Consider the following 107,295-nt stretch of genomic DNA (forward strand, 5'->3'; position numbering starts at 1 on the left):
CCGAAAGTTCGTTGCTATTAACATGATTCAATTTGTCTGGTAAATCAGGGCGCGATTCCATATTCCTCGGGATCTTAACTTGTTAAATTGGCTTCAGAACTAAGAGGGTCTTTGGCTGGTCCTAAGTCTCTGCCTCATCAGACTGGGCTTCATTAGAACCAGAATGCATTTAATAGACTGGTCTTAATTTTTAGATTGGTTATAGAACCAAAATGAGCTTAGACGGGTCCGAGAACCAAAATTTTAGACTGATCTTAAGTAATGTTAGATCAGCCGTAGAACTAAGACGGTCTAAGACTGGTCTTAGATCTAAGCGATGACAGTGCAGATGGTCTCTGGTGATGCCGCATTCACTCCTAAGGAACTGGCCCCAGGATCTGAATTGATGGCTATGAAGCTAAGGTATATTTTTGATAGAGCATCTCATTGTTTTTTGCCTGGAAAGCTATCATCAGAAAAAGTTTGAAAACTAAGTCGGTGAGATAGCGGGAAGTGGCGGGCAAAAGGGCACCCAGTGGCAGTCACAAATCAAGACTGGTTTGCATAGAATAGTTGGTCTGAAACCTTGAACCGGCCCTGCATGGGCGGGGTACTAATTGGGCAGAGGGGTGCCCAGATATAATGGAGTTTTCCCAGAATTTTTTTATATTCAATGACTGAAATGCATGATAATTTGTGCTGCAGGACTCGGGCATTCATAATTTTCTGCTGCAGCAGGACGACGACGTATATGAGGCTCATTCGCCACTGAACTTGGGAGATTTGAGCGTGGTTTAAGTTCATCATTGAATATGCTTGCCTCAACAGACAACGGAGGGTCGAGACCCCGTAATCCTCCTTTATTACTTATTTGACGCCAGTATAGAAACAGTCGCCCGGACATTCACCGCATTCACCCAAATCACCTAGGAAAATAATGCACCGGGAGTCCCATATTCGATAGCGATCCCGCCGACAATCGAAAGTCCGCATCCGGCTAGTTTACTTAGTCCTACATCCGACGATTAGCACTTTGTAAAATGGAAGCCAGTAGCGGAGGAGATGCTGCCGGGGAAATTTGCAACGCGATTAACAGTTCCACGAGTTCTACCGATGGGTTGTCAGACTTCGGCAACATCGACAAATCATCCACCGATACGTACCCTAGCGAGCCGAGTAGCCATGATAGTTTCGAAGTGGTCCCCGAAGCTCCGAACGGCGCCGAAGTCGCATTCCCCGAACCCGGAAGTAAAAAACATCCTCTGGATGATGACATTGACAGCGCTGATACGGCGGCGAGCGCGGCCACATTGACCGGTGACAGCACTGGTAAAAACCCACCGAAATTACCACCAGATTCCGAACATCGATTGTGCGGATATCTGTCGAAATTAACGGAGAAAAGTTTGATAAAATCGTTTAAAACTCGTTGGTTCGTTTACGGGGATAATAATTGTAAACTGTATTATTACCGAGCTGCGACAGATCCCCTACCGATCGGTGAGATCGATATTTCATCGGCTACTTTTACTTTTGATGCTTCTAACAAAGATAAACCCGGACTCTTTCAAATATGGTGAGTCTCTCTAAGTCTAAGGGAGTGTGTCAGTCGACCCAATAATGCCTATGTTGTAGCCCCACCGAGTTCCACATGTCAGTTTAAGTTTTGATCTCTAAGAGATGACATGAAGAACCGCCTGAATACCAGCTGATTTTGCAGGTTATCTCTAGAACTATGGGTTTAGAACTGTTTTGTTTAGTGAGTAATTGTCGGAGTGTTTTGCATTGAGCCCTGACTATTGAAGAGTACTTCGATATTTGTAGTTTAATGTCTCCATTTTAAGTCCTTATTGAATCGTTCAGAGTTTTAGAGTCTTTATCTTAAGTTTAGATTAGATTGAAAGCGATTGATTAATTAACACTGAATCCAATTTTGTGTGATTCGGTAAAACTAAAACTTGTTGAATTCAATCATCGAATTACCTTCGATTTGTTTTTGCAAAAATTGAAATTAAATTGGAATTAGTAAACTCTTCGTCAAATTTAACGCAATTCTGTGAAACTAAAACTCAACGCTTGATCGTAGAAAATAATTATTATTATTGTTATAATCATTGAAATACTGTTAACTTTTTTGTAGCAACAAAAGTCGAATGAATTATTTAGACGCTCAAGATCGACAGACAATGATGTACTGGTTACAGGAATTACAGAAACGAAGACGTTATTATAGCCATCGCCTGACAGCGAAATCTGAACGAAATACTAAAGATAAAGCTTTCAAAGTAAGTGAACGATCAACGGACTTCTTGTCTGCAAGAATGGAGAGGAAAAATCGCAATAATCTGCCTTAAAACATCTGTAGTATTCATGGAGACTATATGAGGATATTTAAACACTGAATATTAACTCGACTCATGGAAACATTTATAACTCTCTTATATCTTGTAAGGCGCAGTGGCCGAGTGGTTTAAGTGGCTGGTCACTGGTCTCGTCAACCCACGGTTTATGGGTTCAAACCTTGGTGGCGACAGAGTTTCTTGGTGGAAGGTTCTTCTCTGGCCTCTCCCCATTGGGAAAAACATCGAACCTGCTTATAATGCCCTGCGTGGCGCTTAGCGAGTTGAGGTTTTAAAAAAAAACTCATCTCTTAATGTGGTATTTCATATAGGTGTTGATTAGTGGCTTCATTCAAAACAATTCTGGAGCCTTTTTTGACCCTTTCCTCGTATACAGACTGCCTGTAATATATAAAAGATATTCTATGATTTCTGCTGCGTTTTTAGATCCCGGTCAGCGGGCTGATCGGCGATGAGAAGAAAGAATCGTTATTTTCGTCGGAGCCCGAAGAGGACGAATTACCGAATATAATCATACCGGTGACGGAGGAGACCGTAGCGACGAAATCACACCAGCGTCAGTCGTCGGCGTTCACGTGGAACAATTGGAAATCTGATTTAAGAAGTACATTCGCGATGATGAGAGGAGAAAGGAAATCTGTGTTACAAACAGCTGTAGGAACAGGTGAAATTCCGAACATACCTTACTGCCCGACTACTGAAAGGTTCTAACTGAAGTTTGTTTATGAGCCATCAGGGTTCGTACAGATCAGGGAAAAGTCTGGGAATTTGAATTGTTCGCATCTTCAACCCCACCACTGAGGATATCTTATGATTTAAATGGGGGAATTTTTGGTCAGTAAAAAATTTAGGTTCTATCCGGGCATTTTGGATTTGCAAGTTGATTGCACCCTGATCACTGATCCCATCTATTCAGAGGCATGTTTTAAGGGTGTATGGTGCCTTCTTTTTCTCGAAGCTGGTGTTTTTTCTGAAAAGGCAGGAAATAATTCATGTAGTATCATCAACTTCACCAGTTGCCGATGTCGTCGTTTCATCACAACAAAAAATCTGCCCCAGATATGCAGATATAGGAGAACAAATTTTGATACAAATTTTGTGATATTTTCAGATATAACGGAAGGTTGTGAGATCGCATCATCGGCAACAATGTCGAATCAGAAACCTATGAATAGACAACAACAACAGCAGCAGCTGAGACAAAGACAATCTGCATTCTACGCAGTTTTACCTGAAGAGAATGAAACTACAGCTACATCAACAGTGAAAGGAGGGGATGCTGCTGGTTCTCGTTCTCGTTCTGGTTCTGGTTCAGCTGGTGCTTCTAATCGGGATTCGAGATTTGGTTTAGCCTCACTCAGACGTAAGTTTGTCAGCAGAACAAAGTCAACCGATGAAGAGGTCGTGATGCCAGCAAATTTGAACGATGTCATGTGTGCTAAATGTAAACAGGTCAGTGACAACGAAATCCCTGACAAACATGACTGAACTGAACAGTCCATGGTCCCCAAAGTACCGAGAGGAATCTTATGGCATAATATTTTCCAGTTGGGATATATTTGGAAATTCGATCAATTTTCCTCTAAATATTGGGGAAATTCATTTTGCACTACATGTAGTATTTGCTGAGGGCAACTTTCTTGAGACATTTTTCGAAAATCACCTCAATCTATCAGTCACCACTAAAATGTTGACATCCTTGTAGTATGATTGTATCGGTTCACTTTCATGAAGGCCCCATTTTTGGAAAATTGAAAAATCACCTATATTATACTCGGATTTCAGCTTCAGGTTTACGTGAATTCGTTAAAAGATGATTTACAGTCGGTCGAAGATGATTTGGTCGCTCATAAAGACCTCGTAATCGTACAGCAAAAACAGATTGATCTCTTAAATCGGGAAAAGTTAACTCAGTAAGAATTTACTCCTCAACTCACTGTGCTTCAACATCTTCCATACTCGAATCAGCTTTCATATCAAATTTGCTCATTTGAACTGCAAAGCATTGTTAAACTGATGCTCAATTAGTGTCCCTTACAAACCCACGACACCTGCCAGGAGCGAAACAGGGGATTTGATTTTGAAATCGGAAATTTTGAAATCATAAGTTGGATATGTGCACGATCAGACCCCAGTTTTACGGCTCACGGTTAAATTTGACTACAGTTGAAATTACATTCTTCTCCATTACTTTATCTCCATCTCCATCCAATCTAGTCTAATTTTAACTGATAACTGTGGAACTTGATCCTGATAGGTACCGCAATAAATCTGCAGTTTTAATCATCAGTCTTTCATCTTTCCCCTGTTTAATTTAATGCAACTTTTGAAATTAGCAAGCGGTGTGGCCAAGTGGTTAGAACTTTCGACTCTGGGAAGCCAGGTCGAAGGTTCGATCCTGGTACATTATTATCATTATTGTTATTATTACTGTGACACTTATCTTCATTGCCTCTCTTCGCCCAGGAGTAAATGGGTACCTGGCCTGATAGATGACTCCTGAGTGCTCAGTAGTTGCTCAGATGTTACTTCTCCCCAGGGAAAGATGACTGATAAATGGTTAGTTAATAGGCTGGGGGTAATAATACTGGAAAGTTAAGTGCTCTGAGCGGCTTCACTGGATTTTGCGCTATATGAGACACATCATTTTCATTATTATTATTAGAATCATTCTAAAATGAATTGATTTAATTGACGGAATAAGTGCGTAACATCGAAATCTTTCTTTTATTCCGCTAGGAAAACGTTTATTGATAAAATGCAGCAAAGCGAACAAGATACAGTAGAATTACTGAAAACCAGAGATTGCAATATCGTGAATTTAGAACATTTACTCGCGAGTTCACAGGAAGAAATTGAACTTCTTCGATATCAAATACGGTAAGAAAGCTGATACAATTCTGAACGCGTTTCTACAGTTCGATTAGTTCAAACATCTGAAACGTACTGATTTAACCCCTCAGAATCAAACTGCGGAACTGAGTCCTGGATACGCGTCGCTTCAATTATATACTTAATATGTGTCTAAAACTATTGAAAATCTTTTACGTTGACATTTCGGATAGAGTGCTGCTACTTTTATTCAGAGATTTATTTGAAATGAATTACAGTAATCATTACAAATGAATCCATGAAGAAGAGTTCTACCCAAAACATCAGTGTAACAGATTTTCATTGTTAAATCCTAAAATATTGTGGTCGGTTCTTCAGTATCCACTACCCGGTACATAGACTGTGACTTTTCTGAATTGATTTCGACGTCATGTGATAATTAGGATGGAGCTCCCTCTATCATTAAAGTTGTTTCATATACGTGTACTATCAAACTCACTTAAGTCATCATTATGTTGACGACTTACACTTGATAGAAAATTGGAAATACGCTGAACGAAATTTCAGATGACTTCCGTAATTTGACGACTTCACTTAAGTTTCTTCAGTATTGTGTTGACAAACGAGTTTGATTGTATTTATGGGTATTTTTTAATCACATTATATGGTTGTAGATATATAAAATATAGGCTGGGACTGGCTTGTTATCACGCAGTCTGTCGATGGCATCGTAACCAATGCTTTCGAGTTGAGACCGAGTTTTTGATTTGATACAGATCAGGATTTCAATCTGATGACCTGTGAATCTGACTGGTTATCAATCTATACTTTAAATCGAAAATATTCGTAGAGTAGCCGTGTTAACCAGGTTTAAAAATAAGTAATGAGGCGAGTAGTACTGTATACCGATATGTTAACTATTTATTTGACGCACGAGCTTTCGCTTCTAATGAATAGAAGCTTCATCAGGTGAATGAGGTGACTGACTCATTCACCTGATGAAGCTTCTATTCATTAGAAGCGAAAGCTCGTGCGTCAAATAAATAGTTAACCTATACAGTACTACTCGCCTCATTACTTATTTTAAATTGAAACTAATTCAAATTTATTCTGTAAATCATCATCTGTAAATCCTGACTGAATTTTGTTGTGTGTTTCAGTCGAACGGAACAAGAATGTCGTAATCTAAACGAACAAATATCGATGTATCAGGAATCGTTGATAGCCAAAGACGAAGTGGTCATGTCCTTAACGAATCAACTGTTCGCTTTGGAAAACGAACACCAAAATAACGACGATCAAAACGCGACGAACAAACAAGTTTCAATGAAGAAAAACAACGCGGAAATATTAGAAACAGAGCTCGAAAAACTGCAGGTTCGTTTTCATGTTAACCCGTCACCTGACCTATCTTCCTTCAGTGGGACCTCGTTACAGCGAACTTCAAGGGACCAGAAAATATGTTCATTATAACCGATAGTTCGTTATATCTAGTATGAAATTAATCAAATTTTCTCACTTGGGACGAAACTCAATATTTTTTATAGGGTATGAATTGTTGAATCCAATTTCCTTGTATCGAGGTTCAACTGTTTTTCTCTAAATGGTTTCACCAACGAATTGTTTCACTGCTTTTATTAGACAAAACATGACAACCTAAATTCAAATACTTATTTCGTGAAAACCGTAACAGATAGAAACTTGATCCTATGTTGGTTTTGATTTTAAAGAGGTTTATAATGGAAGAGCGGCAGATCGCGATCTATTTTCATAGTTCAAGTTGGGATTCAAGAGTTAAAAAGCATTGGAAAGGAACTAATTTAACAGAGAGTTTGGGACCTTGGTTCTGAATGTTCAACTGAAAAATACTTGAGAATTGAAAAAAGGCGAATAATATCTTATTTTGAAAAAGACTTATCTCATAATTTTCAATATAGTAGCGCTTATAACATTATATTACCTATATTGGTTGTCTAACAACCAATACAGACCCCTAAATATCTAAATGGCCAGAAGGTCTATATCGAGAAGTAGATTATGGTAAAATATCCGAATCTTAGGCAGTGAAATAATTGATTAATAGTTTATTACTGAACGTATCATTACGATATGTCAAATAGTTGGGTCTAAGTGAAGTGTATGTTTAATGATATTGTGTATTGTCAGGACGAGGTGCAGGCTTATGAGATTCAGAACAAGTTCTTGAATATTGAGATTATGGAATTGAACCAATTGAGAAGCGACAGTGAAACTAGAGAGTCGTATTTCGAGGGGTAAGAATCGAGTTTGCAACGAGCTGTGAATATACTTCGTACATTCGCCGTAAAAATTTCCGACAATTCTGTGATTTCAGGAAGTATGCGGAAATGGAGGCACGTTATTACCGGACTCATTCTCGGCACCTTCTGCTTCTAAACCAATTGCACACTCCGCAAAGAGGTAAGAAATTACAAGTCTATTCTTACAGGGTTTTGCAAGTTTGAGCTTCCCAGGTTTGAGTTTAATATTTTCTAAGAGAAGACAAGTCTTAATAAATAAAGGCCTTAAGCATTAGCTGTGGACGGTTAAATCAGAATAATCTCTTAATTTCATTTCAAATTCGGCAATAAAGGCTTTTAAAAATTTAATTTCTATCACTCTCTTGTATACAATAGAATTTCACCGTTGACAATAATCGTGAGTTGGGGCTTGTTTCAGATATGATACAACATGTCTCACAGGGTTTTTATAGTTATACAATGCCCCCAGTTAGTAGAATATTTTGGTTCGTTATTCAAATTGATCTTCAAAAAAATTGGCAGTTTATAGTAGATAGAACCCACAATAAAAAGAAAAAAACTATCTTGTAGCTTAACGTTTCAACTCAATTCTATGAGCCATTTTAAAAAACAGTTAATGTTAATGTTGGCAGTTAATGTTTAGACTCCATTCTCAGAGAATTTTCAATAACGAAGACAGTTGATGTTCTGACTCAATTCTTTGAGCTATTTCAAAAACTTAGAGAGTAGTGACGTTTAGAGACTCAACTCTATGAGCCATATTCAAAACTAAGAGCAAAAGTAATTCCCTCATATAAGCACTTATGAGAATTTCAAGACCCTCAGAGAACGCAACTGGGAGAGTAAATTACTCTTGTTTATTTTTTTTCTCATTTCGATTTGAACAAATTGATTGGAATATTTCCTGTATTATTAAATGTATGGATTTTTTCCAATGTAAACACACTGCCTGAGTGATATTTTGACCAGCTGTTTGTGGTGTGAGTGCTGTGAGATTAGCTGTAGTTTATCGTTCGCTGTTGTTGCGATCAGCTGTTCTCACATTGTCGTCTGCGGTGTACATATGAATGATATACACTCGATTACAGTATGAGTGACTGGTTCTCCTCACTCTATCTGTGTTACTCGCTGTAACTGCAACAGAATTGTGTAATAATCACTGAAATCAGAGAATTATTACGTACATGTCTATTGCAGTGAAGACAAACTAACTGGGTGGTATATAACTGTTCATCAATGTTTAAGGATTACTGCTTTAATTGTCTATGGATTTCTGTTGTAACAACACTGGGACAGACTTTAATTGTTAATTGGTTATTAGGGAATGAAAGACCTTGCACACAGGACACCAGTACCGTGTGCATTTCAGCACACGTTTCATGACAATTGTCGTTAGTGTTTTTCGCACGAAGGTCAGATTTCAGTAAACATTCATTCACAGCGGACTGGCAACACGAGACTAAGTTTAATTTCGAAATATGATATGTCGCGTTATCGGAAACGTTTATTTGCCGATAGAACGAAAAACGGAAAAACGCAAATCGAAAAACGCGATCGATTTTAAGCCGGAAGAATGGGCGATAATTGAAGCGGACGAAGAAACGAAATCACAACCCGAAATCGAAATTATTACAACAAAATGTTTACGAAATCTTAAATACAAAATGGAGGCGTCGAACAATAGTGGTAAAAAGTTCACGGTCGATCAGCAGGTGAATAACGATATTTTAGACGGATATTTGAAATTCGAGGAAGATTTCGAAAGTAACAAACACGAACATTGCGGAGACGTAGTTAGTCGTTATATCCATAACCGCGGCCGGATTCGACCGGTTTATACCGTTAGATTACAGCGAAATCTGCCCCTGAAAGAATCGGCCACGACTGCCCTGATCTGGTCTCGAGATACCGACGACGAATCCCGTCGTAGAATACGAAATGACGATGTGAGTGAAAGTACGTGTGAACTTTCGATAAACCGTCGAAAACCTGAAATACTACACGAAAGCGAGGGCAAAATATTGATGCCGGTCGCGAGATTCGTGCGGAAGTTTTTCTCCCTGAAAGTCGACGAAATATCGAGCAGTTTCAGCGATATGCGACGAGATATCGACGTCAGAGTCGACGAGATACGAGAAACGGCGAGAGGTTTATTGGATTTAAACGAGAAACAGAAGGCAGGATTAGACGAGGGACGATCCGTGAGGAGGATGTTTATCGATATGGTTACTACAGGTAACAGTGTCTCACTTTCTTAACGAAGACGGATGACTAAATACCTTTGGTAGAATTATGATCAGTTACTAATTACGACCGTCTCATTCTCAGTGATTTCAACTATTCAGTGAAATTAGTTACTAATGATGATGACTTTCTCATTCTCGATAACTTTGACAATTCAGTAAAATTATGATTCGTTTCTGATGAAGATCTTCTCATCCTCAATGACTTCAACAATTCAGTGAAATTATGATCAGTTACTAATTACGACCGTCTCATTCTCAGTGATTTCAACTATTCTGTAAAATTAGTTACTAATGATGATGACTTTCTCATTCTCGATAACTTTGACAATTCAGTAAAATTATGATTAGTTTCTGATGACGATCTTCTCATCCTCAATGACTTCAACAATTCAGTGAAATTATGATCAGTTACTAATTAACGACCGTCTCATTCTCAGTGATTTCAACTATTCTGTAAAATTAGTTACTAATGATGATGACTTTCTCATTCTCGATAACTTTGACAATTCAGTAAAATTATGATTAGTTTCTGATGACGATCTTCTCATCCTCAATGACTTCAACAATTCAGTGAAATTATGATCACTTACTAATTAACGACCGTCTCATTCTCAGTGATTTCAACTATTCAGTAGAATTAGTTACTAATGATGATGACTTTCTCATTCTCGATAACTTTGACTATTCAGTAAAATTATGATTCGTTTCTGATGAAGGTCTTCTCATCCTCAATGACTTCAACAATTCAGTGAAATTATGATCAGTTGCTAATTACGACCGTCTCATTCTCAGTGATTTCAACTATTCAGTGAAATTAGTTACTAATGATGATGACTTTCTCATTCTCAATAACTTTGACAATTCAGTAAAATTTTGATTAGTTTCTGATGAAGATCTTCTCATCCTCAATGACTTCAACAATTCAGTGAAATTATGTTGAGTTACTAATGACGACATTCTCGTTGTCAATAACTTTTGACAATTGGGTAAAGCTATGATGACCATCTCATTCTCGATGACTTCAACAATGCAGTAATATTACGTTTAGTTCCTAATGACAAACTTCTCATTCTCAATAACTATAAAGATTCAGTAAAATTATTATTGTTGGTAAATAGGATGAACTGATTCTCGATGGAGTCTAGAAGGAATCATTCGTCGATTCATCGTAGACATATTTCGTGGTATAGAAATCATAATAGAATTATTGTAAAGCAGATTCCAGTAATGACGTATTTGAGGTTGAGCGAATGTGACACTCCTCTCTGACACCTGCTGCATAACACTTCATTTATCATCCAACTGAAATATACATGTGTTACAGCTTCAAGCATGGACAAATATTTTGTGTGATTATTGTGAAACATTCGATGTCGGGATTCGTGATATCTCGCCCTGGATACCCTACACCCGAACCCCGGGCCACTCCACCCCTAAAATTGTCTTTTTTATTTTAATGTATCCTGATAAGAAAATAACGAAAGCCGAAGTGCTTGAAATACGGACATCGACTTACCTCGGAAGACAGGCCGTGTCTGTTACAAGATTCTGTACTGATTAGCCAAATAAGGGGTCGGCCGACCGTGGTGTATGAGAGTTATACGTACACGAATAATCAATATATTGGATTTGTGAACATGCTGAAGTTATGTTAAATGTCTTTATAATTTAAGGTGGAGATGAATGTAAAACGCAAGAAATGGTTAGTCAATTGTTAGAAGATGCGATGGAAAGCGAAGTTCACAGTAAAATTGATCATATTGACTACAGGTAATACCTCAATAATTCCGAGCAAATTAAAAAAGAGTCTTGAGGCCTAGTGGCGCATTTGTTACTTAATCTGACAAGTCTTGATGTTAAGTTAGTTATAGAACAAAGAAGGGCTTTGACTTATCATAAGAGGCTCAGGGTATTTTCTTTTAAAATCTGACTGATCTTTGAATATTAAATTGGCAGCTATAGAAACAAATATGGTGACTGGTATAGACTGTGTTTAGCTGATTCCTGGAGACTGTACTTATGATCGTATTTTCTTTGTATTTCGCAGCTCTAAAGAATGCGATCGCTACGGTTTCTATAAACCCATGTTCGACCTGGAAGACGATGCAGTTTTAGCTCGCGCGAAGCAGTTAGAACGGAACGCCGATGAAATCACAAAAACAATCACGGTAAGCTTATCGCTTATCTCTGATTCTTCGGGTCTACCAAAAAATTTTGAAATCAGTTGATTATCAGTTTTTCGGTGCCTTCAACGCTTCACCCAATAATTGCTTTAAATTCTTGAAGAAGTTAATTTTTCATTTTATTCACCTAGTAAAATTGCAAAACTGATGATATACAGTAATTAACACCAGAAATTTGTGGGGCACTCAAATAACCACCTTGTAGTGTAATGGAGTGCCGAGTTATAGATATTGTCCCATGAATAAAAACCCAGAGTAGATTTGTAGAAAAAGTTTATTTCCTAACGGTTTCGAGGTTAAAACTAAACCTCATCTTCAGGGGAACAAAAAAAAATTATACAAATCTACTGTGGGTTTTTATTCGTTAACTATACTGAGATTTAGATCAGTTCACTACAGTCATTGTCATCTCTTTGTCAACATTGACACTTAATCATTTCATTCTCTGCTCATGAGAATTCAGTTTTCATTGCAGCAATTGCTCAGATTGGTTTAATTAGAATAATTGGACGTATTTAAAAACCTGATTCATATCACTTCAACTAATTGTATCTACCGGGTATATCTATGAAATTGAATTGTTAGGTATGATTTGAAAAGCTGCAATTTTCCATTGAATGCCTGGATAAATCAACTGAAATCGACTTCAAAATTTTGGTATTGATCAAACCTATTCATTCAAATTTGAACATCTGATGAATTTAACTGTATATGTGGCATATAATAACTAGAATTCATTTGTGTGTTGAATTGACACTCATGTGCAGAGCCTGAATGATAGCGTCAATACGCTTGACACATACAGTGAAAATTTGTCATTTTATCAAGTAAAAACCCACAATTGATATTAAAACGTTTATTGCCTGATAGTTTCGGAGTTTAACTCACCTCCATCATGAGAGAAACCCTAAATGATATAATAATGAATTACAGTAATTTAAAAGTACAGTTGTTTGATCTTAAAATAGGGATTGTCCCCGTTATTTATTTATCTGGTTGGTAAAGTTCGTTTGATTTTTCGATTGAGTGTCCCTTACAGACCCACCACACCTGCCGGGAGCGAAACAGGGGGTTTGATTTTGAAATTGGAAATTGAAATACAGGCATAGTTGTGTGATCGGCGGTCGAGTTAACAGAATTTTTTTTTTAAACGGAGTACATAATTGGAAATTCGGTTCCGGTTCATCCAAACAGTCTTCCATTCAGTCTGAACCGGCAAGTGACTGATTGGGAAGTACAGCTGTACCGAGTAAGGATATTACTGCAATTCATTATTCTATCATTTTGGTTTCTTTGATGGTGGAGTTTAGATAAACTCTGTAACTGTCAGACAATAAACAGTATAATATCAACGGTGGGTTTTCACAATGGAACCTAGATACAGTGAACTTCATAGGGCCAGAAAATCTGTTGGTTATAACTGAAAGTTCGTTTTATCCAGAATAACAATTATCGAAATCTTCCTATTTTGGATAATAATCGTGTTATTGGATGTCTTGTAAACGAGGTTCCACTATACTTGTAAATTCTAAATACAAAAACTGAGATTGATAACAGTCTTCCAGTCTTGTCAAATTGTATCGACGATTTATCCAAATGACAACTTTAGATCTTGTGTGGATTGATTCGGAAATAATGTTTAGGGCCAAAAAATAAGAGATGTCTTCAGTAATGTGATGAGCACTTAGTCAAGTGTGACTTTACCTGACTACGACCACTATTAAGAGTAGTTTCTACTCTTTTTAAGACCTCAACTACTGCCAAAAATATCAAAATATTCTCAAAATCGGAATAATTTCTTGTTCTAGTTTGATATAAAATTACTCTCATTTGTGTTAGAAAATTACTACAATCAAGAGATATCAGACAGTCTGATCTGCTGTGTGAATATTAAAACCTGTATTTTAAAATCTGTATTTCTGGACGGTTTTGTCATATTTTCAGGATCAAGAATCTGAGACGTCCGTGAGGGTGAAGTGGGAGAATTACTTTGTTAGTTTAGGAATTAAAGAGATGACTCCGAGTCTAGAACTGAAGACTTTAATTCGCTCAGGAGTTCCATATGAATATAAAGAGAAAGTCTGGAAAGGGTAAGAGTCTGACTTCAATAATCGGAAATATGCGAGTTTATGTTGGCGCCATAGGCCTCAGGGCTGGTTGCTTAGTCGCAGCTTAGACTTACGACCAGTCCAAAACTAACTTAGTTCTATAGCCAATCTAACAACTTACTTAGACTCTTAAGATATAGGACCACTTTCAGACTTAAGTCATGATTGTGCAACTGGCCGCGGGACCCGTTCTTCAGTGAAGTTTGACTCAAAATAATTGGCTCTGGAGTCGAATTCTAACTGAGAACTGTGGAACCAGCTCAATTCAACACATATGAATTCAAACTACAACTTTTAACTTTCTCTTTTTTAACTTTTGAACAAAATTTTTAAATCTCTAACTCTGTCAGAATGTAACGTACAATACTGTATGTCAGGAGGGCAAGGATTGAGTTCCTGAAGAATTGTCTAATAGTCTGTGTATTATCGTTTTAGGTGTATAAACATGAGAATTGGTAAATATAAAGAGATGTACGGACCGTGTTATTATTCAAATATTCTATCATCAAAACTCAGACAGAGTAAACACAATCCAGCCGCGAAACAGGTACCGGTTTTATTATTATATTCACAGCTTACTGTCCAGTTACACAGTTTCCTTATAGATTTGATTTCAGGTTGAAACCGCTTCTCAACAACTCTTCTCTTTTATGATAGTAAAAGAATGATAATAATCTTATCTACCGTTCTGGATTATGATTTTACAATGGTGATACATATGCATAATTTCAAATCGGAGGGACGCGTAAAGAAACGTATAAATGATTACAAGAGCTTCATGCAACCTTCATAGACCCAATCAAACTCTCTTTCACACCACACACAGAAGTATCTATGAGTCAGATGGCAGAAACTAGCAAAATATTAATTAATCAATAATTGTAATAGACTGGTTTTGAATCGAAGCCTTAACTGTACAGCTGGGCCTTGTTGGTTATTCACGGCAAGTAATTCATTCTTTTTAATTTTTACTTCAGATCGAGCTGGATCTATTGAGAACGTTACCCAATAATAAACACTATGAGACTCTTAGTTCTGAAGGTATCCCTCGACTAAGGAGGATACTTCTAGCTTACAGTTGGCATAATCCACTAATTGGTTACTGTCAGGTATGTACAGTGTTTTCATAACTCGGTCCTCCATATATAGATATATAGATATCGCTTCAAACCTCTGTAAATCTTTAGAAATTAAAGAACTACAATTTTTAGAGTCAATGTTAATTGAGTCCTGAACCTGGATTCTCGGCTCTACTCAAGTTAAAGATCTACGTAGCTCAGATTCATACATCATTAGTAGATCTGAAAACTCTGGACCAGGGTGTTTTTATGAAACAGATCCCAGTTCCACAGTTCTCGATCAAATTTTGACCCTAAGGTTAAATTCATTGGAAACAAACTGATTTCATCTCCTGTGTCCTGTGACATTGTTGTTCTGATTCTTTGGTATTCTTGATATGAAATATTTGGTTTGTGTTTTTGATGTAGGGTTTGAATCGATTGGTAGCTATAGCTCTGCTATTCCTCAATGAAGAAGATGCGTTCTGGTGTCTGGTTACAATAGCAGATTACATTATGCCTCAAGATTATTACAGTAAAACATTAGTCGCGTCTCAAGCTGACCAGGTAAAAATCTCGATGAAATAGTTCATTTGTGCAAGGACAGATAGACTCAGGGTCTTAGGGTGTTATTCTGTGGATTGAGCTGAAAATACTTATGGAAGTTTTCCAAGAACCACGAATCAAGCCCATACTGTACACAAATTAGTCTATAAGTCTAGAAAAAGGATATTTTAGCTAGTTCCAAAACCACTCATGTTGAGCATACAAAAATAAACTTTTACACAATGAATGATATCATGAAACATGAAAAATGACATCCAAAGCATCTTTAGATACACTGCAGTTCAAAAAGACACTTAAGAAGTCAATTGTTTCAGGCACATTATAAATAATGATATTCCATCCTGTGGAGCGCATGAGAAGTGTTTCTATAGGATTTTTGCGCTATCGAAATGCTATTTATTATTTCTATTGGCATTATGAATAACAATATGAACTAACAATAGCTACCTATATTATAAACCGTTGTGGGCACGAATCCCTAAATATCGATAGAGTTTATGATAGCTGTGTATCTTTACAAGGGACTAACTACAGTGGAACCTCGTTGCAGCGAACTTCATGGGACCAGTAAATATGTTCGTTATATCCAGTATGAAATTAGTTAAACCTTTTTACTTTGGACGAAATTCTATATTTGTTATATCTGATGAATCGTTGTATCTGAGTTTGTTATTATGAGGTTCCACTGTATTACTGCCCAGTACTCTCTGAATCGCCTGTGTAAGTTACTCCTGTAGAAAGAAATACCTTTAATCAGCTAGAGTTAATATTGTGTATTCTGTATTATTTGCAGCGAGTTTTGAAAGATTTGTTAGCGGAGAAGTTGCCTAGAATCGACGGTCACCTCGAACAGTTAGAGGTTGATGTTACGCTGTTCACATTCAACTGGTTCCTCACAATCTACGTAGATAACATTCCAGCGGAAACATTCCTCAGAATATGGGATGCTTTTCTCTATGAAGGTCGCAAGGTAGATTTTGTCTTCTGGAGCCAGTTCGGCAAATCACTGATGAAACACTCTTGAGTCTGTGTAGTAATAATAAGATAGAACATCCCCACTCAGAAAGAAAAAGGTCCAAATTGGTTTCCTTTAGTGACTGGTAGCGCTAAGTTACCTTAAGATATAGTTGAAACATCAAAGACAAATCATTAGCCAGGGGCGTTGGAAGCAATTTTTGATTGCCGCAGCCAAATGCTGATTTTGGACAGGTTTTAAATATTGCATCGGCGAATTTACTTAATTTCTTCAAAAATGTGGTATTCAAAGAAAAAAAAATGTCATTAGTAAATTATTGCCGCGGCTTTTGCCGCTGCAGTCGCTGCACTTCCAACGCCACTGTTAGCACTAAAGAAAACCCTCTCAGATTCGTTCCTCTCTGAATGTTGGATCTTTTCTGTATATTTTCTGGGTAAAATTTCACTCTACAGTTATAGGATTGTAAATTAACTAATCTTAACTCTTCATAGTCTCTGATAATGAACTCTGACATTATCGCGTTGATATTTGTTTCAGGTTTTATTTCGTTTCGCAATCGCGTTTTTCAAATATTGTGAAGATGAAATTCTCGCTCAGCGCGATCAGTTGATGGCTCATAATTTCTTGCGGAATATGGGAGAAAGAATGACGGACACGCGACGTTTGACACAGGTACGAACAAATAATTAGTGGGGATTCAATTAAATCTCAAATATGAAATTTTTATTTATGCCCTTTCGTCAGAAAGCTGTTTGTAAATTTTCGTCAAACTTCGTCGTCTTTAAACCCAGTAAAAATACTGTCCTTGGTTCTTTCAATAACGTAAACAATGTAATTATAGACTGGTTATAAGACAGCGAGTACATTGACCGACCATGAAACCTAAACCTTCAAATCAGCCCCCCATGCGTGCATGCATTATACAGTTTCGTGCTTCATAGCTCTTATGGCGTAGACCCAAAAACTATGATAATTCGCGTCAGTGGTTGAATGGTTTTTGGCATTCGTTTTTATTGCAGATTGCGTTCCATGACTTAAATCCTTTCCCGATGAGAAACATAAACAATAAACGTAACGTTCATTTGATACAAGTTCGGGTGAGTGACACTTTTCAATTTTACAGTTTTTGATTAACATTTTAGAATCTATGGTTGAGAGGTTTGACATAATTGGATATATTTTCCGTAATATATTTAATAACCCTAGTGTGTAATGAACATTTCAACAGTTGATGATATGAAAAATTTATTTTTCTGAGAGTTTTGAGATTTAAATCCCATCTATTCCTCAACAAAACAGTAATGAATGTTAATTATTGTTTCTCTGAAGATGAGATTAAGATAGATTCTGAAAATTTTAGAAAACAGGTACACTACAGTATTGAGATCATAGATTGGTGGATGTTCATTTCTTTTCTCTATCGAGAATACATCAGTTCATATCCACCAGAATATCAGGATTTACAGGGTACATCTCTCTTTGTAGAAATGGATGTTAATTTAGTGAATGTTATTTATAATATTTCAGGGTGAATTAGAGGAACTCGATGCGTTGAGGGAGGATTTCCGTACGACGCATAAAGATTCACATTATAATGATGACAACTGGTTGGATGATGACGACGATTAAAGAATGGGAGATGGGAAAGGTGTGAAAGTGTGATTACAATGAAGATGTGTGTGGATGCGTGAAATATGTATTATTTCTATGTAGATTTGAATAATTAGAAGAAGAATTTTGTAAAATAATGTAAAATATATTCATGTTGCTGGTGATCGATTAAGATAGAGTCAGGTAAAAATCAGAAACATTTAACTTAAGATTTTTGTACTTATTTCAATCTTATCCGAGAACGTTTTACTTACATGTATGTATCAGTTGAGCTTTTTAAGATTTAGGATTAGGGTAAGACTTGACTGTTTTAAAAATAGATTCGAACTCCGAAGAATTATCTTAAGATGCGATCGCACAAACGTTTTTGAAGAGTTCCAGATGAGGCCAGGGTCACACTGGTGCCAAGTTTGGCTCGAGCCTGATCGCGGCTTCATTATTTGACTCAGGCAAAATTTGACTCGTTTCTGGGCTGGGCTGAATCAACTGTGTGTGATCACCATCCTAATTGTCTCGTGTGGAACTATGTCGGGTTGAATGGTATCTGTGTTAATCTAGTTGGACATGAATCAAGTGTAAATACAACAGACAAATCATCAATCTAATTGTTATCTATGGAACTATTGTAGCTCTAGTCTGGTCTTCAAAATTGTACAATCATTTCATGCAATCTGATTTACAGTCAAGAGATACTGAAAGCATTTGTTTATTTATGTTGCTATGTTAAACTTAAAATTTTATATGATGTTTCGATTCAAATCTGTTTGAATTCATGAAAGTATTTTCGTTGTAAGATTCCTTGTTATGACTTTGCGTTTAGGTTTGATTTAATGGATCTTCATTAAAAAAATGGAATTAGGATGATGTAGGCCTATATTAATTGAGAATTTGCCAGAAATCCGGTAAAACTTTGGTATTCTGCGCTGTAAGGAGGTTATGTACGGATTGTTTCCGTGTTGTCAGGGTCCATTCTAAGCACTTGTCCGATTGCCCGAGACAAGTATATTATCATTAGGGCAAGTAGGTTATCGTTATCACTTCTCCCCAGGCTAGTGTGTTTTTATATCTCGAAGCCATTTCCCAATCGATACATCAGTTGGACCGCCTGTGTAGGGCAAGTGGATATTTGAGGGGGCAAGTAAAATTTCAGATATACTTGCCCCCCGGGCAAGTGGTTTTTATTCCTTAGATCGGCCCCTGGTTGTCCGTTGAATGGCCGCCATTCTTACTTCAGTTAGCCGCTGTCAATTTTGGCACTGTGACATCATGTATATAACCTCTAGGTGGCACTTTGCCCATTATGTGTAATGATTATGGCTATGTGCCCAATATATTATGGCTAGGTGCCTGATGGCTGTATGTATTCTATCAACATCACTGTGTGCAATGTTTATATACTCTGTATTATATTAATGTTTAAAATTATGACCAGTTACGAATGGTTATTTCCAAAAATGGTCTCAAGTCTGGACTCTGTGACAACGTCAAAGCCCAGTCTCATAAATAATTCTAACTCACTCCAGATGAAAGTAAATTGAATTAATCAAATATCAGGTTGATTTCTAAAACTGCAGAAACTGAAGATATGGTTTATCTCCTTCCCAATTAAAACTCTTCACCTAATTTGCTACTTGAAAAAACTCGAGTTTTCAAATTAAAGTTTTTTTTAACCCTCATTTGAAGTAGTTTTGAAATTGTATAAAAACTTGAACATGTATTACTGATAAATGGTGCTTCATGTGAATTATTATTCATTCTAGTCTTTCAATAAAAACATGAATTCATTGAAATTTTGCTGTAAAATGGTAAAATCGTTTTACAATCAAAAACAAAGCGAAAACAGATTGAAATAAAAACAAATATTAATGAATTTTTGAACGTATTTACAATTTTATTGTTGAAAGAATAACGTGAAATTAACACTGAGTAAAACTGACAATCATCAGCAGAACTGACAATCACCAAAAGGATTGGCAATCAACAGAACTGACAATCATTAGCAGGATTTTCTGGTTGTTTCTACATGTTCATGTCTCTGGAACGAGCACGAAGGCAGAGCCTTTTCAGCAGTTTAAGTTTAAAGTTGACTTCAAAGTTATCTTCTAATCAAAAATGAACTAACTGAATTCAGCTAAGAACCATGGAACCAGTCTGCTGGTGTGTTGAGTCTGATATATCATTAATGTGGTAAGCACAGACACATGTTAGCTAGCGGTGGTTGCCAGATGACGCCTTCATGTTTTAATGTAAACTGTTTAAACGTCATGTTGTCCATTTTTTCACCGGTAGCTGATTTACATTCTATATACATTCCTAATTCATTCCTCGGTGCTCGACTTATACTACGAGACCAATCGGGATCCTCTATGTTCAACATCTCGCGGATACTTTTTGCGATCAACTGAAAATAAAGCAGCCATTGAGTTAGAACTACTAAATCTCTCCACAGTTCTACTAGAGTACCAGTACTCTAGTACTGGTACTCTAGAAGACCCAGTTCCACAGATCTGGACCAAGTTCACGGTTATCATTTCCCAACTCTGCAATCAAATCTAGGAACTTGATCCAGGTCCATAAGTCTCTTAATTAATTCATTATCATGCGCCTTATGGCATTAAACCAACTCAAACAAATACATAGGGAAGTGATTATTTAGCCGACTTCTGAACGCTATTTTGCCGGATCCATATATTATGTATCAATAAAATCATTTTATTGGGTTTAGGGTTAGGGTCTTGATGGGGTTAGTGTCGAGAGGGTGAGAAGAGTGTCCAGAGGGTTCCGTTTCACAACTAGGGATAGGGTTGGGTAAGGTGAGGCTATATGTAGTTAAAACATTCGGGTGGTTTTCAGCGAGCTCTGTGGTCTGAATGGGGAGACGCTGCGCTAGTAGTTTACTGGCCCGGGTTCGAGCCTCGCTCTATCCGCTCTATTTTCTCAACTTCTGTTCTCCACCCTTCCTTCGAATTTTCCGAAGTCGCACACATACGCATGCGCGGAGTAAACCAGCCAATTAGAGACGATATCCGGCAAAATAGCGTTCAGAAGGTAAAATAACTACTGCCAATAATAAAGCATAAGCGGATCTTGAACCCTTATTTTGTTTGTTTGTTTGTTTTTGCTTTATGTCATTTCGATCATGCTTGGTTTCCAAAGACTGAGCCCTATTCACTTTGAAGTATTGCCCGTACGCTCTCATATTGAGACAGCTGGCTGAAATAATGTGGAGGGAACAAGCAGTTTTAACACCAGTTAATCTTCTTAGGGCGAACCTTTGACTGGAACAGCAGCTAAGCTATGTGGTAGAACAAGAAGACATGGAGAAACTGAACTCATGAATTTTACCTTTATGTGGTCAAAGTCTGTTATTCCTAATCTGGGTAGAGCCGAGGCATCAACTTTAATCAATTTTCTCCCATTTACCATATTTGTTAAGAAACAATTCTGAAATACAGAAGTGATAAAGAAATTAGCCTAAATAATTACTATTATCAAGAAGAGCATTACACCAAAAGAAAACAGATGGATACTGGATGATCTGAGCTACAGTTCATCCCAAATATGAACTACCCCCCCCCCCCCCAAAAAAAAAAACTGCCTGCGCTGCACACCGGCACATCGGCGTCACTGACACTGGCGTATACTCACTCTATAACACGGGAACCCTAATTGTTCTATCCAATCAGCAACATCATTTTCAGACCAATATAAACAACTGGGAACTCTGTCATCTTTCAGATCATCGATTGTCGAACTACGGGACATATTCGCGATTCAAAAACTGTCGTGAAAGTTTTTGACTTAAACCCGGAAGCAGAAATTTGTTTACATCCGTAGCCAAGCAGGTGCGAGAGACCGTTCGGACACCGATACGGCTTGTGGCGGCAGCACTCTACAGTCCCCTAGCGGAATCTCTATGAACTAATGTAACTTGCGGGCTGGTGCGAAATCACACTCCTATCAGTTGTAGATTAATGTAAAAACGATAATCTGTAAATCCAGTGTCTATGATGTTATTTTGAGGCTGGGAGTTTCTGTCTTATCCAATCCACTACGCACGATCATAGCCCAATTGTAAACCTCGAGGATAGGATAAACAGACACTGGCATTCTCGAATGAGATAAATTATAGATACTGGATTAACAGATTATCCTTTTACACTACCTACTACAAGCCCCGTGATCGAAATGGCTGTATTTGACTAATTTCCAAAAAGAGGATTTTAAAACCACACACTAAAAGATGGAAAACTTTCAGATATTTTTACATCAATTTATTATGTACTATTCCTTACTAATGTATATAGTCGATACAAATTTAAGCCCTTGAATTGACACTGATAAAGTAAAAAGATGCAATCATACAACTATTATTCAATCAATTAAATAAACAATTTACCCTCATGTTTTCGCTGTTGCGGATGTAGCCATTTAATTTATACATAACTATCATTCCATTAGAATATTGACACACACCTGATCGAATGCCTTCCTGCATAACAATTGTTTTCCTTGGTTATTATATATCTATTAGCACATATTGTTTATAATTTGATACGGCGCGCCACAAGGCACGTTTATAGCCTATGTAGGTATCAGATACATGGGAACTGTGATCGACCTTGTACATGAAATCTTTTGAGATTGCCCTCATTTTATCGTCAGCAAAATTAAAAAATGCATTTCAGCTGCGGCATGCATCTAATATCGTATTTGTGAACATCGATGTGCCCTCTTTGGGATGCCTTTACAACATCCTTCGAAAAGCCCTTGTGTAATAGGGATGATAAATTTTGAACAGGCATTTTTCCTTAATTGAAATAAAGGTTAGTGTTATCAGTTTAGCAGTCGGATAAGCGGCTCGATCGAAACATGTTAGCTGGTCGTATGAATTTTTTCTGTTTACCGATCAGGGTAAGACGGACTTTTTTCCAAAACGTGGAAATGCCTCTATCGTTTCGCGGGTATTTCATGTGGACAACATTTGAAATGATCGTCCGCAAGGATTCGGGCATGCGCGACACGGGTATATGATCGATATTCAGCACGAGTATGATGTTATTGCTCTCTTCGACGCACCGGTTTGCCGCCATGCTTATCACAAATTCCGCCCATTCTTCGTCGATGAATGACTCAGTCAGCAAGAACACGACCCACCGAGACCCGTAAATTGCATCTATGTTGTTTTTTTGTATGTAGCCACCGATTGTAAAGTCTCGAAACTCGATGCAAAACTTCGAAGCGAAATCTTTGGAATTTTCGATCTCGGGTATGAAATTCAAATAGACAAATTGAAGATCTTCCATACTATGACTCAGAAATCCGTCAAACGTAGAACTACAAAGATCTTCTGTCTTTCTTTGCAATAGTTTTGGTAGTAGCTTATTTATATTCACCATCCACCAATAGAAAATTTCCCATCGCTTTTTGGCGACAATTCGTCCAATAACCATAATAATAGCAGCGACGCATAAAGTCGAAAGAGAAATGATTATGTCTTTGTGGTTGTCACATTCCATCCAAGATAACTGAAAGTTCACGATAGGAACTCCGGATAGTTTTCTTGGTGAATTACATACAAGTTTGAGCGTGGACCGATTTTGATTAAATTCTGATACTAAGTCGTAATAGAAATGTTTCTTATTTCTATGATTTTCTAAGTCTATAAGCCAATTTCGCATCGGCCTCAGTTGACAGTCGCATGAGAAATCATTATCGTGAAGTCTTGCGTATCTTAATCTTTTTAAGTGCATGATTTGAGAAGGATCGAAGGTCTTTAAATGATTTGATACTAAATTCAAAGTGTGGAGGTTCATCAATGGCTTAAACAGACCTGGTTGAATCGATGACAACCTGTTATTCTTCAACACCAAAACCTTCAAATTAGGGATGATCTTAAATAGGTTTGCATCCAATTGTCTTATTCCATTTCTAGATAAATCGAGCAATTCTAGTGAAGGAACTCTACTAAGAATGCTATAAATAACACGACAAGGACAGTTGCCAATAATCGTCCCAGTAAGGTACAACGACTTCAGTTTATAAAATTTCCTTCCCCAAACGAGGCTTTCGCACGCGAATAAAAGCATTCGTTTCATAAGGTAGTCATTATATGGTCCTGTAAGACTGTTGATTGCGATATGAACTATAGAATTGGCCGGTAACAGATCGAATGTCTTCAGGCATAAGAAAACGTAAGGACTTGTTATAGTAATCATTAGTAAACGCAACTCCCGTAAATTCCTTATGTCCTTTTTCAGATAAAAGTCTCGGTCACCGAAGCTACGACTATTAGCAAATGTATTTTTGCTAATAACCAGGCATGGGGATTCATTATTAGGATCTCGCCCAATTTTCGCTTCAATAACACATGATATTCTCAATCCAATTAGTGTGTTGTTTTGGGGGAATGAAGTGCTCCTATCGAAGCATGTTAAACCAGGCGAATTCCCTGCCAAAAATAACCGTAGTTTTGGCTTGGTTATCATTGAATCAGTAAGATTCAAATTCCTGATGTTGTTTTGCTGCAAATCTATATGACGCAGATTGCTGAGCGCGATGAATTGATGTTTTTTGAATTTCGTTCTGCAATAATTCATCTCAAGCGTTTTCAACTTTTTGAAACCATCGAAAAAGCCTATTTCTACTTCGGGTATTCGATTAAATCTGAGACTTAAATATATTAAATTCTGCGCGGGTAGATATTTCGACATCGATGCGGTCAACGCGATAGTTGATTGCGGCGGCCACGCAGCCCGTAACGATAACACGCGAAGATAAACGCAATTTTGCATCGAATAAAACAGATTGTAGATATCTTTGACAGTGTGCCTTGCAAAACACTGCATTCTTACGACAAACGTGCGATAAAAGTACAGAATAAAATCGTAAATTAGCCTATCCAGATACTTATTTTTCAGGAAAGCCTGTTTGTCAATAGACCGTACTGGATTACATGAAACATCGAGGAATATCAAATTCGGTAGATAATGAAGAGATTTCGGTCCAACCAGTGAATCCAACGCATTTTCCTTTATGTTTAACATCTTCAGTCTCGGCAATCGACGTAAAGGTTTTAAACTCTTTATCCTATTCTTCGATAAGTCAAGAATATTTATATAATTCTTCATTAACGGGAACTTCGTGAGTCCTTTATTCGCGCAGTTGGCGACGCCAAAATTCTGCCTGAAAATATATATATATGCTAGGATGCTAATTTTTGCGCGACAAACATTATTTTCATCGATGCTCATATTTCCCAATATTACACGAATATAGGAGTTTGAACTAAGAACTTAAAAGAATTTCGTTAGCGAAAGACAACAGAATGAACTCAAAACTTACGGCCCAGTTTGAATGTAACAACGACACACTGACGGACAACCGTAGAAAAAACGTCTGACGCCGCGTCGGTTAGGACGTCGCTTGTCGCCGACCATTTCTACTTCAGACCGCTGCAGCATCGCGCTACCGCCCAGTGAAAGGTATCTCTCATGATCAAACGAGTTAATTTCTGAATTTGGAACTCTTTCGATTGTAGTAATTTTCGATGTCATGCCACAGTGGCCGGCGCACAAGATTGTAATAGCCAAAAGTATAAATTCCATCATTTTCGGCAGTCCCTCACTGATCCACGTACTCATCGAACAGACGATCAAGTATTTGTGTAATGATGCATAAATCAATAATGAAACTCGAAAAAACTTCCGGATTATTTTTTGTCATCACGTCTTCTGCCAAAGGAAGCTGCGGCAAGTGATGTCAGAATGTGCGCGGTCGTGTTGTAAATGAACGACTGTCCGTAAGATGGCGCATTGACAGCCAATGTGTTTATCCCTCCAATAGTATATATATATATATATATGTATCGTAAATAGTTAATGTATATATTTTGTTACGTTTTCATTCTCTAAATTTTTTCATTTCAGTGCTGTTTTGTAAATATTTGTATATACATGTGTAATAGTTTTCCTCCATATGCCATGGAAATGGTTGGACGAGTGTACTTAAAATTGGAATTGATTACGGTACGCACTACTTCTCTCCGGACAAGATACATGTGCTACTTCTGATGAAACCGGCGTCACGGTATACATGCATAATCATTGCCAACGATCAGGTTCGAGTCCGAAGGAAAATTCCTCATGAATAAATAAAGCAGATAAATCGATATACAAAAATATTTATTTACAAATGACACTCTTAAATAAACGAATGATTATTTGTGTACAAAATCTTCACGAAAGTACAGAAGAAAATGTATGCATTAATTTACAATTGAATTTGGGAAAATTAATTGAGTTATTGAAGATCCATCCAACCCCACCCCCGGCAGGGATATGAGCCTCAGGGCACCGAGACTCACCATAGTACAAAACCCTACCACACTACACAGGGTGCACAGCTTGGGTGATGTCATTATTATCCAATCAGAAATCCTGTTTTGTTATAGGCCATTTTTTTTTCTTCATTTCTTCATATCTAGTTTATCTATGAATTACAGAGACTTGCGAGCAATCTGATTTTTCTTCTGCAGCAAACCTATGCGCACCCGGTCTAGTGTGGCAGGGGTTCATGCCGTGGCCGAGCCTAGCGTAGTTAATTACCTAATCGTTGGTGGTAAGCTTTTATAATCTGACGAGTATGAAAATATCCAATTGTGAAGCTAAACCACAGACAGCTTACTGATTAAGTCTAGCGATGCCATCAGGTTCGAATCCTTGCCGGAGAAGGGGGATGGACAAAAGCATGTATTACCGAGACATCAGAATGAGAGAGAGAGAGGGAAAAAAGTAAAGTGTTTTTACGAATAGATCATGAACATTCCATCATCATATTACTGTCCTCTTGATGCGGTTTCGAGAAACCTAACTCAGTTTTACCGACAGGCGGAGGAGGCATTGTACGTTGCTGTTGATCTGAACACATTTGATTTGAATCGGAGGCTGTAGATGTCGCCGGTGGTATGTTTTCCGTTTGTACGCTGTCGTCCCAATCGATTTTAAATCTCGTAACTCGCGGACAGGTCGCTAAAATATTGCGTTGCAGCTGAAAATATCAACAAATGCATCAATAAAACTAGTTCGGCCTTTTTATTTTCAAATGTAGCAACGCAACAATAATACACTAGCAAAGCATCAATCACATGACATTTCATGCTGTGTTGCATATAAATAGTTCGACATTATATTTTGAAATATAAAAATACAAAAACAAGATCATAATGTCAATATTATTATAGATAATTGTTTTTCATTATATATTGATGTAAATTATCCATGAAATAAAATGATATGATACAATGGAGAATAAGGTACGGGTTAACGTTGTTGTTTTCTATGCTCATGTTTCAAGGGACAGGGTATATCTATTACATATTATTCGAATTTTTCCGAATGAAATTGTAAAAAACTATCAATAAACCATTGATCCCTTTTCATACAAGCAAAATGATTGTCTTAATGTATGTCGTAGACAGTTAAGTCATCTTTTGGATAAGTCGTCACATTAATGAAGTTGTCTCAATTTTTTAGTCTCAATTCGTATTTCCAATTTAATTTATTAAGTGTAAACAGTCACAGTTGCCCTTAAATCATCCAGTGTTGCTACTTTATCATGTAGCACTGGAGCTATCAGTCAGTCAGCCTTTAATGGCCAAAGGGCATTGAGAATGAAGCCGAGTTTAGGCTGGCTTATGTCGACAAGCAACGCGACGCCTACCGACGCAACTGGGTTTATCCCCCATTAGCGGCAACTAGCATCGGTTCGACATAAGCCGGCTTGCGACGGCAACGCGACGCCTACCGACTCGTCGCAAGCCGTATCCGGCTGGTTGCCCATGTCCTACTCCGGCCTACGGTAGGTGGGCAGTTGCTTTCGATCGCAGCCGACATAAGCTCATCTGCGACGCGACGGAACTGAGCGCAGGGGTTCCAGCCAATGAGAGACCACATATACATAGTACAAATTATCACCGCTAGTTAGCGTCATTCGTAATTAGTCATAAACTTTCAAATTCAAGTAGTTCAAAACGTAAATCAAACCTTCAGCACGGCAGAGGACTGGACCGAAGATCTAGAAACGAAATTGGTAGATTTATGGTGTGAGCGACCATCTTTATAGATGTCGCTAGCACGTTGTATTCAAAACAGAATCAGAAAGATCAAAGTCTTAAAGAAATAGCTTTTCTAATAGAAATATATTTCCAAATAATTCAAATTTATTCTCAAAGTGCTTATCACGTGACCATTTGAGCTGTGGCAGTTGCTAGTAATCGCAACCGACATAAGCAGGGAAGCAACTGGGAGGATCTCATATACCGCTAGTCGGCCTCAGTTGCTGCGAATCGGAGCCCAGTCGACATAAGCTGGGCTGCAGTCGACATAAGCCAGCCTTTTGAACCACATTGCCTGCAGCTAATCAAGAACCGAGTCATTCCTGAATGCAGAGTGCAAATATCAGTGAAAATAACGGTAAAATAGGAAGAATCATGGCTACAATATAACTTGCACATAGACAGCAGTTACTGGGTTAAAAAGTCTGATTTTAAATCTGATCTATGGAACAGGGGTCAGTTGCAGTCAAGGCTTAAATTTAAGACCAGTCTCAAGACCATATATCGGTTCTTTCCAATGCAAATACTTAAGACCAGTCTTTAAATTCTAGATCACTTCATTTTTGGGCTTAAGATTCCTCCATGCAACTGGGGCCAGAATTTTTCAACAAAAAGATGAAGATGATTTTTATAACAAACCTTTTGAAAGTCTGGTTTATCGGGAGGATTCTCTTTCATTTCGGGATCAGCGTATTCGTTATTGACGTAATAACCGACTCTGATAAACTCTTTACCCCTGAACGAACACGTCAGTAGAATTACAGTGACACCTATAGCATCAGCTAGCGGTATTTTACTACTGTCAGGAGGCTGAGCCTGAAATATACAACATTATGATACAATTCAATTTCTAGATACTACATTCAGACAACTGACACCAGAATTACTTCCTAATTAATCGAACGCACCTGAAATACAAACATGTGCTTTCCACCTGGCACCGGACCAACTAAAACTGAATCTAAAACTTGATCAAAATCCTCACTTTCAGCACTGCCGACATAAATGATCTTCCATTCCAAATCTGCAATACACAAAAATGATTAATTCATGGAGTGAAAACCCTAAAGAAACCAACCACAGAATGAAATTAATTAGTTGTGATTTTAATTAGTGGCCGTAATTAGTTTATTTTTGGAAGACATAAGGAATAATCTTAATTAGTTCAATTAAAAATATATAATATAATCTGTAAATCCATTCCATTATCATCTGAATATGTTCAGTCGCTGATTGACAATCAAAATTAAAATTGGCAAACTGTCTGTGGTTTAGCTTCAAGATCGGATATTTTTCAGGCGCATTGGAAGCAATTTTTGATTGCTACGGCCAAATACTGATTTTGGACAGGTTCTAAATTATATCAGTTCTGTTCTGCTGAATATTGCCGCAGCGAATTTACTTAGTTTCTTCAAAACCGTGGTATTCAAAGAAAAAAAAATGTCATTCAGTAAATCATTACCGCGGCTTTTGCCGCAGCACTTCCCTCCAACGCCACTGTTTTTACCAATACTTTAGTGAAAAGATCATCCAATTATCACCAATGACGATTAGTAGGTAACTGAATCAATAAAAAAAATTGAATTGAACTTCTATTTACAGATCACGTCTATTTATAGTGAGATTCATTGAGATAAAATGCCGACGAACCCTCCGGTAAATCTTCTAAACATTCGAATGTAATTTCGAACTGAAACGGATTTTTGAACGGCGATGGATTATCGAGTACGACAACATTAGTGATGTTAACTTTGGCCATCCTCCATTCACCAGCCCTGTCACTTCGCGTAATGGCGCGAAGTATAATAGAAGTATTCTTTCATTCCCATTGGTCAGTTTCTCATCCTCGCATCCCAGTGGTGGTGTTCAGCTCGTTTGTGATTGGTCAACTTATTTTACTCGCTTCCCTAAACATTCTGATTCTGCGAGCAATTATGATGTCGATTTGTCAAGATCCCTGTGTTGAATACAACGTTACTATTTCGAACTATCTACTGGGGCCTAAATATATAATTTTGAATAATAATGATGTCCGAGGGGTGTCGATCTGACCGTTTTGATAATTGTATTGTTCTGCGGGTGGCTCCGTCCTTTCGGCTAATAGAAAGAAATGGCTCCGTCTTTCTCCACATACTTCCGGGTTGACGTCAAAAAGATAAAATATCTTACAAATTCAACTTTTCTACTGTTATTTGTGAGTATAAAAGCGAAAAATTATCCAGAATTAAATAGATTATATCACCTGAATCGATTAAGTGCTTTAAGTCTTGCTGTTATTGAATGCGAAAAAGCAAAAAACGGTCTAAAATCCTTCACAAACGCAAATACAAATGAAATTTATTGATCCGCTTCATCTATAAAATGTCATTCCCATCCGCTAAACTAACTAGGTGGTTGATATGTGATCAAAAAGACCAATTCAGGTGTCAGTCATGTGGGCAACCTGGGCTGTTTTTTATCAGGTATTTACTTCACCAACCAATGTGGTCCACCACAGGGACTTGACACAAAAGGATTTTGACCCCAGTATCCTAGGACTAGGTACTATAAAAAGACTTTTTATATATAGTACCTGGGATACTGGGGTCAAAATCTGTTTGTGTCAAGTCCCTGTGGTGTGGTCCATTGATGTCTTATTTGCTCATGCTCCCGCTTAATTCATTATTGTCCAGTACTTAATTCATTATAACGAATTAAGTAAAAAATATTTAAAATATTTTATTAATTGATAAAATATTTGTTTAATCATTAATTATTTCAGATGAATGACGAGTGAAAATATTTCGTTGAAAAAATGTTTTCTGGTTATTGGGATTCGAATAAGACGAATATCGAAGAGGCAAATAAACACTTACAGGCGTTAATGAGTCGCATAAACGAGTTAGAAAAAACGAACAAAGAACAAACGAGCGCTTTATATCGGAAAGATGAGGAAACTCGGATGCAACTTCTTTCATTAGAGGAAGAAAAAAACAAAGACATCTTGCGTTTGCGCAACGAGTTGAGACACGTAGAAAGTGAAAACTCGAAACTGAAAGATATGTGCTGCGAAAAAGATCTCCAAATTACGAAATTACATAAAAGTTACGTCGTATTGAACGATATCGTAAAATTTAAGCCGATTCTCGACAAACTGTCGTTTCATTTGGGACAAGCGGAAAACGTCGACGACCCGAACGTGAAACATTCCCCGATTAATCTGACCGAATTCCTCGAAATTAACGGCGATGACGACAACAATGCTGCAGCGAACAATGTTGCCATGCCAACGGTGAATAATACGAGTCCGAAGAACGTGCCGATTCAACACGTAAAACATTCGAAACCGGTGAAACAATTAAAACAGAACCTCGCGAAGAATCTCTTATTGAATACGAGTTATGCTTTATCAGACGAGGAAGAGGGGAAAGTGGCGGATGAAAGTGTTCTTTATAATAGCTCAGGAGGCAAAGAACTCTACCTCTAACGGCCCAGGAGGTAAAGAGCTCTACCTCTAACAGCTCAGGTGTCAAAGAGTTATATCTGTAACAGCTCATGAGGAAAAGGGCTATACCTCTAATGGATCGGGAGGTAGGTCTATAGAGCTATATCTGAAACAGCTCAGGAGGTAAAGAACTATACCTCTAACGGCCCAGGAGGTGAAGAGCTCTACCTCTAACAGCTCAGGTGTCAAAGAGTTATATCTGTAACAGCTCATGAGGAAAAGGGCTATACCTCTAATGGATCGGGAGGTAGGTCTATAGAGCTATATCTGAAACAGCTCAGGAGGTAAAGAACTATACCTCTAACGGCCCAGGAGGTAAAGAGCTCTACCTCTAACAGCTCAGGTGTCAAAGAGTTATATCTGTAACAGCTCATGAGGAAAAGGGCTATACCTCTAATGGATCGGGAGGTAGGTCTATAGAGCTATATCTGAAACAGCTCAGGAGCTAAAGAACTATACCTCTAACGGCCCAGGAGGTAAAGAGCTCTACCTCTAACAGCTCAGGTGTCAAAGAGTTATATCTGTAACAGCTCATGAGGAAAAGGGCTATACCTCTAATGGATCGGGAGGTAGGTCTATAGAGCTATATCTGAAACAGCTCAGGAGCTAAAGAACTATACCTCTAACGGCCCAGGAGGTAAAGAGCTCTACCTCTAACAGCTCAGGTGTCAAAGAGTTATATCTGTAACAGCTCATGAGGAAAAGGGCTATACCTCTAATGGATCGGGAGGTAGGTCTATAGAGCTATATCTGAAACAGCTCAGGAGCTAAAGAACTATATCTCTAACTGCAGGAGCTAAAGAACTATATCTCTAACAGCAGGAGCTAAAGAACTATATCTCTAACAGCAGGAGCTAAAGAACTATATCTCTAACAGCAGGAGCTAAAGAACTATATCTCTAACAGCTCAGGTAGCAGGTGAAAAATACATGATAACATTTATCAAATTGTATTGAGCTGATGAACAAAATCAGTGAGAAAAAAAGTCATTAACTTGTTTCGGTTATGGATCCTTAAATGGTCTTTGGCATTTCTAGTACTTAAATCTTGGTTTCAACACAGTAAGAATAAATACTGCAAAAATATGATGCAAATTTTGATTGTGGGCTTTCTCTGGTCACTTAAATACTACACCCATCGCCATGGACAAATTGTGTTCATTCGGTATGAAGATCTGTACAGCTATTTTTGTCTCGAACCATCTCTCCCACTCTCTTGAAGATAATGCGCACAATTATGAACAAAAACATTAAGTTTTGGAGAATTACGCGACACTAAGAGAGAAGTGAATTGTCCACTCAGTTTTATGAGCCATTTTCCAAACAGTTTTGAAAACGATTCATGGGATTGAGTCTACTGTAAATTATTAAGTAAATCTAAAGAGAGTAGTGATGACTCAGTTCTGTAGACCATTTCACTAGTCCCTTCATTCTTGTTCATAATTGTTGGTTTTTCTTCAATTGAATAACAGACAGTCGCTTGTCTTTATGGAAACCATATCGCTCTATCTCTTTAATTCATATTTACTGGTATATGTATTACTACTGCTGATGTGTTTCCATAATATATTTTGTCTAGTAATGGTTGTAGTTTTACAATAGAGATTTAAATTTTCGTATAAATGTCATGTTTATATCGACCCTCGGAACTCGTGTGTTTAATTTATTGCAGTCACAATTTTACAACGGTTTGAAATTATATAGGAATATTTTATTGTATAGATATTTAATAAGGTTATGGTATTCGTCATATCTATGTACGTATCATTATACAATATATGTTTTTATAGAATCTTAAACATTATATGGCAAATCTGTTGCGTGTACCCTGCAGCCCTCCTTCATACATTCAGCACTTAATCTCGGACATTTCTTTTTTTTTTGATGATTTGAAATGAACCTCCACAAACAAGTTCCTGGTGCAATTGGATACAAACATTAGAACATTAGACATTAAATGATATTTTCAAAGATTGTTCATCAAGACTTCACACTTCACTGGTGAATGTCTAGGAAGGTTAGCTCGGTTCAGGTATGCAGATTGAGTTTTGATAATACTTGTCCTGTTGAATTTCTCATTTACAAAACTGTTACAGTTGTATTTATAATTTTAATGGACAATTTTTCAAAGAAAGAAAAAGTCTTATATCATAGTTAATTTATTTTTCATCATTGTAACAGCTTATTGTATATAACGGTAAATAAAGCATTTCTTCAACTTTATAAAGTTCTTAGATTAAATTTGTTTTTAAAAGTAGTCATTTGAATTAGTTTCAATTTTAAATTAGGTCTTACGCCAATAACGCACTTGGACTCAATCCAACCGCACTTTGACCCGAATTTCGGCAGTATTAGTCCCGTAAAGTACTAGATAATTATCAGGTATACTCATTTTCAATTGTATCGCATATAATTTCGGCCAAAGTCTTTCTCAAAATATATTTTCCCAATCGCGGCCACAGGCAATGTGATTTTCACGTGAAGCGGGGTATTTTCTGGCGACGAACCAGGTTATCTGGACCCCACATACATATTCGTATCTTGTATAGATTATTGGATCAATGGATCACTCTTGTCGGTATTGTGATTCAATCGATTCAGTGGAGATAATTACACACGCCGTGAACTGGGCCCCGCGCAATTATTACAGTTAATCGGGATTCGAACCCGGTCGGATATCCACAGTTCCGTATCGATTTTTCAGCTCCGCGAAGCCGAAAAGCCGGTCACGTGACTAGCGACGGCCAATTGAAAATAACGGTCGCTAGTGACGTCACAGGTGAACTCGATCACTTCGTTTCACGACTCAAACTAGAAACATGTCGAAACCTTTCGATCCGGTACATTTCGCTAAAGATTTACTGGCTGGTGGCGTTGCCGCTGGTATTTCGAAGACCTGTGTAGCTCCGATCGAACGAGTCAAGTTACTTTTACAGGTAAGATGAACCTCGATTTTTCCGATAGCAAACTTTTTTCCAGATTTAAAGTTTTTCGGATTTTCCATCGTGTGTGAATTTCTGTAGTAAAATCAAAGATGGCCGCTCCCATGTAGCGCGTGAAGGTCATACCGGCAAAAATTGGGCGTATCCTTGAGCTGAACGCGTAGTTCATGTATTCGCTGTTTTCATTCTGTCGAGTTCGAGATTTGTGTAAAATCTGAAGTTCAGTGGTTACCAATTGACAACCGATCTGTCATAAAAAACATGGAATGATAGCGCTGCCTCTGCTGTGTGGCCTTTGCCTTTGGTCCGTGGTCTCTTGCTTCTTCAAACTTAAATCAATAAAATGAGTGCGGATTTCGAGAAACCTGATGATAATAATCTTCCAAATGATAATGCATTATTGGAGAATAGCAGGGATTTCTTCATAAATTGGGATGAATTCTACAATTTGGCTAACCAATTGATTAATCTGCCTTGAGTTCTAATCAGCTAATACTAATAGGCCTATTTTGCTGAGAAAATGAGTGCATAATAGCCACAAAAGGTTGAATGATCCCATCTCTCTTTCATTGTTAATTCCCACTAATTTACCACAGCTCTGGTATCTAATGTCTATTTATTAATTGATGAGACCTGTTTTTCTCGGATATTTTGCTTACTTTTTGGGGTACATACCTCATTTATGTCTTAACAGAATGCCAAAAATCGCGGACAACAACTGAATATCTGATATATTTCCAGTTCTGTACCAATTAGATGGATTGGCAAAAAGACTCCTTAAGTCCAGTTTAATGAGAGAGAAAATCCTCCATTTTGTCAAATTTCTTGGATTTGAACATTGTTACCATGCCTACGCCACCCTGATTTAGTTGAGACCCCACAAGAAAAATAACTTCATTTCGTAGGCATGGTGACAATGTAAAAATTCAAGAAATTTCACAAAATGGAGGATTTTCTCTCATTCAATTGGACTTAAGGAGTCTTTTTGCCAATCCATCTAATTGGTACAGAACTGGAAATATATCGGATATTCAGTTGTTGTCCGCGACTTTTGGCATTCTGTTAAGACATAAATGAGGTATGTACCCCAAAAAGTAAGCAAAATATCCAAGAAAAACAGGTCTCATCAATTAATAAATAGACATTAGACCTCTATTAAAGTCCTATTCCATCAATTGTATTCATTAGTTCAATCTGACTTATTGTAGTTGAAAGGACCACCCTAACCTTACCATTAACCCTGATCTTCAGTAACTCTATACTACATTATTGTGGTAAATTTGATCTGAAATCAGCGCTGGACTAATGTGTTTAATGTGTTGTAATTTCAGGTCCAACATGCTTCCAAGCAGATCTCCCCCGATAAGCACTACAAGGGTATCATCGATTGTTTCGTACGTGTTCCCCGTGAACAGGGTTTCCTCTCCCTGTGGAGAGGTAACTTGGCCAACGTCATCCGATATTTCCCGACGCAAGCTTTGAACTTCGCCTTCAAAGATCAATACAAGCAAATATTCTTGGGCGGAGTCGACAAGAATAAGCAGTTCGTGCGATACTTCGCCGGTAACCTGGCGTCCGGTGGCGCCGCCGGTGCCACGTCGCTTTGTTTCGTGTACCCGTTGGACTTCGCCCGAACCCGGTTGGCGGCTGATATCGGCAAATCGGATCAACAACGAGAATTCAAAGGTCTAGGTCATTGTTTGGCTAAGATCTTCAAGAGCGACGGTCTGCGCGGTTTGTACCGAGGCTTCGCTGTTTCCGTGCAAGGTATCATTATCTACCGTGCGGCGTACTTTGGCTGTTTCGACACTGCCAAGAGTATGTTGATCAAGGATCCGAAGAACGCCAACTTCTTCGTCGCGTGGATGATCGCTCAGGTCGTGACCACCGGCGCCGGTATCCTGTCGTATCCGTTCGACACGGTGAGGAGGAGAATGATGATGCAGAGCGGTCGATCTGACGTCCTCTACAAGAACACCATCGATTGTTGGAAGAAGATCGCGCAGCAGGAGGGAGGCTCCGCGTTCTTCAAGGGAGCGTTCTCGAACGTACTCAGGGGCACAGGCGGCGCCCTCGTATTAGCGCTTTACGACGAAATTCAGAAGTACATAAAGAACTAATAGTTAGCTTAAATTAGACGAATATTAGTAAAAAAAAAGTAATCAATTAAATACACTCTGTTCTTAACCACTTTATTTATTGAATTCAAGTAAAAATCAAATGTAAAAAAAACAGTTGAACAATAATATGAGTCATTTTTAGAAAGGATGCTGGCATTCTGATGTTGCCTGCTTTCAGATTTGAATAGACCAATGTCGCTGCAATCATGCTAAATTTATTATTTAGTGACCACTTATGTAGTTTTTCCTGGGCTTTTTTCAAGAACTAAACTAGTTTGTTATTTGTGTGCGTATTTTTCTGAGACGTAGATTTGGAACAATTCTCTGACGTGTAACAACTGAATGTGTGATAACGATATCTAGACTGGAATTGTAATAAAACTTGTATATAATAATTTACTAAGTCGCTGAATTGTTTGTTATGACTGTGTGCTTGGTAACCAGAGGATCTGTTAGAACATGACTGGACACAGGTGACCGCAGAGAATTGTCTGGAAAACTTGAACCTTTGTGCTTGACCATAGGTTGACCCCCTAACTTAAAATGTGAAAACTATTTCAAGGTCTTGATCGGCTAGGCTGTTAGTTTTCATAGGTTAAGTTTCAAGGTGACAATTTCAGAAGGATGAACGTTAATGACGTCAAGAGTTATGCGGAATCGACCGATTCATACTGTCAAGTGCTGCCCCTATGTATATAATTGGCGGTGAATATGTGAACTAACCATTCTCGCGCTGGGCTATTATTGCTGGGTTTTAGCTAAACTCAACACAAGCGAACTTACTGGTAAACCGGCAATACTTTTCTCGGATATTAAAATACCCGAACCACCCCGGCAAATGTAAGTTCGCACATTCATCGCCAATGATGAATATAGCTGCACTTGACGATTACAATCTAACAAGGATCGATATTCCTACGTGGCAAGCGAGTAATAAAGATATTTTACACTAGGATAAGTCAAATTCCATAGATAAATCAGCAATCAACTGCTTCAAACATATTGTTCAAACCTACTAACACTTTACTGGAAGAGTTTTTAGAGCTTCTTTTAGTAAATTATCTTATATTGCGTTCTTGTATTTAGCATTAGTAAAGCGGCAGCGTAGTGATAGCTCACATGCCATAGGAAGAATATATTCATGCATGTGTTCGAATCCCACGTTGGTACCACATAAAAACACTAGCAATCGTTATCGGATGCAGAAAAACAAACCTTTCGAACTAGACAGATTCATCTAACAATGAAACCGGATCGGAACACAAAAAACGTTATGCACACCGCGACTGACTTGCTTGATGGACCCGACTGCCTGTCCCTCGCCGGGACTCGAATATCAGTAGTCCCAAAAACCGTTTTAAAATGTATTTACCGTGGCGATTCCTCGAGAGGATATTCCCACAAAATCAACTTCAATTCGATGGACCACGCACTGGGCCAAAACCTGGTCCAACGCCTGGACCTCTCGGCTCGGCGTACTTATGGAAATATATATTGAACATAAAAATAAAATGATGTTTGAATAGATCTTTTCTGCTATATTCTCTCAAAAATTATATACCAGTTCAAATTGGCAAGAAGGATTCTCCAATTGACAGAATGTTATATACCGTTAACTACCGTTACTTTAAAGCTGTGTACAGTTTTACTCACTTGAGTATCATAGTCACCGAAATAAATCTAAAGAGTTTATTTTTACATGTCAGCCTTGACGGTAACTAGGTAAAAGGGGCTCGTTTGGCCGGTGTCGTGATGTCGATACCCTTTTCAATCATCAAATCAATGCATAATTCCAGACATTTCTCATTGCAATCGTCTCTCTCTTCGCTAAATTCTTCCTTCCCGTAGCAATCTAAATCGTCGTCGTAGCAATGAATTTCGCAAGTTCCGATATTGGTTCCGTAATCTTCGGAATTGGTTTCGACCAGTTTGCCGTTTATCAACACGCCAACCGTTAACCGCGTGGCAACCGCCAACAACAACATCACCAGCAACGCCTAAAGTTGAAAAATTGTTTTTGAACCATTACATTTCGTAAAAAGACACAATGGGAAATGCAATGTTTTTACATAGATGTATTATTTGTAGAATATAAGTTCGGTCAATTGTTGTCTGTAATAAAATTCCAGAGAATGTGATCAAGAATATCCATTTTCATGAGTGACTCATTCGTGTGATGTTTTTGGTTTTTAAACTCTTTTTCAAGATTTGGGTACTATATGAGATGTGGGATTTCGTATTATTAGAATGTAATAAAGTGTTTATCAGAAAATGAAAGAAAGAAAGTCCAGTAGGGCAGCAGAAGACTTAATCATCGCTATTAATTTCGTTTAAATGTTGTTTTAAAGAAAAAAGTTCCCAAATGGAACTCAGCAAAAAGCAACTCCCGTCGCTAAAAACGGTTAGATCTTTATTTCTTACCTGTTTTCGAAGATTCGTCATTTTAGTCTCGTTGATGGTCGCGATCGAGAGAGAGAGAGAGAATTTAGAGGTGCAGCAATCTGTGCGCCTCGCTAGAGAATAGTTTCATATTGATCATCACACATGGCAATTAAACACGCCTAGATTTGAATTACAGTTTATTATTCAATGACAGACGATCGACAATGCGGATAGACTTACATCGACATCATATCAAATATCGAAATAATGCAAAGGCTGTGGAGACTATAAAAATGTTTTATTCCTCATTGATCTGTCTGAATCGATAAAGCCGTATGAAAATCAGCTACACCAAATGATCCCAATGAGTTTGTATATATTTTAACAGTAGGTACATATATTTGTGTACGTTCAGATTCCACGGTTGAGATATCGTTGTTTTGGTGAAATATCAGCCGAAGCTATATCAGTCCGAGTTTATCAACTACACGTATTTCGAATAATTCCCGTTTTCTCTAAAAAGATGCCTTTTTGATGAAAAACCACTTTTCCTGATAGACTCCTAACGCCGGGTCCAGATCAGAACTCTTCTAAATCAGGGAACGATAGGGTATACATGTCGTCACATCTGGCTGGTTACTGATACTGACCAAGCTCCGTCTATCTCTACGTGAGTGGTCCAGTGTTCAGCGCACAAGGCTTGGAGGTCCTGCTAGGGTTTGGGGTCGAGCTTGGATTTGCCTCGATGAAGCTTTTTTAGATAATATTTCGAACTACCATCCATGAAAAAAATTTCCTGGCTATCGACATAGAAGTAGAAATCCTCACTGATGTCCGAACCGTAGCTACTAACTAATATCTAAAACGTACCAACAAGAAATTCTTAATCAAATAACAATTTTGTTTTATTTACTTTTTTAAAACAATAATTTACCGGTAATACGTACAGAGAATAGACAGTAACTATGTAGAAGAGTCTGTATCAGAAGATGATTCATATGATATCAAACTAACCAGTCCACCAGTAGACTGAGCAGGAGCTGATTGAATTGGGGGAGGTGATGTACCTGTTGATTGAGCAGGAGGAGCTGAAGTACCTGCTAATTGAGCAGGAGCAGCTGATGAGACTATAGTTTGAACTGGAGGAGCTAATGAGACAACTGTACTATTGTTCTCACTGATTTCCTCAGTGTTTTTAATCACAGATGAACACTTTTTAACGATTCCGTATTTTAGTTTCTTAGTCACTACATCCGAATCGAGGTCATCAGTAGTTTTATGTTTTGTTGGAGTTGGATTCCACACTTGAGAAACGTTGCTGATTTTTGTGTTCGGTTTTGAGAAGATCGAAGAATTTGTGATGACTGCACGTTTTCTCTTCTCTTTCTGGTCGTAGGCTGAAAATAGAAAAATCTCTTTCAATACAAGAGTGATGCTCAACAATATATAACATCCACAATATTGAAGATTTAACAACGAAAATCGGTTAGATTGACCTTTCCGTTAGAATGCTTCTACCCATTTCCAAAAAATGAAGATAGGATTGAAGCATTCTCCCTAAACCATCACTGTAACAGATCAAATTCGTCAATATTGCAGGTCTTTTTTATGCACTTCATAGCATGCGACAAGTCTTATTTGATTTCGAGCGATGGTCCTTTGCTGAAAAGTTGGTTCATCCTAAACCATCAGATCGTGACAGTATTGGTTTCAAATATTGGTTAAAGTTAACTTGCGGAACTCGGACATGCGACTATCAAAATTACATTATCATTGTATCAATTCAGGGTCAGTTTCTTAAAAATTGGTTAAAGATAATATCCAGGGCCCGGCTTTATAGACTAGCATTAACTTTAACCTGGGGGCTAAATGAAGGCTAAATCAATTTATATTCGATTGAGTTAGCCCCCCGGTTTAAGTAAAAACCAGTCTTTGAATTGTTTTTAAGTCAACTACCGGTATCCATTGTTTAACAAACCTTTGAGGAACTGGCCTCCGATGGTTAACTAATACTAACTTTTGAGCAACTGGCCCCAGAAATATATGATTGAAAATATGAGCTTACATTCAGCAGTTTTATATGTGAGTAAATGAGCTAATTTCTTGTCATCCTCGTGTTCTTTTACTAGTTTAATATTCAAACTAGATTTATCTAATAACAGTTGATCAGTGGTTTGCGCGTTCTTTATACTGGTCTTCTCACCCTGCAATATAGAACAAATTTTAAATACTGTGACTCGGCACTGCATTGATTATAGATTCAGTAAACTAAACCTGGACCAGGCTTCATACACTGGAACCCCTAGGGGAAAATCCTCAACCTGAGCCTGGCTTCATAGACCGGGTTACAAAATAAGCCCTAGGGTTTCATCCTCAGCCTGGGCCTGGTTCCATAGTCTGGGTATCAAAGTTAATCCTAGGGTTAAATCCTCAGCCTGGGCCTAGTTTCATAGTCTTGGTATCTAAGTTACCCCTAGAGATGAATTCTCAACCTATGCTCAGTTTCATAGACTTTTTCATACACTTACCCCTAGGGGTAAATCCTCAATCTGGGTGACAAATGACATAGTAACAATTAGAGAAACCATGGTATAAATAACTGATTAATTTTGAAATATTCATCAGGATTTTTTGCCTTCACATCTATGAACTCAGTCCTGAAGTTTCGCGATCGCGCATTTTCGTAAAACCTCAAAGTTTAAGACTCACTCGACAAAACCTTACCCTAAACTTCTGCCTGGCTAACTTATTCAACATGTAATCATCTTTATAAACTGATTTGATGTCTGATATTTGTGCTAAAGCCGGGACGGCATTCTTGATTTTCGTTTTATCCTCTGAACCGTGTTCTAGTTTATACATCGGATCCGTCGCCAACTTCTTGATTTTACTTCGATCTGAAAACAGACACAGAAAATTAAATCTTGTTTTCAAATGAATTCAGAACTAGGCCCCAGTTTCACGAAAACTTTAAACTCAAATTTTTGATTTAGGTGAATTCATTTTTTTGATGAAGACGACAATTCAAACTTAACAGTTTTAAGTTTTAACTTGTTCATCGAAACTGGACCCTGTTCACGAAGAACCAAAGTAACTAATACAGTTAACCTTGCCTCACTCAGACATAGCCAAAACGAATAAATATTCTAATTTTCATATTTCCAATCTTTAACTTAGTATATTTCTATCAACTGGGACTCATTTTGCCGGTCCTAGTTAGTACGAGTAAGTGCTTGCAATTGGTCCAATCGTGTTCGTTATATCAATGAACTGAATTTTCTTTTTCTCAAATTATGGACGATTGTGAAATCTGTTTCTTCTTTCAATAACTGTCTCGTTATTTACCATCGGTAACGATCTGTTCATTTTCAGCCGGATCCCAGCGCTGTTCCTTCCGTCGAGCTCCCGATAATATCACATAATCACTATTCTATAAAACAGATAAATACACTTACATTCGACTGACTACGACTGTTACACGATATTCACCGCACATAGGTTGAGAAAATCCACAATATCCGTGTAGATGAATACATTAGAAATACCACGATAATTCCACAATTAACAAAAGACGGAAAATCATTGAATAAAAGAGTATATTTGAGGCAACGTTTTGGCTGTAAACCTGAACTGCCTGATGATGGCTAAAACAAAATATATGATCATTATATACTAATTCATTCAAGAACTTTCCATCTCCTTTTGCTGAAATTATTGTGGGATGTCTAACATACCATCTCAAAGTTATCGATACTGTGTAGACTCTGCTTTAATCCAATTCATTTGGACCAATGAAATTCATCCAAATTATTTAAACATCATGAGAAGTTGAATCTGCATATAAAATCAGTTGATTTTCGATGTTTTAACTGTAGTGAATATTAACTGTGAACTGTGGAACTGGATTGTCAACCATGAGAAAGATCCTAGATTCAGTTCCACCGTTCTACAGTCCAGGATCCAGATCTGCAGTAATTGGACTCATGGCTTTTAAAAGATTAGAAAGCAACTGATTATAACTCTATTTTAACTTCATCGAGTCAAACATTAACCAACAACTGTGAAACTAGGTCCATATTTTTGTGCATATGGTAGACCAAAAATAATATGCGAATTAGATCTAAATTCGGATTAAGCTTATCTGGATTATCTCGCAGGGATTACTGTTGATTCTACTTACCTGTGGATCGGTTTGTATCTCGAAATGAGTATCGCAAAAATGACATTTCATATTGAATTTATAAATCGGGGTCGTATAGTACATGCCGGCTTTAGTTTTCTCCGCGTTATATCGGACGCCCATCGCAATATGAATACCACATCCTTCGCACCAGATATTATACGGCATTTCAAATCTACAATATAATTAGATAACCAAATATCAATTAGGTTTTTGATCATTCAAGGACAAAATTTTGTTAGGACCAATTAGGCCTAATTAGAGAAGAGCACTGTAGATGCTATAGGCCTATACGAAATACATTTACGGCATTTGCTTTGGATAAACCATTTTCTTTCTTTCCAAAATTGCCATTTTCAGATTTTTCTTACAACAGCACATTGGGTATATAGAGATGTCATACCTGATGATAATGATGCCCTGATCAATTTTACGAGCTCTTTCCCGTAGCGCGTGGGTGCCATGGTATCCGTTGAGCGAGTAATGCTTTTTCGGATCAAAATCCGGCGGATAATACTTATTAACTCCTTTCCTTTCACCCTAAAAATAAAAATTCAGAAAAAAATCATAAAAATTCGTCAATGGCATTGAATAACATTAATATCAAATGTTAAACATAATCTATTTGACTGATTGACATTCAAAATCTGTCACTAAGTAATAATAGTTTTTCGATACAGATATCCAGCTGTGGTAAGTGAGCCTCCACGAAGAACTGGCAAGCGAGGATGGGAATGGACATTGACTTAATCGTAATTTTCTGTACAGATTCCACTCATCCACAAAACACACATTAACATATTATCAATTCACTGGAAAAATACTCAACAAAAACCTATACAAACCATAATTAAACGTAACAGATGTCCCAGAAAAACATACAAATATTCGTTTTAAAAGCGATTTCTGAACCCGGAAATAAAATGCTCCACATATGGTTTAGCTAAAATACGGATTCACGAATTCAATTCAATAAATATTTATTGACACATGGAGTCTGGTGCCCACGCCGCACGGCACGTGGTACGTCGACCTGGCCACTGTGACCTGGCACGAGATCGATGGGCGAGAGAAGGCTAACTGCTATCTAGTTATAGTGAAGCCTCGCTTTGAAGGCTTCAACAGATCACAGGGACTTGTCAACAGATCACAGGGACTTGTCACAATTGATGGTGAATCCATCACCATGAATTGTGACAAGTCCCTGTGCGACTGATAGCGCTGCGGTGACGGCGTAGGAGTGTATTCCCGCCAAGTCGACTGCAGGCTCCCGGCGACTGAGCTCCGGGCCGGGGATGAAACAGTTCGAATTATTTCTGGCACTGCTAGCAATAATGTTCGTTCATGTGATATCAAGGTTATATTTGTGTTTGATGCGCCATCTGGCTTGAATCGGTGATAGGAAGTCGGCTTTCGGGTTCATCTCTGCACCAGGCCGGGTCTGATCTAAGGAATGAAAGCCACTTGCCCGGTGGGGCAAGCATATCTGTAGTAATTTCACTTGCCCCGTCAATAACCTACTTGCCCTACACCAAGCAGTCCGACTGGTGACACAATCATCTATTCTATCGATTGGGGAAAAGGATTTGAGACAAAGCACTAGTCGGGCGGACAAGTGATTGATGCCGATAACCTACTTGCCCTAATGACAATTAATAATAATATGATAATAATCCGTTCTTACATAGCGTTATTCCAAAACAATTCTTCGCTCACTGCACTGTCTCTCCAAACGTCTACGGAATAACAATGTTTTAACTAAGCTTTTAGATGGAGACGATGTCATCAACTAATCTGATTTCTGATATGGTAACTGGTTCCAGTAACTGGTTGCACCGTAAGAAGAGAAACTACGGTCACCAAAATTGGTCCGGGGGAATTATACTTGTCCCGGGCAATCGCACAAGTGTTTATATCGGACTCTTTAATAATTATTGTAAATGGTAAATACGAATCAGCGTCGACGAGATGTTACAGATGGATGGACCACTTGGACAGTAGCTGGTCCACACATCATCCTGGGGTACGGTTTGCGTATAGTCATTGGCTGGGCGTAAATGACGCATTACCCTTCTTGTAATGTCCGTGGCGGTGTGAAAAAGGCTGGGGTCCCAAAGATCGAACAGCTAGGTCTGATCTAACCAGGGAGAAGTGGTTCATACGTTTACTACTGCATGGGCGCATCGACGTGGTGGGACCGTTTCAGGTTGACACACGTGTTTGCAACGTAGCACGTGACCATCAAAATAAAGAAGAAGGGCGAGACACATTATTCCTGCCGACATTCGGAACCTGACGTTGATTGGCATTAAACTTCATGATCGACCACAAGTTGCCCATTTCCCTGCATTTGTTAACCCTTCGTCGGTGCGATTTTTTTCCACAAGCCAGTTTCCGCCATTTATTCGCCTGTCACGCGCACGATGGTTGCTTTTACAACCGCGGGGGTTCGTTGTACTTAACAAACCCCTGATGCCCATAATGCCATTTTCAAACCATATATTTTGCATGTCGAAACCTCCTGTTACAAAGTGGTCCCATACGATAAACAGAGGTTATATCAGAGAATCAATGAAGAAGTGAAGTCACCTACCGTGCTGGTCACCACGGCTACCAGACTGACTTTTACAAACTGAATCAGTCGCCGGGTCTTACTACAGTGGTTAGGGCACCAGGCTGGCAGGCGAGAGGCCCTTTCAAATCACGGTGGGAGATGGCGTATGTTAGTACAACAACTGATTTATATATAATAAGCTGATGTTATTTTGACCTTTTATCATAAGCGGACCTTTTTACCAATATAGAACTGATAGACATTTTCCAACCTTTTCAGACGTTTTACTATAACATATTTCACCATTTACAATTAATTCTGCTTACATTTATATTTTACAAAATGATAACATTTCACAAAATTGGAGTGAATTGTAGCTGTACAAAAGACTAAAATGTTGAAGTGATTTTCCAATACGCAAGAAGACACAGACAGTTCCAGTATATTCTCAGACAGTCGGTTAACTCAGATAGTCAGTACACTCTCAGAGTCATAATACACTCAACCAGTCAGTAAAATCTCAGGCAGTCGGTACTGACTCAGACAGTCAGGACACTATGATTAGGCAGTCAGCACACTCTCAGACAATCATTACACTTTCAGACAGTCAGTTCAATTTCAGAGAGTCAGTACACACCCGGGCAGGCAGCACACTCTCATTCTCATGAATTCAACTCGGATGCAAATCAGTCGAAGTTACGTCATTTTCATGTATGTTGTGAACAGGTCTGGAATCTACCGTACGGTATCACTGGTCATTCTGCCTATAGTGTTCTTGTTAGGAGCGTTTGGAAATTCAGCTACATTCCTGGTTATGATAAGCCGCAGATTCCGCAGTTTATCTTACGCTAACTATCTTATCGTTTTGTCTCTCAGTGATTCTATTTACGGTATCAATTTTACTCTGACGCCTGTTTTACAGTTTGTTCTCTTTCACATTAAAGATGGTCCTATATCCATCATGAGTTCACTGATTAGTTGTCAAATCTATCAATTCATAGTGAACCTTGCACTCTGTAATAGTTCGTGGTTAATAGCAGCAATATCTTTAGAACGCACGGCAATTGTGCTCTTCCCATTCACATCTCGTTTGATATGTACACCGAGATTTGCTAGATTTGCTATATTGATAATAATTGCAGGGAATGCACTGGTTTTATATCTCACACCTGTTTTGTCGATAAACTTTTCTGACAAATTATTCGGGTGTTACTATAAATTATTTGACCAAATAAAATTTTTCAAAATAATCGTAATCTACATCTACCTTTTACCGTTAACTTTAATCATTACATCAAATTCTGTTATAATAGTTCAGTTATTCAGAGGTTCAAAAATGATTTCGTCTGATCAAAAAACTACAAAATCAAAACGTACAACAATAATGCTTGTAACAGTTTCACTCGCATTTGCAATATCTACACTTCCAAGCACTATTACTTCAATTTTTCCAATCTCTGAAGAAGTCAAAAGTGTTCTATACGATATATTTGCACACTTTGAAATGTGTAACTATGTGGTAAATTTTTACATATATCTTTTACTGGGACGAGAAATTCGTGAATATTTCTGTATGAAAATCCGCTGTAGAAATTCAGTCAAAAATAACCAGTGAAATTTCGCTTCAAATTTCACTCCATACAAGTTTTTGGGTCTATTGTTAGGTTCTTCTTGTTCCTAAAATGTGTGAACCTTTGGCGAAAATTGGCCTTATTTGTGATTAACAAAGAACTGCTTTTTTAAACTCTTGGCTATACGAAATGTAGTAGAGGATTTGAAACTGTTTGTAATAACAGAATGATAGTATTTATTATCGGTGGATAGTCACCACAGTGCGATATTCTCATCATCCGTTGTGCGAGCATGCTGCAGATCTATTGATATGTGGTACAAGCTATAGCTGCCATTCTTATCACACCCACAGTAGCCTCAACTCTCCCGATTCTCCTATCAAACCCTCACATCCCAACTTTCACAAACCCCAGCTGTCACAAAATCCCAACTCTCACAATACTCCAACAAACTCCAACAGTTCAAACAACCAAACCTGCTGGGAAAAAAGCAAGGGTTGATAAGAATTATACGTAGGTGGGGCCGAACATAGTTGACTATGGATCGACCATAGACGATCCCTCTAAACTATCATCAAACGTGAATGTGGAGTCGATACATGTTTAACTACCTAAAAGGCAACATCTCCGACCAAGAATTTATGGGCAATGTAATATATATGGACCAATGAAGGGTTTGCAGTCAGGGTTGACGTGAGCTTCGGCGGGCGGCATTCAAACCTTGACAACCACATAAACCCCGGCGTTGATAGAAACGTTTGAATCAAAATTTCATTGAATGATGTATGAAATTCTGCTTGCAAAAATATCCTTTATTACTCGCATGCCGCAGTAACAATAGCGATCTGAGGTAGAATATAACCGCCAAATGCTGCCTCAATACATAACGTTGACGGTGTATGTGTAAACTAACCGATTATTCGCATGCCACAGGTGGGTATATCCAGATCTAAAAGGCACTATAGTGCCATTTTCAAATAATCCATTTTGCTTGTCGAAACCTCCTGGTAGAAAGGGGTCTGATAAACATAGGTTATACCAGAGAATCAATGAGAGAAAGTATTGTTAGTGAGGATACCTACCTGACTGGTCACCACAGCTACCAGACTCAGTAACTTTTACAAACTGAATCAGTCACCGGGACTTCGTGATCAACTAGAGGTTAGGACACAAGGCTGGCAAGCGAGAGGATTATGCCTCTACCAGTGGCTAGGGTAAGGGCAAGTGGTATATTTGGATAAAACTGATGTTATTTTGACCGTTTATAATAAACTGGTGTTGTTTTGGCCTCTTTGCCGATATTAAACTGTTAGACATTTTGCCAACCTGTTCAGATGTTTTACTATACGATATTTCACCATTTTCTATGAATTCTTCTTTTACATTTATATATTACGGAATAATAACATTTCACAAAATCGGAGTAAATCGTGTCAATTTCTATTTACGGTTGATAATAAATCTTACTATAGCCATATCTTGTAATATTAAAGTTAGATTAATTTTCCAATTCGCAAGAAGACAAAGACTGTTCCAGTGCATTCCCAGACAGTCAGTACACTCTCGGACAGTCAGCACGGGGATTTTGACAGAATACTATGATCAGGCAGTCAGTACACTCTCAGGCAGTCAGTACACTCTCAGACAGTCAGTACATTCTCAGACAGGCAGACAGATTTCAAATTTCGCTTCAAATTTCACTCCATACAAATTTTTGAGTCTATTGTCATAGGTTCTTATTGTTCCTAAAATTGACCCTTTGGCGAAAAATTTGCCTTATTTGTGATTCACAAAGAACTGCATTTGACAACTCTAGGCTATACAAAATATAGTATAGGATTTGAAACTGTTTGTATTCAGAAAATAATAGTATTTATTATCGGTGAATAGTCACCACAGTGCGATATTCTCACCATCCGTTGTGCGAGCATGCTGCAGATCTATTGTTATACAATCTTTAGCTACTATCCTTATCACACCCACAGTAGCCTCAACTCTCCCGATTCTCCTATCAAACCCTTACACCCCAACTTTCACAAACCCCAGCTGTCACAAAATCCCAACTCTCACAATACTGGAACCCCAACCTCAAACAAACCAAACCAGCTGGGAAAAAAGCAAGGGTTGACCAAGAAATCATGGGCAATGTAATATATGGACCAATGAAGGGTTTGCAGTCAGGGTTTGTGTTGACGTGAGCTTTGGCGGGCGGCAATCAAACCTTGACTACCACAGTATTCTCATCATCCGTTGTTTGAGCAAATCTCCAAATTTTTCCTGCGTACGCAAGGGATCACTGCGCTGCTGTTTTGACCTATGGTTTGCCCGAAAATCGCTGCTCACTTCTGTTTAAAGCTACATTTTACTGACAAGTTTTTCGGGTATTACTATAAATTACTTGACCAAATAAGATTTTTCAAAATACGAGTGTAATCTATAGCTTCATTTTAACCGTTAACTTCAATCATTACATCAAATTCTGTTACAATAATTCAGTTATTCAGAGGTTCAAAAATGGTTTCGTCCGATCAGAAAACTACAAAATCAAAACGTACAACAATAATGCTTTAACAGTTTCACTCGCATTTGCAATATTTACACTTCCAAGCACTATTGCTTCAATTTTTCCAATCTCTGAACAAGTCAAAAGTAACTATGTGGTAAATTTTTACATATATCGTTTCCTGGGACGAGATATTCGTGAATATTTCTGTATGAAAATCCACTGTAGAAATTCAGGCGAAAGTAACCATTGATACTTTTGATTCCCTTTATACAAGTTTTTGAGTTTATTTTTAGGTTCTTATTTTTCTTAAAATGCGACACTTTTGGTGAAAAATTACCTTTATTTTGTGATTGACAAAGAACTGCATTTGAAAACTCTTGCCGTGACAACAGGATTTAGAAACTGTTTGCAATCAGAGATTGGTATTGTCGGTGACAAGTCACCACAGTATGATATTCACACCATTCGTTGTGCGAGCAAATTGAATATGAAGGCAAATTTAGTGGCATGATACCAATACATGGCACACAAATTTTAAGCAAATCTAGTAAAAAGGCAGACTTAGGGTCAGGTTTTACTTGTTGATATATCTCGGAAAATGCATTAACGTAACATAATATTTAAAAACCCCCGGACCTCCCTTTATCTGCTTTGCGACTACGTCGCTTTCTTGGCATGGATACTCGCTGCCCTTTTTTTCACTGTGCTGTAGTCATTGAATGGCCCTGGATCCGCGCCCGAGCATGCTGTTCGACCCGATTCGCGTTATGAATTTTTCCTGCGGCACGTGAGGGATCACCAGAGCGAACTTCGGTTATCGGAGCTAGCCGACTGTATTCAAACTAAGTGAAACCGAATGTTAATTAGTCGGAACCATATTCCAGAAATAGTTCGGTAATAAAACGCATTCGGTTATTAATTCTGACCACTAGTCGGCTAGATACGAAAACCGAATTTGGTCTAGGCCGCTGGTTGACCCCGGGCCCGGCGCTCTTTCACCCGGGGATCGCGGCTCAACGAACTTCTATTCATTAGTGATTCAAAGCTCGTTTAAAAAACTAATTCTCCTATAATAAAAACTCGGCGTTGATAGAACTATACGTTTCAAACAAAATTTTATTGAATAAAACATGAAATTTTGCCTGAAAAAAACATTTTTCGTTACTCGCATGCCATAGGACAATTTCGATATGTGGTAGATCTTAACCGTTGAGTGCTGCCTCTAATTAAAACGTTGACGGTGAATGTGTGAACTAACCGATTATTCGCATGCCACAGGTGGGTATACCCAGATCTACGGTTAGTTCACGCATTTACCGTCAATATTATATACAGGGGCGGCACTTGACTTGATGCCATTGCAACCTTCCTTGAGTAACTCGATATTCACATAAATCCAACGTCATCTCTTCCGACGAAATTAATGAGTTGTCGTCAACCTGATGCAGTTTGCCCAATGATCCAGTATAGATGATTCTTAATTTTCTTTTTTTCATAATTGTATTTGTCTGCTCTAGAGCCTCGACTCGACAATCGTATAATGATTTCCGAGGTCCTGATGATTGTCATGTATTATGTATAATTTATGTAACTAATTATGAAATTATATTTGCACTTTGATAACCATCAAAATAAATTTAATCTGTGAATTATTATTATTATTAAATGTCACTTGCTATTAATGATTCTCAATAAATTATAATTGATTTCATAGTCTATTTCGTCTTATATTCGTCAAATATCTGACTAATGATATATATATATATATATATATATATATATATATATATATATATATATATATATATATATATATATATATATATATATATATATATATATATATATATATATATATATAGTTCGTGAAAGCACCGCTGTTGTTTATCGGGCGCCAGTGTAAAAGATATATAAGTCATTCAAGTATCCTTCCTCAACACACACAACTATTATCTGGTTTCGATAGAACTTGTAATCCGATCTTATATAAAACTAGATTAGATTGTGTTGTTGTGTCCGAGTTAAACCAGTTTTGATAAATTCGCTGTCAAAAATATTTAACCCGTTTTTTTTAATCATTTCAACTAATTTGAGCTCATTAGCCTCGATTAGTATCAGAGATATATATCGGTGTGAGAGGAATAGTCTATCAGTTCATACTCAGCACCAGCTCCGAAACGCTGCTACTGCTGCTACTGCTGCCGCTGCTGCAAGACAACAATATTTCTCTCAACGAACAGGCTTCTCTTCGTCAAAGGGCCGGTTTCAACTTGAACTCCGCAGGGGCCGGGTTTTATACACTACTTAAAGTAGAATCCGGAAGGTTTTAGGAATTAAATCGATCGCTCCGCACGCTAAACCTGTTCAGAACTAAATCTGTTGCCCGTGACCTCTAGCTGTGACTGTCGGCATTAACACAGCGGGACGGAACGCGATTGGTCGATCTAATGAATGAATACCCGGATGAATCCAGATGTTACTTTCAAACTGAACGGTGAACGGAACCAACACGTGACCAGCTCACTGCTCAGTTAACTATAACAGGATCGAGAGCTAGGGAGCGATGGCTGTGTTAACTGTGATAGCCGCAACCTGGACCGAAAATACAAATCTAACTACGAATATTCTGGTATTAATGTCGATATGTGTGGTACTGGTGAAGATAATGACTGATCGCTGTAGTCGGCGACTTCCTCCCGGACCACGTGGACTTCCTCTTATCGGTTATATACCATTTGTAGGTAAGTCTTCATAATCCAATTCCATAGTTTTGACTCAGAGTTAATTCTGAACTCACAACTGTGGAATCGGATAATTGGTTTCCACATGTCTATTTAGTTTGTATTTGACCGTCTAAATCAAACTGAAGGAAACCCCACTTTTATAAAGACACTCTGCGTGTAGTGGCATTTCGTCTCAAATCTATGAGTGAAAGTATCTGTTTTGAAAGTCTGTATAACTATGTTTTACCGAGGAATCGTTCTGGTGACAGGGTCTAGTACCGCAGTTGTGACATCATGTAGCGGGAACTCCTCAGAACCAGTCACATGAGGACCGAATTAAGATAGTGATAGTAGAACGCTACAACAGTTTTATCTGACACTAATTCATTTCCGATTATTGATTTTTATCAACTCATCTGAATGCATTTTAACATTTGTCTGATTGTTATTGAAAGATTTAAAACGCAAATTTGTAGTTGATTTTCGATGTATTGTTTTCTGGTCTCAGGAAGTTAAGTGGTTTTTGTTTGGTTTCTTATCTTCACATTGCAAGATATTGATAAAATCTACGACCTTTCCGTGGTTGTCTTCCACAGTTATTGGTTCAACAAGGACCATTAGTTCATTCTCTCCTCTATCGTTCGATCCTATTGTGGAACTGGGTCCAGGTTAAAATAAAAACCACAAAACTATGAAAGTGGACCCAGAGTCAAATTAAACCCACCCAACCGTGGAACTGGATACAGAGTCAAAATTAAACTCACACGACATTGTGGAGCTAGGTCCACAGTCTAATCATACCCACCCAACTGTGGAACTGAAAAGAGAGTTACATTGAACCCATACAACTGTGGAACTGGGTCCAGAGTCAAATCAACCCCGCATAATTCTTCAAATTAGTAACTTTTCTTATTCAAAATCACCTTGAAAGAATATGTTGTTATTTGACCAACGATTTCAGTTGTAAGTATCAGTCAATGCCTCGTTCCCCCTGCGCGGTATTCATCATTTTGATTACACCGATTTTGCCGGTCGAGCTCTTTATGACGCGAGAAGAAAAAATTGACCGATTTTTTTCCAGAAAAATAATTCCGATAAAATACAATCAAAGTCGCTCGGAAATTCGGTCACCCAGTTTAATTGTTGTAAGGAGATGAAGGAAACAACCCTGACATTTCAACCGATAAATCGCTCCACCGCCGCTATTAATTGAGGGGAAAATCGGGCAAAACAAGTTTATAAATCTATTCACAAATAACCAGTCTTTATTCGGCGAATAACAGATTTGAAAGTGCCGCGCGAAATTCGGTCAGGCGTGTGAAATAATCAATAGATTGATTTGTTCTTTCGAGAAAAAGAGGTCAATAAGGTACTATAGTCTGTATATATGTAATATTGTCTCCATAACCTGTTTTAAAGCGATTTTTCACTCGATGTTTTGATAAATACCTCTAGGTCTTGATTTGACCGGTGCAATTGTGTAGTCCGAATTAACATTTTATTCAGAAATAACCATTCTTTATTTGATAATCAGTTTCAGTACCAGCATCTAAAGCGATCTTGCATTGGTTAAATGTATACTTAGCTGTTATCGGCGTCGTATAGTGCTAAAGGGGAAATATGATAGTTTTCAAGATCATTTTGCTTTATAACTGAAATATCAGTTCATTGTTAGTCAATGAAAATTAGAATGTGACGTTATTGCGCGGCAGAATGGGATTGAAAAAGTCGGTCAGGCGTGTCACATTGTCAATGAATTTATTTGTACTATTGAGAAAAACAGGTTAATATAGTACTGATAATCTCTCTTTAGGAAAATCGCTTTATCAATAAGTTTAATTTTTCCCCATTTAGAAAAGTATAATTCTTCAGGTTGCCTGACTGACGCACTGGCGTCAAGAACAGACAAATATAAAATCCAGAATTCTTGGGAAAATAAACCAAAGGAATTTTATCCTCATGATAGCTACTTTTTACCTATCTCTATTATCTTTGAAGTAGAGCAAATTTTTCTGATTTGCTTGGCGCGCATTTTGTTTATTTAGAGATGAACCCTCAGGTGTAAACAGCAACCTGTAGTTTACCAGATAATACTCTAAGATTACTGAATTAAGTCTCAGATTCTTTTTTGCCAGGTACAAAACATTCATTCTGAACAAACAAACAATGAACACACATTTTCTCCTCGGTATGAACTGAAATTGTGTTTATTGTTATCTGCGTCCAGTCGCACTCAAGCCTGAAAAAGGTCCTTAATCATAAGGTTGGTCTGGAGTTGTTAGAATGGTTATAGAACGAAAATGAGCTTAGACTGGTCTCAAGAGTTGTAAGATTGGTTATAGATCCAGAATGAGATTAGACTGGTCTCAAGTTGTTAGATTGGTTGTATAATGAAAAGGAGCTTGGAATGGTCTCAAGAGGTGTAAGATTGGTTAGAGAACCAGAATGAGCTTAGACTGGTCTTAAGTTGTTAGATTGGTTATTCATCCAGAATGAGCTTAGACTGGTCTCAAGTCTCAAGAGATTGTTCGATTGGTTATAAATATGGTCTGAAGTGTTGACTGTGGACTGTGTATCGTTCGTTGCATACCTTGACATGAATCTGCGTACGTTCGCGACTACATCTCTCCTGTATAGATGCTGTGTTTATTGAGATGACCGTTTTATCTACACAATTACAAACATATTATTATTAACAGCGACAAGAAATGAAATTAATTATTATCTCGGAATTTGGTCACCTGATACAGATTGTGTATATGTACTACTACACTGGCCGTGTTCGGTCGACTTTTCTTGGAATTATTTAGAATCATTTCTAGAAATTAGATGACCCAATATAAATAGATATATACATTACAGAATATTTGATCTGGATTAGAAACCTTCACCAATAAACCTACACAATTACTGTGGAACCGAATCCAGAGTCAAACACTAAACCCACGCAACTGTGGAACTGGTTTCAGAGTCAAATTTAATGCACAAAACTGTGGAACTGGTTTCAATGTCAAAATAGACCCACACAGCGGTGGAACTGGGCTCAGAACGATGTAAATTATCTGCTGCAGAACTGAAGACTGTTCTTGTTTCTTTTCAGGTCAGAATCTAGCGAAGAAAGCTAAAGAATTATCTGTGAAATTCGAGACCGATTTGATATTTCTATGGTTGGGTCCAACAGCAGTCACTTTTCTGAATACGTACTCCGCTATTAAAGATGCGTTCGTAAAGAACGGAGATCAATTGAGAGATAGACCTGAAATGTTCTTCAAAAAATTTCTCACCAACGGAAAAGGTATTTGGTATAAATATTGTCTCCAGGTGTCCTGTTGAACAGGGGTTATGTTGTTTCTTTTGATATTTTGATTGATATTCATTCAACGTTTCGACTTATTCCTAATAGTCATCTTCATGAATACAGGGTTATTACAAAATAATCAGATATGCAATATATCCAGAACAAAGATATTATATTTATATACATTATAGTTTTGTTGATATAGTATTCTTGAAGATGACTATTAGGATATAGTCGAAACCTACCTAAAACAGATACAGTGGAACCTCGTTAATACGAGTACTTGGGGCAATAAAAAATCATTCGTATTAACGAAAATTCGTAACATGCAATCCAATTTGAAATTTTCCGCCAACAGTTGCCTTTCGATTCGTTGCTCGCCCTCATGTTCCCAGTTTGACGTAGGTTTATATGTACACGATTCTGAATAATGTAAATAATGATATTAAAAAACACTTTTTAGAAATTTATTCATTTATTCATCAATCAAAATCTTCGGCACGATGTCAAATGTCATTTTTATTTATATATACTAAATGTGTACCACCGATAGGTGGTCTTGATCAGCAATCATAAAAACCGCATTGGTTTACTAGGGAAATGAGACATGGGGGCCGTAAATTTTCATCGTTTAACGAATTTAACGAATTTTTCGTATCATCGCGTTCGTTTTAAGCTGATTTTTCAGTACTAGTAATTTTGTACGACTTTTAGCCGGGACAACCGAAAATCATCGTTATACCTTGAACTTTGTAATATAAACAAGGTTCCACTGTTTGAGCCCGAGGAAATATTTCGACTCCATTTTTCTAAATTTTTAGTGTGCATGGATTTTGTATTTAGCTTTACGACACGGACTCGGAGTGTTTCGTTACTGGTTATCATTGGTTTCGAATGTTACAGGTATTTTAGGATGCGACGGCGAAGTCTGGAAACAACAGCGACGGTTCACGTTATCGGTGATGAAAGATTTCGGAATGGGAAAATATCAGTCCGAACAGCGTATCCTCGATGAGGTTCAAAATCTGATCGAGCATCTGCAGACCGTTGAGAACTGCCCTGTCGATATTCACCACAGAATGACGACAGCAACTTCAAACATTATCAGCTCAGTCGTGTTCGGAAAACGTCACGAATACGGCGACCGGAAGTTCTCCGAATTCATGACGTCATTAGAATGGACAATGGGAAAAGTAGGATTCTTCGGTTTGTTGAATTATCTACCATGGTTACGTCATTGTCCGGGAGATCCGCTCAGCTTCCGGCGGATACAGCGAGTTTCCGCGAGAATCAACGAGTTCATACGAGAACAGATCGACGAACATAGAACGAGATTTTGCGAGAATAGAATCGAAGATTTTATCGATGCTTATTTACAGGAACTGAACAGAACTGAAAAATCTACGATCAATGGACATTATAATGGTAACTATACACAACCGCCAGGGGGAGCAGTGGATAGTTGACATAGTGACAATCAAAACTGGTTGTCTAAAGTTGGTTAAAGTTCAATGGCGGATAAATACCATGGTTACAATACAATTTCAAATGCCCCTATGACATTTATTCAGCAGTTAAAATAAACCAACTTTTGAAACAGCAGCTATCCCCTGGGTCGTGATTCACGAAAAAAGCATAATCTTAAAACAGTTAATTTTGAATTTTTGTCCTCATCGAAAACATGAAATTACCGTAGGTAGTTTTTCCCGTTTTTGGTGTTATGTTGTTCCTCTAGGGGGCGTTGTACATCCGTGGCACCAAGTAAATTAATGGATAAGACTTACTAAGGAATTTCTGTGATAGGGTATAGTTACAAGAACAGGTCTAAGCATATAACGGCTAAGTTTGAATTGTTGTCCTCATAGAAAACATGAAATAATCTAATTAGGTTTTAGTAAGACTTTATCGTGAACCCTGATGAATTTTTTCTAGAACAGCAGATGGTACAGGTTATCAGAGATATGTTTGTTGCCGGTACTGAAACTACTGCTATTACACTACGCTGGACGATACTATACATGTGTATATATCCACACATACAACAGAAGGTAATTAACATATTCAAATCGGATAATTAATGAATATTCATGAATTCGATTCGTTCTTAAGTATCTCATTCCGAATGACCCTTAGTGAAGATGAGGGAAAGATTTAAAACACCACGGCAAAAAGCTAGAGCAATTATAACAATTTCGAAATAGCTCGGTAGGTATTCAATAGTCAGGTGAAGTGAGTGGTGACTATTCAAAAAACGCTGATTTTCACAAGAAGTGGTTACGGACCCAGTTAAATTGTACTTGCTCCTGTTACTGGCGAATACTCATGGAAAAACATTTTTGGTGATTTATTTTCCTAGGTTCACGAAGAATTGGAAGAATTTCGCTCAAATCGTTGCAACGAATTTATAACGATGTCGGACTCTGCTATGTTACCATACACGCGAGCAGTACTGATGGAGAGCCAACGGTTCGCGACTATCATGCCTTTCGGCGTACCTCACGCTAACAATACTCGTGACGTCACACTGGGTCGTTACGATATACCACGTGGTACGATCGTAATGGCGAATATCTGGGCGGTTCATAACGACGCTGAAATCTGGAATCGTCCGGAACAATTTGATCCGAGTCATTTTCTTGATAAAAACGGGCAGCATGTTAACGAGGAATTCCTCATACCGTTCCTTATTGGTACGTAACAAATACACCCTGGGAGAAATCCCTAGATGATCGGTTTAGGATTCAGTTCAACGGTTTAAGACCTTCACCAACAACCTTTATGTCTGATTGTTTACACTAGAACAATGTGGACAAAACCATTTCCGGGACTGGCTGAATTCAGGGCCCGATTCCACAGTTCAGGAATTTGTTCCAAAGTTCTGTCCACAGCTGCATATAGTTCAGAAACCGGTTCCATAGCCCAGAAACCAGTTCCACAACGAAGTGCCTACTCCACATTTCAATGTTTTAAATTTGACTATATAGTTGAGATCATTAGATGTATTCATTAGCTGTATTCATTCAACTTTTGACTTAATCAGTTCAAATCAGTTCATTCCTATAATTGAATCTACAGTCAAATTCTAACTGAACTAACTGTAGAACTGAATATTACTGGTAATAGATTCAGCACACAGTTCCACAGTTCCACACACAGTTGTCGGTAGCCCGTTGATCTCCGATGTTTAGAGTAATTGAGAACTTAGGAACTGAGTCCAGATGATCTAGTTTTAGATAATAATAAAGGGATAGCTTTAGAAAACAACTTCTTATCCTTAATATTTACAATTTCCTCCCATTTGTTTTCATGCAGGTAAGCGTGCTTGTTTAGGAGAATCGTTGGCTAAGATGGCGCTATTTCTGTTCTTCACGAATCTCATGAATCAATACAAATTTCGGCTGCTCGAATCCGCTGCCGATATCGATTTAAACGGTTTATCTGGGGTCGTCAAGCAGCCGCCATTTCACAGAATCATCGTTACTAAGCGACACAACAATGAATTACATAGCAACCGGGAACCGTAGAAATCGGTAGAATGTTATGTGGCAGCAGTTACTTGACAATTTGAGAGAAGACTTACGAATTGATTTTTACGAAAATTGTTAATTTGTAAATATGTATTGAAATGTTTCCTTCTAATAGGTTTGGTGTAAATATGTTTGCAGATAATTTTATATAGACAGGGACCATGTTCCACAGTTATGAGTTGATATTTGACTCAGAGTTCATTGAAAATGAACGAATTTCAACTCAGAGTTAACTTGAAATCACATATTGTGGAACTGGATCCGGGCGCTCGTTGCATACTCGAAACTTAAATCCAAAATCTTAAATCTTAAGACTGATCTGTTTGGTTACAGAAGATAAAATTTGACTGGTCTTACGTAAGTTGTTAGAATGACGACAGAACCAAAATGAGCTAAGACTGGTCTTAAGTGGTTAGATTGGTTATACATAGAATCAAAACTAGATTGGCTATAGAATCCCAAACAGAGCTAAGTGGTTTTCAGTTTAGTTATAAGTTTTTAGTTTGGTCATAGAACCAAAGAAGCTTAGACTGGTCTTAAATGTGTTGATTGACTCAGTCAAAGTGTTGACTGTGCAACTTGCTACTGAATATTAATCGACGCTAATGTTTGAATCCATGACACTGTTTTTATTCGTACACATTATAAACATGACAAACTATAGACTGTTCCAAGCACCGCACAAATATTTAACCTCGATATCAAACGTTTTATTCTAAAACGCTTTTAAATTCAAATATTCTATTTAATAGTTTAAAATGCGGTTTAATCTTTATTTATATTGGATCTGAATCGAATAAAATTCATAAAATTGATTTTCATCTTTTACTAAATTTTATGCATTTGGTTTTTTCGGCAAAGGGATATTTATGGATTCCTTGCAGACAACCCGGAAACCAATGAGGAGGGTGAATCGATTGGAAAATGTGGAGCCGCTGGACCGGAGTCCTCCTCAAGACAAGGCTCCGTCTCTACAACTTCATATGCGTGTCAGTAATGCTCTATAACTGCAGCAGCCGGGCTGTTCCACAAGCTCATCTCGACTAGTTAGATGCCTGTCACCGGAACCATCTCGGGTCGGGATTATTACTGGTCACAAGTTGCCCAACATACTCATCTCCAATGATGTACTCCACGGTTTGGTCAATCAAGAGCCACTCTCAAAAGTCAAAGAGCCAGATAGAACATGTTTGGCCACGTTCTTCGGATGGACACAAACAACCCAATCCAAAAAGCCATGGAGTTCGTGACGCGCCTCGTGTAATCGTATCCCTTCCAAATTCAATCACCGTATACTACTAGTCATCACCTTAGATCTGGTCCTGATGAATATGTTTCATGTAAACCGCCTATCCCAAAGAGGAATATTGATAGCCACCCAATCAATCTTTTCGTTTTATCTCTCCAACAATATGGAAGTTACTTCAAAATTATATTCGGGAGAGTGAGGAGTCTGTTGAAGGAAAGACTTGGAAAGCATATTTTTAATGTAACTTACAACTGAAAATGTTTCAGCTCAATGAAATATTGTATTTCATACTATCTGTGATGTTGTATATGTTTTTCTATAAAGCGCTACATAGAAATATATTTTATCATTATTATCATTATGTGTTTTATATACCGAGTTTAATCAGTAAAGGTCGGAAATGTCGTCACAGATATTATGTGAAATGAGTCGTCAGATATTTATGGCTGTCAGACATTGAATAGATATTTCATTACCGATTGTCCAACGACTGTCTTTTAATAGAATAATAAGACAGAAAGAAACACAGAGAAGAATTCTCGACACAACGGAACAAATAAATGTCTCTAGGAACCAATTTTGTAAATGTGATTTTCCTCTGCTCATGCAGCGGTTTCAACTGTAAGTATAGAAAATCATGAAATCATTTGATAACATCTACTAAATCACTCGGTCCCAGTTGCACAAGTCCAAATTTGATCTTGCATTGAAGTGGTCTTCCGAGTTGGATTTAAAATCAAAGGCTCAAAATCTCAGAAATTGTGAAACCAAGTCGGTTTTATAAAACCATATAGTACAGAACCGTAGAACTGACTGAATGCTCGATCCTCGACAAGCTTGAAGGTTTATCATCCCGAGACCATATTTTCTCCTCGGAGCCACCCACCTCTATCTTTTCAATAAAAAAGACATATATCTTACGAGTTTTTTACTTTAGGCGATGAAAAATGGAGATGTGATTTTGAATCTGGAGATTGTGGATGTTCAGGAAGGTTCAGCGGATGGAATGTGATACGGCCTGTGATTCCGCGGAAAGATGCGAGCGGTTCGTGTTTGACCTTTATTTGTCTTCCCTAAAACATTATCACGTCCTACTGACCACGATTTTACGATTTTTTTAAGCACATATAGATTTTATTAATCAAAGTCAATAGTATATGCAAAACAAATACATGCTAAGGTCCAAAGGACATTATACGCAATTACAATAATTATAGAAATAACAGTAACATTTGACGGTGATCAAAAATGTATAAAATGCACATAACTGATAATAACAGTGACATTTGACGGTGATCAAAAATGTATAAAATGCACATAACTGATAATAACAGTGACATTTGACGGTGATCAAAAATGTATGAATGCACATAAACTGATAATTACAATAAAGGGTGATAATAATAATGGTAATAATAATAGCAATGATGAATTGTAACAAAAATAGTAATAATTGTGATAAATATTAGCATTAAATAATTATAGATAATAATGATAAATAATAACAAAAAATGATAATAAATAATAATGATGATAATGATGATGATGATTATATTAATTATTGATTGGGATTCTTTGGTTTCTAGAAATGAATTTAGCAACAAGACAGATTACTGTCGAGTATAAATCAAAGTTAAGAATGGAATTTCCAATAAGTAATAATTCACATTTATTCGACATATCTAATCTATTGAAATACGGAAGTGGTAGAAGGGAATCAAGCGAAGTGGGGAGGTTAGAAAAGTCATGCTGGAGGGAAGGATTTTACGATTGACCCCAATATTCGGAGCTATTAAGATAAGCTTCGAGATATCAACAAAATGTATAAGAAAATTTACCCTGGAATCGAAAAGTCTAACGCACAAATAGTTTCTTTCAGATTACTGATTTCATTTTGTAGGTTCTACCTCTGGGCGTTACATATCCACAGTCGGCTATGGCGGTACATATTTGACCACACCGTGGTTAATTTTAACACCAGGAAACAAAACGCTAAATTCAGTTACAATGTATACGACATGTTGTATCCTGGAGATCTGGAGGTAACGGTTGATGAAGGGAGGGAAAATTTCGCACCGATATCGAGGAGTCACAGAGTGTTAAATGAAACTGTGGAGCCGCCAAACGACGAGCAGAAATGGGTTGATGTCAGCGTGAATTTCATTACAGATCTCAAGTATATGAGAGTAAGGCAGGATTAATAATTGCTATAGTAAAAACTCCAAAAAAGGTCCAAGATTCCTTTCTTCGTCTGGACTCTAACCCGATAAACCCCGCATCACAAATCTAAAAGTAAATACGTAGTTCTATACAAAGATAAGTTGCTGAGTCATGGCAAGACTTTCTGAGTTCAATAGCCATCCAATGATTCAAGATCAAGATCAGTCTTCAGATTTAAAACCATTTTTGCACCCCTGTGGTATTAACATCTCGACTAACAGCTGTGACATAATTCTATTTTCAGGTAAAATTTACATTCACAGTACGAGATCCACGACCGCATACATTACAATTTGACAATATAATCATTTTAGATGACAGACCACCACCTACCTACACGTATTCAGGTGATATGAACCTTATATCCCAATCTATCTAACCAATAATCGTTTTATTAGTTTAAATATTTAGTTAGTTTAAATTAGTTTTGAGTATTAGTTTTTCGCAATTTTTCAAACGGGTTTTATACTAATACACCAATGACACCAAACGCTCTAGATCTATGGTCTCTGACGTCAAAGCTGATTGGGGTATCTTCACTTACCATGGTTTTGTTTCCCCCTGTTGGGGTATATACACCTTGACAATAGGCAACCACGCCCATGCAAAGTGAGGATACCGTAATCAGCCGGGGTTGGGCTTATACCCTTTCTATTAAACGAGCAAACCGCATCAAATATCTTCTCTATCGTTTTAGATGAGGATGCACAATTAGTTGGTACTCTAGTGGGCGTCCTGGTGAGCGTCATTTTGATTCTAACTGCCGTGATTGTCTGCTACCGTCGCATCAAACCAGAACAGGCGCGACCTGAATCGTCAACACCACGGCAAAATCGGGGACGACGATCAAGTTCTCAAAGAGGTCTAATCAACGACTATGACAACCCGCCAACAACAATCCTTCGTGATCCTGGGGATAATAGGTTTCCCGTTTCAACAGTTAGTACTGGTTACGTGTCACCAGGGGGTGCATCTGAATTCCATCCCACATCAACCCTCAACACGATGATGGTAGGTCCAGCAGCTCCTCCAGTACGATTTAATCCGGCTGCACCGCCATCTAGTTACGATGAATGCATGATGTCATATTCAAATAGTGCATACATATAATAACTGAAACGATGAAGTTGTCGGCGTGCGCATGCATTGTCTGTGTTTCGACACACGACTTGAATCATCAACACAGCGACAAAATCAGGGACGACGGTCAAGTTCTCAAAGAGGTCCTATCAACGACTATGACGACCTTCCAACAACAATCATTCGTGATCCTGGGGATTATAGGTCTGAACCCGTTTCAAATGTTAGTACTGGTTACGTATCACCAGTGGGCGCAACACAATTTCATTTCACACCAGCCGCCAAAACGATGATGGCAGGTCCTGACATTCCCCCGGTACGAATGAATCCGACTGCACCGCCACCTAGTTACGATGACTGCATGATATCATATTCAAATAATGCATACATGAAATAACTGTAATGATGAAACTGTCGGCGTGCGCATGCATTTAGATACTCAGAAAGTTGGGACTCGAATCCACAGTACTGCAGCCGTAATTGTTGGAGACTCTGCCATCAATATAACGAAAGATAACATGGTTATTTCCTTACACATTTCTGGGTTCTGTGTAAATCACTGTTATGGCCGTTAATATGTCCAGACGGCTACACGCGCGACCTCTACTGTTTTCTAAATCTTGAGAAAAAGAGACTTAAGGTGTATAATGAATAAAGCATGGTATAGCAGTCTTAGAAAGTCGTTGAATTCTGAACTGATGGTTTCCATATGAAATTCATAACTCTTGCATATTCTGCTTTATGCAGTTCTATGCAGTTTCAATTGTCATCAGGCTTTTTTAATCACTTATATTACAGATCCGCCTCCCAGAATTCTGCACATCAAGGCAAATTTGTTTCTAGTCCTTCGTGTTTCTTCTTCGTGAATCTTTATTCATTTAAATTATCAGTTTCATGATTTACAAAAAGTTTGTGCATCGTTTTATAGCATCATTCATTTGGGATTATATATATTGTCGTCACAACTCAGATATAGCATTTCTTTAATCAAAATGCGTACTTGGAATCAAATACACAAGCTAATAAAAACGCCTAGGATTTCCCGGTTGGCCTAGAAGGGGTCATCAAAGAATTGTATACGTTTGAATTCATCAGAATCATTATCAGGTTTTTTCTTCTATCCCGATGTATTGTAAATTTATGCCAAACATTTCTACCGAACAAAATTCGAAAATGGCATAAAAATGCTCAAGGATTCCAATTGTAGTGACTACCTATGGTTAAAGCTCTGCAGGGAAACCCTCAACCTCGATCAGGATACATTTCTCTGTTTGATCTATGTTACGCCGTAAGATAGCGCCCAACGTATACGTCACGACATGTTAGCTTCATTTGGAAGTACGCAACTCAACACCCGATGTTATGGTGTACGGGGAACTTGGTCTTTTCCCTTTAAAAATTGACGCTCAATTGTCAGCGGTAAAATTTTAAAAACGTAAGACAAATATGCTTGTAACAGTTTCACTCGCATTTGCAATATTTACACTTCCTACCACTATTGCTTCGTTGTTACCAGTTTTACCGGAACAGAGAGCATTTCGGTTCAAGTCCAGTATAGCGTGGAATAGTTCCCCGCTCAAAGATGCATTTTTAGAAAAGGAGTAATTCGGCTGCTGTACTTTTCAGGACAAACCGACAAACCGACATACCGACAAACCGACGATCCAGCCACGGGTAATCCACGGAAAAACCCTGTCCCTCGATCCTAGCCACAATATATAAGGAAGATCCATGCAGCCCCTCGATCCTAGCCACTTTATATAAGGGTAATCCATGCACCACACAGCCCCTCGATCCCAGCCACTTTATTATACAAGGGTAATCCACGCAACCACGCAGCCCCTCGATCCTAGCCACTTTATATAAGGGTAATCCATGCACCACACAGCCCCTCGATCCCAGCCACTTTATTATACAAGGGTAATCCACGCAACCACGCAGCCCCTCGATCCTAGCCACTTTATATAAGGGTAATCCATGCACCACACAGCCCCTCGATCCCAGCCACTTTGTACAAGGGTAATCCACGCACCACACAGCCTCGATCCAAGCCACTTTATATAAGGGTAATCCATGCACCACACAGTCCCTCGATCCCAGCCAATTTATATAAGGGTTATCCACGCAAACACGCAGCCCCTCGCTTCCAGCCACTTTATATAAGGGTAATCCACGCACGGATTTGTCGGTTCGTCGGTTTGTCGGTTCGTCGGTATGTCGTTTTTCGGTTCGTCGGTTCGTCGGTTCGTCGGTTTGTCGGTTTGTCGGTATGTCGGTTTGTCGGTTTGTTCGCACGTCCCTATGGCGTAATGTCGTAAGATTCAATCAGTCCAATACTGGCGGATTAATTCCAAATACCAGTCCAATGTGATAAGTCTCTGCTGGAACTATTTAATGCTATAATGGACTTGAGCCTGAATACAAATCACATATAACTTCTAAACTCATACTAGAAAGACTATCGAGGACCAAAAAACGAAGGGGCCCTGATATTGTACCCAGTTAACTTCTGTTGTAGAATCAAATCCATCAATTGAGTGGAACCGATTGAACCGCGAGTGTGCATGTCTAGTTGAAATAACTGACCAGAACTGATTCTGAATAGCGACTCGGAATATGAATAGGGATATGAGACATATTAGTTCAGCGCCCACCTGTCCTCTATGTATTACTATTATTACCTATATAGATAGCAACGATGTTACCAGAAGACAGGAACAATTTGAATTTAACGCCGGTTAAAACGGTTTCATCTGTTATTACAAAAAAGAAACACGGCAGGTCACGTGACACGGGATCGTCTGGACAAATATGGAGATACGAGGAGGATATAGGCCTAGATGAATTTGAAGGGAGATCAGATGTGACGTCGTGTTGTATCAGAGACGAATTCAAGGGTTATAGAACTCAAGACGGGCCCGAGACAGACTCCGAAATCATCACTTGTGCAACAACTTCCGATTCCGGTGTAGAAGCGACACCTAGCGATGAAGATCATAACTATTACGTCGTCAGCAAGTCAGCTGATCTAGAAGCGACACCTAGTGACAAGGATCGTACCTATAATGCTGTGAGTCAATCACCTAATCTAGGAGCGACACCTAGTGGCCGAGATGAGAACTACCTGATGCGGTTAGAAGAAATAGGTTCACCTGCCAGGGCTCGGTCTCACAGAAAGTCGCGTAAACCGATAAAGAGCGCAGATAAATCCGACCCTAATTTCAGAGGTGTGACTGTGAAATTCAATACAACAATAGGTGATGATCGCACAAAACTGATCATTGAATCATCATTCAGGCGAGTAGTTCATAAACGGTCTGTTAAGAAAAACGATCATTTTCTATTCTGAAAGTATGAACATATTCTTTGAAACATCATATAACATTTGAAATACAACAAACTGGACTAAGTTCCACAGTTTCCTTTGTAGTTACGTAATTCAGGACTCAGTTCCACAGTTCAGGATCCAGTTCCACATTATCCGAATCCGCAGTTCTACAGTTCTAGCCCCTGCAGTTCCACGGTTCTGGACTCAATTCCATATCTATTTTTTACTTGTAGCAGTTTGAACAGATTGTCGAAAAGACGGAGAAATCAATTGAGACGAAGGCGCAGTTACGAGGAAGAAGATGAGTTAATGACCAGTTCAGATAGTGAGGAACAGACTATATCAATGAGACATAGTTGGTCCCTTAAATCAGGTAACACTTGTGAAACTGGTCCCCTGAATCATTGGAATTCAGTTCCCACTGATGTTCTTAACAATTATCACTCCACTCCGGTAGATGGCGACTTGGTGTATTTCTGTATCGCGTTTTACCTTATGTTTTAAAGTCTTAAATACTTGTTGATGCCCCTGTGTATACCTCTCGTTGAGGTGATGAGTGTAAATAAATTCCAATTTCAAATTTAGAAAAAATTTCAATTCACAGGAAAACAATGCGCTTCTTGCTGCACAAAGAAAACCCCGTTATGGCGCGATGCCGAAGATGGAACACCTCTATGTAACGCATGCGGAATTAGGTAACATTAGCAAAATCACACATACCCGTACTTACGTAGCGATAAGTCTGTGACTTAAGATCCGTGACTTAATCTTAAATGGGCTTAGATCTTAAGACTACAATTGATAAGCTGTTAGATTGGTTGGATATACATGTGTAAAACCAAAATGACTTTCAACTGGTCTCAAGTTGTTAGATTGGTTATTGAACTAAGTACTATAGTTGGTCTTAGACTGGTCTTAAACAATTGGCCATGGCTATGCAAAACTGTGGGTCCCTTATAACTTTCTTCAAGGTAACTTCTTATCATTTTGATAACAACTGCATTTCTTTATTGCCATTTTCTGATTATGCGATTTAGAGGCAAAATCCGGAGAAACAGTTAGAAAATAAACAAAATGTTCCAACAAACATTCCTTTCCCTTAGGTAACTTCTCTAATCTTTTTGAGAAAAAAAAACTAAATTTTTGATTGGCAATTTATGATTAGGAGATTTAGGGGCAAAATCCAGAGAAACTGTTAGAAAATTAACAACATATTTTAACACGGGATTTCTATTTCACCAGTCAAACACAAAATTCAACCGTGTCAACAATATCAATTTAAAATCAGATTGTCTTTATTCTACAGATATAAGAAATATCGCATACGATGTGTTTGCTGTTGGTTCGTACCGAGAAAAGCGAGTAAAGCGAAATCGCTTTGCGCTAAATGCGGCCAGAAATTCCTCATATCTACGAAACGATTGTAAAGAATAATCCAGAGGAAAACGTACTAGAATGCAGCAATATTGAACACAGATCTTTGTGGAACAATGTCTTACCTTTTTCCGAAAATTCAGTGATCGCTTTCGGAGTTCCACAGTTCCACAGTGTGCAGCTCGAATTCAACTCTTGGGTTTTACACAAAAAAATCGTTAATGTACTAATTCTCAAGTCTTTGAGTCTAATTTGCTGCGGAGACGCGGGTCCAGAATTGAAATAGCATGTATTCAAATGCATGTATGAAATCAAGCACGTATGAAATTATTCAATATTGAAATGTACATTTGTTACACAAAATGTACAATTGTAACATTAAATGTACTGTTTTGTTACATCTAATGTACACTTGTTACGTATATAAAATGCATGATGAATTCCTGTTAAAAATCCGTATAGAAGTTCAGTCTTTATGAATTTTTGATTTTATGCACATTCATTATTTGTTGTTTTGGAGGGAAATCTGTCTCCCCTAAAAGTGTTTACTTTAAGTTTAGTTGTTCTTATTAAGCTATGACAAGTTTGTCAAAAATGTTTTTGTTTTAATTTGCCACGTTATTCGATTAGTTATTATTTTCCCCAGCGAATCGGGAGTCATTAATTCCTGGTCGAGATTTTCATAACAAAATAATCAAAAACTAAAAAAATACCTTTGTTATTTTTATACCCAACGTCTTATAAATATTTTTGTTAAAAAGATAATGAATTGTTATAAGCAGTGGATGAAAATTAATAAAATGTTCATAAAAGAGAAACGAGTTTGTTTAAATGATAATATCTGATTGCTGATGGCCTCTTCGCTCATGGAATCGTAGCTTACATCGTGGCTCATCTCCATTCTGGTAAGCGAGGAAATTTTTTCATCAGCGACGAGTCGAACGGAAATGTCTAGAATTTTTCCGGAAATTGCCGAGTTGTCCCGAGTGGACAACAGTAGACTGACTGATTACTCGCTGACACAACGATGACCTTTCTCTCCCCCTGTTCTCTTCTCCTTCCTCCCCTGCTCTCTTCTCTTTCCTCTCTCCCCTCCCGTCTTCTCTCTCCCTACCCTCCCTCTTCCTTACACTCCCTTCTCTCTACCCTACCCTCACTGCGTTTCTCCTCCTCTCCTCTTTCCTCCATCCTCCCTCTCTCTTTCTTTCCATCTCCCCCTACCCTTCCTCTTCCTCCCCACCTCTCGCCCCTTCTCTCTCCTCCTTCCCCTCCCTCCCCTCCCATCATTTCGCCTCTCTCTTTTCTCTTCTCTTTCCTACCCTCCCTCTCTCTTTCCTTCCCCTCCCCTTTCTTATTTCTTCCTCCTCTCCCCTTTTCTCGTCCCCCACCCCCCTCTCTCTCTCTCTCTCTCTCTCCCTCTCTCTCTCTCCCTCTCTCTCTCACCCAATTCACACTCAAGTGATAATAACCCGTTCAATGAAAGGTCTTTCTCGTGAATGTGTCGTTTATTCATCATCCTGCACCGATATCCTCTAACAACTATACATACAAACACAATGCATGGCGACCTTTACCAATCGTCTCTGGGGCGCTGTTTAATTTTCAGACTGTCTGTATCCACTTCATCTCGACCGATATTGAAATGTATTTATTAACTCATTATCTTCGATTGAATAAAACTTTAAAAACAATTTTCAGAAATCGGAAACCAGTTATCTTTCGACATCAAAATACGTGAGTCAGGGAGTCAGAGTTGAAGAGTTTTATAGCTTAAAACAGTTTGAAAACATGAAGCAACTATGCTAGTTATTCTTGGACCTGGGCCCGAACTTTAAATCTGAATCGACGAATCTTCAGAAAACTTAACAAGTTCGGTGCTGAAAAAGATTCAGAATTTGATTCAGCAAATGAACTAAATATTCAAATTCATAATAATGTGCTATCGAGTTCATGAACTTTCATCCCAAGTTGCCGTCTGAGATGTACAAAAGGAGAGTGGCCACGTGACTAGCTGCTGCATCTATATGAGGCATATGAAGCAGCATCAGCAGCAGGCACTGGCAGGCGTTGGCGTTGGCGTTGGCGGCGGCTGCTGATTGTAAGATGTTCATTGATATGCGAATCAGGCCTATTGGAAACCGTATCTGTCGACGCTACCGGAATAATACCATCTTGACATTCTCTTTACTTGTCCGTTAAAGGAACAGTGCAATGTGGTGCGGGTACTGTCTACTCCGCTCTTACAGCATCCCAGACGATATGTAGAGAGAGCAGCAGAAAAAAAGATGGCCGTCCCGCCTGCCTAATACTGCCTAGCAACAACCGCTCTGACGTCAGAATTAACATATAGCTATGGTAACCTGCGCGTCACTAGCCACTAGTGGCGCCATCCTCATTTCACGCACAGGGCTATAAATCCCTATACATCTTTTGAGTGCATTTGATAATCTTCAAGTTATTGGAAAATGTGGCTAAAAATGTAATGGTCACTTTATTACCTTTCATCAACGTAAGAATTTTTAGAATCATATTTGAAAAAAAAATCTCAATACATAAATCATATATCAATCATATCATATCAATATATATATATATTTGGTTGTCACTGTTGGAAAAGTTGCTGCTGCTGCTGCTGCTGCTATTGCTGTTACTATTGTGGAAACGAAATGGTTAAATTGAAAAGCATTAATTTCAGTAAAACTACATTATTCCCAGACTAAAGAGACACTACTCGGAGTTAGTTTACTCCGGGGATTAATTAGTCGTTCGTTAGTAGAATTGTTACGCTTCTCATTAGCGTTTTATATATCTTAATTACTTTTTAATTGATTTCTATTCTCTGTGTGTGAGTACAGGTCTCCACGAAGAATCTAATTCTGATAGTTTGTTTTTTTCGGTCGTAAAAAATGCAGCATTGGTACCAGAGATATATTAGGAAAAATACCGAAATGGGTCTTATTTTACGATTGGAGCACCAATTCCAGAAATATCAGAAAAATACCGATATATTTTCTTTTTTTTCGAAAAATTTAAACATCCAATTTGATAGATTGTCTGCGAGTACGAGATCTTTGCGACGTTTTCTATTTTATTCCATGCGTCAGCAAAAGTCGGAAATATAATCACAATGACGCAGGTTGCTTCGTGTAAAATATACCTTCACCGTCTAAAACGCCAAAAATATCCGTCCGTTAAAAATAAACTATTGTTTCCATCGTATTCTGTGTGAGATGACTGGGTGAAAAAAAGATGATTACCGAAATGCCACCGCGGTCGCGACGGAATGAGTCGAATCGTATTTCAGCCGTCGTCCAACAAAAAATAATAAACCAACTACACCGAATATACACACCGCTTCACAACAGGTAATGAATGTATATCACCACCTGAGATAAACTAGGATAGAGAGATAGAGAGAGAGAGATGAGTAAGTTTAATACCGGGAGTTAGTTAATCTGGTATTATTTTGCACTAAGACAGACAGGCAGACAGACAACGATAGTGATTTATACAATGGTTTTATGTGATGCAGAGGATAATTAGGATGAATGTCTCAGGGATGCTGTATAGACGCGAGTAACTGCTGATATATCATTCCCAGGATCGTGGACTGTGGCAGCAGCAGCAGCAGCAGCAGCAGATACCTGTGCCATCCCATATTCATTTCTAGCTCAATATCAGCAGTTTTAGTACGTATTGATGTCGATACTAAATTCGGTTTTCTATGTCCAGAAATGATCATAAAACTCTTTTTAGCAGCGATTTTTTTTGCGGATAAATACGACTACCGCCGCGAGCCCCGTGGCACGTGGATGCTCTTGACCTTCGCGTCAAGGTCATTCGATGCATCAATAGTTAAGAGATGAGCGTCGAGTGAAACGCATGTAGATCGGATCTACCTTATCAAAAAAGCGAATTCACTTTCTGAAACCGTTTCTTGCTGAATTAATAATTAACACCATCCTGTTGGCTTCATTCAACACGTATCCACTCTCGCGATCGCATCTCCGCTACAAGCGTCTATTTTAGCGTCAGTTTTTTTCGACACTGTGAAAACCACTACAATAATGTTTAAATACACTGATAATTACTACGCGTTATTCGAGGGGTTCTGTGTGATTCATGTGCTCTACGTCATCGATATTGACGTTTCAAAATAACAATTTTGTAATCAAATGTCTTTAAAAATCTTTTTACTTCTAATGAATTTTTATATATGTCTTTTCAATAATTAATTTTTAGTGGATGTGCCCTACGTCTATGGGATGTCTTTGGATTCTTCTTGTGCCAACCAGTTATTACATGCCCGAAGGTCACACTGTTGTTCGGGGATGCAGTAGCTTCAACCACCCGTCCTGTACACGAGAATTTTACATAGGAACAGTAATAGTAGTGATATATGCTTTTACTGATCAATTACTAAAGCATCCTGGAAAAAATGATTTTTGGAATTTTCAGTTAAAAATGAAATTCCTTTATACGTAATACAAACATACATGAATAATCTTTATGTATTTTTGGTAATACCTATCGGCATGATACCGATTGGTGCACCTTTGTACGTAGAAATTATACCCAAATTCAAAACTATATACCATGATACAAAATAGAAAATACAAATTATTAGGAAAATTTGATAGTTCTTTCATATTTATATTTTTTTTTGGAAAATTGTGGTCGTGTCTTACAGTTTACAGTTTATTTGACAAACTCAAGGTCTACAAATTAGACAATATGAGTGAAAAATGGAACATTATACAAAATAACATAGCAGCGAATGCCGTGTTTACACAAATATTTTAGCAATTTTACTTATAAAGATACATAAATTATAAAGTGTTCTGATGTTTTTTGTCTGCATAAGGGAGGAGAATTTATACTGGTTTGGATAAATTGAAAATTTTCTCTCAATGTACTTGGTCCTTAAAACGTCAAGGGTTGGACAACATAATATATAATGATATTCGTCCCCTATAGCACTGTTGCAAAGAGGACAGGTCCTGTTTTCTCTGGGTACTTTCATCCATCTACCAGTTTCAATTGGAAGTTTGTGGTTACACGTTCTAAATCTACTTAAACTATATAGCAGGTCATCAGGAATGTCCGACGTGTAAATAAATTCCAGGCTATGATTATCTTTGAATAGAGAGTAATAGTCACCTTTAGGTGATTCCCTTATGGATGCTCTCCATTCTTGGAGGAACTGGTCCATTATTTTTCGTTTTAAAGTAGATTGCAGCCATCTAGTGTTTGGGAAGGATTGATCATCCCATATATTGTTTAAACCTACAGAATACAGAATATCTTTTACATTTCTAATCCATTTGAAATTTGGAGCTATGCCGTTAATGTAAAAAGGTCGCATAACTGATTTATACAGAATGCTAGAAAGTTTGTTCTGAGAACTAACTAAATTAGCCCAAAAGGAGACAATTCTAGATTTAATTACTATAGAAAGGGGGAATCTACCAGTTTCTCCGTACAACATGAACGTTGGTGTACTATTTCGCGCTTTCAGTACGTGTCTCAGAAAACTTAAGTGAACAGACTCAACTGTCACCTGTTAGGTTGTGTAATCATAATGTTATCTGACTACAGCCTGGAGATTATGGTCAGTATGAGACGGCAAACAAACCATCCACAGTCCAATCATGCGCAATCTATAGATTGACCAAATAGGTTAGTTTTGGATGGTTCTGGTACAAACCAGTTTCTGACATCTACGACAGAAACCCACGCTATTGTCAAGCGATGAAGGTAGGGGCTTCACTCTATACCCGTCCTGTACACGATAATTTTACAATGAAACGACGATTTTGGTGCGTTTTTTCCTAGGTATCTTGCGTACATGTTATGTAAAACTGATTTTCTATTCATGACCAGCGCGGATTTGATACATGAATGTTTATTCGACCAACAACGAGAAATCTTAGAGAAAGTAGTTCTAAACCTTGGAATGGGTTGTCTTTGATAAGTGATAATAAAATGAAAGAACATTTCCAAGGTTTCAAAACTGCTCCCAAAACTAATCATTTTACCCAGGCATAATATACATGGCTTACCTAATTAAATGTTAAATGTCATATACCGCGGTAATTCAATAAGCAAAATTTACTTTCATCGTCTAGAAAAAATATTGCCTAAATGCACTTGAATGCTTGAATGTTGAAAACGCCGCAGAGCAGGCTCTAAACCTGACAAAATTTACTTTTATAACCAATCGAACTGTTTAAATGTACTCTCAAATGTTGTAAATAGCTTAGATCAGTGTCGAACCAAAATGGCATTGATGATAATAATTCTGATATTGAGAACTGTAAATAACTGTTATACTGGTGAGTTTGTAATCAGTAATACTGCTGTATGATATGATTATATAATCATGATAATATCTGTTGAACACCACTGTGAACTTTCTGCCGCCGTTAATTATCAATCTTTAGGGACATCGTGAGGATATCATTATATATGATATGAAATTCATTATTTAGATATCTGATTACTCCTTACAGCGACGCAGAGAGACCTGTAACATTGAGTGAGGCTGTGTGGACTCTCCGGGGAACCACGTTACCATCTGCGTACCCGCAAACTGCGAGCCTGCGAGCCTATCGTATCGGTATATCCTTACAGAAATTGATACCAAGAAAAAAGTGACACAAACTAGAATCAGATGTCGTTTAGGCAATTAGTACTTTAACGATTTGCTTTATTCTATTAAAAGTACGAGCTTTCGCTTTGAATAGAGTAGCTTCATCGGGTGAATGAGTGGACGAGTAAAATACCTACTCTGTACACTAGTAGCGAAAGCTCGAAAGAACTTCTAATAAAATTAACCTTGCTTTTTAACGTTTGCTGACTCGACACAACATAGGTTAACGCGGTTTTCCAAAAGAGAAATTGTAAAACCTTTCAAAAACCTCGATTCCACTTTGAACTATATATTCTTCTTGGTATATCGTTTTTCCGTATTCCGTATTTAGTTCCAAAAAGAGTTTTGGTTAGATTTATAATCAAGACTGATTTATAATTGGACTGAAACAATTGTTTTATTTTCTCCAGTTATATATGAATGTATCTAGGATGGTTGGCGCTGTTGACTATCTCGTTGTGGAGCCCCGGTGGAGGGTGGCGTTATCGCGTTCTGAAGAGGAGGTCTCCCCGAAATGCCAGTCGAAGGTCTGAAGTCATCAAATTTCGTCGAGAGAGACAGAGACAGAGACAGCAGCGCGGCGAATCGCGTTGATATCTCAATCAGTGATATCTCAATAAATCATATCTATCAATAACTGATTGATATATCGCGATGAGTGAATATATCGTAAATTCAGGTGAAGACGTGCTCAGTCACAAACAAACGCAGATTAGATATATTAGACGTCTGAGTCCGGCGTATCTATTTCTGAGATGAGATGTCAGGAGACCTACGGCCCCCCTTCCTCTTCCCATCCCTCGCGCCCCGCATCGTGACGGTGTATAGAAACAGGTTTATGATGCACCAATCATCTTCTGGATGTTTTTTCACTTCCATGATTATCACGTAATTTCTTTGATGTGGTATTCACTGGGGTATTGTCAAAAACTGTTGGCACCGGTAGCAGCAGCAACAGTAGCACCCGCACCAGCAGCAGCACCAGTAGCAGCACCAGCACCAGTATAGTTTGTAGTGCACTTGAATATTAACTAGTACAAATGCAAGTCACGATTCATTTTATGATCGCACCCGACGTCCGTAAAATCGGATCGGTCTCAGTCTGTTTTTGTCGGAACTAACAATAACGAGATGACGTCTGTGGTGGAGTCGCGCGTTGTGGTTTCTTTTTATCGGTAAAACAAAAAACAAAAATGGCGACGATATGAATGAATTATGAATCTTGTGTACCGTACGTGAATCCCGCGTAGCATTTTCGTTTATTGTAATGTCAACAGTAAACCTGGCAGCTTAATTCAGACATGGCCAGCTCGGGGACTATGACTAACCCGGATAAAAACAAAACAATTAACAATTTCTCCGACTTCCTGACGTATTTTCGATTCTTAATGCGGACTTTCTTTATTGTAATGCAACGAAACCTCGCAGTCTTACTCGGAAATGGCCAACGGATTTTTTTTACTAACTCGGACAAAAAATAGAATAAAATTATTTTTCTCAATTTCGAACGTATTTTCAGTTGGACTTCCATAAACTGGGACGAGTTTTGCCGCGGTCCTAGTTTGCATTCTTGTAAGGGCGAGATCTACTAGGGCATTATACATCACAAACAAATCCTCATCTTAGGTATTTGTATGATAAGACGTGTGTACAATGTGTATATATATATATATGTATAATTATAGTTATGTAAGTGATGAAAAATATTTACGTTACAAGTCAAGTACCGTATGTTTGTTAAGAAGTATGTTTACAGTAATTAGTAAAGTATTTACAATTTGTGATCTGTAAAAAAAAAATCTATTTTCCTCTGATGTCCGACTTCCTGTGTCCTTAAATGAGCTGTTTTCTGTAAAACCGATGACCCGGGTTCGAACCCACTCTAGTCCAATAGTGTGTGAACACGATCTCCTAGCGACGACACGAACAGAAAGAAAAACTATAAAGGAACTATTTCAAATATATTTTTTCTCGATTTTTATTTAGAAAATGTATAAAATCAGAACCGCATGTACATGTACTGATACTGAAACGCATCGGTTTGCAGATCAAACTATATGATATTCTCGATATTTCGAGAAATAAAATCTCGTTTAATCGTTCATAAAGGTTTTAAACACGAACAGACGACTGTATTGATATTCCTATTGATTGCTTCGTAATGTAATACAATATAAAAACCTGAACTTGGTACCTGGTAGCATCATCTTACCTGTATAAATGGTATCTTCTGGTCACCAGGCTGTAAATGGGTACTGTGGTACCTATTCTCTTACCTGGCTGAACTGATACCCTCGCTACCCCTCTAGAAGCCGATAGTAGGCCTACCCCTCACAGTTCCCCTATAAAAGGTACCCAGCCTGTAGACAGGTAACGGACACCCTACAGTGACTGCCCTATACCAGCTCGCAACCGGTATAGCTGTGTAGTAACTAATGTCAATTTATCAACGGAAGTTTTCAGTGAATGATTAATAGGCTATGAATCCTACAGATATTATAGATTGCCTTCTTATATCCGGTATTAATCTTAGCTTTGACAAATATTAGCGTAAAGCTTGAGAGTAACCCGACACGGAGACGGAGAGGTGGGTGGCTATACAGAGACTCACAACCCGGTTCCACGTTCCAGATTCCACAGTTATATTGATGAAATACATGTAACATCCATGTATTTTTGCTATATATTTCCACTAGTTCGTATCACTTCTTCATAATTAGTGAGATTGTTCTCGATTTTATATGTATATATATATTATAATTTTGCTATAACATTAGATATCATTGAAATCATATGTCTATTAGTCGAAACGTTAAATGAATTACTATACTAGTTCAAGGAAGCATGTTGGACTCTAAATGATCTCAAGAAAGGTATCTAAATGGTCTAGAGTTTGAAATATCGTGCGACACGAAACGAAAAAACCCTGATCGTTTTATAGTCGAGTTGCGCGAGCATTAAACGATAATTCTACGATTTCGTGCAATTATTCATCACGCGAAATTTAAGTAAAACCGAACAAGTCGTCGACCTGAGAATAAACGATTGTTAAATTTACACCGAACTCTCCGAATATAATTCCAGGTTTCTGATTTATGTTTTATATAATCAGTTCACGCAGAACAATGCAGTAAAATATTTGTTAGAAAAGAACATTTTCACTTACGTGAAAAAATATTTTTACGACTCGTAATAACTTAAACGTAGACTCTCACGAGACTATGCGTAATGCGTGCACGTAAAAACTTTAGGTTGTCTTGTTTTTGAAGGAAGGTTTTCTTCTAAATTAAACTACATTGTATATAAACCCATATAACTCAGATAAACCTTACCTATTATAGGCAGACAGAGTTCAGGTTATCAAAAATCTATAGAAGCGATAACAATATAAACCTCTTCGTTCTTATGAGTAAAACACAGTTTATTGACACGAACATTCGGGGACCATATCCCCTCATCTGATGACACGATATCCCTCTCATCAGATCTAGTGAGATGATATCTCCTCGTCAACTCATCAGGTGAGGTGATATCCCTCATAAGGTGAGGTGATATTCCCTTAGCCAGGGGAGGCGATACCCCTCATAAGGTGAGGTGACATTCCCTCATCCGGCTCGGTGATATATTCCCTCATCAGGAACGTGAGGTCATATATCCTCACCATCCACCAGAACTATCAAAGAGGGAATCGATCTCGTTGATAGAACAGCGCCAGCTATAAATGCTATAATATGATAGTGCGATATTCAGTGCTGGCGTGGCAAAGGGGTTACTTCGTTCACTATGAAAACTTTGACTGTCACACACTTAGATTGTCTCTAGCAGTTTCGAGTCCTGCCGTCGCGGGCCTCCTATCTACTATACCCCTTGCGCAATCCAGCATTTTTGTTACTTTATATCTTCTGTGTCAGTTGTTTTTATATGAGATTTGAAACCACCCATAAAAGCAAAACGAATAACAAGAATATAAACCCAAGTAGAGAATAACGATATCTAAATCAGGAGATCTATATTGTCATCACTTTCGTTAATTGCCAATTCGATTCGTTTCCTTTTTGCCATTTTACATAACTTCATAAATACTTTAATATCCGCTCACAAATGAAATCTTAAAGAAAATCAACTCACCGTCATTGCTCGATTGTGCCGTAATAAGATTCGGTATAGGTCGGGCTGTCGTCAGAAACAGACGATTCCTCGTCTGAAAGTTCGGAAATCGTCGGGCGACTAACGAATTTTCAGCTTTTTTTATTCGGTCATTCCGACTTCGAAATCAATAGCAGGGCGTCCGAGCGATTAGGGAGGCGTGTTTGAATTAAGTCGGTAATTTGCGACAGCGGCGTTGTAGAAGCTGAAGCAAATACGTGTATTCTCAAGCAATAACATTATCAACAACATATTATTATCTCAAGAATACCCGTAATCATTTCAGTTATATTATTGCTCGCTAGGTGGCGCGGTCATTCAGTTACACGGGGCGTTGATTTTACACTATACCTTATCTTTTCTTACGATTTGACTAGGTAGTGCCAGGATTCAGCTATGATAAACTGCTCGCTAGATGTCGCGGCGAATCTTTGTTATTAACTGCTCACTAGGTGGCACTTTGAACTCCCACAGAATAACTACTTGACTGCTGTTTCGATTCTAAAAATAAATTCGAAAATGGATGCATTAAATCATAGTTATCTAATCTAAGACGTCGTGCATTATGCCATAGCTCGCTTGAAAGTAAATTAATTTCAAAGAGAATGACGTCGTTAACCCCTGCTGTTAGCAATTGAATACTGACAATAGATAGTTCGCATTAACACGTGGCGTTCAATTTATATGCGCGCGCACTCGGCTGCGTTTCTGCATTTGAATTAATAATCTGATATCTCATGATTGACCGCACCCAAATATCATGAATGATTCTATTACGCGTGAAGCACTGGGGGCACTGTAAGTACAGCGTCGAGGACTGCATTTCTTCATCAGCCTTATCTAAATATATATACTTATACGCATACAGACAATCGTGTCAAAATCAGATGCACCTGAAATCTTTCCCTCAACACGTCTTTAGGAAATTGCCTACGGCAGATCTAGTCATCGAATCTAAAACGGCCAAAATGGCGTTTTAGAATCCATATAGTCTATAAGTCGATTTGCTTTCGAATAATTCAAGAATCGAAAATCAAACTTATATCTAAATATATAGTTACGTAGCGGAGCCGTACAATGAGAACTAACAGTACTTAAAAGGTTAACTAGTTTATTTGAGGCGCACGAGCTTTCGCTACTGATTAAAGTAGTTTCATCAGATGAATGAAGATCGTGCGTCAAATAGACTCGTTAACCTAATTAAGTACTACTCGTCTTATTATATTTAAACTAAACAGTTAACACTGCCCGAAACTTTTATCCGAATGTGAATCTATCCGGGCAATTTCAAATCTGTTTATTACGATCGAATTGAATTTTATTCTTCTTCTTTTCCATAAGAATTACGTAATTTGTTCTTTCATACTGTACGTAATCTTATTATTCATGAAATATTGGTATAATTTACAAAAAAATGAAGCAAATAATGATGAAAACAATAAAAACAATGTGCCAAAAATGACGTCTGTACTACGATTTGCTATCGAATAATTTGTAGAAATACAAGATTTACGTACTATATTATTGTAAAAATCGATATTTCCAATAAGGTTCTTCGATTCTAACAAGAATCATATAAATAAATTTTACCTACTGATCCGATGGGCTATAGCCCGTCATTATTGCGTCGAAAGATAAATTGATTTCAAAGCGGTGATTTGGAAATACGGTCTTCAATGACGATACGTAATTCTAAATATGATTCTAAAAAAATTTCCCGATATGAATATAGTATAAGATATCTGATATCAGAAGTAACAGCTATCATGGCGTCGTTTCTTTGATGTCGTGTATATGAATTTTCACCGCCGGTGTATTTTACACGGCTATGTCGGCATCGCTTGATGCTAAAGTATCTGTAACCTGCGTTGAATATAGTCAACATTTTACTGTAAAAACCGTTTCAATATAATGTTTTTATATATTGATTAGATTTTCATGCACTTTTTATAACGAATAGGTGAATTGTCAGAGTGGATGTGCACTACGACATCAATATAGCGATATTAGGACTACATTGATAACTACTATGCGGGGGGTACTGCGTGAGTCGATGTGCACTACGTCATCAATATAAGGGGCTAGACTGGGTGCCGGTAAGTTTAAGTTCAATTCAATAGTCGGTATTAAGTCGCAAATTCTAAGCAATGTCATTTGCTGTGGTATCCATTAACTTTCAAGTTAGTTTTCTAGTTACAAAAACCACTGTTTGAAATAATTCGTGGATATTCGTGTTTGTAATTACTCGAATCAGAATTACTGGAAAAAGAGCAATTTTCTTTGAAAGCAATCGCGAATATGAACTGCAAACATTTTATTATCCCTAGATCTCTTGTGATTTGTAATGTAACTGGCTCGTAGTGCGTGCTGTGTGGAGATAAAAACATGAAAAAATTCCGTGGGATTTTTTTTTCTTTCAATGAATTCATCGTTCGATAGAAAACCGGAGTTTCGAAAAGTAGTCATTGCCCGAACAACGACCAGGGACCTGAGACAAACCCACAACTCTGGAAATGGATCCATAGTCACATTAAACTCGCAAAACAGTGGAACTGTGTCCAAGAGTCTAATTAAACCCGCACAACTGTGGAGCTGAGTCCAGAGCAAAATGTGGAACTAAGTCCAGGTTTGGTCCACATGTCAATTAGTACAAATATTTCAGGTGAGGCTTGGCGTAAAATGACGTTATCCCACTGAACAATAAATGAACAATTGACATAAAAACTCTTGAGACGAATCGATTTCATCAGAAACAGCATCGGCCACCTCTCTCATCTATACACGTGCGATAATAGCGGGCGCTGACTTAACAACGATAGCAGTCGCTTACTTATCGGTCGATTCGAGTAGCGCAAGCGGTAACAAGATATCACATATAAGTAGGCTTTAGTCTGACCGATTTATCGTTGCAGTATTGACAGCCAGTTCTCCTCGAATTAAACCCGATACGACTTCAGTGAGGAGAGATTGCGGTGGTGACAATGTCTCCCTGTGAACGGACAGTGTCACTCGTTATTACCGCAGTTCAATCAAATACTCCTCCCCTGGAGCGGCCACTTAATGCCCTGGACCCAGTTGCACAGTCATGGCTTCAGATTCAAGATCAGCCTTTGACCAACTCAAATGGTATCAAACTAGTCTAAGGTCTAAGCTCATTTTGGTTCTCCGTCAATCTAACATCTTAAGGCCAGTCTTAGAATTAAAGACCACTTTTGGACTGTAGTCGCGACTGAGCAACTGGGTCCTGCCCCAATGCACTTTTTCTTGGACTTTTAAAGATCAATTTACTATTCCCTTTATAGTAATTCCATTTCCCCATGGGTCTGTCCAGCTAAAACTTGAAACCTGCTAGTGTCTTATTGGATAACACCTGATGATAAATTATTGTAATGAGAGAATGATAGCGGGTATTGTTATAGATGCACAACTAAACTGATCGATCACCAGTCACGACAATGACCAGACAAACTCACAAACTGTGTCAATCACCACTGTTTTATGATCTAGTGGTTAGCATTCTCTGCCGACATGCTGTAGGTCTCGGTTTGAAAACAACCAAGAATATCATCAGCCTGGAGAGAAGACGTTCATATTTTCTTAAATTGACTGCTTCATACGTAGTTAAGTGTGGGTTCTCAGTAGTGTGAAAATCATTTGATTTTAAGAAAATCTGTAATTTTTCGCTGCAAGTGCGCAGCATTCTGATACGAAATCAGTACCATTATAAATAAACTATACACAATATATAAATACGGGATGAAAGTATCAGAGTTCAGAGAGAGAGAGAGAGAGAGAGAGAGAGAGAGAGAAATGCTTTAGGGGAATTACACGTAATACGAGTACGTTTACGTTACAATCATCATCAACCTCGCCCTGTATTGTTCTCACTGATCTACTGCAATAAGAGATCTACATTGAATCCACCACCTACAACAGTTTCTTCCTATCAAACACTGGTTATCATCACTGTTAGTTTATATATCAATAATCTCTGTCTCAGAGTGGGAGAGTGTCCATTTCAAACAGACACATCTGAAATTAGTTGTCGAATGAACACTATAATCCGTGTATACTGTAGATAAATGAAGAAATCCCACACTTCGAATTTAAAATTATACGATCAAATTTATTATAGCTAGTCAACAGCCGAAACGTTGTGGTTTCATTATAATAAATTTGATCGTATCATTTTAAATTCGAAGTGTGGGATTTCTTCATTCATTTACATCTGAAATAGTGTTGACTATACGTTTTGAATACATCTCAAATCTCAGTGCGGTTAGAGTTGCGAGTGGATGATATCGATTTGAGTGGATATCGGGTGGATACTGGGATGGATGTTTCTTGCCGATGGATTTTGCTAGGGTGGATAACTGATGCCGATGGAGTGGATAGGAGGGGTGGATTTTGCTAGGGTGGATACGTAACTGATGAGAATGGATGTATCTCGGGTTTGAACACTGACGCGGGTGGATGTTGGGTGGATACTGAGGTTGGATGTTTCTGAAGCGAATGTTGTAAGGTGGATAGTGATGGGAGTGGATCACGCAACTAGGGTGGATGTAATGATACTGTTTAGGCTCAAGTTGATGATAGGATATTTTCATGCCGCTACAGTTTGAATTATACCAATCTACCGATGACGGATTATTAACCAGAGACAAACTTTTAGAATTATCATAACACAACTGAAGCCGCGCAGATTCATTTCTAAGACAAATTCATATAAATTTCCAAACGATAAAAGGCGCCATTTGTCAAAAATGGTTGCGAGTGAGGTGAATTAAGCGAGGTGTTGTGCGGTGGTTCGTTGTGATATCGTTAAATTAATGTCTGTTCTCGATTTTCAGTTCAACATTGCTCGTCACGCTACTTCCGTTCCGCGCACTCCCTCGAGACTCGTTCTCATATAAAATGGTAATTTTCGTTTGAAATGAATGTTTTACCGGTTTGAAATTGTAATAGCATCGAAACACAGAACTAGGCGGGGAGGGCAGATAACGGGATGGAGGGAGAGGGCAGGAGGACGAGAGGGAGAGACGAAGAGAGGAGGCAGGGGAAATGAGAGGGGGAGAGAGGAGACAGGGAAAGGGAGAGATGAGAGAGAGCGGGAGGGAAAGGAGTAAAAGCCTTATTTCTTGTTAAGTTCCTTTAATTACAGAGTTAACAACAACCATCTAAGCATTTATGAATATTGCCGCTGTTCTATCCAATTCTATTCTGTATTCTATTCTAGGAATTCACGGAATAATTGACGTCACGTGTGAGATATAACTGTAACAACTGTGTTTCAGAACACACTTTAATATACCTCTGGGGTGTGGTTGACAGGCTGACAGTTGCGAAGCAGAAGCTTTTGAAATATAGGCTCCAGCCCATTAGGTGTGTGTTAACTCTTGAGTCACTTGTTCATACTCAGAAATGTGAATGTGAATACGAAATACTCAGAAATGTGAATACGGGTAGAAGAATAAAGACCGTCAATTTTCTTAATAACTTGCGGTATGGCGGCCATTTGAGTGCAGAATTAATGAATTATTAACATATGATATATACTAAATAGATAGATTGATGGATAGATGTGCTCCATATGTTTGTGATGTTTTTCAGTTGTTATATGATAAATAGGTGTTTGAATAGTCTGTGAAAAATCGTCGGTGGACGGTCACGGTCGCAGACGGTCAGAGAATGATCAATCGACGCGATTGAATCATTCGAGGAGGAATCGCTATCAAAGTAACAGCGACTCAATCAATAACTACAGACGTCAACCGCTCTCAATGAAATCAAATAAATACAACTGACAATCAATGGTTATAAGCGATTATTGGCTTAGACACGAGTCATGTGCTTACGGGGAATCTGATATAACCATCACCCACTAGCTCTCCACCACTTAAATCAATTAACCTCGGAAAACTGACCAAACCTAACCGTACAGCCAGACAGCACCAGCGAGCTGTCTCAGTTATTATATATCATAGCTTGCAGACAGATTCTGCTGAATTCTGGACATGCATCGATGTTCTGACGCATATTTGACAGGGCAACATGCATAACCATATATTCTGAGTAAGGAGATACTTCAGCAGAGCGTAGCTTTCTTAGAGCCTTATTGGATATCTGGTTAGAATTCGCAACTGAATTCTTCAGTTCTGACTTTTAAATTTGACTGAAAATGAATGCACTTTATACATGTCGTTGAATCTAACTCAAAGTTCTGTGGAACTGTATGTGGGACCAGTCAGGATTCACCATAGTCATGTAAGCTCATTCTGTATTAGATCTAATAACTTTAGACCAGTCTTGTCAGATGAACACATTTTCCAAAGTTCGGATTAAGCGAGGGCTTCATATTTGTATTCAAAAATTCAAATCAAGCTTTCAAAGAATCTGAACCTGTTGCACGTTCATGGCTTAGACTTAAGACCAGTCTAAAACATATTTAGTTCGAATCTAACAACTTAAGATCATTCTAAGATAAGGCCTTTTGGGCTTGTGCTGGCTCAATTGCAAATCCCAAAAGTCGTCTTGAATTTTTAAGACTATAGTTTTAAGTTGCTTGCTAAAGGCCCAGAACTATAAAGGTGTGATAAGACTGGCCTTAAACCTAAGCTATGAATGCGCAATTGGCCCCTGGGTTGATATGAGTCTAATAAGTCTTTAGATTATAATTTCAAGTCATTTCTACTCAGTTCTTCGATCTAGGTTGTATAACGAAAGTCATGTAATTTGACATAAAACCGACTGTGATCGTTGTAAAGACAGATGGTTCATATTGTTATCATTGTGACACATCTAGAAAGTAACACTCGTCTCTCGCGATCGGGTATTTTATCCTCATAAATCCCTCAATGGTCCGCTTACTATAAAAACAACAAGATAAAATCAAGAACGGATCAAAAAATCATTCGCTGATTCATAGCGCAAAAATATCAGAAGCGATGAAGTGTTTAATGTGAAATTCTAGCTGTTTGAAGTCTAGTCTCTGTAGCTCAGTTTGGGTCTAATTAGGTGGTGCCGACGACGACGACTTTATGAGAAAAACTATTCTGAATATTCAGACTTCCGTCGTTTGTCTGCCGCAGAAACAGATTCGATTGTCATCCGAAATTAAAACGAATAAATTTATTTCGAATCGGAATAAATCGGGATCGAGATGAAGCACGGATGGGGCCCAACGTGAAAAGAAAAAGATGGGGCCCAATACGAATAGGAATGACGCCCAACACAATTGCGAAAAAAATTATTCATTTAGAAAAGGACCACATTTATAAATCAACTATCAGAGATTTTATCAAAATACAGAATTATTTCGGGCTGGTTCCTACGTATACCTCCTTTCTTCAGTTTGAAATGAAATCTAAAGATCTGTATTGTGTTTTAAAAGATCTTTGTTAATTTTGATCTCATGAATGAACTGCGGTGAATGCAACCTGTGGTGCTGCCTAGTAAGGGTTTAGTTTTGCAAGCTGTCACGGGCGAATTACTGCCGCATCGATAACTAAGATTTATCGCGCATTGATTTGATTTTGTACGATTTTTACCCCAGACCAAACACAGCCACCTGTGGATAAACTGTGATCTTGATTTAACGAATCATCCGCGTAAATTGAAGAAGGTTCAATTCACTATTTAACGTGTCATTGAAGGTTCGCAGAAATATTGTACTAAATGGACATGTTCATAATGGAAATTGTATCGTCTGAATAACAATTTATATTGCTTATACATACAAGTATACGTCAAAACCCTGATAGTTAAGACTCATTGCGAATCTTATATTAAAATTACGTACCCCGATTTAACCTGTTAATTCGACCGATCATCCAACTGTAATATCTGTACCTAGTTGTCCTATTTCAAATTCAAACCCCATGTTTCGTTCCCGCAGGTGTGACTGGTGGGTTTGCTAGGGCTTTTGATATATCCAGGGATTAAAAGATACTTGAATATATACATTCAACAACTTGAATATATACAATGAAGGGTTAGAATCAGAGCGATAGGTTAGGCTATAATTTTGTTAGTTAACTAAGGTTTATCATCTTACCTCGTCGCATTAGTTTGTAACGACTATAGTCTGGATGAATATAACAAAATAATTCGCTATAGGTTCCGATATTCTTTTAGCTAATAATCCCTGGAAATATCATCAACCTTTGTAAGGGACACGCAACCATTAAAGCAATTCAAATCAATCAGTCGAGTAGCTGAAAGGCGCATTCATCCCTATTTCAATGTGAAAACCTCAAGTATGAAACAAAGTTCAGTTCATTACTATATTTAAAGCTTAGTGAAGTCCAGGGGCTGGTTTGGTATCATCTTTAACCCGGCGTGGCTAACTCGATTGAAAGCGTGTTAAAGATGATACAACTATCGATAGCAATCTCGAAAAAGAATTCAGTTAGAACCCTTAGATTTAAGACCAGTATATATTAAACCGGGTCTTGATGATGAATTCTATTGATGATATCTCGAGTTGACACTAGCACCAGCAGCAGCGAAGGCAGCAGCACCTTCAGGAGACAGGGGAGATGAACTCTAGTGACAATGTCACTCACCACCTCCGGAAAATCTACTAATTTTAACCTTCGTCAGAATTAATATCCCAGAGCACACTGCAGTGTAGCGTGTTTGAATTTATCTATTAAGAAAATGCGCTGCTTGTAAAAAGCCTCGCCCTTTCGCAGTTCACTACAATCAGATCTAATTGAATAGATCATACTCGCTTACCAGGGATGGAATTCGTCTGTTTATGAAACCGAAGCGACGTCTAAGAACTAATTTGAAGAGTAATGAAACTGAGAATATATCATACAAGGGTAATTTACCTAAAAGAAATTAAGTCTAGCCAATTTGCTTTCGAATAATCTGTCAAATACAAAAAGATTAAGATTCGCATAATACTATATTTTTTGAAGTCATTTTGTAATCGAGAGAACTAAAATATAGCATTGATCACCCGGGAGACATCGTTTCAGGAATTGGTTCCTTTTTTTATTATAGTCAGTCAACTCGCCAGGTGGTGGTGTTTGTCAAGACCACGAGTCACCCCAAAAGCGACGTGTAGTGCTCGATTTAAACAGAGAATTCTGTTAACTCGACCGCCGATCATACAACTATATCTGTACTTCGATTTCCGATTTCATAATCAAACCCCCTAGAGTTTCGCTCCCGGCAGGTGCGGTGGGTCTGTAAGGGACACTCAATCAAACGAAATTTACCAACCAAATAAAAAAAACAGGGTCAATCCCTATTTCAAGATCAAAAGCGTGCCGCGTCTGTTCTAACCGGAATTTCGATCGCGAATTAAGTGCGTTTAGGTCTTAAAACACAGAAGAATCTATTTAAGATTCACAAACAGTTTGGCAACCAGTGATAAATCAGCCAGCGACTGCCACAACGGGCATTACCCGTTGTTGCTGTAAAAATCTTATTTTTCTAAACGACCATTAACGTCGTTGTAAATATATTCAGAAAAATGTTTCGGTTCTAGGAAACATTAGCAGAGCATAGCGAGGATTGTATTTTATCGGAAATCAAGCTGTCTTTCTTTAAACGAGCCAGGCGGAGCGGTGCGAGGTCGGTTGATCCTCGTGACTGCTGTATAGTTTTATTGCCTCGCGGAATGGGCTACAGTCTGTCGCGTGCTAGCTCAATATAATCTGTCTCTCAGTAAATCTGACGAATCGTTGACATCAGTAAATAAAACTAATGCATGTCACATCAGTTCGTGTGTTGTGTCAGTATTATATCATTAATTATACACGTGCTGTCCTACACCCCATGACTCCCCCTCCCCGCAACTTACCCCCCCCCATCCACCCCCAACAATTTACTCCCTCTCCTTCCCCTTGTAATTGATGATGAAATACAATCGTATGCCATAGAGTGTAACGTCTAGTTTATAACTGTGTCAAGTTAACATTTTTCGTAAATAGTTAAATCTTAACTTGCAACCATGGAACTGGATTCTTTGTCGTTTGAGTTTGACTCAATGGAATTAAATCGAGAATTGTGGAACATTACGGCCCAATTTCGTGAACAAGTTGAACTAACTTTTTGGTTTATTTGCTGAATTGGTTGCTTCAAGTTTTCAATGATATTCGAAAACAACCGTTTAAAGCTTAAACTCATTCATGAAACTGGTACCAGGGGTCCAGATTGTAACCAAGATGGAAGATATCGTTTTGATTTTAATTGAAAAAATTATAGAACTTCGCGTCAATTAAATATCGGATTTCGATTGAAATTTTCCTTTAAGATAAATCCTAGTTCTCCGATAAAGACTCGGTTTCATTGATTCACTGTTAGATTTATATCCGAAATCTGTTGATCTTAAAATATTCAAATCTACAGTCAAACTGTGGAACTGGATCCACGGTTCTGGATCCAGTTCATCAGTTCTGAGTAGAATTTCACTCTAGAATTAAAACATCAAAAATGTTCCGCAATTGTGAGTTAAACCTTGAGTTAAGATAAGTTTATTTCCAATGAGTTAACTCTGAGTCAAATCTTTACTCTTCATACAATATATGATATATGTAATTTTTTTATATTTTTCCTTGTTGAATTAACAGGACTCCGAGCTACGGTTGTTAATTCAGGTAACTTCATTTTCAATGAGTTTACGCGAAGCATTTATCAAATCTCAACTTACAACTGTGGCGCAGAGAAAAAAAATAAACACGTATATACGAACTTTATGTTTGAAGTTGTATTTTATACTTGTTTTAGTCACATTTCATGAAATACATTTGAACTTAGTTATAAACAACGGAAGTGACTGTTAATAAGTTGTCAATCATTTTCTTAAGGGAATAAAAACATCGTATGGAAATCAAAGAGAAAATGTTTGAACTTACCCTGACCCGCTGATTAGAGGCTGTTGACATTTATAAACTCGTTAAACTGACGAGCACCCTCTCACTGAAATCAGGATGGATTCCTGACTAACCGCAGTCGCATTCCCATCCAGCAGGTGCATCTCCATCCTCCCCGTCCTCCGTCTCCGCTGCATCCAGAGAGATGAGTGGTGTGATGTCGGCAGGTAGAGTACTGACCGCTCCCCGATATTTACTGGACAACGCCCTGTAACATAATCATAGCAGGCAATTAGCAGCTGACTCGCGTTCGGGCTTCTTCACTGGAGCCGTCATTAACAGATCAGTTTCCCTCTCTCCTCTCATCTCTCTCTCTCAATTATAATTAAAATCACGGACACTCGGAGTCGACCAGTTCATCTGCGTGTGCCGCAGCCTTGTATCTCTGTGTGTGCCGCATGCTCCTTACAAACAGTCTAATAAGTTCATCAACACGTGTGCCGTCGCCGTCGCCGTGTACGCAGATATCTCATCACCGATCCTTTCAACTGTCGCGCACTCATTGTCCATCCGCTCCAAATGACCAGTCGATTCTTCTATGACTCTGTCGACAGCTGCTGTTGTCATTTCTGCTTTCATAATTCCGTAATTCGAAACACATTTGAAACGAAGTCGTTATTCGATACAATAGAGTCATCCGCACCGACGAGTTGACTTGTTTGACCGATATCAAAATGTCACCGGTGACATGAAACCCGCCCTGTCGCCGGCGATGTAGACGCGTACACGTGGCATCCCGTCCAGCGAGAGGCTGAATATACGACATCACTCAGCGTTTCAACGTAACGCTAACGCTGCTGCCTGCGCCGCCGAGAACTGATACGGCTTACACGGCGCAGCTAACGTCAACGCTTGATTGTAACTTATTGACGCCGGTGTTTATTGCGTCGCGCCAGCGTTAACGCTGCGGCGTCCGAATTGAAGCGTTGAATTGAATGATTGAATGGTCAAACAGGATTGTGTAGTATTCAACTGATCAACGCTCCTTTTTCCATCCCTCTTATTCCAGTGCTCGCGAAAACGAAAGTTTGGCTTCGCTTGGACCATACGGAAAGCTAATTCTTTTCTTTCGAATGTTCTTCCCTCTTAATTTGACACTGGTCAGTTCCACAGTTGTGTGGAACAAACTTCGCTCTGAAATCCATTTCCACAATTGTATGGGTTTAATTTAACTCTAGGTCCAGATCCATAGTTGTGTGGGCTCAATTTTACTCAGGGACTAGTTGCACAGTTGCGTGAGTTAAATTTGTCTCTGAACTCAGTTTCACAACTGTGTCGGTTTAATATGACTCTGAACCTATTTCCACAGTTTTATCAGTATGTTTTACTCGGACCCAGTTCATATCTGAAACTAGATTGCAACCACATCGGTATTAAATCTAGCCTCCCCTGATGCCTGCGCTATATCAGATTACATTGAATTTCGCTCAGACATCAACGTTCCTTTTTTCTATCAACGGATAATTCGCATCACGACATTCACCGGAAGTGATAAAAATGTCGGCGGCTGCTGTTGTAACCTGGTGACAGTAAGTGCGGTTAAATCCTCGTTGAGTCAGGTCATGTCTCCACGCGTCATACCGGCGTTTTATCACTAGAACACGATCAACTTCCATCCTTTCTACGTCGTAGATGTTCCTCTATGTGTCTCTGTTACATACTGTGTCGTCTTATCTCAGAAAAAAAAACCTGCGAATAAAAATCTGACATATGACACGTGACCCTGGCTGTTCAATAACACCTACGCATGCGCGACACCGGTGGTACAATCAGAAGTCCATGACTCTGACACCCGTATCGATATCAGCGTCTAGACAAACTAAGGTTACTACATTTTTATTCACCTGCGAGATCAATTAACAAGCAACTTTAAGGTGGTGGTACCTTGTTTCCTGTATTCGGCCAGGTCACTTTTGTAAAATGCAATAGAATTAGTTATGTGTTCATTTAACTACCGCGTCTGTTATCGTTAGTAAGACAGATGTACGGAGTTAAGGCGGTCAACTTTTAAGCTCAGCAGAAGTGAGGAATTAAGGAACAAGGTATGACGATAATAAAAAACGATATATACTTCGCTATTCTAACAGGACTGCAAATTCTCCAAACATCATCGCATGCTAGTTGATATCAGTTGACTGACATCGTAATAATGTCATCGGATATATTAGCGCTGACACGCAAAACAAAAATGAAATAACGATATTTTTGCAGTTAGATAGTCGTTTTCGTTTATAGTAGAAGCTCGACTTCTAAGTCGATCAAACGCAATCGTAAACTAAAGATGTTACATTTCGATGAGTATACGTATAAGGCTGAAACGTTGTAACTGCCCGCCTGATGGTTGTGACCGAACGTCGCAAGATTTTCGTACGTACCAGGGATGCACGTAAAAAGGACAGGAATAAAGAGGGATGGGGATCGGAGTTAGAGAAAGAAGGGATGAGAGATGGGAGAGAGGGAGGGAACGAGGTAGAGGAGAGATACAGGGAGTGAATCGATAAAGTGAGCGCAGGGAGCGGGAAAAGGGGAGAGAAAGTGAGAGGAGAGAGAAAAGAAGGGAAAGTGAGCTAGAGAGAGGAACGATAGTTAAAGGGAATTAACTTAGTATCTGACTATGGAAGGAAGGCAGTCTGTTGCAAGCAGCAACAGCAGCATCAGTCGTAGACGGCAATGATGTTGTGTGAAAGACGCGAGTCGTGAAGAGTGGAGTCTAATCTGAATGGCCGCCGATCATTAATCAGAATGCAATGTTAATGGCGGTTTGTGTTATGAATACAAATACGACTCTCTTTCCCCGGAGGTTGGAAATACCAGCCGTTTCACTATTAACATACATTAATTCCCATGTGAATATTCTACAAAAACCCGCGCGATATGACTCCAATATATCCACCGTCAGAATCGATGCCGACGACGCCGAGTGGACGCCGCCGCCGCCATGTTTTTCTCACGAGGTCAAGGTCGCTGCGCGTCATACCGGAAGAAGCGTCGGTAGGATCATGTGACTGAATTAGTTTCGAGCGCGTTAAGGCGCATGCATTCAGTCTTCCAGATGATTCTTGAAGAGAAAGACTCCCTTCTAGATCCGCCCCTGAACAGTAGAAATCACTATATATAAAATCTTAAAACTTTTACAATATCACATGTATTCAATTTCAGTCTCGCAATGCTTTTGTATAATTCGTCATTGGCGATACAAAACGCGACATCTTGACATTTTCCAAAAATAACATTACAATGAGTTATTTGCGAAACGTTTTTTCGGGAAACGTTACATCGCGAAAAAATTCCAAAATCCGAGGGACGTGTTCAAAAGTAACGTTCTTTCAAAACCTAAGCGCGTAATCTATGAGATAGCCGCTGTTCCCGTAATGACCACAAGGACAGATAAGATCACATGGCCGTGACTGACCTCAAGAGGTATAGGTATAGCTGTATCGGATGGACTCGACGATAAGAGCGCGGTGACCTTAACGAGAAGATTTAAACCCCTCTAACTGGAAAATCGCATGTTGATGAATCTAAGATCGTATCTATGTATCTCTTCTAACTGATGTATATGCACATCTTCTGTCTCAGTAATTACAAGATTAGCTTCCTACATACATACATGTATATCAGCTATACTGCCTGTTCAATATGCTAATGCGGATAACTAGTTTTAGTTTATCCACGTATTCTGCGGACAACGGCAATTTTCATCTCCGCCGCAACATGAATAAAACCGATTAGATATCATCAGCACATGCTAAAAGCAAACCCTGCCCCGTTAGATGCTAAAATACAGCAAAACGTGCATGCTAAAATGCCTTTCAACTTACGTGCTGAAATATCTCAGAAGTTACATGCTAAAACACCTCAAAACATGCATGCCAAAATGCCATATACGTGACATGCTAAAATGCTTTACAACTAAGTCCTATTACCTGCTAATGCATCGCAAGTTACGTGCTAAAATACCTCAAAAGTCTTACGTGCTGAAATCCTCACAATTATATGCTAAAATGCTAAATATAACATACAAGTTCCGCTAAAATGCCTCGACAAGTTACATGCAAAATGCCACAGCATGCTAAAATGTATCACAAGGTTTATGCTAAAACATGCTAAAAGGAGGTAACAAGACATATGCTGAAATTGCTCACATTATCATCATCATGATCAGATTTATTTCAACGTCGCGCCTGACAAATCCTCACATAATTTCATGCAAAGTCCGCTGTACAACGTGCTAACATTTCTCAAATAGTAAAATGCTAAGTTGTACTTATCGTACTATTATCAAGTACTTTAAATTTATATCAAAACACCTATTAGATGCATTCCTATACTTTTTGGAACGTTTTAATTCATTCGGGCGAAAGCATGAATGGCAAATTCTGGTTTTCCTCAGTAGTGAAAGACGAGAATTATTGTATCTGTCTGTCTTCGCCTGTGCTGTCCTGAATAACAGATGAGTTCTGGTTATCACAACGAATAGAATGACTGTTTCTCAGTTAACACGACATCCGAGAGGTTTCTTACACATCGAAACAGCAACATCATTCACTGAGATAAAACTATCAAATATTTAACTCGCAGTCAGCGAAACGAATCAAAGAGAACAAGCGGGATTTCACAGATTCGGACACCCACACGTACCGGGAATCTGAGGAGGATTTCTGTAAGGCGGGTGACCTTGCAATCTTTACCTTACAGACCAAATCATGTCGATATATATACATATACGAATGAGCGACGGCATGGTCTGTCTGTAATCTAGTTTTGGGGTCTGCCGTGTGTCGGAGATTTGCTGCTAATCAAAACATCGGTTCGTTAGGACGCGTACAGAATTAAACTATACATGATACCGAATCCTGGAAACTCCCTCTCCCTCCACCACCCCTCCTAGCCCTTTCCACCCTCTCCCGCTCCCTAAATCATTTTAAAACTGTTAAACTGGATCCCGAGTCAATAAACTTTGGGATTAGATGGGTGGTAATTAGAATAATTTAACAGTCGCACAAGGTTATTGTTATTAGAGCGGAAGTGCGAAGTATATATCGCGACTTTGTGCTTTGATAACGAGATATTTAAATAATTCCCATTGGTGGAGTTTGTAAATGAGCTCTACAGACGATACGATGGGAGGGGGGAGGGGAGGGAGAGGGGGTAAATAGACCGCATCAGTAGAAGGGTAAGAGAAATGTGGTAATTTGGTAATAAAACTTATTCTTGTCTCAGTTGTGTAAAGGGTATTAGTGTTGTCTGTAATGTGCAATTGTCCTCTTTAACCCAAAATAAACTACAGTTTCTTATAACACACTATTTAAATACAGACTCCTGTTCACTACGATTGACAAACACAGAAATTACATCGGTCATGATGCATTACCAGAAATTACCTCAGATGCAAATCGGAGACTGTATTCAAAACGAAGCCGGAATCGAATTTCCTAAAAGTCATAAATGTTTTTTTCTGAAAAATGGTCCTGATAAGACTGTTGTAATTAGAGAATGAAAGCGGGTATTGTTAGTGGATAGGGTCCCGCCAAACCCGATTGACCAGCAGTCAACACACCTGACTTGTCGCCAGTCACTACACCTTACTGGTCACCACAGATAGATGGTCATCGCACTGACCAGACTAGCTAGTGCAGTGGTCTAATGGCGATTGGTTTGCAGAGGTCCCGGGATCGAGGTTCGGGCACGTTCTCACTTAACGAAATCATTATTTACTGCCTCTGAAAAAATGATTAGCATCTGTATTTCAAATTTCACATTTTTCTTCCCATCAAGCATTTGATTTTCGATACCACACGCATGCGCAGACGGCCGCTTGTCCTCGTTAAACCGCCGTCAATACGGATCACGTGACCAGATGATTTCACCGTAAAGCAGTCGTTTTTTACGACTTGTCGATTGCCGGTACCTTACACGCAGGTCACGTTAACAAAATACCATCCCGTTTACAGTGACGTATGAGCCGCTGATTAATTACAAATTGTGAAGCTGTGAATTTATGAGAACAGAGAGACTGAGAGACTAGGGATGGATGGATGGCCGCCGCTGCCGCTGATGCTGATGCCGCTGGAGCTCCTCTCTCATCTCCACCTCGCCATCGTGACGTTTACACAAGTTGATTGCAAAATGGTGATTATTAGGTTTCATATCGTGTAAATAGATTGAGGAGCGAGTTCTAACTGCGACGCAGTGGAATATTCCTGGAAAATAGAGACCACACTTTACAATCGCATCACCTACCACGACCAACATACATACCCTCGATAGTTTTCGAATTAATATAATTGACGAAACACTAGGAGTCCGTGTTAAGACGATACAGTTACATATAAAAATCCCTGCGCACTAAGAGAGAAATAAAGAATCTTAGATATTTTTCTTAAAGCTTATGAATAGTTCATTCGATGTTTCGGCCACGTCCTAAAAGTAATCATCAGGAATCCAGCATTCCTGAGCGGGCTGGTTCCTTAGTTGAGAAAGTCCAAAAGTGGTCTTAAATCTTGATACTGGTCTTAAGCTGTTAGATTGGCTATAGAACTAAAATTGTCTTAGACTTAAGTCGTAAGTTTAAGACATGACTGGCTCCGTGGATAACACATAGGATATAATAGTCGAAACATTGAAAAAACTGTTGGCAAACGAAACTATTCCGGACTCTTTTCATTCTTAGTGTTGATTTTGTATCATCTTCACCACACTGACTCAGAGTGAAATTTCATCGATGCTTAAATCGCACTTAACTTTCTGAACCTTTCTACAGTCAATCACAATCTAAAGATTAAGTCATTTCAATTTCGTATTCTTTCCGTTCAATGTTTCATCTCGGGAAACCTCGGCATTTCCGAGTGTTTCCGGGAATATCGTTCTTATATCGTTCGGATGCTTTTAACGGTTGATTAGAAAAGTTCAAATCTGCGTCACCACGTGACCACCATCACGTGCTCACACCGCGTTACGTGTGAACGTGTTTACGTCACACACGTAATAGATGAAACGTTCATTAACGCCGTTGCGTAGCGACTCCGGATATAAAACGGTCAGAAATGACCATTTATATTCGACACTTGACGTCACGTCACGTGACCTTCTATTGAACTACACGACTCATAGTTGACAATGTTACATCAATACATGTTTAGCTCTTGAATTCTAGAACAATGAAATATCCTTGAAAATGAAAAGTCACTTATATGAAATACCACACTCAGAATAGAAATCCCAAAATTTTTCCTTGCGTTAGTAGTTAATTCGATATCGCATATAGTCATCTTCAGGAATGTGATCCAATTTGGAGACCATTGCCGAAACACTGTAAAATCCTTGGCTGCACACTAAGAATGAAAACAATCTGAGATGTATTTCGATGTGCTAATACTTCTTACTCGACGTTTCGAATTAGTCCTATATAACCATCTTGAGGAATGTATAATAATTTGGAACCACTGATGAAACGCTCTGAGTCCGTGTCGTAAAGAAAGTACAGAATCACTACTGTGCATACTAACGACAAATAAAGGAAAGGAAAGAACGATTAAAAGAATGGAGCATCCCCCCGAAGATGAATATTTAGTCCGGCCTTGATTCAACCCTGTATGCCGAGATGATTTAGTGTTATATAGAGGTGCCACGACTATATGGCCAGCCAAATAGACCAAGATGCTCAAAATGTTGCCGTAAACTCACGATTTACTGTCTTCAACTTAAGCTTTTGAACTTTGCCTCTTTGGCATGGAATTTCAGCGCTTTAAGTGTTATTATTATTATTATTAGTATTATTATTATTCAACCTACTGAATATAACCTAATAGTCATATATATGAAATATGAGTTGTATTGATGATTCCCCAGATTAAAATTACTAATGGTAATAAGGGAGGGTTAGAAACAGTAAAAGACATAAAATTCAATTAGCGCAGTTCTCACTAGCTCACAGCTAGTCTCCATTTAAACATTATACTTACTAATCATTCTTTACGGTTATCCGATATTTTCAAGGTCGTGTGGCGCGAATCTGTGGCTGTTTTAATGAGGTTTTTAGATATGATAAAAACGTCTGAAAAAAATTGGATTTTTTTTGTATAGTGAAATGACCGTTGGTTTTAAATGATTGACGGCAGTGATGACATTGATATTTTTCTTTTTGTCGCAAGTTGCTCCCAAAAACATAATCCGTTAATAGAATTTCATGTTCTATATTCATCGTTTTTATCGACTGGATGATTTTTGCACGCAGAAAAATTAATCTGAATGAATGATTTAACAAATAAATTCTAACGTTTATTCAGTTAGGTGATATGATAGGTCGAGAAGATACACAATTTCCGTTTTGATACGTAAGAAATGCCACAATAAACGTACGTCAATACGTCACTTCGAAGCCGAAACGTTGCTCGAAATGTATTAAACCTTTTACTCAGAACTTTTTGTTTTTTGCTGAAATTATTGTGGGATTTTTTACGTAGGTTATGATAATATGAATCTCAGTATTTGGAATATAGATTTGAACAGCGGTCCGGCTCTTGAAAGTTGGTTAAAGATAACCAGCGGATAACCCGCCACGTATAGTTATCAGATGCTAGTTTTACCCATTAAAAAATCACTAGACCGATTTCATTTTGTCATGGGCCGTATTTAGAAAAAACATTGCTTTTAATCAAATATCCGGCGAATGATCATAGAATATGAATCAAGGCTATTACGACATATCTGCATAATCTCGCATGATCTAAATCATATTTGCACCGTGTGGTATCAATAGACCGACACGCAGCCAGCCAACGACCTGCCGACCAACGACCTTCAGTGACAGTCACGTTAAGAGATTATTCGGTTCAGACAGCAATCTCCCTCTCTCCCTCTCTCTCCCTCTCTCTCCATCCCTCCCTCTCCCTCTCTCCCCATCTCTCCCGCTCTCCCCCCTCGTCTCCTCTGTCTTTCCCTCCTCCATCCTCTCCCTTCTCTTTCTCCCTCCTCCCTCCCCTCCTCTCCTCTATCAGCTCTCTATTCTCCCCTATTCACTACCCCCTCCCGTCTCTCCTTTCTCCCTCCTCCATTCTCTCCCGTCTCTCGTCTTCCTTCATCCTCTCCCGTCTCTCCTCTCCAGTCTCTCCTCTCTCTCCCTACTCCCTCCCCTCCTCTCCTCTATCAACTCTCTCTTCTCCCCGTTTCTCCTGTCTTTCTCTGTCGCTTCCATAACAGCCACCGTTCGATTATTAAAAATTCCACGTCTTTCTAACCAGATAATGACTTTTATGGAAATTCTGATGAATCTGTTGGAAAAATATTGCGCGCCGTTGTGCACAGAAGGTCACGGAGTTTGTTGATGTTTTTATATTGAGTAAATCCGGTTAGGAGTTTACCGTCTAGAAACCCGTTTAATGTCGATATTATTTCATGCTCGGTTAACTCAGATATCCGCCCCTCACGCAGTGTGAGGGGTGCTGACGAAGGTCTGTAGTTGTTTGATCTTCCGAAACTCTTAATAAATTTCACTTTTACATTTTTCAAATTTACATTTCAGTGTGTTCGCCATCAGGGTTCCGTTTCATGAAGGTGTTTGAGCTTAAAAACTTAGAACATTAACATGCTCATTGAAAACGTGAAGTAAAGCAATTAAACCACTTTCTCGTGAAACCGGATCCAGTAATCATTCTACGTATTACAGGTTATGAAACTTTGTTCGATCAAGGTCCAAAGAAGGTGTTAAACTGTCAAGGTTTCCTGGGATTATGAATGTTTACCTTGAGAAGCGTTCACAATGTCCACCTCTTAATCGCTCCACAAAAGGAGAAATCGCACGCCGGAAATTGTGCTTGTTGCCACCGAATCCTTGACAGACGTTAGATACGTGATGTTTTTTTAACTGCCGGTTAGGCACATTGCGGTGACCTTGACGGCCACTAAAGTCGTCTGGATAGGTTTCAGTGAACGACCTTGACCACTTGGCGGCAGGATGCTTTGTCGCTTTCGCGCTCCAAATCTGAATGATCCCATTGCATAACTAAGTATTTTGATTGATATAAATTTCTAAGGGCTCGTATACATTAAGTACATATTTAACAAGTGGGTCCATTTCTCACCCACTTAAAGACAGCCCCGAAGGTATTGTACGCATTAATGACCAATTCTTTATTACCATGAATTCTACTTTGTGACCTTTTTCAATATAAGATCGCTCGCAACCCGGGTATTTTTCTTTTTCTGTCAATAACTTATCACAAGTAACAGCGGCAGCGTTACTTTTTGAGATAGAACTGTGACGCGTTGGATCCCGTTAAAACGTCATATTTTTTCTTTCGCGTTACTTTTGCTTATTGCGGTAGATTTTACTGCAGTGCCTCACGGAGACTTTAAGAAGAGGTACGCGTATGTTATGTTACCGCTGCTCTACTGGCTGACTGGATGGTGGAGAGAGAAAGGGAGAGAGAGAGAGAAAGAGGATAAGCTTAATTTATCACCAGTTAAAAACTATCGGACGGCGGCAGTAAATGGGGCCCTGGTGTCCAGTAATCTTACCTCTGACAACTATAAAAACATACAATAAACGGGAGAACACGTTTCGGCGAATTCCGGTGCAAACACATTCAGACAGTCGTTAAAGATCGGTAATGTCCGTAAGTGATCGTTAATGTTCGGTTAAGTCCGGCTGGTAGATTATTTATGGTCTACGATACGCGGGTGATTTGAGCTGAAAACAGCAGTTTTTGAATACACCAAAATTCGGTAATTAAATCATTTTAGAAATGTTTCGATTAATGTTTATAATTTTAGAGTCAAACTTAAATAATCAGTGGATCCACCAATAGCGACTGGTTACTTTTTTGATAGTAGCCTACGTGGAACTTCGTTACAGCGAACTTCACGGGGCCAGATGATATGTTCGGTATAACCACAGTTCGCTGTTATATCCAGTATAAAATTTATCAAATTTTCTTACTCGGGAAGGAATTCTATACATGTTATATTCGATGAATCCGTTGTATCCGAGTTCGTTATAACGAGGTTCCACTGTAAATCACTAATGTCACTTGGACCGGTTTCAATAGTCTTCGTTTTTTGTTGTTATCACGGTAATTCTTAATGTATCATCATTTTGAGGAATAACTTTTTTTGTAAAATCTTTATAAGATTCGGGTGTCCTCCTGTTAACTTCACAAATTTTAATTATATTCATCATATTCATCGAGAAAAAATGCATTCCAATTCAGTTCGCCTGGAATCATTTGTTAATCAGTTTTTGGGTGTGAAACTGTGTCGTGTTAGAGGATCACCGGCTGCCGATCTGTTTTCTCTGTGGCGCAGACGCGCTTTTGAAGGTCACTAATCGCCCGCTGCTGTGGTACGTACGCAGAATCTAAGCGCAGAAGGTAAGAATTGATCGGATTAGCCGTCGAGGTAATCCGTCAGTACTAAACATTCCGCCGGTACTTATCCTTATCGGAATAAATTAGATAACAGTTCGACTAATGATGCCGTATAAATGACATTTACTTATCGGACTAATGACCGTCACTATAATGTAACTAACTAACATCCTTCGCTTGCCCCCAGCCGGCCAGCCGGTCATTTATAATATGTATATACGTACATATATTTATATATATATATATATATACCTATCGATTATCACTTCGATATTACCCACTAGGGGACGCTGATTAATGGGCTGACCCACGTGGTATGTCGCTGTGTAGAATACATAATTAATGAATTAAAGACGTCGTTTAGAGATGTTAGTTAGATGTTAGAGGTGTTAGTTGTCCTTGTGTTTATTGTGGGACAAGATGGTGTTTTATGAACGAATTTCACAGAAAGGGGTCCTTTGCATTCATAGGACCGTATATCATTCATTCCCGTCATGCACAGGGCCCTATACCATTCACAGCTCCAAACCCATAGCCAGGGGGTTCGTCCGTTCGAACGAACGCCCCTTTTGAAATTTGAAATTGAAATTCTTTATTTACGAATTAAATTACATTAGAAAATAACAGATAATAATATGGTAATGTAATATAAGTCGATGGATACCAGGATAAGTTAAAAACTTGTAACCTTAAAGCATGGCACTGGCACCCATTTTTAGAAAGTGCCCTTCATGATTTTTTTAGCCTATGTAACAGGTTCAGATGCACCACTTGAGATGTTCAGTGTAGGACACACCCTTCCGGCGACTCAGCTCCGTTGTTTATAATTCGAGAACGCCCCTTTCAAAATCCTGGCTATGGGCTTGGGGTCCTATACCGTTCACAGATTTCTGCCATGCACAGGGTTATATCATTCACATCGCCGTTTACCACTCATAGGTTCCGATGCCTATTCATATGATCGTATGCCATTCACAAACCCTGCAACTACCGACTGCTATGAACCGTCTCGATATGTATCTGCATGGTACAAACCCCTTTAGCATATTGCGGACCGCGCTAGCGGAACCCAGCTCGCGGCGGGAGTGCTGTATGAAAACTAACCGCTTCAGTCGCTCATTAATAATTTACAGCAGAAAAAACTGCGTCCACCTTTACAGAATATGTAATCAAAACCGACAATATAACGGCTGGGCGTCTGGGGATTAAACATCTACATAAACTAGCTAGAATCCATCGTGTCTGTAGACAGCGCGGTACAGGCGTGCGGGAGACAGCGCGCGGTACAGGCGCGGCGGGACTTCGCGCCGTCAACCCCTAATAAACATTAACATCATTCATCGAGCGCGTACCTGACTACGTCACGTTTACACGCAGTCAGAGAACCATCACCGACCCAGTTCCCAACCCATGTCCACCATCAGTCACGGCAGTTCTACAGTTCTAGACTCGTTTCGCCACAGTTCTGGACTTGATCAGTTCCACAAGTTCTGGACTCATTTCCCCACTCCCGGGGACCCGTAACGCAATCGTCGGAAACATTTACTCCACCTTATACTGCCTTCTTGTGCTAAATACTAGGCTTTCGGGAATGTGTTTTGGCCCCGTAGAGCATAAAGGGCTTTTACTGCAACACATTAGAACAATGATTTGCTCTTGTTACCCGAAATTTACGTATGAACTGTGTGTATTATCAAGGCCACGACGTTCTATATCATTTTATACCGAATATCATCACAGGTTTTCCCTCCTCGAGTCATCATTGATTATGCACGATTCCATATTTAAAATGACCCCTAAAACAACAGACAATAATGCGAGTTTATACCTATAAAGCGCTAGCTGTATAATGGCTACGGCGCGGTAGTTTTATAGTTATTACTGGCAGACGAGATGATGAGATCTAACGTTCATTTCCTCATATAGCTAATAACAAGTGTCGCTGACGTCATCAGTGCTATGTTTGGTATGCACTAAAATGCTGACAACATTTTATATTGGAGTTAGAGTCGCATGATGTATTGTCTTAAACGCTACCGGGTACCACTGCGAAATGATCGTACGTATCTGTTACACTACAGCGGAACCTCGTTATAACCAACTCAGGTTTAGCTGTTAACAAAAACCTAGAATTTCATCCCAAATAGGACAATCTTTATTACTTCATATATACTAGATACTATCGGTTATAACGAACAGATTTTCTGGTCTCCTGAAGTTCGTTGTAACGAGGCCCCACTGTATATAGAACTTCCGGTTACGAACAGATTTTCCGTAGCCCTGAAGTTTGTTGTGTAACGAGTCATTCCGCAGTAGACTGCCACATGTCATAATTCCAAAAATGTTTGATATACGTTTATCGTACAATTTATCAATTCATATCAATTATGGATTATGTAAGTTTGAAAGTTAATTTGTGGTAGTGATAATTCGAACTAACATATACATTTTAATATTTTAATTAGGAAACATTTTGAGGAGCCCTAAATGAATTTATTATCATATGTATGTATCCCCAGTGAGAAAATGTCGCCGTCACATTTATTGAGTTTTTTGGGGGGATGTTTAGTCGCGCCGCTGACACATGTCTGAACTGAAGATGAAAATAACAAAATAGAAGATTTTGCCGAGTAATGAAGAAAAGTTAAGAGAATTTATATCCGAAAAAGTGAATTTTGATATATTTGAAATGTTATCTTCGTTTTAGAAAATTTTCTCGTATTTCATGCGTATAGATACGTATCAAACTTCAAGAAGGAATATTTGTTGTCTTGTATTTATTTCAGCTAGAAATTAAAGAGAGAACGTTGAAAATAAGATTAACGCATCTGTTTTCAGCAGGGAATGGCGATCCAGCAGATATGGAGTCTAATTCGGGCCACATTAAGCGTCCAATCTCTACCAAATTTGTTTGTTACCGAACACAAAGATTCGCAATGTGAAAACGGTTTAAATCCTAAATAAATATTCGGGGAATTTTTCAGGAGAGCTTTAAGGTTTGTGATTCTTGAAGAGACCAGGTTCTAAATCTACGATACATGTAGACGTGAAAAGACGATTCAAAATACAGACAACATATCGTGGACAACAAAACAAATCGTGAACTTAGAAAATATTTATTTGTTTGTCTAATAAAACACTCAAGTAACTCGGTATCAACTTTAACCTCACTCAATATTCATTTTCAAATCTCAAGTTAACGCCCAGGTTAAAGATAATACGCACGTCTTCACAGTTCCACAGTTGTGAGTTAAGAGTTAGGTCTGAGTAAAATCTGTGAATTCTCAATGAGTTACTCAGAGTTAAATCTCAACCAAGACTGTGGAAAATGGTCCTGGACCCAGTTCCACAGTTCTGTGTTAAGATTTGACTCTGAGTTAACTCATTGAAAATGAACTAATCTTAACTCGGTGTTAAATCTGGACAAAGAACGTGGAATACATAATGAAACCACAGTCCGTTGACGACGACTTAAAGTAATAAACGATTTAGTGAATTCAGAAATATGTTACGTATTTCTTTACCGGTGATTATATACAAATAGAAATTCGTAGAATAATTCAGGACGATTAGATCCGTACAAATGGAGAAAGCTTTCGGGATGTATCGCGATAAATTCGGAACGGACTGTAACGGAGCCAAAAGACAGACTGGAAGAGTCGTTATCAGAAAAAATATCGATACAGTTAAAAGAACACCAGTTACTTGTCGGGTCGATGACGAAAGTTTGTTCGATTCGAGTTGTTTTTGATTTCGTAACGTGAAAATGATGGTAAGACTTAACGTGGTTAAAAGTATCGTCGGTAGAAACGACATAAACAGCACGACAAGAACTGATTTAATACCGTGAAAATCTACCCGAACACAACCGATATTTCTGATATACACCAGATCGAAAATCATAAAACTGAAAATCATGGCGAAAAAAGACGGAATTGATAAACATAAAAACGTGGATAGTTGTAAAGTCCAAATACGCGGCGCTCTAAACGGGTAACGTATGATACACATGCGTTCTGTAGAAACGGCCACTAAAATCCACGGACTCGAAACTAACGCGATATGTGTGAAATAATCTAGTAACGTACACTGTAATTGTGAGGTGATATCGATGAGAATTACGTGGTAGAAATGGAAACAAATCGTATTGACGTATTTACAACAGAAATACGATAAGCCGATCGTATCGGAGAGGGCGAGCACGACGAAAAAACGACTGTACGATAGTTTCCATAGTTTCGGTTTTAACATTACCCATACGATCAAAGAATTACCGACGAGTCCGAACAGAAAACACGATCCGATGAATACGAAGTAGAATATTTTATAGACGAAACCGGTCGGTTTTTGAGGGCTGAATACGATACCGATGTACAGGTTACTGAGACGTTGGTTAGTTGAATTCATCTGAGGGGAGGGAAAAGTGTCAGAGCAGCAGTAGCAGCAGTAGCTGCAGTTCCAGCAGCAGCTAACAGCTCCACACCGGTCTCTAACAAACTGATCTGCCAGATTGAGCTGTGATACATGCGTATTTCATACATCAAAGAAAGACATTTGGGAATCGCATATCCTTCCTCAAATAACTCGTTTAATATTAATTCAGCCTACTGGCTCATGGAAACTGCATTAAAATATCTAAATAGTTGGTAAAATATTTTGAATTATAAGTGGTATTTCTTTATATGTGAAGGGAATAATCCCCAAATTATCAACGGTGCAGTACGGTGGCATAATGTAACTAGGTCGTGATTCGTAGACTGAGGTGATTCTGTTAATGTGCTTTTTCAACATGAATTTTTACAGGTGAGATTTTTGATTTCAAGATTTCGCCTAGAATTTCTGTGTCAGTAGCATATCTAGTTTCTTCATTTTCTTTATTATGACGACATTCTGGGTATAGGGTTTTTCTTTGCTGTGTGTGAAAAATGAAGGATCGATCGAGTTTGTTTGCGAGTAGCCAATAATGTAAACGTAGACAATGTAATTCTTTATTCGTTTGCGTAATAAGGTTTTTGAGATTTTCGTCGTGACTTAAGCAATTATAGCATCGTCAGTGAATCTATAAGTGAAAAAATAGATATCGTTGAGTAGAGCAAGAATGATGAAGGTTCAATGATATCCTTGAAGGACACCACATTGAGAAGGAAGGGAAGGGGATTTGTTTAAATTAAGGATGTTGTTTGGTTTAAATGAACGATGAAATTAAGTTTAGAGGAGTTCCTCTGGTACCAAAGTGCTGGAGTTACTTAACTACGCAGGATACTGTGATCTTAGTATATCGAAAGCTTTTAGAAAGATCTAGAAAAATGTCAATAGTTTGGATAGGGATTTGGAAAGACCGTTGCGTAGCACTAGTAAATCCAATTTGGCCCAGGGGTTGTAGGATTCCTGGATT

General features: G+C 38.4%; 10 protein-coding genes across 12 annotated transcripts; 6 read left to right on the top strand and 4 right to left on the bottom strand.

The window, feature by feature from the left end:
- The first annotated feature begins 1,019 nt into the window (after window positions 1-1,019).
- On the top strand, window positions 1,020-20,038 carry LOC141898360 (TBC1 domain family member 2B-like). The gene is made up of 19 exons (XM_074784213.1): window positions 1,020-1,555; window positions 2,120-2,264; window positions 2,766-3,003; window positions 3,451-3,791; window positions 4,125-4,252; window positions 5,079-5,219; window positions 6,332-6,548; window positions 7,338-7,444; window positions 7,525-7,610; window positions 11,370-11,466; window positions 11,744-11,864; window positions 13,824-13,969; window positions 14,423-14,534; window positions 14,965-15,096; window positions 15,475-15,612; window positions 16,406-16,582; window positions 17,126-17,260; window positions 17,608-17,685; window positions 18,116-20,038. The coding sequence occupies exons 1-19, from the start codon at window positions 1,020-1,022 to the stop codon at window positions 18,215-18,217; spliced, it is 3,177 nt and encodes a 1,058-aa protein (XP_074640314.1). The 3' UTR covers window positions 18,218-20,038.
- Window positions 20,039-20,082: 44 nt separating this feature from the next.
- Window positions 20,083-22,027, bottom strand: LOC141900320 (sterile alpha motif domain-containing protein 15-like). The gene is made up of 3 exons (XM_074787152.1): window positions 21,848-22,027; window positions 21,545-21,643; window positions 20,083-20,600 (listed from the first exon to the last, which is right to left on the bottom strand). The coding sequence occupies exons 1-3, from the start codon at window positions 21,962-21,964 to the stop codon at window positions 20,379-20,381; spliced, it is 438 nt and encodes a 145-aa protein (XP_074643253.1). The 5' UTR covers window positions 21,965-22,027; the 3' UTR covers window positions 20,083-20,378.
- A 483-nt stretch (window positions 22,028-22,510) lies between these two features.
- On the bottom strand, window positions 22,511-25,338 carry LOC141898361 (uncharacterized). The gene has a single exon (XM_074784214.1). It carries the CDS (start codon window positions 25,327-25,329, stop codon window positions 23,041-23,043), a length of 2,289 nt encoding a protein of 762 aa, XP_074640315.1. The 5' UTR covers window positions 25,330-25,338; the 3' UTR covers window positions 22,511-23,040.
- Window positions 25,339-26,400: 1,062 nt separating this feature from the next.
- On the bottom strand, window positions 26,401-30,358 carry LOC141899429 (histone chaperone asf1b-B-like). The gene is made up of 4 exons (XM_074785725.1): window positions 29,964-30,358; window positions 29,222-29,337; window positions 28,953-29,129; window positions 26,401-27,247 (listed from the first exon to the last, which is right to left on the bottom strand). The coding sequence occupies exons 1-4, from the start codon at window positions 30,070-30,072 to the stop codon at window positions 27,014-27,016; spliced, it is 636 nt and encodes a 211-aa protein (XP_074641826.1). The 5' UTR covers window positions 30,073-30,358; the 3' UTR covers window positions 26,401-27,013.
- An 83-nt stretch (window positions 30,359-30,441) lies between these two features.
- On the top strand, window positions 30,442-33,987 carry LOC141899535 (uncharacterized). 2 transcript variants are annotated; one of them, XM_074785902.1, is made up of 2 exons: window positions 30,442-30,507; window positions 31,075-33,987. In XM_074785902.1, exon 2 carries the CDS (start codon window positions 31,108-31,110, stop codon window positions 31,777-31,779), a length of 672 nt encoding a protein of 223 aa, XP_074642003.1. In that variant the 5' UTR covers window positions 30,442-30,507; window positions 31,075-31,107; the 3' UTR covers window positions 31,780-33,987. The 2 variants fall into 2 exon arrangements, with proteins under 2 accessions (XP_074642003.1, XP_074642004.1); XM_074785903.1 differs by lacking the exon at window positions 30,442-30,507 and adding an exon at window positions 30,717-30,775.
- Window positions 33,988-34,570: 583 nt separating this feature from the next.
- Window positions 34,571-37,257, top strand: LOC141899342 (ADP/ATP translocase 1-like). The gene is made up of 2 exons (XM_074785591.1): window positions 34,571-34,732; window positions 36,070-37,257. The coding sequence occupies exons 1-2, from the start codon at window positions 34,616-34,618 to the stop codon at window positions 36,856-36,858; spliced, it is 906 nt and encodes a 301-aa protein (XP_074641692.1). The 5' UTR covers window positions 34,571-34,615; the 3' UTR covers window positions 36,859-37,257.
- A 2,904-nt stretch (window positions 37,258-40,161) lies between these two features.
- LOC141899942 (coiled-coil domain-containing protein 130 homolog) lies at window positions 40,162-44,346 on the bottom strand. The gene is made up of 7 exons (XM_074786582.1): window positions 44,266-44,346; window positions 43,824-43,960; window positions 43,421-43,595; window positions 42,586-42,670; window positions 41,965-42,137; window positions 41,306-41,444; window positions 40,162-40,637 (listed from the first exon to the last, which is right to left on the bottom strand). The coding sequence occupies exons 1-7, from the start codon at window positions 44,266-44,268 to the stop codon at window positions 40,204-40,206; spliced, it is 1,146 nt and encodes a 381-aa protein (XP_074642683.1). The 5' UTR covers window positions 44,269-44,346; the 3' UTR covers window positions 40,162-40,203.
- An 8,370-nt stretch (window positions 44,347-52,716) lies between these two features.
- Window positions 52,717-60,287, top strand: LOC141898362 (cytochrome P450 2U1-like). Its single transcript, XM_074784215.1, has 6 exons — window positions 52,717-52,792; window positions 55,875-56,069; window positions 56,976-57,497; window positions 58,005-58,120; window positions 58,429-58,762; window positions 59,385-60,287. Exons 1-6 carry the CDS (start codon window positions 52,717-52,719, stop codon window positions 59,594-59,596), a joined length of 1,455 nt encoding a protein of 484 aa, XP_074640316.1. The 3' UTR covers window positions 59,597-60,287.
- Window positions 60,288-61,275: 988 nt separating this feature from the next.
- Window positions 61,276-65,441, top strand: LOC141899836 (uncharacterized). The gene is made up of 6 exons (XM_074786397.1): window positions 61,276-61,469; window positions 61,786-61,893; window positions 62,749-63,034; window positions 63,313-63,415; window positions 63,766-64,809; window positions 65,356-65,441. Exons 2-5 carry the CDS (start codon window positions 61,829-61,831, stop codon window positions 64,176-64,178), a joined length of 867 nt encoding a protein of 288 aa, XP_074642498.1. The 5' UTR covers window positions 61,276-61,469; window positions 61,786-61,828; the 3' UTR covers window positions 64,179-64,809; window positions 65,356-65,441.
- An 896-nt stretch (window positions 65,442-66,337) lies between these two features.
- LOC141900100 (uncharacterized) lies at window positions 66,338-69,631 on the top strand. Of its 2 annotated transcripts, none has more exons than XM_074786832.1 (4): window positions 66,338-67,445; window positions 67,710-67,849; window positions 68,081-68,171; window positions 68,783-69,631. In XM_074786832.1, exons 1-4 carry the CDS (start codon window positions 66,847-66,849, stop codon window positions 68,901-68,903), a joined length of 951 nt encoding a protein of 316 aa, XP_074642933.1. In that variant the 5' UTR covers window positions 66,338-66,846; the 3' UTR covers window positions 68,904-69,631. The 2 variants fall into 2 exon arrangements, with proteins under 2 accessions (XP_074642933.1, XP_074642934.1); XM_074786833.1 differs by having other exon boundaries at window positions 67,713-67,849.
- Window positions 69,632-107,295: the final 37,664 nt, after the last annotated feature.

The sequence above is a fragment of the Tubulanus polymorphus genome, chromosome 2, assembly GCF_964204645.1.
Source record: "Tubulanus polymorphus chromosome 2, tnTubPoly1.2, whole genome shotgun sequence".
Taxonomy (NCBI): Eukaryota; Metazoa; Nemertea; class Palaeonemertea; order Tubulaniformes; family Tubulanidae; genus Tubulanus; species Tubulanus polymorphus.

Bases quoted from the DNA above. Each gene is read 5' to 3' on its own strand.
- LOC141900320 (XM_074787152.1), bottom strand. From the start codon at position 21,964: ATGTCCCGTAGTTCGACAATCGATGATCTGAAAGATGACAGAGTTCCC. The intron at 21,644-21,847 runs GTGAGTATACGC...TCTGTATTTCAG, and splicing joins TAGGGTTCCCGTGTTATAGA to AATTGTTTCTTAACAAATAT. The intron at 20,601-21,544 runs GTAAAATTCATG...CTTTATTTTCAG, and splicing joins CAGACTTTGACCACATAAAG to TTGATCGCAAAAAGTATCCG.
- LOC141898360 (XM_074784213.1), top strand. From the start codon at position 1,020: ATGGAAGCCAGTAGCGGAGGAGATGCTGCCGGGGAAATTTGCAACGCG. The intron at 5,220-6,331 runs GTAAGAAAGCTG...TGTGTGTTTCAG, and splicing joins CTTCTTCGATATCAAATACG to TCGAACGGAACAAGAATGTC. The intron at 15,613-16,405 runs GTAAAAATCTCG...TATTATTTGCAG, and splicing joins TCGCGTCTCAAGCTGACCAG to CGAGTTTTGAAAGATTTGTT.
- LOC141899342 (XM_074785591.1), top strand. From the start codon at position 34,616: ATGTCGAAACCTTTCGATCCGGTACATTTCGCTAAAGATTTACTGGCT. The intron at 34,733-36,069 runs GTAAGATGAACC...TTGTAATTTCAG, and splicing joins GAGTCAAGTTACTTTTACAG to GTCCAACATGCTTCCAAGCA.
- LOC141899429 (XM_074785725.1), bottom strand. From the start codon at position 30,072: ATGGCCAAAGTTAACATCACTAATGTTGTCGTACTCGATAATCCATCG. The intron at 29,338-29,963 runs GTTCGTCGGCAT...TGTGTATTGCAG, and splicing joins TTTAGAAGATTTACCGGAGG to ATTTGGAATGGAAGATCATT. The intron at 27,248-28,952 runs GTTTGTTATAAA...TGATATTTTCAG, and splicing joins ATAAACCAGACTTTCAAAAG to CTGCAACGCAATATTTTAGC.
- LOC141898362 (XM_074784215.1), top strand. From the start codon at position 52,717: ATGACTGATCGCTGTAGTCGGCGACTTCCTCCCGGACCACGTGGACTT. The intron at 52,793-55,874 runs GTAAGTCTTCAT...GTTTCTTTTCAG, and splicing joins CGGTTATATACCATTTGTAG to GTCAGAATCTAGCGAAGAAA. The intron at 58,763-59,384 runs GTACGTAACAAA...GTTTTCATGCAG, and splicing joins CCTCATACCGTTCCTTATTG to GTAAGCGTGCTTGTTTAGGA.
- LOC141899535 (XM_074785902.1), top strand. From the start codon at position 31,108: ATGTTTTCTGGTTATTGGGATTCGAATAAGACGAATATCGAAGAGGCA.
- LOC141899942 (XM_074786582.1), bottom strand. The intron at 42,138-42,585 runs GTAAATAACGAG...GTCTGTTTTCAG, and splicing joins TGAACAGATCGTTACCGATG to ATCGAAGTAAAATCAAGAAG. The intron at 40,638-41,305 runs GTAAGCTCATAT...TTCTATTTTCAG, and splicing joins CACATATAAAACTGCTGAAT to CCTACGACCAGAAAGAGAAG.
- LOC141899836 (XM_074786397.1), top strand. From the start codon at position 61,829: ATGTTCAGGAAGGTTCAGCGGATGGAATGTGATACGGCCTGTGATTCC. The intron at 63,035-63,312 runs GTAAGGCAGGAT...TTCTATTTTCAG, and splicing joins CAGATCTCAAGTATATGAGA to GTAAAATTTACATTCACAGT. The intron at 63,416-63,765 runs GTGATATGAACC...CTATCGTTTTAG, and splicing joins ACCTACCTACACGTATTCAG to ATGAGGATGCACAATTAGTT.
- LOC141900100 (XM_074786832.1), top strand. From the start codon at position 66,847: ATGTTACCAGAAGACAGGAACAATTTGAATTTAACGCCGGTTAAAACG. The intron at 67,446-67,709 runs GCGAGTAGTTCA...TTTTACTTGTAG, and splicing joins ATCATTGAATCATCATTCAG to CAGTTTGAACAGATTGTCGA. The intron at 67,850-68,080 runs GTAACACTTGTG...TTCAATTCACAG, and splicing joins TAGTTGGTCCCTTAAATCAG to GAAAACAATGCGCTTCTTGC.
- LOC141898361 (XM_074784214.1), bottom strand. From the start codon at position 25,329: ATGAAGAATTATATAAATATTCTTGACTTATCGAAGAATAGGATAAAG.